Raw genomic sequence first — 144,179 nt, 5'->3', positions numbered from 1 at the left:
TTCTCCTTCCTAGCAGCAACCTCTGGTCTGGTTTAACACTGGGCCTACTGCCAGGGCTTTTACTCCCTTAAGCAATGAGGAAATAGGGCTACTGTGTTCTCGATGTCAACATAAAAGGGTGTTTTTTGCATCATCAGTCCTTAAGGCTTCAGAAGCCTCCAGATGCCTTAGGAAAGTTGCCTGGTGCAGGGGATGCTCCTGTGAGGTCCTCTTCCCCCCAAACCCAATAACCCTCTATTCTTGCCTCAACCATTAAGCCATAGATTAAGCTAAAAAAATATATTTTTGTTGACACATCTTCACACACATACAGTCTATACATGGTGTACAATGGCTCACAATATCATCACATAGTTGTATATTCATCACCATGATCATTTTTAAGAACATTTGCATCACTCCAGAAAAAGAAATAAACAGAAAAAATTCATACATCCCATACCTCTTACCCTTCCTTCTCATTGATCACTAGTATTTCCCTCTATTATTTCATAGATTAAGTTTGATAATCATTCTTCAAATGACAGTCCTTGGTGATTTTCTGTTTACGTTACAGAGGTAGCAACCCATGTCTACTGTTTTGATGAAACTTATACTCAAAATTTATGTAACTGGTAGAAGACATTTTGAGGGAAGAAGGATAAGTCCACATTTGGAGAAGGGCAGAAAACAAACCTAAACAGATGATTTAAAACCAAGAAAAACAAAAACAAAAGAAAGCAACTGGAGGGACTAGATCAAACCATTTTGGAACAACCTAATGCAGGGCAAACACTTGTTTTCTTCAACACATTTTACTGATGAACCCCAAAATGAAAACAGGTCAGTGCTAGGTGGTTCTGGTGATGTGGTGCCCACCATCGGGGGACCCCTTTTTTCTGTCCCCTGCTCTGCACCAGATCCTTGGAAAGCTATGTTTTCTGGAAGTCCAAGGCCTTTCCTTCCAACTTCACCCTGTAGCCTCAATGTGCCAGCATCGCCAAAGGAGCCCTCCAGGCGCTTCCCCTGCTCCTCGAAATCATGAGACTTCTGACACCACAGCTCCTTCGTCTGCATGCTCCCCTTTGACACAGGCCACAGCAAGGTTACTGACTCATTTGGTTCCAAGAAATATTCCAGCCAATGCATTTTCTGATGGGATTTGGCCCCAAGGCCTTTGGCTTTAGTCAAACTGAAGTTCCATTTCCAAAGGGGACACTCGCGGCTCTGGACTTCGAGAGACTGGTGCACGCTCTCCGCATGTGCAGTGCAGGCCTGGCCTTCACCACGTCTGCTTCGACTTCAGAGCCCTGGGTGGAAGAAAAAGAGGACAGAGGTGGGTTAAGAGGGCCCCTCCCAGGGACCCAGATCTGAACAAAGAGCAGACAGTTTAGCTGGTCAAGGCTTCAAGGGATCTAAGGGTCAGCATGCAGAGGGGCCAGCCAGCAAACTTAGGAATTCCTATCAGCAAACCTTACGAATCCTCATGTGCAATGAATGACAACTCTACTTTGGAATTTCCTCTTTAAAAGAATGTTCTGATCCAGTGATAACAATAGCGAGTATGCATATAAAGGCTTTAGAGTGGGTTTTCATGGTCAGCCCCCAAATCTACACATACTATCCTTAACCTTAGAGACAAGCCATAACCACAATAAGTACAAACTTTTTTGAGCACTCACTATGTGCTAGTTCTAAGCCTGTTAGATGCATTATTTCATTTAATCCCCACAACTCTAAGATAGATACTATTGTTACACCAGAGGCACGATAAAAATAATGGTCTGCAGTGAAAGTTGGCGGGGTGACAGGTCTTGGTTTAAGCACCCGACGCTCATTACCTCAGGCTCAGGCACGCTAAGGTCGGAGGTTCAGCTGCCACGGGTCCCGGGAACAGGAGTGATCGCAGGCCACGTGGAGAGGCCCTCTCTCTCACACACTGTTACAAGCAAAGACCATCTCACAGGATACCGTGCTCAGGAGCTCATGGCCACACTTTCATGCACGTGATGGCGGTGGGAGGGACTCTGCCGGCCCCTGAATACAGGCTGACCTAGGACCTGAGAGTGAAAGGGGAGAGCCCTAGGCAGCCAACACAGCCCCTGGCCTTTTCTACCCTAGCCCACCTGGCGTCACTCTTTCATGGGATGGTGGTGTCACCTGCCCAGGTCCCAAACTATGGAGAGTCCCCAATGAGTATGGGGGTGAACATCACCTAGCGAGCTGCTCAGCTGAAGGGGATTGTTTCTGCAAAATGTGACAAGACAGAAGGAGGAACGGGCCTGGATTTATGCACTGCCCAGCTGAGGGATTGTCTCCTTGGACCTGTGGAAACCTAACCCACAACGGCTTCCCTCTTTTGAGAAGCTGGAGAGGACGGAGGCTCTGAGTGAGCTCTGGATGGATGATTAGGAATGGAAGGAGTGGTGCCAAAGCAGCAGGCAATTGGGGGTGGGGGCCAGAGCAGGAAACAGCTGTGGGGTAACTGGAACAGGTAACCCACGGGGGAGTGTGGGCTGGAGCAGAGCCCAGGAGGGGGTAGAACAGCTGGGTGTGGGAGCCCAAGGCAGGCCAGCCCTGGAGAAGAAGGTGGCAGCTGTGGCACCTGGTCTCTGAGGGGGGAACACTGAAAAGGAGAGTACCCACCTTCTGAAACGGGTATTTGTGTCTTCGAGTACAGAAATACTACTGGATTTTCCTTTGAAACTGGATGAAGTGCAAGGTTTGTTAGAATATTCCATAACTGCAGGGAAACGAAATTACAAATTCCTTTACGTGCATTTCTCAAGCTTTCATGGTGATGGAGATGCAGATAAGATAGATTGAAACCAGGAAGGCCACAATGAAAACACAAAACAAAACCCAGAACCGTCTTAAAACATTCTCCTCAACTCATCCGTGGTACAAACACAAAGCCAGAGGGAGATTGGGAAAGTACAGAACAGCAGAGAGCCCAAGAGATGCATTCTCAGGATTATTTTGCAATTTTGGTGTATGTAGTTCAAAGGTTGGTTTTGTTTTCCTTTGTTTTGTTTCAAATTCTCAAGTTTGTGTACTTGGCTGTGTAGGCAAGTTATCATATGGGATTTTTCAGCATTGAAAAAGAACTGGGCTTCCAGATGGCAAATAGAAAATGGGGCGGCAAAAGCTCTGAGCGTTGTACTGGGTTCTGGCTTCTAAGCTAGCCAGTGCTTATGGGTCTCAGAGGAGTTGGGGGTTAGGGAAGCAAGCCTGGCCCCCAATTGTTGATTGGCTTCAAAAACATAGCTACTCCAGGGGATATAGGGGAACTCGGAATTTTTACTTGATTTCTTTGAAAATCTACAACTTCTCTAATAGAAAGAAAGAAAAACGCTCCTCCAGGGAGCGGGAGCTGATGGGCCAAGAGGGGCCACATGAGTCCATGACACAAGACACAGCTTAGAGCTCATTTTGTGGTCAGGAAATGGGAGCACGGCACCTCCTCCCAGGTGAAGCCGCAAGCTCTCTGGGTCCAGGTGATGCCTGCTGGGAAGTACAAAGGATGCTGGCGATGGAATTCGGTGTGTGTCTTTTCACACTAGGTCCTGGGTTAAATATGTCCCATGAGTGATGGAGCGTGAAGGTGAGGAAAGAGAAGGCAGAGCCACCCAGGTAAATCAGAGGTAAGGGCACGCAGGAAGGCTGAGCAGTAGCTGGGACGCCAGGGGAGAAAAAAGGCCAGCTGGCTCGCGGAGAATGACATGGTGGTCAGGGGAGGAAATGGTGACTCAACAGAAGTGGCCAGGCTCTCAGATGAGAGGGAAGCCTTGGCCAGTGCTGCTCCGTGGTGGGATTTAGAAACCAGGAAAAGGATATAACAAAGGACAAAGGGGATGGGAATCTTTCTGCCCTCTTCCCTGAGAGGGAACAATGGTCAATGGTCATTTGTCCACTGAAGACTAACATTCTTTTTTTTTTACTTGGGCAGGCACCAGGAATCGGACCCCGGTCCTCTGGCATGGCAGGCTAGCATTCTTGCCTGCTGAGCCACTGTGGCCCACCCAAGACTAGCATTCTTTAAGAGAGGAAGGCCTTTCCCAGTGTGGAGGGAAGGGTGAGGTGAAAGGAAAGGAAAGGAAGGTGGAAGGGAAAGGAAAGGGAAGATCCAGAAGAAAGCAAGGGGTCTTTGAAATTGCATTTGGAATTTGATATGCCCCTGTGTCCAGTACCTAAGGAGTCAGGCCAGTTCACACTGCCGGGTTGACCTGAGGGTGGCTTTACAAGGCATTTTCTCTGCCGTCTCCTCTGGGACCCTGAATTACAGGCCTAGATGGGACGCCTGGAAGGCCCGGGTCAGGGTCTCAGGCCACAGTGCTGTGCCCTCCTGTGAGAATTACCATCTATGCACACGGGAAGAAAGACTTCCAGAAAAAATAGAGGAAGCTGGCCAATATAAGCAACTTACACAAACCCCTCCTCTTTCCAAATATGCGCCTATCTCCAAAACAATCAAAACCGCCCCATTAAATAACACTTGTTCAGTACAAAGGAAGTACAGCGTGATGGGATTACATACCGGTTCCAAATAAAACATTCCCAATTGTTAGGCATGCAACAATGAACAGAAAACTGAACGGCATTCACACGTGAGGACTGTTATGTTCAGGGCCAGCCCCCCGGGGACGCGGGAGTGCCGGGACTAGGGTCTGAGGCGCCCACAGAGGCAGCAGCCGCTCTCCCATGGCCCCAGCGGGGAGGCTTCTGGGGAGTTAAGGCATGGAGCCTCGGCTGGGACCCTGTGCTCAGCAAGCACAGATCCTCATCCGTTGCACCCCCTGCGCCCCAACCTGCTGCCGGCACCCTTGCGCTGGATGGAGATGCACACGCCACTTGGGAGTTTTGAGTCCTACCTGCCTCTGCTCTGGCTCCCCAGTGCCCTTAGGTTGAATCAGGCCCTTTGCCAGCAGCATCTGGTAGAACCAAAGACTTCTTGGGCAGTGAGGAGGAGAGGCGGGTCAGGGGTAAAAGTGGGCGAAAGGCAGCCAAAAGAAGGGAACAGTGTTCCTTCTGAGAAAAAGAAGGATTTTGGTAACATCAGTGATAGCCGCTTGTCACCCAACCAGCAAATACGAAAGACAAAAAGATTGGGAATTCTCGGGGGGCAAAAGTATTCTAACAATTCTTTAAGCCGTCCATGCATCCAATTCATGCTAAGTAAGTCCCTTCCTGAGATCCTACCAGGCCTGCTGGCTGCACTACGATCTTGCCAGTGAATTCGCTTGATGTACGTGCATGTGTGTGCATGTGTGTGTGTGCGTGTGTGTGTACTTTTATTTTTTATTTACCGAATGGGGAAATAGAAGACTGAAAATAGTCTTTACATTTCTTGCAGTCGTCATAGTGTCTTTTTCGCTACGTACCCTTCTCTGCAGGTTAAAGCCAGGGTAATGCTCCATCACTGGTGATGTCATTCGCTGCCACGTGAATCTTCAGGCAGGCAGTAAACAGCAGGGAGAAATAAATTCTTAATAAACCACGTCCCATTTTTATGCAAATATGCCTGCTAATAAAGAATGAGGGAGCAAGAACTACAGAATATTTATGACAGAGAGAAGCAGGACTGTTTGGAAACAGACGTTTTATTAGGTTCCCGTGAGGCACCAGCTGCTCTTTTAACATTTCTATTTCAGGGCTTTATGCAGGAAAGCAATTGGTGCTATAAATAGCAGGGCAAACAAAGTTAGGGAGGCTGTTGTCATTACTGCCGGGTGATTTGGAGGCACGGAGGCTTCAGGAAAACCTCCTGGCTCGAGCTTCAGTTTGGGGGTGTCTCAAACCAGATCCATAGTGTCCTCTGATTTTTCAGAAATTCCAGACTCTTCTTTCAGCAAGATCCTCATCCCATCCTCTCCTTCTTCTCCTCCTCTTCTTCGTTTTTTGATCTCAAAAATTTTTTTCTTTACTTTTTATTTAGAAAAAAATCTCATGCTTCAGAAAAGTTGCAAGGAATACCTGTATACCTTTTGTGTAGATTTACAAATCACTCTGCTTTATCCCTCTCTATGTGTGCATACCATTAATGTTTTATGCTGAACAATTTGGAATTATATTTCAGAATCATGATCCTTCTCCCTTAAAGACTTCCACAAGATCTCCTAAGAATGAAGACTTTTTCTTAAGGAACCACAACACACTGATCACATTCAGTACTATTATCTAATATAAAGTCCATACTCACTTTCACCAATTGTCCCATCGATGTTCTTCGCGAAACCTACCTCACTCCCCTCCCGATTCTGGATCCACTCTGGGATCAGGTATTGCATTTGGCTGCCATGTCTGTTTATTCTCCTATAATCTGGAACAATTCTTCAGTCTTTCTTTGAAGTTAAAGCATTGATAATTGGATCTGTTAGGATCTGACAAGGGAAGCAGAATGGCCACGAGTGCAATGGAATAAGGGACTTAGTAGAGGGGTGAGTGCTTGCATCAATTGTGGGAGAAATTGGGGAAGCAAAGGTCTGGAAGTGGGTGGTCGGAAGGTCCTCGAAAAGTTGCCAACCACACACGGGAGCTGGTGAAGGTGGCTCTGGAGGGTTGTTGCCTCTGACTTGAATGGTGGATCCACAGGCAGGTAGTCAGGGAGGAAAAGCTGATGCACAGCAGGGGAGAGCAGGGGCGCACTGGTACCCAGGGGATCACAGGTGTCCATGTCTGCCTCCCACCGCATCTGAAGAACCTGGTGCCCTTCACCATGGAGCTGCACCCTGACCTGGCCCAAGGCTCAGAGAAGCTGAAGGAAGAGATACAGTGGGAGCTGCAGATGCCGTACGTCCAGGTGCTACCGCATAAGCCTCAAGCAGTGCCTGGGGCTAGGCACCAACCTTCCGAGGTTGCTCCTTCTCCTCTGCTTACCAGGTCTTGGGCAGATTTCTCTCATGGCCAATCCTAACCACTTGTCTTCCCCTTAAAGTCCTCTCTCCTCACGTGAATATGAACCATTGGTATGACAAACGCAGGACAGGCGAGCTTACTTGTAAGTTATCCTTCAGGTCTCAGCTTGCACATTATTACTCCATGTAGGAAGTACTTTCTTACAAAGCTACATCCTCTTTAAGTCCCCACAATGCGGGCCTCAAAGCATCCCATACTTCATTTAGAATATTTACCTAAATTTACTGCAGCTACTGATTCTCTTGCTTCTCTTCCCTGTTAGACTGTAAGCTTTCCTTGGGAGGATATGGTCCACGTCTGTCCTGGTTATGGTTGCATCTTCAGGATCCCTCCAGTTCCAGGAACTTCATGGTCACTCATTAAATAGTTGCCGGATGGAGGGAGGAACCGGTGGTTCTGCTTTCCTGGGGGCCGTCTGAAGGCTGCTTGGCGACAACTTGTATCTTTAGGTGCTCACTAGGAAGCACGGCTTTGTAGGTGGGCCACGTGAATCAGTTCCCACCGAGTCTAACCATTTTCAGTGGCGACCTGGTTTTCGGACAAGAGCGTTGCAATTAGCATAGGATTTCAGCTCCAAGATACAGAAAACCCAGTATAATTGTGGCTTAAACAGGAAAGGAGTCTATTTCTCTCTCACATAAACAAAGGCCAGAGGGAAGCGATCCATCCACTCCGGCCCCAGGGACCAGGGCGCCTCCCTCTCGGCATCTGCCGCCCGGTGGTCCACGGTGGCTGCGCCCCGGGTCAGGCCGCCGGAAGGGGGAGGGGGAGGCACAAGAGGCAGCGTGCGGCCGCAGGACCCTGCTCACATCCCGTCTCCTACAACTTACTCACATGGCCACAGTCCCAGTAAAAGGGAATTTATTCTGCATAGCTATGTGCCCAGATAAAAATGCTACTTCCATGGGGAAAAATCAGAATGCCTTTTGTCTTACCACCTGCATTCTTTGCCACAGTTGTTTTGGGGGGAAGGTCGCGTGACTGCTACTGGCGCAGGGATCTGAACGGACACGTGCTCTTTTCTCCTTCTTTGACATGCCAGTTGGGAGGGGGCAGGAGGTACCAGTCATCTTTAGCTTTTTCTATAAAAGGAGCAAGCGGGTAGCACTGTGATGCATTGGGATTGTATTTGTTATGTGTATTGCTGTCCACAATTAAAGTGCAGGAAGTATGCCGCACTTAAATGATTAAAAGAAAAGAAAAAATCCCATCCAAACCCAAGAGAAGTTCATTAGGACTAAAGGCAGTGGTGAGAAGGGAGGAGAGAGCAGTGTGCGTTTGTATGGTAGGGCCGTGGGTTTATTATGGTGGAGAGCTGGTTGTTTTTGCTGTAATGTGATTTAAAGAGTATGTTTACTATTGGGTGGGAATTTTAAATCTCCTTTAAAAAGCACGAGTCCCGTGGGAGTGTGTCAGAGGCGGGGAACTGCTCCCTGGAGAACAGTTTTGTAACTACTTGTAGCTGAGTTTATTTTGCTTTATTAAAGAATGCCCAGTCGAACGTTTCCTCCTGTTCTCATGCTTTGGGATTTGAGAATGCAGTAAGTCAATTTACCTCTGGACAGCCCAGCCAGCAGGATGTAAACTAAGACCCTCATCATTGCATATCCTTTCCAGTGTTTCAGAGGGTGACGGCCTCGGGACCCCTGAACCACCCGGAATTTCACGTGGCCAGTGCGAGGTGAGGGGTGGGGCGGGGTGAGGGGAGAAGCCATTGCTCCTTGGTAAAGGAAGTGCAATGTGCCGTCATCGAGGGGAGTCGTGGGGGTGGCGACTCCCCACGACCTCAATCAGGGCACCCTGGACCATTCCCGTAATTGTCATTGCTACTGTCACAGGTGACCTGTCACACATGACGGGGAGGTCCCTGTCCTGGGCATTCCAGTGTTAGGGCCATTTCTCTTTCCCTCTAAGTCTTGTACTATTTGGCAGGCTAGAGAGGCAAATGTGGGCATGTTACAGACCAATAAATAGAGTGTACAGAATAAAAAGATATGGCGCCTAATGCTTGTTGAGTGCAGACTAGATTCTGAGTTCTGAATGTACAAGATCTCAGCTCATCCTGATGATAAAAACCATCCAAGGCAAGGACTGTTTTTCTTATTGCAGAGATGATGAGCTGGAGATTGTGGGAGTGAAGTAACCTGCCTCCTGGTTTGTGTGTGATGGGATGGGAGACTGGGGTGGGGCACTTAACTGGGAGCAGCTGGCCCATTAATACTGCCAGTGGCATTCATGCAGGAGACAGAAGGTGCCCCTCTCACAGGTGGGTGCTACATGGGCTGTGATGGGTGTAGACAGAGCCAGATCAGATGCAATTCGCCTGTCCCTTTGGCAAAGGACCATTAGCAGCAGCTGCTGTGGTTGACAAAGGTCCTCCCTCCTCCTGTTTCTCTGGCCCCAGATTTCCTTTAAGGTTAGTGTTTCTGCCATGACAATAACCAGCTTTAGCTTTGAGTTAGAACAAAGAATTTACCTCCATATAGCAAGAGCTCTCCCTTCCTGAATTTTTCACCTTAGTCAACAGGGTCCAGTTTAACCCTTGATCTTTTTAATCTGTTAGTTTTAGCATGTCTCCTGGCTTATAAAGCTTTGGAGGGGAGGTGCCAGGTATTTAAAATACTCTGCCTGGTACAGTGCTAATATCAGAGTCGGCCAATACTTAAAGACTGGTTGATATATTTAATAAGAAGAAAACCTATTTCCTTATCTTGTTGGTATCTTCCATGATGTAGCGCCTTTATTCCATTAATGATATGATTTTTCACCTGTGGCTGGTGGAGGAAAACTCAAGTCTTTAGGGCTTATTGTTTTGCTGATATTCATGGGCCAATGTATTTGCTATTTGCATTTACCATTGTATCTCCCTGTCTGATGGGAGAGACTGATGTAGGCAGAGCTTGCACTGAACCAGCCATCGAGATTCCACCCCATTCCCAAGTGTAATCGCTAAATTCTCTTCCATCAAATAATTTTTTTTTACATCATCATGTACGAAGTTTTGGTGCCAATTTCTGCCCAGAGAGTACATTTGTTTCAGGACTTTCCCATATTTCTTCTAGCTGTTTCCTTGTCTCAGTGTGTTAACAAACATTTCTAAGGCACCTATTAGGTGTTATCGGTAATATCAAAACACATATCAAGATCCCTCTTCTTAAGGAACTTACAATCTGGTTGGTAATCAAGGCAAAAAAATAATAGAGAGCACATAAAATAATACAGAACCACAAAGACAGCAAAGCATCAAGAGTTGCTTTTTCAAATGCAAGTGGGGATCCATTGGTTGCTTGTAAAAGTTTAACATGTCACAATCAGCATTAGAAAAGAAGAAAAGAGAGAAAGAGAGAAGATAAAGAAAAAAATAGTAAAGATTGGACTATATCAGACATAGTAAGAATTTCTTCGTGAAACTTCTGGTTCTGTGTTTTTATATATAAATATAATGTAGTTCTTGCTGTAGTCAAATGTGCTTGAAAACTTCTGACACAAATTGTGTGAGCTGAGTAGGGGCTAGAATGTCATGGACCAATGCATTGAGGAGCAGTGTTTCTTAACTAGGCTTTGAGTCATGGGTAGAATTTTGCACATCACTGCAGCAGTTCATGGACTTTGCAGCCTATCCAATGACCCTGGACAAGTCCCTCTGATCTGGTGATTAAAGAGAGAGGATGGAAGGAGCCTGGAGAGATGATAGGACCTTTGTCTCCCAGGACATGCCTCTGTGATGAGAAGCCAAGACCCTCCAACGGCCATGAGAAGTTAATGAAGGTTTACAAGAAGAAGTTTATGATCCAATTTTTACTTTAGGAAGATTGTTCTGGCAACTTTGGAGCAAGAAGTCTAACTTGGAGGTTAGTTCAGCAGTTAATATGAGAGATGGTAGAGGTCAGGTAGATAGGAGGGCACAGCTTTGAGAAGTTTGTAGGATAGAAGTCATTGAGGGTGGTGTGATGGTGGCTCAGTGGCAGAGTTCTCACCTGCCGTGCTGGAAACCCGGGTTCGATTCCTCGTGCCTGCCCGTGCAAAAAAAAAAAAAAAAAAGGTCATTGGACTTTGTGTTTGAATATGGAGGAGAAGTGAGGGAGAAGGAGGAGCCTAGGTTTGGCTTTGGGTCTTTAGCTTTGGGTGTACTGTGGTGTTAAAAACCGGGTGAGGAATAATTGTAGAAAGAGAAGCAAGTTTGGGGAAGAGCATATGTATATATATATATCCATATATATATATATATATCCATATATATATATATATATCATGTATCCTGTCACTGTGCTTTCTGCAAATGGAAGGAAGCTGAAGAGCAAGTGCTGAGGATGCCCATTTTGAGGTGGGATGGGGCCTGTGCGCTGGAAGAAGAGGCAGCTCCATGCCTGGTTGGAGTAGGTCCCTCCTTCTGTGGAACGGATTGACCCTGGGCAGCAGGAGTGTTTCAGAGACTCTTAAGGCTGCATTCACAATGGAAACAGCAGGTGAGGCCTATTGGAGTGGCCTGGAGCAGGGAGCAAGTGAAGCTTGTAAGAACTGTTGGGATTCTAGGGCCTCTGGAGAGGAGGCTGGTGTGGGAAAGATGGAAGAAGGGGCCATCCAACCACAGTCCAGCCCAGCAGGCTGGGGTGAGGGTGGTGTCCAGTCCAACCTGGCTCTTAAGTTGGGGGGTCTGCCCACCTCCACTCCATCAGCAGTCCATGAGGAAAGGGCCCCTGCATCACTTTCCCAGTCTGTGTCCTTATTGAGTTTTGCTGCATCTCTGGCCTGTGTCTGATCCCCTCTCTGGCTTGTGTCTGAACTCTCGCTGGGTCCTGCCTAGGGTTAGGCCTAGTGCTTGATGCTGGTTGTCTGGTCCTGACCTCTGCCTATCCTACGCGCTCCCCCGCCCTCTTCCCCCAGCATCCACCCATCATGTGCCACCACACTCTGGACTGAACTTCCACCAGCCTATCTGGGCCACCACCCTGTCTTCTCATCGAAGTCCCTTCGCGGTGCCTACATTTCTGCTGGATTCCATGGACCCTGCCAGTGAGAAACAATCAGGCAATCCATGACCCCATACCTCTTCCAGGCCCAGAAACCTGAACCTACCATTTTTGTTTCTGGCACAGAGGTAGATAATGTCAAGAACTTAATGTTTATTCACTCTTGATGTGTGCTACTATGAATCTGGGTTACAGTCAGATTTGTATTTGATTATCTGGGTGAACTCCTTAACTATTTGTTTGTAATACTGCTAAATACTTCCAGATGTCAGCACAAAGTACATACCACGATGCTGTGATCGGAGTATTTAGTACTGAAACTTTTTTTTGAGAAGAAAAATGCATAAGGAGAAACTAAATCTTTTCTCTCTAGAAACCACCATAAAGTTCCTGCAGTATTTACCAACCAGAAGAGGTTATTTTCTTGGCTGGTGCATGCATCTCTTCCTAGCACTTATCCAGCTGCTCAAACATACTGTGGCAAAGTTACGTACCAGCTCCCAAAACCAGGATTACCGATTCCTTTTCAATGGTTCAGCGATTTGGCATCCACAGAAAAGCAAAGGAAATTTCAGAGTTCTATAACTCTCAAAATGGAGCTAAATAACAGTCCTGACCTCATGGGGTTGTTGTGAAGATTAAAGGAGACAACGTGTAGAAAGAACCTCATATGGTGCCTGGCCGGTAGTAATGTCCCAATCAGTTCTAGGTGTTCTTTCTTAGGAACCTATATCATACCTAACCAACAGATTTCCACTTCATCTGGGACTAGGATGTTGCAGCCTCAGGTAAGGGTTTGTCAGTAGCTGAGAAATTGATAAAGCGCCCAGAGAATGTTATGCAAGAAAAGAACCAGGTAGAAGGAACAGCAGTGGTGGAGCTGGAGCCCCAAGGTTTGAATCCTAGCTTTACTTCTCCCTTCTTAAATGGCCTCAGGCAAGGCATTCAGTTTTGTGGCGTCTCAGTATTTTTCATTTGTAGAAGAGAATAATGCCTTCCTTAGCAGGTTGTTGGGAAGGCCAAATAAGAATATTCGCCCAGAATAAATTATTAAGCAGCAATAATTATTCTTACTGTTACCTCCCTCGCCCCTTGTAGGAAGTTGTCATGTGAACATCATAGTCTCAGATATTGTCTTGGGTGTAGGAAGAAGTGCTTTGTTAGAAGTGCTGATGTTTTGTTTATTTATTCCTCCATCGAACAAATATTTGAGTGCCCGTTATGCTGCAGGCATCGTTCTATGTGCTGGGGAAACAGGGTGTCAACAAAACACTGGCCCTTGTGGACGTTATACTCCTGACGGAGGAGACAGACAGTGCACACAGGTGAGTCTCTGGAGCTGCACACTGTCTGCACAGGTGATGAACAGTGGCTGCATTAGGGAGATTCAGAATTTGACCTCACCATGCTTAGGTGAAGAAATTCCACAGTCTTTATGGCTACTTGCCTTTTTGTTTTCCTGGTTGAGGTGTTTTTGCTGGCACCCACACTTGCGTGCCCACCCTTTATTCCTACATATCTTCTTTGGCCTTTGCATACCTGGGCCGTGCAAGCTCGATTGCTCTGTGCCCCTCACCCCCATCACCCACTCCTACTTCGTTCCCCTTTGTGGTGAGGGTCATTCCTGGAGCTGTCATAGGAGAATCCAGCTTCTCTTAAGAAACAGCCCCAGAGAACTAAGTAGTGCTTCTGACACTGAGGAGGAAATTCCAGAAAGTTCTGATTCTCCCTCATGGTCACCATCTTGACGTCTCACTCAGTCGTCCCCCAAATTTGTCACGGTTTCACACTGTAGCAATTTTGTTAATGCTGTTCCCACAACCTGGCATCTCTTTCCTACCAACTAAATTCTATCCATCCATCCATCCATCCATCCATCCATCCATCCATCCATCCAGGTTCAGCTCAAATAATCCCTGTGTGACAGAGAATGCTGGCTATCCCCCAATATCCATTTCCCTCATCCCAGTGGCCATAGACCCCTGAGGTTTAGCTGGGCTCACAGCTTAAAGAGAAATGCTTCCTAGACTTCCTTGAAGAGTTGACGCCTTCCCACCCTTCCTGCTGGTGGGAATGAAAGCCTGTTCCCAGGAGTCAGAGCAGCTACCTTGGGCCACAGTATGGAAACTGTGGATTGAGGATGCAAAGTAACAAGTGAAGGACACTGGGTCCCTGACACTGTGGAGCTGTCCTGTCAGCCTTGGACTATTTAGGCTCAAGCAATCATTTGAGAGAGAACTAAAATTCTCTCTCTCTTTTTTTAAAGCCACTGTTATTTTTGGTTTTGATCACCTGATATCCTAAAAACTCACCCTTCCTTTCTGAAGTCCTCCCAATGTGCCTCTTACTATATGTGATCAAAGCGTGTGATTTTGCCTTGGTAAGAACCATTATTTGACTCTGTTTTGGAACCCAGCAATTTGTATGAATTTATGGTCCCTTAGCATTGCAAACCTCTGGGGAGCAGAGACCCATCTTATTAAATTCTTACTGCTCATAATAACTAGTGAAGCACTTTACCTTTATTCTCCAAGCAAATGAGTGTCTGCCAGACCTTCAGTAGCTGTTCAGTTTTTGCTAAATGAAGTATGGGTCTCTGCTTCTCTGAAGCAGCACTGTCCAATAAAAATATAATGCAAGCCATATATGCATTTTTAAATTTTCTAGTAGCCATATGTAAAAAAAGTAAGAAGAAAGCAATGGAATTAATTTTAAATATCTACTTTAACCTTATGTATATAAAATAATCTTATTTTCATATGCAATCAATCAAAAACTTATTACTGAGATGTTTTCCATTTCTTTTTTTTGTACCAAGGCTTTGGCATCTGGTGGGTATTTCACAGTTACTGCTCATTGCAAATTGAATGAGCCACATTTCAAGTGCTCAAGGGTCCTCTGCGGCTCAGGGTTACAGCACTGGACAACTCAGCTCTGGAAGATGCTGAGCTAACCCTGGGTGGGTAGATAATATTTGGATGGGCCTGGGATGGTGCAGGGGAAACATCATGAAACCAAGATAAGTTTTTTTTTAGAGGTTTCACTGAACTCGCATTGTACCAGATCGCGTGAGTCTTTTGTAACTGTTGAGTGACTTTGATATGGGATGATTATCATGGGAAGTCCAAGAACCACTGGGAGAAGAAATGAAAGCAGGAGGGGGGTATTTGAGAGAAGTGCTGTTGGCCAGCCTCGTCTTCAGGTGAAAGCCAATTTCTCAGGACATCTACAGCTCTATCAGAATGGGGACACGGCCTTGTCTTAGAGGCAGTGTGGCATGGGAAGGAGTGGGCCACGAGTGCCTAATCTGGGTTCTTCACCACTGTTGCCTGAGTGAGGCTGGAAAAGCCATTTCAATTCTCTGAGCTTCATTTTCTTCATCTGATATGACAATAATGATCTGTGCTGATGACCTCACAGGGAGTATAATGAGGAAATGCTTGTGAAAGTCTTGTAGGTGGAATGTAGGTATTCTCATCGTTACTAGATGGTAACATGGGAATTCTTTACCTCATCATCACCCTTGCTGGGGGGAAGTTAATCGTAAGAATCGTGTCTGGCTTCAAACTTCCTTCAGATGCTAAGGTGCCCTCGGTGACACAGCTACTGCCTGGGAGACCACGGGTGAGTCCCTGTGTGACAGAAGAAGGTGTGGTGCTGCCCACTCCCTTGCTCATTCCTGGCTCTGCTCTAGATGCTGTCTTCCAAGGCTTGGCTGCCCGGTCCTCTCAAGAAGGTGGAAGAGACCATCACAGGAAGTCACTTCCACAGGCTGGGTGAGTCTTATCTTCGTGCTTGCCCTTAGTTCCCAGATGGATCCATGGCAGGGGACTGTCTGGTGGTGGTCTCTAAGTTCATCATTTCCCGAGAGCTAGGGCCTACTGCATCCCACCTTAAGGAGATTTCTGCCGACTCTGCTGGAAGGCAGCCTGATAGGAAGCTCTACTCTAGGGGGGCCCAGAGCAATCTCTTTCAAAAGAACCAATTTTTGGCATGAAAGGGAGAAGCTCAACGGACCAGCTCTGATGACCTCTAGGGCCAGCACACAAGGCAGGCAGGCTCCAAGGATTTACTAGAGGAAGGATTTTTTTTCCCCCTTAAATCTTCAAAGCAACAAGTGGTATCCATCTGAGGAATCTAAGGCCAGGAAGGGTTTGGTTTCACAGAAAGTGGCCTCCGTGGTTGAACAAAGGGGAGTGGGGAGAGTAAAGTCCAGTGTCAAAGACAAGGGGCACCCTTTCTTGTTCCTCCTGGAAGCAACTCACAGGGCTCTGGGATTTGTGAGGAATCCTGGGTAAATGGGGGATAGTACACGTTAGCAGCCAGAGGTTGGGCCTGTGTAAAGAGAGAAACAGGGAGACTCAGGATCGTACAGCTCATTTGAGGGGGAGAAAAATATCCCCGAGAACCTCTGAGGTCTTGGTTTTCCAGTGTTACAGATTCAGGTGCTTTTGGCTCTCACTGAACCAAGTAATAGCGTCGGGTTTCCACCTAGCTTTCCACGCACATTGTTCTCGTGGAGGGGGCCATTCTAGAGGCCAATTTGGGATTGATTTTAAAAGAGGGAACAGCTCCCATGTCCCAAAGCGCAAAGTTCCAATCGCGGGAACTTATTGGCATTCAAGGAGCAGTGGGACCAGCGGGCATGTACCTGGTCTGGGAAATTTGCGTGCCTGGTGCCTCAGCGTTTTAGAAACTTTTGACTTTGTACTTGGGAAAAAGACTCCAGTCAGCCTTTCTGGAGGTGGCTGTGCTTCTGGGTAAGAGGAAACAAGTGTCACCACGCTAACACTGTGAGTTAGAGGCTGGCCAGCCCTAAGGCTAACTGTGCCCTTGAGGAAAAACCATCATTCCTGAGGAGGAAGCATGGAACCGGGTAAAGTTCCATTTCGTTTCCCTGGCTTAGGAACCACTGAATGTTTTTCCACTTAGAATGAGACCCAGCCTGAGCCACATTTGTGCGAATGTTTCCTCATGGCGATGCATTCCTTGGATGGCCCTACCTTGGATGGAAGAAGAAACTTTCTCTGCTGTGTTAGGGAGCGTGGTGGTGCATGATACATGCAAGGTGTTCAGCGAATGTTCGCGAAAAGAATGTATACGTAATTTTCACTCTAAGAGATTAAGTAAAATTGCACTTGTCACCTCCCATTTCCTTTTTCTGCATTCGTTCTCCATGCCTGGTGAACAGCGAGCCCAGAAAGCTGGCCTTTCTTGCCAGACTCTTCATACTGTTTTGCTGATCTTATCTTTCCTATAAGGGAGAATATCCAGTAAACTTGATATATGAATTTGCTCTTAAGTGTTAGGGATTTAATGCCTCCCCCTCTATTGCAAACGGCCTAGACTGGAGGTTCAGAGCACAGCCTCTGGAGCTGAAGGAGCTGGGTAGGAATCAGCTAGCTGCGAGGCCATGGGCAATGTACTTATTCACTCTGAGCCTTGGATTTTTAAATCTGAAAAATGGGTGTGCTGATGATTATTGTATCTACTTCCCAGCATGCTTTAGCTCTGTGGCCGACATTCAAGGGCCAGCATTCGAATGCTGGGTAACGGGGTAAGGGTTTGAAAATCATTGATAAGATCTTCTCTTTGGCCTTGTAGAGGGTGAAATTTTTTTGCTAATTGGCTGAAGTAGAGATGAGGAGGTGGGGGGAAGATCTGGGTTTTATTACAGAAAAAAAAGTCTTCCACCAAATGGAAAATAATGGATTGACTGCACAGTTTTCACGAATGCCATGCTAAGCCTTGTGTTTTAGATGATAGGCTGCATTCCCAGGACGCACCTTTACATAGGGGTGTACTGGCGTGGGCCCACCTTGCTTGCCCTGGTGTAGGCAGTAGTGGGGTGCATTACAGGGGTAGAAAATTTAAAAAACAAGAACAAAACCAACCCAAAATTGAGTCTACTTCTTATCATCACAATGTGCAGTCAATTTTAAACATAGGTTTAAAATATTCCACCCCCCTTCAAAAAAGATCTTGTCCTAAGTTCTAAACAATTCATACAGTTAATGAATTTTAAGAACATATATGTAAACATCTTAGCACGTTTTTATGACTTTTCCCTCAACAAATATTGCATTCTGGGTGGAAATTCATTTGGAGACCTCTCAATTATGCCGTCGACTCCCCCACATGTGCTTGTTCAGCTACGTGGCTCATTTGAGAGTAAATCCATAATGATTTGGAATCGTTCAAGGTTACTTCTGGTACAGTTCATGTCTCCAGCCCCCGGGGCACGCGCTCCTGCGCTTACACAGTAGATTTAAAAAAAAAAAGAATGACAGCACGGGAATTGGAAAGACAGAGATGTAAACTTGAAAATTTTGTCCTTCAATTTTGTCATTCTATGTGACTACTTGGGGTTGTTGTTTGTGTTAAAAACCTAACACGGTGAAGCAGAACGTGAATTGCGAGGCATAATATTTTTCTTTGGTAAGGGCAAGTTTTAGTTCATGCGTGAAATATTTTATTGAATTAGAATAATCCTTAATGGTGGCATTTATTACATTTTTTTCTAAATTGGTAATTGTTCATTTTAAAGCTGAAGAATACATCAAGACAGTAATGGCTATTACTGATTATTGCATGATGATGACATTAATAATTTTGTGGTGTAGAGAGGGGTCTGTTAAAAATGATCCGCTCTGGGTGTCTGATATGCTGTGAGGTTCTGACTTTGAATCAGAATTTTTTTTTTGCTTGGACAGGCATGGGGAATCGAACCTAGGTCTGCCGCTGAGCCACTGTTGCTCACCCTGAATCAGAATTTTAAACTGCTTTTCAGGCATTATTTTTTTTATTCTATAAAAACACTGCCCATAGCTGGAAAGTGGAAAGCTGAGGCTTAAACCCAGGCCTTTGTGACTGTAGAGTTTGTCCTTGTAAGCACCAAGCTTCTTGCCTCTCCTAAAGACTGAAAATAGATGTCTGTAGGAGTGGAGCAGCAGAGCAGGGTTGTTTGCCCCTGGGAAGGCGGGAAGGGACATAACCGGACTGAGTGGAGGGGCCTGGGAGTCTGTGCCAGGTGAGGCCCCCAAGTCCGGGGAGCGGCTGTGATGGGCAAGCCTGGTTCTCTTCACCTACATGGCCTCAGGGTAAGGATTCACAGGGCCCTCGAGGGAGGCACCTGCCCTCTTGGACCATTACTTTTGCTTCCCGCCTCTTCCGCCTCTTAAACACTAAAAAAGATTAAACGGTTTATCTTTGGTGCCATTCAAGAAGTCTTTGTATGATCTCAGAAGCAGCACCCTTTCCTACTCATTGCCTTTCCTAAAGACAACAATAAAAAGCTTTCTGTGCCTTGATACTGCAATTCCTATGAAAAAATCTTTTCATTCTAGAGATGAAAGGCTAAACGTATAAAGGTTTGTGGAGGCAGCATCTTAGGCTAATGGTGCCTTATTCAACAGAACAGGTGTGTTTTAGTTTGCTAAAGTTGACAAAAGGCAATAGACCAGAAATGGGTTGGTTTTTACAGTGGGATTTATTATCTTACAATTTACAGTTCTTAGGCCATGAAAATGTCCAACTCAGGGCATCAACAGGATGATACCTGGACTCCGAAGACAGGCTGCGGGCGTCTGGGACACTTCTTTTACCTGGGAAGGCACATGATGGTATCTGCTGGTCTTCCCTTCTGGGTTTCATTGCTTTCAGCTTCTGGTTCCAGTGGCTTCCTCTCTGACCTTCTGTGGAGCTTTTCTCTGTGAGCCTGTCTTAATTTCATTTCTTAGCTTCTGCATCTTTTAGCTTCTGTCTTTTATCCTCTTATAAAGGGCTCCCTAAGGGGATAAAGACCCATCTTAAATGGGGTGGGTCACATCTCAATTGAAATAACCTAATCAAACGTTCCCACCTGTAGTAGGTCTGCACCCACAGGAATGGGTTAAAAGAACATGACCTTTCCCGGGGTAGATAACCTTCAAAACACCACGAGGTATAAACCATGGAAGTGAGGAGGGGTAAAGGGAGAATTTGTAAAACCTAGCAGGCAATTTAAGAAACTGAAGCAGGGCAGGGAGCTGCTCTTTGATAGGAAAAGGGTGTGAAAACAGGAATGAAGACTCTAAGAACTACAGGCAGAGTCAGCTGGTTTGGACGCTGCTTTGGCCATGCTGTCGCACAGGAGGCAGCCCCATTTCATAAGATTTACGGCACATCCTTCTTCATCGCCTCCCCTCGGGTAACTTTAAATCCTAGAATGGTAAAGGACCTGTCCCCTCTTATCCCTCAGGAACCCATCGGGGAGATGTCATCCTATAGCAAAGCTACCCAAGCGATTGGTTGAGATTTGTGCCCAAAAAGTTTTAGCTGGGCAAATGTACCATGCCCCCTTTACACCTTAGGTGGCCAGGAGGGCACCGGGGCAGCGAGAATCCTGGGCCGATCACCCTCTACTGGCTTTTCCCATCACCCCCAGGAGCTGCACAAATGTTTCTAATATGCACCAAGTTGAGAGAAGGGTCAGGAAGCACTGCCCTCAGGGTCAGAGAGGATGCTGTACCTGGCCGTTTGGGAGAAATGAATCTGTTCTGTGCAGATAAGAAAAAAAGTGGTTTGACCTGTTTTATTACCTGGTGAAAAAGCTCTTTGGGAATACTAAGCTTCTAGGGTCATTTCAGTGTTGTTTTGGGGGGGGGTGCATGGTCTGGGAATCGGTCCCGTTTGAGTGTTTTGCATCCTGTGGGGAATGTGTGGCTTGCTGAAAGCCCCTTGCGCTGTGAAGCTCTGCTATTGTTCTTGAGCTGGGGCTGTTTTTATTGTTTTCAGCCTTTGTAAAGTGCTCACCAATACCATCCGGCTGTGGGCAGGGAGGCTCCTTTTCTTCCCTAAACAAAGGGAAGGCTCGGAGGCTTTGGTGCCTGGCAATGCACGTTATCTAAGAGAGATGTCCTAAGATTGGGCTCCCGTTTCTGAGAGGTGGCACCACCTGTGCTCGATGGTGATGGCAGCGGTTCTTAGTAGTTGTTAAATTGTGACGGATGAGTGAAATACAAGTTAATCATTCTTTTGGGGTTTTACAGCTGTTGATTAAAGCCATCCAGGCTTCACCCACAATCTGTTGAGGTTTCATGTTCTCTTCCCGTGTGTAATGAGTGAAGTACTGGGCACGGGGAGACGTGGAAGCTACATAGCACCAGTTGTGGTTTGTAAATTGCATTTGGATGCAAATATTTATTGACTAGCTTCTGGGTCAGGCACTGAGTTAAGTGCTGGGCATACAGAGCTCAGACGGATCATGAGATAAGTTATTATAAAGGTCAAAAGAATGTTCTGGAAACAAGAGCTGACTATGGTTTGCTGTTTTCTAAAGGAAAATGCCTAATAGTGTCCTGTCTTCCATGTTTGTAGGACTTGGCTGAGTTCTCTCTTGGCTCATGGACCCTGCCACTAACATTTGTGGAGGGTGGGACAGGAATACAAACGGAGGCCTCCATTTGTCCAAATAGTCAAGATCTAGAGCAGGCCTACAAAGAGTTAAATGAAATATGTTCTATTCTCATGCTTTCACAAATATGCATTCATAAACACAAAATTGTATAAACCTGTGGTTTTTGGATGACTGAAAGTTGGTAGATACAAAGAAGCCTGAATGAATTATTATCACATATTTTCAAATGTTCTGTTGGTGGGTTGGTGAGGTTTGAGAGACTAAAAAAATAAAGACAAACATAACCTATAATTATTACGTATTTGTTTACTTAAATTAATTTCTTGACTTTATTTTTGTACGGTCACAAATTATGTTATTTTAATCCACATTTTCATGTAATTTTCGCTCCATCAACAACAAGCAAAATATTAAATTTTACATATTAACATATTAAACATTAAAATGTAATATGAAGTCTATAAAAGTTGAATATGTTTTCATAAAAAATGTGAAAATACATGTAAAACATCAAAAATTTATTTTTCATATGTTTACATTTTAAAGGCAGCTATTTTTCATTCCTATTGAAAGTTAAAAGACAAAAATAAAAATTATAATAGATAATACAATAATATATAATTCAAGTTGTATATGCAATCAATAAATATCAAAATGTTAATCCAAATTATTTGAGTAGAGTAATTTTAAATTTATTTTCTAGAAATTAAATGAAATCTTATTAAATATTTTTGAAAAATAAAACTTCACATTTCTAACATTCCATTTCCATCTAGCAGCTGATATCAGAAATCCCGTCTCACTTTGCATATGCTACAGTCACACCTGTACAGACACAAATTCAAGAGAACCAGGACTTGTTCAATATCACAAAATATTCCTCAGCTGCCATGTACAATTCTTTCCAAGCACCATGGGGATTCTTGAATATCTCCTGAATCAGGAATCAGAAGAAGAGAAACAAGAAAATGGGAGAGGAGCACTCCTGGGAAATTATAATATGTTATGCAAAAATCTGTTCATTCATGCTCCCTGAAAGGAAAAAGTTGACAAGTTAATAAGCTGGATGGTTGGGGTTTTTTTTGACTGCTTCTCTGACATCAGCAGCAACGGTACACCCTGCAAACCTTCATGGCAGTTGGAGGCAGCGGGTCTATTATTCTTTGTTGAGCACACAGCCAAAAGATATGGAGAAGCATTTCCTGGAGCCTGGAGAGTGCTGGTGACAGGAATGGGGTCTTCGGGTTATGGGGCAGGCTTTGCCAGCGCTGCAGCCCAAGTGACAGTGGTCCTTATGTGAGCGTTAATGAAATGATATTTCTTGCATTTGCTATGTTGCATTATATGTGCTTCCTGGACTGCGGCAGAAAATCTATTCTCATCCCGGTTGAGCTGGCCCGCCCCCAAGCTCGGCTGCACCGGGCCGATCATCCGGAATGGAGTTGCACGGTGCTGGGTCCCGACTGTGGTTTTGTGGTGAAATGTACAGGTACTGTTATTGTACTGTGTCATATTTTCCTCTGTCTTGCTGCTGATTTCAAAGCTAATTGCATGTAATAGAGATGCAGATATGTGGGAATAATAGTCTATTTTGCATTATCTATCAGGTGTCTTTAATGTAGAATAGAATCTTGCAGGAAAGAGGCCGGACTGGACATGCAGGGCTACCCAATCAGAGAGGATTCCATTGAGAAGGTAGCAGGTCTACCTAAACCAGCCCCCTTTTCCCTCTGTCAGTCAGCGCCTGGAGCCCCACACCATGAGTTGCCCGGCAGCCTCCCCCACCCCCTGACTCAGATCTGAGCCACGTCTCACCTGCTCAACCTCGCTTCTTATTTGCTGTGCTTTCTTTCTCCAAGACCTGGTCTCCATCTTCTCCTCTCCACCTGGATAACATCAGCTGGACTCCTATTCCTCTCTGGCTAAGTCTGGCCCAATGCTTTTTTTTTTTTTTTCATCAAAGACATATGGCAAAAGATAACGTGAAGAGATTTGAACTTCTCGCTCCTGAGGTTCTAACAGTTTGAGACAAACATTCCCACCTAGAATGAGCATACACTCAAAATTAAAAATAAATAAATAAAGAAATAATAAAGCAAATTGCACAAGCAGATGCTAAGGCCCATATGGCATTTTGGGTGGATATACATGTAACCGAAGGGTTACCAGGAAGAGGTATAGTAGGATTTCTACCAGCCTGGCTCAGGGAGGGCTGGCCCCAGGCCCTCTCTGATCACCCTGGCAAAGTCTCATGTTTCGGGAAAGATTCCTATTTCAAATAGGTTCCAAGGACCCTCACAATGAAGCCATGTGAGTGTAGCGACACCCACCCATTTATTTCCTCCATAAATTGAGCTTGGCCCCCGGTGAAATTAGGTATGTCTGAAAACACATTCAGGATATATTTAAATTGTACTGTAATATGGTTGTTCTCAAGGATGGCCCGTGTCTCTCGTTTCACAGATGTTTTGTTTGGATCTTATTTTTAAACGGCCTTAGCCAAAAACATCTTCTTGCCGAAGCAGCAGGTTCATTCCAATTCAATATTTCGCTTTGGACAATTGCTCGACTTCATTTCGCGCTGCGTGCTAGGACTTAGTCTCCTCAAGCTTCCCTCCCGTTAGCATCAGCGGGAGCCGGGGCAGGCAGATGGAGGTCAAGGGGAATGCAGACCCCTGCGACTCTGCCCGGCAGCGAGCAGCACAGAGCCCAAAGCTGGTGCATGCTAATAGTTGTAAATGGTGCTTTACCACCATATGCTGCCTTAGATTGTAGTTACATGGAGACGCACAACATCTTGTTATCAAACAAGGCAAGACATAACACTGATAGGCGAGAGCAGGCACGGTGAGCGTCAGCAGCTTCCCCACCCATGGCTGTTGCCCTGGTGTTTAGTCTGGCAGAAATGCAGACCAGAAGGTCACTGGGTGGTGGTGGGGGGTGGGGGTGGGGAGGCAGTGTCATGTGTCAGGGACCAACAGACTGTTTTAGAACGTAGGATGAGGCCCTCTCTATACACCAAAGAAGAAAAATATTTGAAATTCTGCTGTCTGGCTGGATTATTCCACCAGGAGCTAGTTGAGCCCCCGGGCCGAGCCAGATTTGCCCTCAAGGGCTTCTCTGGTTACATGGCTTTTGCGGTGGACTGACCTTAAAAGCCAAACCCTGTTGGGCAACTTTTGAGACCCAGGGCTGATAAGATGTCTCTGAGACAGCACAGCAAAGAGGCAGACCCGGTGGCCCAGTGAGTGCAGGGACGGGTGAGCTGCCTTTCCAGATGGCTGAGGTCACGGTAGCCGCAGCTGGATGCCCCATCCTGTGGGGCATCCGAACAGAGGTGTGACTGCACGCCGTGGCTCTGCCTCGGTCAGGGTCGTGTGGTGCTGGGACGCTCTCCCCTGCTACAAGTCAGGTAGAGCAGAGGTTCCAGTTCAGGTTCTGCGGGGGCACAGATGCCTTTTGAAAATCCCCCTCCGTGGCCTAAAACACAGCTGCTGGATCAGTGCAGAACCTCCTCCTGCCCCAGCCAGACAAGCAGGAGAGAAACAGTAGGAGAGCCTTTGCCTGTGGCCTGGCTTACCTCACTATGGCACGGATTAGGTGTTAGGTCTGCTCTTGCTAAACTCCTCATTGGCAGGAAGGGGTTAGGATATTTGTTGGGGGTTAAATCTGGCCCATCACAAAAGCATGTTCAGGTCCCACCTTCTGGTCCTGTGGGTGTGAACCCATTTGTTCACAGGACCTTTGGAGATGTTATTAGTTGAGGTGAGACCAAACTGAATGAGGGTGAGCCTTAATCCAATAAGAAGCAAAGGAAATTGGACACAGAAAGGAAACCACAAGGAGCAGCCAGAAGCTGGAAGTCCAAGGAACCTGGAAGAGAAAAGAGAATATGCCACCAGGTGCATTGCTATTGTGATAGAAAAGCCAAGGACAGGGGATTTCCAGTAGCCGGTCTTAGAACACCAATCTTCTTGTGAAAGTTGATGCCTGGATTTTGGACTCCTCCTAGCCTTAAACCATGAGCCAATACATATCCATATATAAGCCAACTCATTGTGTGGTATTTGTTTTAATGGGTAGGAAACTAATAGGAATGTTAACAATATTCTTGCATGTTAAGAGAGAACACTTTATGGGGAAAAGCAAAGGTAGAAGGTCATGCCACAAGATGCTTCTGTAAACCACTAAGCAGTCGGGTGCCAGTTTAGATTGTTACCACTGATCAGAGATGTTGTGGAGAGATCCAAGCGTCTGATGAGGGAGCTGAACTTAAAGGTTTTTCTGATCTGCTCTGGACCTCAGATTCTGTAAGTCAGTCAGAGGGCGAGTGCAAGCTTTGTCTTCCAGGACACCCGGGTTCAAATCCTACCTCCAAGTTTCTTAGTTGTTGTCTAGACTGGGACAAGTTATTTAAACTTTCTGAACCTCGGTTTCCTTAGCCCTGAAAATGGGTGGTTGCTCTGTGGAGTAGTCTGGCTTGAAGGAGGTCCTGAATAAATTGGGGTTGCTTTCCCTCCCTCTCCTTCTTTTATTTTAGTTTTTTTTTTTTCCCTCCCTCTCTTTCTTTGAGTTGGCAAAGGCTTCTGGCCAACTCAGTCTCTCCAATCCTAAAGGACATGCCTTGGCTGTGACAAACCCAAGCTTCCTCCCCACACAAGGAAGCTAGGATTGTCAGCTGTAATATAACTCAAATCCAAGGTGCCGTCTCCTTGTGGACAGGTGTAACACAGGAGTCCTCCCTGCAGCCTAACTCTCTCTCTGGTAGGCCAGGCCAGCTCGGAGTCCGTAGCCTCTGAAAGTGCTCAGTCCTCTGGAGTTCCCGTGACCTCACACTTCTCCAAAGGGGGCTGGCCAGTCCTTGGACAGCAGAGTGAAGTTCTTAGGCCCTTCCCTAAAAGTCTTGAATCAGAGATTCTGGGGTTGGGGACCCGCAACCTATGTTTTCAGAAGCCCTCCAGGTGATTCTTAGGCTATAAAGTTTGAGAACCACTGACTTAGAAATATTTTTCAAAATCTCATCTTTCAATGTCATTTCTTCTGGATGCTTATGCTTGCATGCTCCTGGTTGTGGTTTTGAATGGATAGCAAACTTGAGGACCAACGAGACTGAGGCAGACACTTGTCAGCTGGGGTTGGGTAACGTTTGCCTGAATGCACCAGAATGGACTGCAGAAACTCTTAAAGCTCCATCCTCCTGCGGGAGCAGACAAGTGACCTGTACCATGTCTGGAACCTTGCTTTTCACCTATCCCTTGAAGAGGACTGCTCTTCATTCACTGGGAAGCAGAGATGTGCAAACCCTGTGGTGGTCTGTTCTCCTCCAGCCCAATCAGAACTACTTTCTCTGATCTTGGCTCTATGTCCCATGGAAGAACCTGCCAGAGCCTTGTTAATAGATGTGAGTGTGATTATCCACATACACCCTGAGAATGTATCTTGGAGGTGAATGCAGCTACAGCGGACAGACCAGCCCTTTGTCTGCGGCCCAGACAGCATTATTTGTACCATATGAAAGCTCTAATTTTAGGCAGAAGCATGGTGTTTCCATGTTCTGTCAAGCGGTCTTCCAAAGGATGTGCCTGATTTCTTTCATGTGGTTTGTTATCCTCCAGCTCACTGAATTATTGAATGGGGTCTATCCAGGCAACTCACACAAATAGCACTCGACTTTTCAATCTAGGACCAGTTATATTACTGAATGCTTGCTAGATGCCAGCCACTCTCCAAGTGGCCGTGAAGTGTTTAGATCCTGGCATAGCCTCTGTCCCAGACAGAGGAGATCATTTCAAATAAAGACCCAAAGTTTTCTAAATGTCTGATTATTTGGCATTGGAAACAGACCTGGCCTCAGAATGAGTTCTGTGGTAAGAGTTCTCTCTGCCTTAACTCTTCTTTTAGGAAGTAGTGTGATTTTGGAATGAGGTAGACCTAAATTTGAGACCTGTTTCTATTGCTTTCTAGCTGTGTGACCTGGGAAAAGCCTCAGTTACCTTACCTCCTAAACAGAGAGAAGAACCCTTTTGGGACTTTTGAAAGGATTATAAGAAATGCTATAGTCAGGTGCCTGGCACATGGTGGGCAATCTATAAGGAGTTATTATTATTTGGCTGATTGCCCCTGGGCAAGGCATTGGAAAGACAATACATCCCATCCCTTGGAAAAATAACTTCCAAGTAACTGAAAATTTTAATGGGGGAAAAGGTGCGAAGCTTTCAGAAAGAGAAATCAGGATCTTCCAGCCATGTTTGGGCTTCTTGTTTCACACATCGTAGTGTACACATCTGGGGGATCCCATAGGACACCCTTTGGGTGCTGTGTGATGGAAAGCTGTGCCCGGCATCTGTGGTCTTGAGCCAACTCTGGAACTGTCTCAGGATGCTGGTGAGGTCGGCCCCGCATTTTCACCTATGAGATGTTTGCCTGGACCCAAATGCTTTGGCCAGCTGAGGAAGGCATTAGAAGGACTGGTTCTTGCCTTTTCACTCTGAATTTCTCAGGTCAGGTCTTTTGAACCCTTTGTGTGGTGGCTACGGCCAGCCCAGGTGAGAAGACTGTGGTCAGCTCAGGAGAAGGCATCAGAGCATAGCCATGGCAGGTGAAGCACACACAGGGCCTGGGGTGAGCCACCCAGCCGGTTCCTTACTCCTGAGTGTGCTTGGCAAGCCTGGTGCTTTGCCTATAGAGTTAGCAATTAGGCAGAATCGATGTGGCTACTCTTAAGTATTAAGCAGAGCAGCATAATAAACTTGGAAAACCTTTCAGATTCTTTTCGGCATTTCTTTTTTTTTAAAAAAAATGCAATTTTATCGAGATAAAGTCACACATTGTATAATCCATCCAAAGTATAAAATTAATGGCTCACAGTATCATCACATAGTGGTACATTCATCACCACAATCAATTTTAGAGCATTTTCATTACTTCAAAAAAAAAAAGAAAGAAAGAAAAAGAAAACCCAACACATCCCATATTCTTTTCCCCCATTATTATTTTTAACAGTTTTTTTTTCACATATCAGACAATCCATTGTAAGTGCACAACCAACGGTTCTTGGTGTAATCACACAGTTAAGCATTCACCCCTGCAGTTAATATGAGAACATTTTCATTTCTTCTGAAGAAAAACATCCCATACCCCTTATGTCCCCCACTTATTGACATTTAGCTTTGGTATAGTGCCTTAGTTACAATTAACGCAAGAATATTACAATGTTATGATTCACTCTAGACTTTAGTTTATATAAATCGCATTTTTCCCATATACCACCCTATTATTAACACCCTGTAACAGTGATGTAGGTTTGTCTTAGGTCACGTAAGAACTTTCTTACATTTATACAATTGACCACCACCATTGTCTGCTCTAGGCTTCACTAAGTTATGGGGTCTGAGATTCTATCCTCTAGCTTTCCTTCTGGTGACGTACATGTCTCTAGCCTTCCTCTTTCAACCACACTCGCACTCAGCTTTGCCTATTACACTTACAGGGCTGTGCAGCACGGTGACCTTAAACATTTCGTTTATTGAAACTTGTATTGAAAGCTTTGAGAAGACCGAAGGAGCCTTCTAGCACACAGCAGAGGGTGCGTCAAACCATCTCCTTCTTCGACAAGAGATTTAAGAGCGCTCTCTTCTTAATATCGGGCCTTTGTTTCACAGAGCTCCAAAACAGAGGCATGAGCATTTGTGGAAATGTTTTGCCCCTTTGGAGTAGTTGTGCTTACCTTTATTTTGCCTTCACTGAAAAGAGCGATGCAATGTTGACAAAAGAACACATGCAGGGCGGGCCACGGTGGCTCAGCAGGTAAGAGTGCTTGCCTGCCATGCCCGAGGACCTGGGTTCGATTCCCGATGCCTGCCCGTGTAAGAAAAAAAAAAAATGCAAAGAAGAGAGACCTGGACCAAATCACTGTCTTCCTGAGTTGCTGACAGCTGTTATTTCTTGTTATTCGGTGGAAACCAAGAAATATTGCAGCATTGTTTCAACATGAACATTGGAAGTGGCTTCCTTCCACAGCTTGGCTGCTTTCGCTGGCTGGGATCTGGGTCTTGGGTCTCCTGTCCTGTCATGACTCCTTCCCGACGGCTGTAGCTGTGGCAGCAGTGGAAGGATCGAGAGTGTGTCCTGAATCCACGATTGCTTCCCCTCGCGGGGAGTCAAATGTGTCTAGGTTTTGTCACTGTCTCCCTCAACTGTTGACTGCTCCATTTAAAGGGCTTGGCTGTATTGGAAAAAAACAAGCTTTTCACTATTAAAAAAATTCAGCAGGGCTTTCTCAGAATCCCAGGGGAAGTGGCAGCCAATACGTAGATTCAGAAGGAACCACTGAGATGCAGCGCTATGAGGAAACCGCCGCACTTAAGAGAAACCGAAACGGTTTGCTGCTGCTGTTGTTGTTTTCCTGGGAAGGGTGGCACCCTCCACCCCATCTGTTTTCTTGTTAAGAAAAAGTGTGCACTGATGTAGGGTGGCCTGTTTTGAGCACTCACGCACCATGTCCTAGACCTGGCAGGTTGCAGAATGGTGGTCCCCCAGGCTGACTTGCTGCATGCCCTGGAGTGGGTTATTTCACTCTCATTTTTCCCTCCACCAATAAAACAAAGTAATAGTGCCTGCCCTGACCATGAGACTTAAAGGAGGAATTGTAGTGAGAGTGATTTAAAAATTAGAAGGAGCTTTTCAGGTGCAAGGGTGCCGGGCCTTGCTGTGTGCCTCCGTGGGGCTGACATCTCAGAGCACAGCAACCCCAGCTGGGAGGCCACCACGCTTAGAAGCATGTACGAGTATATTGCCCCACTCAGCCCTGCAGCTGGGAGCCATCTCCCTCATTTTTATCCCATACAGGTATTATCACTTTCCCAGTGGGCCTTGACAAATGGCAAAACTGATTGGGGGAAGCACGGTTTGGGAGGCCAGGTAGGGAAGGCTAATCAGGCATGGTGAGAAGAGAAGAGAAGGGGCCTGGAAGGGAGCTCCCACCATGCACTTAGGTCAGCTATCTGGGCTGAAATGTCGCTTCCTTCAGGAAGTCTTCCTGGGTTTCCAGGGACAATGGTGTCTCTGCCATGAGTCCCCAGGCACCTGCTTTCTTGTACTACCACACTACATTGGGATTCCTTGTTGAATTGTCTCTCCTGTAGACTGTGACTTCCACTGGGGCCAGTGTCCCTCTTGATCCCCAGACCTCATATGTACACAGCAGGCCCCTAACAAATGGATGGACACCATCACCAGCTACCACGGAGAGCTTAGAGTTTTCAACAAATTCAAAATCATTTCCTTCCTTGGCATAAGTTGAAAAATATGTTTTTTCCCTTCTTCTTCAAGATGCATTATTTTTCGAAGTGTGGTCCTGGAACCAGTAGCATAGAAGTTACCTGGAACCTTGTTAGAAATGCACAATCTCAGGCCCATCCTGGACCCACCGAGCCAGAATGCACTTTTCAGCAAGAACCCCGGGTGATGTCTGCCCCTTGAGAAACCTTGGCTGAAAGTGACTGCAGGGACCAGCAGGTAGGGGTGGGGTGTGAGGAGTACAAACCTTCTCCCCTGGGTGGGGAGAGGGAGGCATGGCCAGCAGCAAAGTCTCCTACATCGCAGCTCTAGGGCAGGGTCACTGCCGAGGGTCTGAGCATCTGTTAGAGATCCTGGCCAGGGGACTGAGCAGCACAGCTAAGGGGACAGCTGTGGGCTGACCCTTCACACCTAGGTGGTGTTTTGTGGGGTTTTTTTGCATGTGCAGGTACCGGGAAATGAACCCGGGTCTCTGGCATGGCAGGCGAGAACTCTGCCTGCTGAGCCGTGTGGCCTGCGCTGGGTAGTGTTTTAATAAATGTCTCTGGACCTGGCAGCAGGCAGCCAGAGCAATGAAGAAAGAACAATCTACCTTTATTTTCTCAAAAAATCAGGCCCTGTCTCACTCACAGGAATCCTGGCTGACCCATGCTCCAACCACTTTCCCTTTTCACAGACAGAGCTTATAGGGCCCTGTACATAAGCAGGATAGGGTGTGAGGAGTCGGCCCTGGCCTTCTCTGGTCCCAAAGAGCTCTAGATGGGAAGATTAAGAGTCTTTTTTACCAACCTACCCCTGTGTCTATAATCTTCCTGGTCATCCTTAAGACAAACTGAATTTTATTCCCACTACTTTGTGACAGCCGTCGGGCTTGTCTTATTCTCTGTGTTCATGTTTGATTTTGCAGGGTTGTTTGACTTTTCATGTTTTGGCACAGTGTTTCTGAGCCTAGATCTGAACCAGACTGCTGGGTTCAAATCCTCGCTCGGTCACGAATTCATTCAGTAAAATACTTACTGAGCACCAAATATATACCAGGCATTCCTCTGGGTATGGAAGACACAGCAGTCATTCCTTGCCCTCCTGGAGCCCACAGGAGAGACTGACAATAAGCAACAAACGAATCAAATGTACTGTAATTTCCTCACCAGGTCTGTGACCTGGGCTTCCATAACCTCTGTGTTTCAGCTGCTTCAGATTAATAGTATTTTCTTCAGGGTACTGCTGTGAGGTTTAGATACACATACAATGCATTAATACATATAAAGATATTAAGAAAACCGTCTAGCCACAGCCATCATTTAATAAATGTTAGCTGTTCTTATTGTCTCTCCAGCTACACTTCAAAGCCATCTTTAAAGGGAAGGAACAAGTGACTCTTCTCTGAGAGCCCCACTCCGCCACTCACTGGCCATCTGAACTCAGTTTTTCCACCTGGTGAATGCGGATGGTAGGTCACCCTCTTTTGGGTGGACTGAAGACTGAACAGACATAATTGGGGCCCTGGGGTCCCATCTTATCCAGTTCTTGGGAGGCAGCCTCCTGGAAGCGCCTGAGTTTCTCATGTTATTTCTTGAATTCTTGATCAATTAATGTTGTTGTGTTTGTTCTTTCCAAGTCCTTTCAGGTTTAACTTCATCGCTGATAAATCCTTGATCCAAATCAAGTCCTCAAATTAGCAATCTTGGAGCTAAATTCTTTGAATATATGTTTGCTTGTGTCACCAAATTGAGCAATTGGGTTTGCAGTTTTCCTTTGTTTTGGAGCCAAGGGCATTTGATGGACTAGTTTTGACTTAGAATTTGAGGCGGGATGAGTGGCATGGAACCCCATGGTTAGGTGACCTTGTCATCCCGGGGACTGTGGATTGCTGAGAGCTTTGACCTGTAGCTGCAGGACCTGAAGATACTTGAGATACCTGAGGGTCCCGGTGAGAAAGTTTCAGGCCAGGCCTGGAGTGACGTCATCTCAGACACGCAGAGCTGTCATCCCAGGCACTGGCCTTTGGCCCAGGATGGGTTTGGGGGTTGAGGAGCCCAGGATATATAAGGAAGAAGGGTGCTGCTGAGAGCTGAGCCTGGGTAAGGGTAGGCGGATATGAGCTATGGGGTTCAAAGCTGGGGCACCACCGTCTCTCTCTGGGTCAGTGGAGTGCCATAGGCAAGGGAAGTTCTAAAACACTGAGGCTTGGAGCAAACTGGAGTTTCAAAGGAAAGGTTGGGAAAGAGATTGGGCAAGAGGTAGGAGAGGGACCTGTAAGCATCACCTGGAGCCTTGCTGTGTATGTCTGGTGGAAGGGAAGAAGGGGCTCTTCTGTGCAGGATCAGCAGCAGCACCCACAGTCTTGAGGAAATCATTAGGGGAGATGAAGGGTGGGAGAGATGTTAGTGAAGAGCATGTGAGGATGTGCCTCTTGGGCCAGACCCCGGACTTTCAGGGCTAACAGGACCCTTGAAAGGCCCCTACTAAGGGCTCAGCTGAGTAATCACACCTGAATACATCTGAATACTCTTAGGGACAGAATAACCTCTACCTCTTAATGTAGCTATTTAATCCACTCTTTCCTTTTCCCCATTGGATTTAACTGGGCCACAACTTACCAAAAAATGTGGAAATCCCAAGAATACAGCCCAATTTATTTCTGCCTTGCTTTGCACCTATGTAACCACCTTCCAGGTCAAGACATAGAACCTTTTCATCATCTCAGAAGGTTTCTTCATACCCCTCTCCCAACCACCGTAGGGCAGCCACTTTTGTGACTTTTCACACTTTTGATTAGTTTTGCCTATTCTTGAAATTTATATCAATGGAGCCTTACAGTGATCACTCAGTTGTGTCCAGCTTGTTCCATCTATCTCGATGACTTAGCTCTTGGTCATATCTTCCTCTGGCTCCCGTGCTTCTATTTCAAATCCGTGCTCAGTAAGCCTCGCTCTCTGGGACCACTTCTCCTTGCCCTGCTTCCTGCCGTGTGTTTCCGGTCATTGCTTCTCTGACCACGTGACCCCACGGCGTGTCCCCTGCCAATGATGCCGATGGCAGCAACAGCAGTGACTCTTCTGGTGAAGCCACCGAGAACGTGTTCCTGTTGGTCTGGGATGGAAGTGCTACAGAGCAAGGGTATTTGACTTTTCGTCCTTCTAACAAGGGAAGGTGAGAGTCTGCAGCTTAGAACAGACAGGTTGGAGGGTTACCTTGATGATGAGCTCCACGACCTTGAGAAAGTCATTTGACCTTCCAGGCCTCAGTTTCGTCCTTCCCAGAATAAAGGAGTCATTTGGATTGGATGCTCTTTGAGGTCCCTTTTGATCCACAGTCTGTGATTTTCTGAGTCCTTCCCGTTCAGGTTCATTGAGAAGTCCTCTGTGTATATGCAGTTCCCAAGAGAAAAGTCTCTGTGCAATGTGTGTGTGTGTGTGTGTGTGTGTGTGTGTGTGTTTAAATTCCACCTTGAAGCTCAACACTCCTGTAGACCTAATTTATTTTATACCCTAGGTTTGAAAAAAGACATTTAAACAGCAGGAATTCTGAACTGGTGGAGAGTTGACCTGCTTTTATTGATTGATGAGGGACTTTTTTTCTTCTTGCTGACCTGGGTGCTTGCCTGTACCCATAGGCAAAGGGCTATTTGGTGGCCTCCTCTATAGAAAATTCGAGAGATGGATAAAAGGACAATTTTGTTTGGAGAGTATTTTGATGTCTTGGCTCAGTAGTTTTGGAAAATATGAAGACTCAGAAAAATCTGTATTTTTTAATTCAATTCAAAATGAAGCCCTGGAGGTAGCATGGAGAAGAGGCAGGCTGAGTAGTGGCATATGTGGGTCAGTTCCTGGGCTGCCTCCAGGAGGCATCTGTGAAATGGATGAGCAATCTCTTGCAGGGATAGTATAAGTGTCAGATTTTTTAAAAAGGGCCCAGAGGAAAGATATTGTTAGAATTAAACTTTGACACAGTCGAGTAAATGTTGGGTTTGGTTTAGGAAAGTTCCATTGGGTAACGAACTTATTCTGGATTTTCTTTCCTGGTTTGATCAGATCCTGGTGCCTTTAAAGTATTAATTTGATTCATCTCCTTAGTTATCTTGCTCACCTCCTTTGGCTCTGGAGGCTCTTCTACCCAACATATCCCTTTTCCCCCATCCCTGCTGCTAGCCAAGCTGTGCCTTCTCACAAATGTCCCGTCTCCTCTCTCTGCCTCCTAAATTCCTCTGCTCCCTCACAAGAAGCCCCTCCATGAGTCCATCTAAGATGTCTGCCACAGCACTACCTCTGCACCAGCATGGGGCGGGGGGGGGGGGGTGGATTCTCTCAGGAGGCCATGGCTGTCCTGGGGCTCAGAAGACTATACTTGGGAGATTTTCTCATCACTAGATGATTTTGGATATTTACTGCCATAGTATATTATGCCTAGATGGTCTAAGGTTCTTAATTGACAAAGCGACAGGCTGAGGCCCACAGAGGCTGAGTGACCTGCCCTGGGTCTCTCATATATTTTGCTTCTAATTTACTTTTCTTTTAAAGCATTGCCCAGAATATTTTACTAGTTAATGGAAAATCCAACGTACCTTTAATTTAGCTCTTTAAAATCTGCTATCATTTGTTGTTCTATTTTCTCTTCATCTGGGTTTGCCTTGCCCCGGCCATAAGCTCTTTGAGCATCTGGACTTAAGCCTCCCACAGATACTCAATCCTTAATTTTGACCAGTTAAATGCTCAATACATACTTGTCTTAAATGGAAGTCTGTAAGAATGGATACATCATGCAAGATGTCCTTGCATGCAAATTATTTGTGACCAGCTCTAGACTTAGAACATAGGAGATGGTACGCCGTCTCCTTCCCCACTTGTTTGGCAGTCACTCCTCCCCACCCCCTCGCCATTTACTTGTATTAGATAAAGTCAAGGCCAACCAAAAGGGCAGTGGAGGCTAAGGGGTTAATCCGTATCCTCAGTCTTGTTCTTTTGCCTCCTGTTCTCAGAACAACCTTGAAACATTACCTGCAAGTTACTGGAGCTTTAAATCGAAATGTCAACCCTCTCTTCATTTCCACTTACCGTGCCTGCCCCCGTGGGACGGATTGTACTGATTTTACAGTGGGTGATATCCTTCCTAATAATTCTTCTGTGGATGGCTTAATCCATGTAACATCTGCTGCGCCGACAATGGGCTCATGGATAATGAGGACTTGGATCTTACCCTTTCGTGATGTCATTTGGCTTCCAGCTTCGGAAAATCAGAACCAAACATAACCAAAACAGAACAGAAAGACATTTTTTTCTGAGTGCATTGTGACCTCAGGGTTCTCAGTGCATGGGTAGACCTGGACGCCTGGGGACATCCCCGGTGCTAGGGTATTAGCTAAAGCCCAAATCAAAGTGCATTTCAGTAGAGGAGGTAGGGCTGTGTGTTGATGTCAGCTTTTCAGCAAGACCAAATGTAAAGGGATGCTGCTTTTAGTTTCAACAGGAGATTTGTGTCTGTCTGTCTGCCAGGGTGTGAAAGATGGTTGGCTTAATTCAAGCTTTCTGTGTTATCTAAGAAAATGGTGTTTTTGGTTGTCTAGATCCCAGCTCTACTGGGTAGCTATATCGTACGAACACATCTGACTAATTCATAATTTGAGACCCATTAACTTTGTCTTTGTAGATCCAGATTCGACACGGTGCTTGCTGTTCATTTGCTTAAAATAGAGGTTCAAGTCCCAGACCAGGAAGAGACTGTCAAGGCTTACTTCGTAACCTCCTTTAAAAGATCTGAAGTTGCCCTTCAAGCGATAGAGAAGTAATTTATAAGCCTTCCCCTTAAACTAGTTTCCAAAAATAGTGGGGTTATCTCACAATCAAGGTTGCCACACCGCCAAGGTCCACTTGAGTTTCGGAACTTTGGCGCTTTCTCCTGCAGAGGTTCAGGGTGCTGAGCTACTCAGCATATAACAGCTTCTGTGGCTCTCTGGAGACCCCCAGGCTGCTGTAGGTCCTGGCCTAGAAGTGACCTTGCTTCTATGAGCACTATAATCTCAAAAATTCTGAGTAAACCTGGGGATCTCATTGGCCTGCCCCCCTATGCTCCTCATTATAAATGACCAACTAAGAGGTCACAGGCACTGGGGAGGAGAAAGCCCCTGCTGTCCCTTACCCCAGGCAGTGCCCACCCACTCTGAGCTTAGGCTATACTGCTGACCCCCAGCTGAGGTTCCCTGCCCTCACTGAGGTGTGAACCCATGGATCCCTGGTGCCACGGAGCTGGTGAGGGAGTCAGGTCATCCTTGGACTCCAACTTCCCGCTTACTTGTCTCTTTCATGGGCCCCATGTCCTGCCCAGCAGACCCCCTGGGCTGTGGGAACCCCAAGCAGAGAGCCATCTGCCCCCCTGAACAGGCTCATGTCTACCCCTCCTTGAGATATTGGGTCTAGAAGAGGAGGGCTTGTTGGACAGGAAGCTGGGCCAGCCTTGCTGTGCTACTCAGCAGGCCATTGCTTGGTCTCCTTGCCTCTTTTTGTTTCTGACCAGCGTTATCCTATTTTTGACAACTTCCCATCCACTGAATAGGCATATGTGGGTAGAGTCCCTGCCCTCACCTCAGAGTGAAATCAGTTTGGGCCACAGGAACGGCTCATCGATCACCGGGGATTGCTTCTAAAACAGGCTGTTTGTCTCTGCAGCATGAGAGGGCAGCTGAGGACACCAGCTCAGCAGAAGGATAGCTAAATACAATCCCATGGGCTATTTCCTGGCCCAGTTGCCTGATTTGCGAATTGGCCCAGAGAGGGCCTGACACTGAGCATGCATGTGTGTCCTTGGAGTGCCTCGCGGATAGTCTTTAATCTGTTCTGCTGTCATTCTTAGGTCAGAGGATCCTTAGATGACTCATACGGTTATTGGGATAGTCTTGGTGTGCATTTCTGAGTTCCTCCATATCTGCAAGAGACAATTATTAAGCAAATGCTGGGTGCTGGGGGCTGGGCTCTTGGGATACAAGATGAATGATAAATGTGGTCCCAACACTCATAAAACTCACAGTCTTAAGGAGACCATAGGCAAGGAAACAGGTCTGTTGGCTAGCTATTGGTGTGTAACAAACAACAGCAAAAGCTTCAATGCCATACCACAATAAACCTTTCGTACTCGTGGATCTGTGGGTCAGCAGGGGCAGCTCTGGTCAGGCTGTCAGGGACTTTGATTCGGGCGATTTTATTTCATGTCTGTTCGTTCTGAGTCCTGGACCAAAGGGACAATAGCCACCTGGTAAGAGATCCTCTTTTTATGATGACAGAGTCACAAAAGAGCAAGTGGAAATGTGAGACACTTCAGGCTTAGACTTAGAACTGATAGATCGTCCACATATCCTTGGCCAATGCAAGTCATATGGCTAAGCCCAAAGTTAGGGAGCAGGGAAGTGCCTGCCTCCCATGCCAAGGTCATAGGTTCAGGAGAACTGGGTTAATACTGTAAGCCACCACAATGACCACAGTGTAGTGGGTGAACCCAGAGGCCAAGTACAGACTGCTGGAGGAGCTTGGGGTGGCAGCAGGAGGGGGGAGGTGGTCGGGGCACTAGAACAGGGTGGCACAGGTTTGCATTCAGTTCTTGGACTGTGGTGGCCAAGCTCTCCGGATAGGGTCTGAGAAGGTTCTAGTTCCTTGCCTGGGGGCCTCTGTGTGCACATGGCTGTGGTCACTCCATTGTCTAGAGAGTGCATGAAGACTAGTATTACCTAATCCCTGGGGTTCTGGTCTTGCAGGGCCTTGACAGACTCATGGAGGGGCGTGGTGAGGCCCTGGGCTTGTCTTGCTCCTGCCTAGGGATGGGCAGGCTCTGGTCTCAGGCCCTGGTCCAGCCCCCTGCACAAGACTTGAGCGTAGCCTAAGACACAGCAGGAAGTGGCTGACCCATGGGCCCATTTCTCCCAAGTCCTTGGCTAACATCTGGTGCCTCTGAGCATGGCACTAGGAGCTCTCCTCCATCCCTTCCATGTACGTACGTGGAACTCTTCCACGGCCACTTGCCTAGTCCAAGCTACTAGCATCTTTTGCCTTGCCTGTTATAATAGCCTCTATGACGGTTAGGTTCTGTGTCAACTGGGCCAAGTGATGGTGCCCAGTTGTCTGGTCAGGCAAGCACTGGCCTGACTGTTACTGCCAGAATTTTCCATGGCTGGTTGATAAATCAGAAGGCTGGTGTATTAAATCATCAGTCATTTGATTGCATCTGTGCCTGATTATCTGTGATCCACTAAGGGGGTGCCTCCTACCAACAATATAGTCCAAATCAATTGAAAGCTTTTAAGGAGGAAAAGAGACTCTTTCACGGCTTCTTCAGCCAGCAAGCCTTTCCTCTGGAGTTCATCCAGACCCTTCATCGGAGCTGCAAGCTTCACAGCCTGCCCTATGGATTTTGGACTCTTCCATTCCCATAGTTGTGTGCGACACCTTTATAAATCTCACATTTACAGATCTGTCCTGTTGGTTCTGTTTCTCTAGAGAACCCTGACTAACACAGCCTCCTAACAGGGGGTCTCTCTGCTTCCACCAGTTGCTTTCCTCTATTCCTCCACACAGCAGCCCAATCTTTCTAAAATGTGACTCAGAACGTGTCATTCCCCACTTACCTCCCTCCATGACTTCCCATTACATTGAGAAAGAAAGAAAAAAAAAATCCCAACCCTGCTCCTCTCTCCATTGTGGTCCCCACTCCAGCCACACGGCCTCTCAGTCCCCCTGTGTGACAGTCCCTTCCCGCCCCCAAGGGCACATCCTTTGCCAGGAGGGCTCCAGCCTCCCCCCTCCCCATGTCACCTTCTCATTCATTGATTCAATTCAAATCTCATCCTCCAGGGAAAACCTCCGCAGCTTTCCAGGCTTCCGTGACCCAACCAGCGACCAAATTTCCCGGTTATGCACACTCGTAAAGCACTCACTCTGCCTGAAATTGTGCATGTGATGATCTGGTTAAAGCTTGTGCGCTCCCATGAAGGACCAGGGGAGGTGCCCCTCACCGTGAGCCCTCAGAATCCAGTACAGAGCACACCAGGTGCTCAGGACGTATTGCATGGGCGAATGAGCGATATGATGACTGTAGCATTGTATGGGATATGATTTCAGATTCTTTTTTAATTTAATTGAGGCAAGACCCTTGAGGGCAATCCTTGGTGCTTATAGCTGAAATAGTAAATAATCACACCTACCTTGTCAGAAAGCATATATACAAATTCCACATCTCTCCCTTTCCCTTGACTTTGTCAAACATGGAACTTAAAGGCAAAGATATCCAGCCATTGCTGAGAACATGCAGAGGTGACTTAGGGAGTGAGAAGGTGGTGGAAAATGTGTTTTTAACATCCCCATTTTCCTTCCCATGTGATAACGCACATCCCTGATCCTTCCCCTCCAGTCTGTCCTTCCTCTCAGCTCTGCTCCGTGCTGCCAGGGATAATACCCAGGAGCTGGGTGCCGGGCAGGGCAGCCCACCAAGCTCTGGTGAACGCCTTCACCTCCCAGGGTGTTGCTGGGAAACAACTTCGTAGGAAAAATCGTTCAAAACCCACGGAGACTACCAAGGCCCGCAAAATCTGGTGTAAAGGGGAACTCGCTGATAAAGCTTTTGCCTAATCTTATCCTCGTGCTGCCCTTGGCGTGGGACTTGGCTGGAGAGGAGGCAGGGTGGGGTGGGACACCAATCCAATGCAGGTGCTTCCTGGTGGCTGCCACAAACAGGCAGCGATTCCTGAAGTCTGAACACCCAGGGTGACGGCGCCTGCTTGTTCCCTGGGATTTGTGTCATTTGGCTGTCATCTCATCACGTCCCTGCTTGCCGGGGGCGTCTGCCTCCCAGAAGCCTCTTGATTTGCAGCTGAAGGCCAAGCAGGCTTGAAGACAGCATTCCGATGAGCAGAGGCGAGGGGAGCTATAACGCCTCAGACCAAGGCCGGGTCAGAGTCATAAGACTGGGAAGCCACGAGTGCCGTAACTGAAAGGGGCAGTAGAGTTTGGTGAGGATCAGGGAGCAAGATGCAGAATCATTGACATTTGTGAAGGAAGGTTAAAGGATTTCCTGGTTGGCATATTCTCACAGGAAGTGACATGCTCTATTGAATAAGTACTTTGGGTGTGTATATGTTGTGTCTGCACGGAGCTGAATGAGACAGTGTCTTTGAGGCGCTCGAAGCTGGGGTAGGGAGAGAGACACGTGAAATACTCAATGAAATTACTAAGAGGAAAGCGCCGGGCCTGAGGTCTGAAGTTGCCTGTACTAAGGGCTGAGGGCTGAGAGAGGCAACAGAGGCCCTGCTTAGATGAGTCAGAAGAGGCTTCTCAGAAGAGTCAGACTTTAATCAGGGTTTTTAAGGATGAATAGAAGTTTTCCAGGCACACTGATGGGGAAGGGCATTTCAGACCTAGGGAACAAAGCAGGACAAATGTGCAATATCAGGAAAAGATGCAGCCAAGAATGCAGGAGCAAAGGATGCCTCATGATTTCCTTCAAATGAATAGAGGGTTATTTTGGTAGCACTGGAGATAAGGTCTTCTTTCTCTAGACTGTGGATTCAAAAAGAGATTGTAGAGCCCTCACTATTAGTGTTATTTCCATTTTACAGATGAGAAAAATGGAGGGAATTCAAATACTTTTGCCAAAGTCACACAGGTATTTAAGTGGCAGATCCAGTTTTCAAATCTTGAATCCACATTTTTTTTCACTAACCCGTGTGGCTTCCCTGGAAGGGGAGCTGAGGGCTGATGATTTGGGCTAAGGTGGGATTTGGTGGCAATGAAGACCAAGCAATGCAGGGGTGTTTTCTGAATGGCTGGAAGGTCATCCCGCTTGGGGGTAGGAGGCTGGTAGAACAGTGGCTTCCAAACTGTGGTCCCAGGAAGGCGGTCCCAGGAGATGCCATCAGGTGTGCAATGGGACAAAGATGGTCTCTGCAAATCAGCTCTCTGCATCTGCAAATCTGCAGGACTTCTCAGAGTCTTTACAAGCCAATGTGCGCAGTGTTTTTAGGAAAACTCAGCATATCGTGGTTTTCAGTATGTGGTCCTGAGACCCTTTCAGGTGTTTATGATATCAAAACTACTTTCACAATAATATTAAGGCCCTATTTACATTTTTCATTCTTATTCTCTCATGAGCATACAGTGGAGTTTTCTAGAGGCTGTGTGATAAATGATATCACAACAGATTGAACACAGAAGAAGAAAATGAGAACCCAGCTCTTGAGCCAGATATTAAACAAATTTGCAAAAATGCAAAACAATGCCAACTTTTTCATGGATTTTTTTTGTTTGTTTTTGGAAATAGCACCGTTTTTCATAAAAATACAGGTATTTATGTTGACACATAGTGAGTTTATTAGTTTTTTAAACTGAATTAATAAATATCTACAAAACTTTGAATTTCAATTTCTAGTTTATAGTAAATGCTGACAGATATAACCCGCATAAACAAAAGCTCTTTGGAGCGCTCGATGATTTTAAGTGTAAAAGGTTCCTGAAACCAGGAAGTTGGAGAACTGCTGGTAGTATTTCCTAACTGATTTGCTCCAGAAGCCCCCCTTCCTGTTTCTACTTTTAGGTCGGGGAGGAACTCTGAGGATCTCTTGGTAGTAGTTTTCCATTTGTAAAGTAATATGGACCCGGAGATCTGTTGTAGAGCTGGAGGAACATAATATCACAGTAGACAATGATTTGGAAAATGGAACAACTTAATCCTGAATCCAAATCCTGGCACGATCACTTAGCATCTGCCTTCTGAGCCACTGTTGCCTCATCTCTATGATGGAGAGGAGAAGTGGAGGATGGTGTGGATATAATAATCATAGTATTAATAATAATATTACCTGCACTCTAGGGTTGCTGAGAAAACTTCATGTGAAAATGCATGTCAGCGCTTGATCCATAGCGAGAATTCAGTAAATAATTGCTATATTACTTCTGTATTACCAATCTACAGTAATATTACTGTGATCATTATATCGTAATTTGAGTAATTATAGAATAAAAATTTTGATCTAAATCTCTGAGGAATGGAGCAAGAATTTACTCTGAAAGTGAGTAAAGAGGAAGAAAGTACCAGTTAGAAGAAATGATTTCCATGGGGTATGGACACAAACCCCCACATGGAGAGGCTGGAGGTGGGTTTCCACAGCGGTGGTTGGCAGTGAGGGGCAACTGTCCATCAGTTTAGGCAGGATTTAAATGGAGAGAATTTCTGTACCTTTTTGGATGCCCGATGCCCGAGAGCGTGTCATAGCACAGAGCTCCCTGGGTGGCAATCTGTCAGTGGCATCTGAAAGGCAAGAAAATAAAAAGACCTGCCCTCTCTGTCTAGGACCATCTAAATCTCTCACCTCTCCCCATGTGGAGCTTTTCCCTGCCGTCTGCCTCTGTGTAACCGCTTCTTTGGCTGATGGGGTGAAACTGAGAGACATGTCTGGCCTTGATATATTTAGAGTCAGGAAATAGGAAAGTTTTACAAGTAAAACCAGAGCAGGAGACCAATCAGATCTCCTGGGAATGGTAGAGTTTGTGTGAGTGTGTGCGTGTGTATGGTGTGTGCCTGCATGCATATGTGTGCCTGTGTGAACATGTGTGTGTGAGCATGTATGTGTGCCTGTGTGAACATGTGTGTGTGTATGTGTGCATATGTGAGTGTGTACATGCATGTGTGTTTAATAATTTGGTTCAAAGACTTGATTATCTCTAGAAGGAAGCCTGATGGAATGTTAAAATTCCAAGTTAAAGCCTGGGACTTCTTTCCTTATTTGAACTTCGGTTTCTCTATCTGTAAAATGGGACCAGTGGTCACATACCTCTGTAGCACATGGTATGCGGAAGTTAACAGAATTATACACCTTTGCAAACACTAAGTGCTCTGAAAAGAATTTGTTCCCTTTCCAACCGCTAAGAAACCACTGAATTGTTGGCCAAGGAGGAAAAATAGCAGAACAATAGCGGCTCAACTATCTGTGGCATCCTAAGCCTTCTTTCAAGTTTCTCTCGTCATGGACTGACAGCAGTCGAGAACAATCAGCCCACGGGTAAGGAGCCCAAGTCTGTTCTGCACAAAACGTCCTTGGCTCCCATGTGCTTCTCCTTGGATGGAAGCCACTCTGTGGCCTTGAGACACACGGCCAGGGACAGCTCTGGGTGAAGGGTGGAGGGGCAGCATGTCCACACGCTGATGTTGGCAGAAGCAAACATTCAGATAAAGAATTGGACGAGAGGAGAATTGAAGAGGTGAAGGAGAGTATTCCACCAGGGCTGCAAAACAGAGCTGCGTCCTGTAATGGAGGAGAGCTGGTAAGCAAATCCGTGCCAGCTCAACTTCTGATCTTTGTTCTGTACCTTGAAAGTAACAGTGAAATAGGGTTAATGCCTGCGTTGGATGATGTTCCACGGGGCTGAACCCCCTGAAATGACCTTAGAGATAGAGAGTCAATGCAGAGGCTTCCCGGCTTGGCTAGGTGGCAGAGTGACAGAGGTGGCACTTGGCCTAGAGGTACAGTGACTGCATGCTTTATGGGACAAGCTGGGACACTTTTTGAGAATGAAAAGAGGTGCTAGGAATAATTACTTTGACTAGCAGGAACAAACTGGGACTGTCTGGTAATGGAGACATATGGTTACCTGCCTAGAGGTCAGGAGACAGTAATGGAGGTGCTTAAACACGTGGTGGTTTCCCATGGAAAACTGGCCCGGCCATTGCACAAAGGTTTAACACACAGGTAGAAATAGTCCCAACGTTTTTATAAGGATGGGTTGGCCAGCTAGGGATTCTTGGGAAAAGGACAACAGGAGGTTATGCAATTTGTGAAAGGGGCCCCCTTCCTGGCAGTCTGGTTTGGAGACCCAAACTAGTATTTGAGTCATCAGAATACCCCACATCCTTCAAAACTCTTTCACAAAATCCACTATTTCATCAGAAAATCCACCCAACACTGCAAGAGTGGATGAAACTGGGAAGTGAGGCACTCGAGGAACAGATGTACCCAAGGCGACTTAGCCTGCAAGGAATGAGTTTTTTCTCTGTATGTGGCTGCAAAGATATTCTATCAACTCTGCTACCAGCTGAGATAGTAGCTTAGGCCCAAGTTTCTTATAACTCATTTCTCCCTCACCAATGACACTCAGAAGGAGTGCAGAAAATTAGGAAGAGGAAGCTCTCAGTTGTGCCATGGAAGCAAGAATCCTTTGTCAGATGGAGAAGGGAATGCTGGGAGCTTGTCTGGATGTTGGGCCAAGACTCCACCCAGGTATTTTATTTGTTCTCATGGTTTTCCAACACGAGCTGAGCCCAGTATGGTATTGCTAAGAACTCAGGGAGCAGGATGGGCTGGGAATGAAGGCTCATCAAACTCCCAAGCCCTCAAGACAAAGGACAGTGATTTACTACCCCTGAGATTTCATGGAATCAGAGAAAGTCAGAGGTGAATGTGACCTTGGTGATCACCTCCTCTGACTCCCTTATTTAAAAGATGACAGAGTTCCCGCCTGCCATGCTGGAGACCTGGGTTCAATTCCTGGTGCCTGCTCATGCAAAAAAAAAAAGATAAGGCAGCTAAAGCATGGAATAGGAAGAGCAGGTGAAGAGGGGGGATCTCAGTGCCTGCTCTGCACTAAGTGTTTCATTCTTATTACTCTCACTGAATCTGCAGAAAAACCTGAAATAGGAAATACAGTACGAGATTAACTTTGCCGCCCAAACTCACAAAGTTGGTAAATTGGGGAGGTAAGATTTGAACTCAGTTCTTGGCCTGACCCCAAAACCCATTTTCTTTGTATCACATCACCCTGAATCTTCCTAAGATTTAGAGAGATTAAGGCCCTTGCCCAAAATTGCTGCACCTGTAGGAGGCTAGGCCAAGTAGAAGGAAGACTGACCCACTAAGTCTTTTCAGAGCCTGCTCTCATTGTGAGTATTTTCTCTTTGAATTTGCAACCCTAGGCAGTTACCAGGGCTGCCAAAGTAAAGATACATTTGAAAGAGAGGAGCCACCCACTTCACCAGACTGACCCATAGACAATTTCCATGACTCTGAGGCTATCAAATGCAATTACCCCAAGATGTGAGCACTAAGTCCGCTTTGTAGATATGATCAGGGTTAGTTTTTCCATTATCTCAGAAAAACCGGATAAGCCAGAAGCAAACCAGGCCCAGACATGAGAAGGCAGGCTCCGAAACCCTACCTCACCCCCAGGAGAGGCCCACTGTGGCTTCTGGGAGGTGGAAAATGGCAGATTTACATGTGAGAGGCAGCAGCAGATTTAGCCCCACAGGCAGTCCCTTTCCTTCCTAAGACATTGCCACATGAGGAGGGGTCCAGAGAAGTGGCGGGAAGAGAGGAAGGTGGATGGGCCACTGGGCAGGTGACCTCATGATCTCCAGAAGAGGTGGTGCAGTGGGAGCTGTCATCCTCCAGAAGCCTGTGGGTCCCCCCAAAAAGGGAAAATCTGAGCTTTACATGGGGCTGGTGGGCTTCTCTAGAGAAAGCCTGGATCCACCAGGCAGGGCAATTAAGCAAGCAGTGAAGTGTATAAGGAGCTGTCCTTGAGGCAGGGGCCAAAAGATATGAACAAACAGGTTGTTTTGGAAAAGTGTCTGCCATCCTCCCCCTTGACCTGCATCCAGGTCCTGGTATCTGAAGAGTCCTTTGCGTTCTTTGTTGATTGCCACTTACCACATCCTTGAGAAACAGGTCAGCACAGGTGGCCCTTGTCATACACAGGCTCGATATTTGGAACTCTGACCTGCACAGAGGTGAGCTGAGTTACTCAGCATTTCTGAGCCTCAAGCCAGCCCTTCCTGTCACTTGGCTGCTGCTGGGCTGTTCCCCTACTCAGATAACATGCCTGTCCATTTCCACCACCAGTGAAATCTGCTCACCTTCCAAAATCCAGCCGAAATAGTCTCTTCCTCTACCAGCCACCTTCTTTTCATTTCTTCACTTGTATAAATCCAGAAAATTGTAAACACTCTCCAAAGCAGAGAGCAGAGTACAATGCATCCTCACCTCCCCAGATTCAGTGATTCTCAAGCTTGTACCATATTTGCTTTGTCTATTTCTTTTTTTGCCTCTCCTTAATTTTTCTCTGAATTATTTTAAAGAATCATGTTATTTCATGCCTATATTCTCGATGGTTTTCCTAAGTAGCACGGAAATTCTTATTCATAATGATTTTGTGGTTGTTCGGCCTAGAAATGAACATTTTTCAGTGAAAAGTCATTCCCTGCTATCATCCAATACCCAACCCATATTGAAATGTTCCCAATTTTCCCCAATTTTCTAACAGTTGATTTTGAATAGGGTCCACCACAATATTTGGTTGAGTTCTTGAAGAAATGTAGAACGTCCCACACACGGCTTCTTAGCTTCTTGATACTGTCCCTTGCACCCTCTCCCCAACACATGCCCATCTGGGGACCTTGTTCTAGGGGCCCTTAACTATGCCTGCCTGTGACCTGCCCTCATCACGCCCTCTGGAGCGTGAGCTTTTAGACGGCAAACTCGATGTGCTCTTGGCATCTTTATATTCTCCGTGGTCCCCAGGGTACTGCACTGTGTTTAATAAGCATCTCATTGATGCTTAAAAATTTTTTTATCAGAGGGATGGTGGAGTGAATTTTTCCTTTGCCACTTAAAAATTCAAGACCTGAGGTTTTGAAATCCTCTGTCACTGGGAGTGACGGCTGGGTCAGTAGGGTTTTATACATAGAGCAAAAGATGAATTAGATGCCATTTGAGATCTATTATGTTTGCCTATTTGTCAAGAGTTAGAATCCTGAGATGCATTTGAGATCCATTATGACACTGCAATTCTGATATCCTGAACCTGGTTCAGGCCAGACATTGACGTTGCCCTCTGATTTTGTTCTGAGATTCATCACTCTTATTGTGGTTAAATTCCATAGGCTGGCACGACCTGAGAAGACAAATCAGGGCATGGTTTCTTGCCAACACTCTTACTGCTTAGCAAGGGGCAGGAAGGGTGTTGCTCTGTAGCTGAGTTAGGTCGCCAGGAGGTGGGGACCTGGCGTGTTGGGTGGCAGTGCCTCCTGCCCCTGCCCTTGGAATTTGTTTGTTTCTAGAGGCATAACCTGTACTTCTAGAACGAGGCATAGAATGAGAGCAAATGAAAAAAATGTGGCTTGGATTATGGCATTCAGCCTTACGATTCATCTATTCAACAAGCTCTTTTGGAGGATCTACCACGTCATGCCTGGGTTCTAGGGGTCCAAAGATGGTCAAGACCACCCTGCTGCCAAGAACGGTTAGACAGACAAGCCACTAATGTCTTGATGGAGAGAAACACCAAGCACAGTGGGAGATGGAGAAGGGCACCCATCTCAGACAGCTGGGGTAAAGGAAGGCTTCCTGGGGGAGGCCGCTTCCAAACTTAAAGGATAAATAGAAGGTTGCTAGAAGAAGGGAGAAGGAAAGAGGGAAAAGCATTGGCAATTTATTCCGAAGAGAGAGAATCGCATGTGGAAAGGGAAATTGCCTTTAACCCTATACTTTTAGAGACGATTGTGATGTCATTCCCATAAATGATTTTTTGTTTTTAAAGAGGGGGATTCAGGGAGGTCCTGGAGTAAGACAAATTAAAATTATGGTCACAGAATCTCTGGGAAACAGTTCAATATCCTGACCTTATTTCATACACCGTGCAATACACATCCACCCACAAAGTAACTAAAACCCCACATTTGTGCCAGTTGGTGAAGGACGGGGTGGGGCAGAGGGGTCAGGGTAGATGCAGTTGTTACATTCAAGAAATCAGAGTTTTATGCCTGGTCTACACGTGAGCGGAATCACCCAGAATATCTCCATGGCTCTTCTGGGGATTGGAAATTTAGGGCAGCAGACCATATCTCAGAGCAAGGAAAAGTTTCTCTACCTGAAGCAAAGCAGACTGCTTTATGTTGGCTTACTGATAAGCCTGAGAACACCAAACTATTGACAAAATAGGATTATTTGATGGTATATATATATTATATGAATGTCATTGTGGTTTCTTATGTATACAAAACAGCATTAAATATGGTTAATCCAATCACCATCTTGAGGGAGATTTTTCTTCTCTTCTCCATGTCAGATGATTTTTAAAGACCTCTAAAAAGGTCAGAAGTGTTCCTTCCAGAATAGTTCCGTGAACACTTTTAAACCCCCTTGAAGTATTTGGCACTAAAGCAATCACCATGGCAGGCGGCACTTCACTTTGAAGACTTTCTTAATTGGAGGAAATGAGGAAAGCAACCACTTGTCAGGTACTGTTCTAGACACTTCCACACACACTGGGCAATTTACTTCTTATTAACCCCATCAGATACACTGGCGAGTAACCGGGCAATTAGCCCAGTTTTTATGTGTGAGGGAACCAGTATTTTGAGAAAGTAAATGATTTGTCAGTGTCATAGTGCAAGTAGCCAAACTGGAATTTTCCCCCCTTTTCTCTGCACCATGACTGTGTTTCACAAATAACTGGTGGTGCTTAAAATTGAGTTCTCAATTCAGAGTGTTTGGATTTGAATCCAAGCTCCAATGCTTAGCTACCCTGGGCAAGTTACTTAGCTCCTTTTAGCCTCTGTTTTCCACATTGTAAAATGGAATAATAATGGTTCCTTCCACACAGAAATGTGGTGAGGATTGAGTGAGTCGTGCACATGCCCGGCAGCGGGCAGCAGCCCCTGAGTGTTAACTCCCATTACAGTGACCTTGGACTAAGGTTACCTTTATGCCCTGGAATGCCCCATCTGGGGAGAGTACAATGTGCTGACGTTTTTGCGGGCAGCATAGTCGACCTGGACTCGGGAGTTAAAAAAGGGACCCTTGAAACTGTGGGTCGACCAGGACTGAGCTTTTGCCTGGAAGAGAAGGAAAGAGTTGACTGACTCCAGCAAGAGGGACCCGGGACCCCTGTGGCATCCGCCTGTCTCTGCCAGTTTGGACCTGTTTGATAGGCCAGGTGCTGGAAGGCACCGGGTTTGGGGGACAAAGGTTCCTGCCACCCTCCCTGAATTCACTGATGCCAAAGTCCCTGAAGCCAGGACCGGGGGATTCAGAGCTCCAGCTGTGGCTGCTCAGAACCGACCTCAGAGTGGGCAAAATGAGGCTCAGACCAAAAACTGATGTGCCCAGGAATCAGTGGAGCTGGGGTGGGGGCGGTGGTGGCACTGCCAAGTGAGGCCAGAGCAGACTCAGGGTCCGGGGGGCGGGCAGACCCAACCCTGGGGCAGTGGGCCGGTAGCGAGGAAGGCAGATCCAGGCATAAGGTGGGGCGGAGCTCTGGGCCGCAGGAGAAGAAGGTAGCACCCGGGAAGACGAGCTGAGCCAGATCCTGAGGGGGCAGTGAGGACGGGCCCTGGGACCCAGGGAGAAGCCTGAGAAGGTCGGGAAAGCCAGGGAGGAGCAAGCAAGAGCAGAGCTAGAAAATAGGGCTGTGGCCTCTGACCCAAGGCAGAGGAGGACGGAGCTCTGGGGATTGGCGTGTCCAGCTCTGCATGAGCAGGTGGAGGATCTAAGTGAGAGCTGGGTGGGTGGCTGTTGGGTAGGATGTGCAAAGAGCAATGTGCTCAGGTGGAGCGGCTGGGGCCCCTGCCCAGCTCTACCACTTGCTCCAGGGGCCATCTAGGTCCATTTCATTCAATCTGGTAGAGTTTCAGCTTTCTCAGCTATTGACTGGGGATAATGCTATCTATTTTTCAGCGCCATGTACAGACAGTAAAGAAACAATGCCCATGGAGGTGGTTAAGAAAAAGCATAGTGGGGTGGAGAAAGCGCCCCATCCCAGCCGTCTCCCTCCATACTTCCACCCAGAGCGACTCACTAACCTCCCTGAGCCTTGTTTGTCTCATATGCAAAATGAAGATAAAAATAACAACCCCGTGTCATTGCCGGGAGGTGCAAATGACATGCTGCAGGTGGAAGCCCTGGGTGCCAAAAATGTTAGATGAATTGAATCGGAGGCAGAGTGAGCACTCCTGTGAGGCCCTCAGGGTGCTCAATAGGCCTCTGCCAGCCTGGGGGTGGGGGGACCCTCGGGACAAACCCCCTGTTCACTCTGTAGAGCCAGAGTGCAATAGGCAGTCTAGGGACCAGAAAAGTCCACTTTGTAAAGGAGCCATACTTTCACCCCTTTATCAGTGAGGAAGCAAATTCAGCCTTAGCTGTATAGACACAGATCAAAGTGTGTGCCTCTCTTGTGCATGGCTTTTGCCTCTATCCAAACCACACCTAGAGAAGTTGCTATCATGGAATGAAGCAGCACGCTTCTCTCTTTCAGGCGACATCTCTTTCTGCGGGGTGGATCTGAGTGACTCTTAGAGGTCTCCCAGGACCTCCCCACTCCACAGACACAATGGCCATTCGAGGGACAAGGTAATGGTGATATACGTTGAACCCTGTCAAACAGTGAGGCAGGGTGCCTTTAATGGCTATTTTGGAGGTGACATTCCATTAAGGGTGATTGAACTTAATTTTAATGGCAGGATGACTTAATGTTTCATCATCTCTCACAGGCCTGAAGGTCAGTGGAAAACTTTCTTTCCTCTAGGAATGACACTATGAAATCCCCTTAATACCATGCCAGTTTGGGTTAATGCTGAAATATTGAGCTTAAAGGGACAGCCCGCTGCACAAACAGGTTGGTTCAGTGACCCCAGAGGCAGATGGCCTCGGTGTGAATCCCGGGTCCACGGTTTACTGGGTGTGGGGTCTCAGGCAAGTTGCTTACCCTCTCTGTGCTTCAGGTTCCTCATCTGTAAAGTTGGAGGCAATCATAGCATGTGTTTTATAGGGCTGTTGTGAGGGCTAAAGGATTTGGTCTGTGTAAAGCAGAACAGTGCCCTGGAAACGTTAGCTATTATTATTAGCTCTCCAGAGGAAAGACTGGCATAAGCAGATATTTGCAAAACTTGTTCAAGGCCTCTATTGAATAGTTGACTTGGGCAAGGGGCTCTCGGAGGAGAGAGGGAGGTAAGTTTGGAAAAGTAGATTTGGGTCAAATGGTGGAGGCAACTGAATGCCAGGCTCATGAGCTTAACCCACGTCCTGAAGATACGCCACTGAATGAAGCACTTCTGAACGTTTCACAAGAGGAAAAGACAATGGGAAAGAAGTATTTTTGGAGGCTCTGTGCTGGTGACAACGGGAACGGAGAGAAATAAATATATATGAGAGACATTATGCAGGAAGCCTCCCAGGACCTCATGGCTAATTGGATGTGGGGATGAGGGAGAAGGAGGAGGCTAGGATGACTTTGAGGAGTCAAGCTGGGGGGACTAACATGCAAGCCAGCACTGTGCAGCCACGAGAGGAGCTGGTTTGGAGGGAAGAGGGTGTGCTGGTTTTAGGTATGTCAAGCTGGATATCCAGGAGAAGATGGTGGTGGAGGATTCTGGCCCAGCCCTTGGGAGCTAGGCCAGGGCTGGGGGTGCAGCTTTGGAGTCATCTGCAGAGATAAGAGGGGTTCCTCGGTTCTTGAAAGGTGAGTAGAGAGGGGTGGAAGGAAGCATGGAAGGTTAAAGATAACTCCAGAGAATATTCACAGGGTGAGAGGCTGACATAGGAAGAAGAAACCACCAGGAAGGCAAAGAGAGAAGTGGGAAGAGAACAGCAATCCAGAAGAAGGAAAAGGCTGAGGGGTTGACTGGTGGGAATCTGGGGTGAAGTGTGTTGTCAGGTGCTGCTGCAAGGCCACGAGAAACGACGAGGGGCAGCGGGTGGTGGAGGCGGCGACGGGTAGTCCGTGCAGCGGCAACTGTGGCAAATTATGGAATGAAATGGGGACCCGCTGGGAGTGAAGGCCTCAGGATGTTGGGTGAGTTTGCAGTGGAACGTCAATGAAAAGATTTCTACAAAGTGCCAGAAATTAGAAGAGAACCTCTTCCTCAAAGGGGAAAATGCCAGCACACCTGGTGGTGATGAAGGCATAGCTTATTTTCATGGGGTTGCTTTTGGGAAGTCAGGTCCCAGACCAGGAAACAGAGTAGTCCTATTTTAATTTTGAGCAAAATGGCCCTGGGTTCCCCAAATGGTGGCCATGGTCCCTTTCCACCCTCTGAGTCCGTGAGCCCCTTTCATTCCTGGGTCAAGCTGACCATGAGGTCTGAGAGTCCCTTCATCCTGAACCAGAGGGCCTACTCATCGGGAATTGCAGCCCTTTACCGTGCATGGATTTCGTAATTCACACCCTCCTAGAAGCTCAACACAATGAGCATAACTAGCAATTACATAAAAGTTTATGGCTTGCGGACTACTTATACGTGTATTAATGTGAGGTAGTTATTATCAACTGCCTTGTACCTTTGGGAAATCACAGGTTCAAAATATTGACCAAGGGCACACAGCTAGTAAGCAGCAGAGCTGGAATTTGAACCCAGACATTTCGACTCCTAGTGCAATGCCCTTTCCATCCCAACATTCTATTTTTAAATTTAAGCGAATTAAAATAAAAATTTTAATTTGAGTAGTGTGGAGAATTTTGCATAGCTCCTGGAGACAGTTAGTGAAAGTGGTACGGCCAAGCTTGGATGGGGACGTCCTGGCTGGTTGTGGGGACACTGACCTCTCCTGAGTGGAAACTGCTGGTTTTAACCTTTATTCCTGTTTGTAGAAGGGGAAACTGAGGCAGCTCCCAGCTCTGCTTTTTGCTCCTGCTTCTGGATCTGTCTATTAAGGGGCCGGTTTGTGAACATGGTAACCTGCGTGTTTTTTTTCAGCTTTCACAGTTGTCTCTGGAGTTCAGTGGAGCACAGTGAATCCCAAAAATAGTAGTTTCTGGCTTCTCACCATCTGCATACTTTCTGGAAGCCAAGCCCTCCCTTTCCCTGGAAGGTAAGGATCCTGAAATGGCTCACAGATTCCCTTTGGTTGGATATAGTTTCCTCAGTGGCAGTGACTCCTGAGCCCTTTGCTATGTTGTCTGGGGCCTCTGCTTTGGGGCTCCCCCTCCTGCTGATCTGGGTGGCTTTGACATGACCTTGACATTAGCTGCCATCACCCTGAGGTCTCTCTTTCTATCTTCCTGGTATAACACCTCATCTTATCCAAGCTCCAGTGCTATTCCTGATGAAAGAAAGTGGTCTCCTCCTCCTCCAACTTCTTCACAGCTAACAGCTCTTACCCAAGTATCAAATGCAGTAGCTTTGCCCTGTCAGTTCTTGGTTTCATTCATTCCATTTCTTTCTATATCCCCTGTACCCAAGGAATTTAGTCCTCAGAGGTAGTGTGGAAAGACAATATGTCTGTAAATACCTAGCATGGCACCCCAAATTGTTCCTTCTTTCTGACAATTGGCCAATGTCCTTATTTTAAGCTCAAGCACTTCAACAAGCCCTCAGAATGGGGTTGGGAGTATGGGGGAGGGTTGCAGGTAACCTTTGTTCCCTCTCTTTGCAGTATTATTTGCCCTATTGCAGATAATTGAGAGCTGGTCCCATTATTTTTTAATGAGTCAGAAGTCCTCACCCTTCTGCTACACATATATTCCCTGACACATATTTGATAACTTGTACACAGTGAAAGAAATGAACCCAAAGAACTACGGACGTAGAAATGTGCAGAGGCCATGTTGTTTTTGATGAAGCAAATGTCAGCTGTAGCTCTGGGATTTTCTTCTGCTAAGTTTTGCTCATGTGGTAGAGGGTCCCCAGATAGTCTTGCTTTGTGGGACTCATGCCCTGTGCAGTCCCCTCCCACACTGAACTTGGCTAACTTGTGGAACCAATTGGCTATTACAGAAAGGACGGAGTGTGACCCCTGAGGCTGGGCCATAGAAGGTATTGTGGCTTCTGCCTTGTTCTCCTGGATCTCTCACTCTGTGGGAAATCGGCCTCTATATATTGTAAGGACATTCAAATAACATTGTGGAGAGCTCCACGTTATGAGGAACTAAGGCTTCCTGCGAACTGCCAGCTGTGTGACAATAGTCATCTTAAAAGTGGGTCCTCCAACCCAAGTCATGCACTCAGGGGACCACGGCCTTGGCTGGCATCTTAACTGCAATCTCATGAGTTGCCCTGGACCAGAACCACCTGGCAGAGTCCTGCATTCCTGGATTTCTGACCTATAGCATCTATGACACATGAAATTGTTATTGCTATTTTAAACTGCTAAGTTTTGGGCTAATTTCTTACACAGCAACAGATAACTACTACACCCATAGTAGGCAAAGAGGTACTTACAATTCTGGCTAAACTTATGTACAGCTCCCATTTTCCCAGTATTTTTATCAAATGTTGCATCTTAACCATCCGTTTTTCCCTGTGCTCCTTCTAGTGACGTGCAGGCCACTGAAATATCCTATGCCACATTGGGTGCCACAAGGCATTGAGTGCTTTGAATTTCTACACCTGGATCATAGCAGGAACATTGGGTGTTGTTTTCCAGGTCTCCAGGCTCTGAAGGTCACTTTACACAGGTGCAGTGTGGAAGGTGGAGTAACCACCAAGGCTTTTAAACTATGAAGGGATCAAGCTGATTAGCAAAGGTCACACCTTAGTACGCAGGTTTCCTGAGCTTCAGCCTGCAGATGCCTCTAACTTCCCCCTCCTGGGGCTTCACTTTCTGTGATAATTCTATAAGCTGCAGGAGGACATCTCAGAAACATGAAGAACCTGATTTCACAGTCACTTATTAAGGAACAAGAGTTCTTGAATTTCAAAACAGAGAAGGTGGAACCGACATATCTTTTTCATTATAATATACTATAATAGGACAACGAAAGGGTACAGAGTGAGGCCCATTGTCTAGCACATAGGAGACACTGAATAAATATTGGGTGGACAAATGAATGGCTGACTGAGGGAACAATGGTCACAGACACTGCTCTGCTCAGAGAGAAGCGGGGGGTGGGGGTTGCATGCTATTCTGGAGCTCACAGTTTCCGAGGGACATGGGAAAACTGGAGCAGGAGTATAGAGGCAAATTTTGGGTTGGCAAAGGGGTTAAAAATCACAGCAGGTGAGGAATAGGTGGAAGAGCCGAGTGTGCACTCTAGAGGGGCAGAGCTCATAGGCACAGCATCCATTTTCAGATACTCAGTGGTTCTTGTGCCAGAGGATTTCTACTTGTTCTCTAGGAATCCGAGGTACAGAATGGGTGAGAAGGCAGATACTGTCAGCTCTGCCTGAATAACAACTTCCGTGGATGCTCAAGGACACATCATGTCACTCTGGGTGAAGATGGGTTGTCTATTCCAGGAGTCATTCAAACACAGCCAGATGGATGGGGATAGAGTGGAAAGGATGTTGCTGAGAAGAGGCAAGCATTGATGCAGAGACGGTGGGGGAGTGCAGATGGGGTCCGGGGCTCGATGGGCACGGTTTCTCTTGGAGAGGCTACAATTCTCTGGCTCATGGCCTGCGCTTCGGAGAGCCCTGCTGAGGCTGAAATTCTGCTGCTTCCCTGCTGAGGTCCTCAGTCCTGGGTCAAGCAGGCTGGATTCAGGAAACTCCTACCCTTGACCGGCTTGTCCATGACCTCTGTGTGTGTGAGTCTGGCTACTCTAGAGGGCAGAGGTGTATTTCCCTCAGCTGCTGGGGTTCCCTCGTCTGTTTGGCATTTTTGCTATGAGCAGGGGTGTGGGGGACATACCTCAGGGCTCTGCACCTTAAGAGTATAACAAGACACCTGGCACCGTTGAGAGCCTCTGTGTGGTTTTCTCAGTCTTTGGCCTTATGAGCCAGACCTGAGTCCTTTCTTCAGCGGTTCTGAATTGTGGGAAGAAAGTGGCGTTGCAGAAACTGGCACTGTGTTTCATGAAGGGGAAAGGGCTTGAAGAGAGAGGATGGGTGTGGGGAGAACCAGAAGGAAGTGGCTCTGAATGATGTCCAGGAAAGTGGGGCTAAGCCAAGGCACCAGCCTCCTGTCTCTAGAACCCATTGGGCAGTCAGTTGATACTTCCAGCCCCCTTCAGATGGGATCGTCACTCAGCCCCCAGCAGCTCCAGGTGGGAGATAAATCTGTTCTCTCCATTAGTAACATTCTAATGCATTCTCCCCAGTCCACAACAAAAGCCTGGGCATTGGAACCTCACCAAACCCATGCGGCAAGCTCATTTAAAGTTAGCGCAGGCTGGTGGGAAACTGGACATTTGGTCGAGAAATTGGCTTCTCTTCTGCTCCCTGTGACTCCATGCCATTCAGCAATTTTCCTTGAAGTCTGCAACAGTGGAACGAGCACATTCCTTCCTGAGGCAGCTGCTTTGTTCAGTTCCAACATTTTGTGCTCAGAGCTCATAAAAATCAGAGCAATCAAAGGGAGAAGCTGCAAGCGTTCAGGGTCCTGGGGGACTGGCAGCTTTGGAGATTTTGTTTTGCTTTTTGCTTTCCAAAAAGATGAGATGAGATGCACCCATCTCATATTGCAATGCCTTGGCTAGCTCTTGTGCTTCTGCTAAGGCAGATAAAGCTGTGGCCAGGAGCCTTTTAGACTATGGAAAAAATCTTAAAGCCAGAGGGGAAAGACAGCAGTCCCGGAAGAAATGCAGATAATTGAACTAAATATAAGAAAAGTTGCACATTTGTCATCTGGGGAAAAGCTCTAAACACAACAGGGGGTCAGCTAAGTCTGGGCCCAACTGTAGCACTGAAAGCTCAAGAGTGAATATTCTGGGATTAGGAGACTTCTATTTCCTCATCTAGTGCAGGAAGTCAGTTTGCCTAGACTGAGGGGCCACTTTCATTCCAAAGCATGAATTAGCTTCTTCTTGTTGAAAAAAATAGCATTCCCTCTGTTGACTTAGTCTTTTACAAATGTTCATCCACATGGGATGATACTTAGGGATCTTGCGGGCATCCCTGACCTGTAAACATCTCTTGGCTGCTCACTTATCCTTGACCTTGTCCCATTCTCCAGGGTGAAATTTTGAACCGGAAAAAATACTTAGGAAGTGTGAAAATGATAGGTTTAGGGACAGCCTGAGGAATCAGTAAGGAAAGATTTAATTTAATTTCATTTGATTTTTGAACAGATCATTGGTTTTCTGCAATCGTATTTCAAAACTATAAAAAGCCTGGATCTCACCAGCCCCAAGACAAGTAACTACTTCCATTAGTTTCTTGGGTCATCATTCAGAGTATCTTTATCAAATGCAAGCACATGTGTGTATATATAAATATATTTCCTTTTCCTTTTCTCCTTTCATAGAAAAGGAAATGCAGATGTCTTTTAAATGATGAAATGATGCTAGAGCTCGTGTTAAGAGAATTGTAAGTTAAAACTACAATGAAATGCCTCTGTGGCAAGGCTGACAAAAATTAGCGTTCTATGCAAACTGTTTTGGACTTTGTTCTTTTCACTTAACTGTGTACTTTGGAGATATTTCAAATCAATATATAGTGAGTGATCTCATTCATTTCTACAGCTTTATAGCATGCCATTTACAGAAGCACCATAAATCCATATAAGTAGTTCCTATTGATGGGCAATTGGGCTACTTCCAATCTTTTGCTACTGTAAACATTGCCACACAGTCCATTTCCTATATGTACAGGTATATCTGTAGCATAAATTCCTGCAAGTATGAGTGTTAGGTCAAAGGTAATATGTGTTTTAAATTTTGGTAGGATTCCCAGTTATCCTCAATGGGGATTGTACAATCTGCACTGCCATGTTGTAGAGATGAAGTAGAGACCCTCTTTCCCGGCAACTTTGCCACATGGGAATTTCATTGCAGCTTTAGTTTTGTTTCCCCTTACTAAACTGAGACTGAGCATTATTCCATTCTTTTAAGAAACATTTGCATTTCCTTTTCTTTGAGTTTCCTCTTCATATCCTTTACTCACCTAAGCAAAAATGTTATTGTTGACTTCGATATTGTTTTCTTAATTTCTAGGAACTGTACTGTTATGGGAAGATTAGCTCTCCATGATATGAGCTGCAAATATTTACCCCACATCGTTGTTTGCCTTTTGCTTTTTTTAACGTGTAAATTTTTTTAAAATTTTAAATGGTAGAACATAGTTTTCTTTTGTTTTTGGTAAGATGCCTTTTGCTTTTTCTAATGTGTGAATTTTTAAAAATTTTTAAATGGTAGAACATAGTTTTCTTTTGTTTTTGGTAAGAATTCTGGATAAAAGAAAGGTCTCCCATAATCCAAGGTTATGGGGAAATTTGCCCATGTTTTCTTCTAATACTTTTATGGTTTCATCTTTTTAATGTTTATATCCTTAATCCATGTAGACTTTATCCTGGGACAAAATATGAGGTATGGATTCCACTTAACTCTTTTTCACTTGTCTTCATACCATTTGTATACTCCCTCAATGATTAGAGACACCACCTTTATAATTCATTGAATTTCTGATTATAACTAGGTCTACTGCATTTTCTAGTTTATTCTACTGATTTGTCTTTGTGTCTACAAGCCAGTACCATGCTTTACTCACTGAGATTTTATAATATGTTTTGTTATGTGGTATAACTCATTCCTTTTCCTTCTCTTGGCTGTTTTTCTTCCCCACACACTTTCCTTTTTCTTTTCCTGGTCCTTCTTGTTTGCTTCATTTTCCATATGAACTTTAGAATTAACTTATCTGTTGTTTTTTTTAAGTTGTTATTTGTATGGAAATCACATTAAATTTATAAATTAATTTAAGGAGACTTGGTATATTATCATATCAAATCTTCCTCTCTTAGTATATGGTATGTGTCTCCATTAGTTCCACTTTTCTTTTGTGCTTTTTTAAAGGTTTTTTTCATAGTTATTTTGCACATGTCATATTAAGTTTATGTGCAGGTATTTTATTGCTTGGGCTGCAATTGTAAAATAACTCTCGAAGAATACACCATTTTCTTCACCAAATCTTCTACCTGGTTGTCATGTACATGGATAAATGCTGTTGCTATCCAGTATGTTAATTGTGTACCAGGCCATATTGCTAAACTCTTACTGTTGGTAGATATTTCAGAAAGCCTTTAAAGGATAAAATTGTTATTTGGGAAACTATTAAAAATGGGCATTTCAACAACTTGAAGAAAGCAGCCCCAAATGGGTTTTGGGAAAACCATAATTGGGGTGGGGATCCTCATGTGTGTGCCTCTTGATAATTAAGGGTTCTATAATAAGGAGGAACTGGGGGGATGAAGGCCACTTTCAGAAACTCATTTTGGACCAGGATGTAAAAGATGCAAAGGCACTTGGAAAAAAATTTATGATGAACTTGTCTTTGGTTGGATCCCTTTGAGCTCCAAAGCACATAAGGGAAATAACCAAGGCCTAGCTGCAGTGGGACGCAGAGTTCTCCCTGGCTACGAAGCCTGTGGCTGCTGACCTGCAGAAAGGAGCAGTGTGGAGACATCAGCCACCTAGAGCCATGGGTCCCTCAGCTTTGGCCACGTCTCAGAACCCAGAGGCTGTGTGAAGCCCCCAATCGCTTCTGCCCTTAGCTTTGGCGAAAGGAATGGCAGTCTAGCAATCATGTCTTCCCTTGGAGATGGAAGGAGAAGAGGAATTGAATAGGTAAAATGTGGGTTGGTGACATGGTGAGAGACAGCCGTCATATCTGGCTCTGGCTCTAGCATCAGTGTAAGGCAGGATGAGAATGCCCAGCTTCAACTCTCCAAAGCCTTTTTAGCCTCCCACTTAGTTTATTCAAACAAGGACTTTGCATTCATCGGGGACTGGGGGCCCTTTTAGGGAACAAAGTTTGGTTTCTCCTTCATCTTTACACACCACAAATAAGATAAAGGGATGTACGTGTTATCAAACACCTACAGTGGATTATGCATTATGCTTGGTGCCATCTGTACATCATTTTATTTAATCCTCAAAACAGTCCTCCAAAGCATTCTCTCGGCTTTTACAGAGGAAGAAACAAAAGCTCAGAGGGGGCAATTAACTTGCCTAAGGCCATTGAGCTAGTAATTAGTTGTTAGAGGGAAGAGGGAAGAGAAGGGCCCAGAAAGTGGAGCTCCTGCTCCCCTGTCTTTAACAAAAACAGCTCTGCCTTGATCTGTTTTGCTTATGGATTTCCCATTAGGCTTTGGTTTGAAGAAGGGATTCCACTGGGGAGAAGCCTGTGTTATCCGGGAGGCTCCACTCATTTATGTTTCTCACCCCCAGCAGTGGGTTTGGATTTGCAACACCACCTCACTGCTGCCCCCACCCAGCCCCACCCCCTCTCTGCCTAGTGGAGTTGAGGGGACCTGGCCCGCTGGGGTGCTTTAGCTGGCCCTGAAGACTCTCGGGGGGCGCAGGGCTGGGGAGAGCCCTGCAAAGGTGGCACCTCACCCTTCCCACCCAGCTCTGTCCCTGCTCTCACCAGCTGCCACAGCCAGCTTCCTGATGGAAGCTCTTCAATGGAATAAAGCTAACCTTTCTCCCAGGTGCTGTAACGGGAAGAACCTGCTGCCATCTACCCACCCTCTCCCCACTTCCTCCATACACCAAGGAAAGGTTTCTCCAATCATGCTAGCTACTCAGCAGGACCTTTTATAAGAATTAGAAACTAAGGAATTACTCAACCCCCCCTGAGGGATTTGTAAAGGGACTTGGGCCCACTGTGTACTTTTTTTTTCTTTTTCTTTTCTTTTTATATGCATGGACAGGCACCAGGAATAGAACCTGGGTCTCCGGCATGGCAGCAAGAACTCTGCCACTGAGCCACCGTTGCACACTGTGTACTTTTAACAGATGGAATTCCCTTTTGCATTTAATGATGAGTAGTCTGTGGTGCGTCTAGTGTCACCTTGCTCAAAGATTTTGAAGACTCTTAAAAAGAAGAATATTTTAAAAAATTCATGGTATCATCATCCTTTGACTTCCAAATTGGACTGAGTCTAACTCTGACAGTTAAAGCTAGCACAATCATTCTTCTCACCATTACCAGTAAAATAATATCGAATTAAATAATGAGCTTTTGGCAGGGGGTGCTCAATGCACTAGGTCTGATGCCAAACTTGAGAAAACTCAATTTTATAGAAATGAGACCTAGCTATCTAGACAGAGGAAGTCATTTATTCCACTTGCAAAGATAAGGCTAAATCCTGGGAAAGCACTGTGCGCTGCTCCCCAGTGACTGTGATCAGTTCTAGCTCACAAAAAGTGTGTATTCTGGGCAGAATTCCACGGGCAGGATGGCTGTGTCTCGGGAGTCAGCAGCTAGTACACACGTGGGCAGGCAGGTGTGTTCACACCCCAGTCCCCAGGCTTTGTACCCTTGGGCTCCTGCCATGAACCAGAGGATGCAAGGACCTTCCATCGGAACTTGATCTTCCCCTTGTGAGCAGGGGAATGTTTGGGAGGCTATGGTAGTTTGGAGCTGTCGTCTACCCCAGAAAAGGCCATATTCATTTAATCCGTTCCTGTGTGTGGAGACCTCCTGAAAGTGGACCTTTTGATTACGTCATTTCAATTGTGATGTGACCGCCTCATTCACGGTGGGTCTTAATCCTTTTACTGGATTGCTAAAGATAATCCCATATAGAAGCTAGAGAAGAAATTAAAAGGCACTAATAGAGAAAAGCCCCAGAGAAGCTAAGAGAGGCCCCACAGAACTCAGAGAGGAAAGCAATGGAACCAGAAGCTGAAAGCAACAAAGCCTGGGAGCTAAGAACCAGCAAATGCTGGCCACGTGCCTCCCCATGTGACAGAGGTGTTCAAGATGCCAGCAGCCTGTCGTCAGAGCCCAGGTATCGTCCTGTTGATTTCTTGAGTTGGACATTTTCATGGCCTAAGAACTGTAAATAGTAAGTTAATAAATCCCATTTCTGATATCTCGCATTCTGGCAGTTTTAGCAAATCAAAACAGCAACACTGATGCAGCAAAAATGAGGAATGATATAGAATCTGTAGTCCACGGCTGGGGCAGAATTGCACTCTATTTAAACATCTGTATAGTGTTCTAAGCATTTTTCAAGTATTATCTCATTTAATCCTCACAGCAGTTATTATTACCATTGTATTATTCCTATTTTCAGATAAGGAAACTGAGGCCCAGGGAAGTTAAGTAATTTGACCAGGACTGTGCAGCCAGTGTATTGCAGAGCTGTAATGTAAACCCAGGACTTCTGGATCTAGAGTCCATGATGCACTTAATATTTGTGAAGCACCTATCACACGACATGCCTGGGCTTAGCAATGGGAATCCCAATCTAATATAACCCCATCCCTTCCCTCTAGTAGCTCACAGTCTAATGAGAAGCTGTTTTGAAAGATAGTTTACCCTTAAATGGTCTACACCTCATCTTGAAGACTTCATCCATCCCTAAAACTAGATTGGCCTTGCTCAGCTACAAGGAAGACCAAAAACAAAAAACAAAAAACAACAAATACTACAGGGAGAAAATTGTATTTATGATCCTCACTAAACAAATTCTTCAGTGGCAAGTAGCTTCCATAGGTGGTCAGGATATAAATGAAGGTGTTAGAGGACTGGGAGAACTTTCTACAGAGTTTCTGCCATGAAGAAATGTGATACTCATGGTTTACAAGTTGAATTTGAGAGTTCAGAAGTCCCGACCTTGGTCCTGGGCTCCCCTCTCTATATATCCTGCTGGTGTGTAGGTTGGAAGGGAGAACTGCATGTCCGAGCATAATGTTTCTGCTTCTCACAGGACGGTTTCTCCACCCTAACATGTTTCGCCTCTACAATGTACACATATGCAGCATCCACCACACGCCAGGAACTGTCTGCAACTTTACATGTGATCATCTTCACAAAATTTCTGAGTGGTCGGCATAGCATTTCCAATTTACTATTTACAGAGGAACTTTTTCAGAAGCATCACAGCCAGAAGTTGGCACTTAACCAACTGTTAGCTGCAGAGGTGTCCTCCCATCCCCACCACCTGCAGGGGCAGGGAGGGGGTCCTCTCCCAGTCCTCTGGAGTTAGCTGAGCAAGACAAAGAGAGGGCTGGTAGGGGAACGGTGGGGTTCTGCCTTGACATAAGGAAGGAGATTAAAGCACTCCCGGGGACAAGTGCCTCTGAGGGGACCTGTTGGTGTCTAAGAGAAGTGAAGTTTCCTGATGAGATGAGGCTACAAATGGCATTTGCTGTGATTTACCCACCCCCTCAAATAGCTACAATACCAGCCTTTACTGTGAAGCCAATCAAGGAGAAAAAACTCACTTTTACAAAATGGGGACAGTGCCTCTTAGAGCCACTTTGCAGTAATAAGCATTTGGACCATACCTTGGGTGAGAGTGAAAGGAGACCCCACATTTTCTTCTGAACAAGGCTCTGGCACGTAATGGACCTATATTTTCTAGGTCTACTTTCCCCATGGATCCTTCACTAAGCCTTGGAAGTAAGTTAACAGAATGCTTGAAGTTTTGCTGATTTAAAGCATCATATTTCCTTCAGATCAGATCTTGACCTGTCTTCAGCTAGGTGAAGTTAGGATTCCAGTCCTTAATCATGTCTCCAACCTGTTGAATGGAGTTAGGTCCCCAAATGTCACTTGTGAATAATATGCTAAGCATAATTGTAATAGACCTATTGTTCCTAGTTCCACACTCAGCTGTCCTACTGGTTGAGTGGGTATTGGGGGCTGGCTTGGAAGCCAGTCATCATCTACAGTGTTGTTTCTTTGGGAAAATGCATTCTAAGTATGTTTCTTGACTGATTGATTGATGCATTCATTCATTCATTCAGTCAGTCAGTCATTGCCTAAGGAACAAACCAGGATGCCAAGGCTATCTTTCTAATTTGAGTGGCAACAGCAAATGGCACCTTGGCTGGGAGACAGGTCAGAGCAACACGAGATGCTCTGGCCTCTGACCCCATATCAGGGAGGACCTCACTCCACATTTTTAACATGTGCTCCCTGCAAAGGGTAGGAGGGATTTCTCACTCACATGGCACTTGGTACATGCAGGTCTTCCAGAAACCAAGTCTTCCCAAGACAGAGTGTTGGGCCCTCCTACCTCAGTCGGCTGGACCTCTGAGTCTCTTGAGAGCAGGGCTGTATTTTATATATATGTTATAATGTGCATATGTATATACACAAATATATGCATTATATATTTTTTATTTTTATGTATATTGTGCAGAGCAGCTGCACAATAAAATTGAACGAGAAGCCAGTCCATATATGTTTTGATAAAATGAAACTAACTTCTCTGCTCTCCTGAAGCCTCTTTTCTTTTATTTGGTTCCAGTGTTTTCTCAATAGGCTAGAAGTAAGGTTTTGTGATCTACCATGCATTTTACGGATGTGCTCTCCAATGAACCGAGAGGTTTCTAAAGCACACGCAATATGTGGGTGACTCAACTGAAAATCTCAATACCTGTGTCCTACCTTTGACCCAGAAGACAGTAAGAGGGCATGAAAAGGAGGCCAAACACAGCCTTTGGGAAATTCTTTAGGCTGCTGCCAGCCCGTGTTTTGAGAGAAGTGTCAGAAGACTTGAGGTTTCAAATGTGATGCCTAGTTATCCAGTTCTATTCACGTCCCCAGAGTTCTGGTGACGGTTTTGAGAATGCCAATGCTGGGGGTCCTCTCTCCCAACCACCAACATTGTTGTGGCAATGTGTTTGTCTTTTTGTTTTGGAAGAACTTATGAAGTTGATGAAATGTAGCAATGCTCTAATGATCTTGTCAAGTAACCTTATCATAAATTAATTTGTTTTGGCCAAGGTTTAAGCTCCCTTAAGTCAGATTCACTCTTCTATAACTACTTCGTCAAAGCAGCTGCTCTCCTGTAGTTGTCAAATCCTACTGACAAAACTTAGGCCTACGGCTCAGGTATGGGTTTCCAAGGTTGGGGAGAGAGGGAACCGGAAGGATTGGATTTACTCATAGTCCCCTTTTAAGGCATGGGCACTTAATTTCCTTGGGAATCATAATAAAAGTGTTGTTAATTCACATTCATTGAACATGTTACGTGCCAGATACCGGGTTCTGCACTTTGCATTATCTCACTTGATTCTCCCGCTGACGCTACAAGGTCTGATATTTTTTCCTTCTATTTATACAGATGAAGGAGACTGAGGTTTAAAGAAGTTAAAGTCACTGCCCAAGGCCATGTTCTAAGTCATGTTCTCAGCACAGCAGCAGATTGAGAAGAGGAGCAGTGCACAGGTGATCTGTTAAGTGCTCCTCGGAGACCCCCATTAAGAGTCAGGCAAGTGGGACAGTGAAGGGGGCCGAGCCTGGTGTGACGTCAGAGTTGGCTGTGGGCTGATCGGGCAGGCAGGCCTGGCTTCCTTGGTGTGCCGCCTCTGTAGTCAGCCAGGGCACTGTGCTCGGAGGACCTCATGCTTATATTCATGCTTTGAAACTGTTGAGTTTTGAGAATTTTCATTTTGCACTGGGCTCTACAAATTATGTAACCAGCCCTGCTCATCAGGGAACCCTGAAGTGTAAGTGCCTCAGTGCTATGCCCCCTGACCCGAGGTGAGGGGGCCCGGGGCTACTCTAGTCCCCCTAGCCGCTAGCCACCAGTAGTTATGAGCTGCCCCATAGGAGCATAAATTCCCACTGCTCCTGGCTCACTACGTGTGCAAGCAAAGCGGCTGTAGAAGCCTGCAGGCAATCCTCCGAGACAGCCTCAGGTGGGGGCTGCTGGAAGTGACCCCATCCTGCGGGGGTGGGCGGTGGGCTTGGGATTCAAGCCCAAGACCGGAGCTGTTACCCACTCTTCCTTCCAGAGGTCACCTGCTTCACCACCCTGGTGGCTTCAGTTCTGCTCTGAGCTCTTCTCTCCTTCTTTTCTCGTTCACTGCTTCTGATCGTGGACCAAAGGGGAAGTGGAAGAGTGATAAGTAAGGTTATGCGATGATGCAAAGAGCTCGGAATGTTATGATTCACCTTTCCTAGAGATGTCCTGGGCTGCTTGGGCCACCCACTGACTACAGAGATCTGCCGGAACAGCAGTGGTGTGCCAATTCAGCCTTTCCTGAAGTCGTTCAACCCTCAAATGTTTTCTTCCGTGAACTTTTAAGAAAATGCAATTCTTTTGGCTTTGAATCTTTGTACTAAGCTCCTCAAACTGTGTTTTTTGAAGATTTTTTTTTTTTTCGCTTAAAAATATTTACGTGCATGTCCCTTGGCAAGACGTGTGCTTCTGTGACTGTGTAGACACATTTTCTACCACTGTATAGAGGTTTGCCCAAATGTGATTAGACTGGTCCACACAAGGTTTACCATCTAGTGTTAGGTTATTAAAGCTTTGGCTCAAGAACGGCTCTTCCAAACAGAGCATCCAAACAGCTGTTACTAGAAATGCTTTAATGGGAAGAAAAACAAGCAGGCACACAAGATGATCCACCCCGAACAGCCTGCCACTGGCATGCATTTTCAGAGTGAACTGTAAATCCTAATAGCAGGGACTTTCCTTTTCGAATTATCATTACTCCTGGAAAAAGCCCATGGATTGTTATGCAATAGGCCTGTATTCGTTAAGGTTCTCTAGAGAAACAGAATCAACAGTAAACACTCACAAATATAAAATTTATAAAAGTGTCTCATGTAACCGTGGGAACACAGAGTCCAAAATCCACAGGGCAGGCTGTGAAGCCAACGATTCCAATGGAGGGTCTGGACAAACTCCACAGGAGAGGCTCGCCAGCCGAAGCAGGAAGAAGAGCCTGTCTGTTCTGAATCCTCCTTAAAAGGCTTCCAGTGATTAGATTAAGCATCACTCATCACAGAAGATACTCCCTCCGGCCAACTACAAATGGAATCAGCTGTGGATGCAATGACGTGATCATGATTTAATTCTATGAAATGTCCTCATTGCAGCAGACAAGCCAGTACTTGCCCAACCAGACACACAGGTACCACCACTTGGCCAAGTTGACACATGAACCTGACTAAGACAAGGCCGATCTGATAAACATCCTAACTATAAGTAAGCAATAAGCATGTGAGTAAAATTGTTTTCTGGTTTCTGCAACACTCTAGGGTGTTCCAATTTTTCTTGTAGGCAAAATTGGAAAAATTCCTTTCTCTTTCCAGTGGGCACCAGCTCCTAATAGCATTTAAGGAAATTAACTTTGAAAGCCTGGCTATTTCTTTTAAACTAATCATTGGTCCCTGGTTTGCTGCCCTCACCAGGTAGACTCTTTATGGGAGCAGAGTGTTAACTGACACATCTTCTCAAATGCAGAACCAATGCTTTAAAACGACAATCCTTTGTCCCCTTCTTTTCATTATTTTAATGTCCTGTTACTCATCTCACCTTGACTTCTTCCTGTTCGTCTTAACATGCTTGCAGTGTGATTACCTGGTATTTTCATCGGGTCCCACTCACTGGACTCACAAATGCAGTGTCCTCGTCATGATGAAAGAGCCTCCAGCCATGACACAGAAGCACACATCTTGCCAAGGGACAAACATGTAAATATGTTTAAGCTAAAAAAACAAAACTTCAAAAAAACACAGTTTGAGGAGTTTAATACAAAGATTCAAAGTCAAAATGATGCCTCATTCAGGGCATCTGGTTAAAAAACAAGCTAGCAAAACCCTGTTAATCAAAGCCTTCAGGCTCCTTGCACGGGAAATCAGCAAAACCCTGTTCTCTTTTCCATTTGCACAATATCTGTGTCCCCAAAATGCACAGAGAAAGACACTCTGGACAAGAGAGTCACCGTTTGCTGAAGGTGCCATGAAGATGCTAAAAGAGGAAGGGGCAGAAGTTTGGCCAAAAAAGCCAATCTGAAGGAATCATGTCTAATAATCTAGGTGGACGCCATGATGAAAAGATCATTCTTTGTAACTTTAGGGAAACTGGCCATGCTAGCCACCTTTAGGGAGTTCTCTGGGGAAGGGAGGGAAAGAGTGATTAGAAGGAAGGAGAGAGGCAAGTGTGTGTTACCCATGTAAAGCCAGTTTGGAAAGCCCTTACTGCCCCCACCCCCTTTTACCATGCCACACAGAATGTAAGTCCCAGCTTGGGAAATAGTGTCCCCGTCTGTCGAAGGGTTCAATTATTTTGAAAGACTTAAAAAGAAGGAGATTCTATGCCCTCTCATTTCAGAGTGTAATGAATCACTGAAAGGAAATAATTACTTCCATCCAATTAGTTTCTTTACAAATGCTGCTTAATTTCATTTCCTAGGAAATCTCCACTTTCAACATCAACTGAGAGAATCATAGTTAGCTCCTAAAGACTGTCTCCAGGTTCAGTACAAACATGGGTCACGGGACTGAATACAGACTTGAAACCATTTCTCCCTTTCACTCTCTCTCTTCTACCATTCCATTCCACACAACCTCAGTAACTGCAGATAAAAGGTTTCTGTATTAATTCTGAAATTATAAGGCTATGTTGTAACTCTAGATTGTTAGTCCTAAAAATAGTACCATCCGATAGATGTTTTGATACTTTTTTTTCTAATGGACCAAGATGACTGCAAATACTGTTCAAATAGATCAATTCATTCTGCATTTCTTCAAAAGTCAGAGCAACAGTGAAAAAATATTTTAATGGCTAGAAACCATTATCATTTAAGGTCATAAACTTGAGCTTTTGAAAAAAATGAATCAGATAGTTTAACACTAATAGTGCTACTTTTTCCTGCCTTTTAAGGCACCTTCTAATATTACCAGAATTTTCTGATGACCAAAGACTTTTACAATTAGATTCATCATGATATTTTTTAAGGCAACTTTTCCTCATAATTATGTGTTCTACAAGCTTGTCCTTGTTTAACTTGAAGGACCAAAGGAATGATTTCCTCTTGATCTTTCTGATATTATGTCTCTAGCTGTCTGATTTGTACCAATATCTAGATATCATCGATGCTGCTTGATGTTGAGTGTTTATATAGACATGCTTGAGAAAACATTTTCCTTTCTACAAACACCAGCTCTATATCCTATCCACTTCCCCACCACTTTTTTGTACAGTTCCTTGGTGCACTAAATCCATCCTATATATTCCTCAGCACTTTAAAAACATTCCACCGACTTCTGGCTTCTATTGTTGCTATTGAAAAGTCTGCTGTTAAGGTAACTTGTTTCTTTGTAAGTAATTTTTTTTTTCCTTCTCATGATTGATTTTGCCCTTTGGTAGTTTTCCCTTACCATGTGTCTAGGAGTTTTATGTGTCTTAGAACTAATTATGTTGCCTAAGTCTTATTTTCATTCTGTTCTACAAAGTTCTCAACCATTATCTTTTTAAATATCACATCTTCCCCTATTCATTTTAATCTTTCCTCCTGGAACTCCTGTTTGATGTGTGCTAGATCTCATTCTAACTTCCATGGCTTTAACTTATCTTTCATTTTTTAAACCTCTTTATCTTTCTTTGCTTCATTGTAGGTAATATCCTTCCAAACTGTTTCCTGGATCACCAAATAAAATCTCTCTTCAGCTGTCAAATCTGTTCTTTAAACTGTTCATTAATTTTCAATTTTTAATGATACACATTTCATTCCTAAAATTTTTTGTCTTTTTTCAAACATGCCTGGTCTTTTCTGAGTTTTATTGTTTTCTCATGATTTTGATTTCTCCTTTATAATTTAAATTTTTAACCACAATGTATAGCCTCTTTCTGATAATTCTATTGCTGATGTTATTGTGGTGGTTGATATCCATTGTCTATGCTGTCTGTTGACTGTCTCTCATGGTGGACCCTTGCTCAGGTCTCCTTAAGCATTTTGTAGTTCTTGATTGTGATTGCACCTTTCAAATAACATTTGAGTGGGAATCTTGCATGGCAAAAGTTAAGGATCTATTTCTACAGAGATGTTTTTCATTAGCTATAGCAAGTGCCCCTGTGATTATTAGATTGAGACTCCTTTTATGTTAATATACTGGCTTGGGTTTCCTAGACTGTACGTGTTTAAATCCCAAACCTGCATGAAGTGTGGTCTGTGGTTATGAAAGTCCAGGTGAGTTTTTTTTTTTTAATGTCACCAGAGATTCCACTTCCCAGACAGACAAACTGTTAGTGGCTGTTCTGATGTTCAATTTGGATTTATGCTTGGTCTCAGGGATTTCCTTTACTGATCTCAGCTATGCTTTTAAAACTGTGTTTATTATTTTTATACAGCACATTTAGGTGTTTTGTGGCCAGAGGCTTTTCAGATTCTCTTCCATTGATAGTACACAAATAATAGCTCCTGTCATTCTGAAATTTCTGAGCTCAGAAAATGTGACCTTCCCCACTGTGGTTACTTATTTTGAGATCTCCCTAGATGTTGGAACATCTTATGAAGAAGGCCAGGAGTTCTGACCAAACTTACGGCAGTTGCATTATACCAATCAGAAAATCCCATATAGTTTTGTATATAGCTTTATTTAGATGAAACTTTGGTTCTGATCTGCAAAGAAACCAGCTACTATACTCTTTGCTAAAAGAGACTAGCATGTACAAGTGGTTGAATTTATTTAGTACCAACGTGTGCAGTGTTTAAAACAATCTTAGGAGTTTGAAGAAGATGAAAGGAAAACAGAGGGAGAAAGGCATTTCAGAACCCTACACTATTCATGCTCTCTGGCCTCTAATAATACAAGGATTTCTCCCTTCTTCTCTTCCTTCTTTTTTCTTCCCCTCTAGAATTTTCTGCCCCTTAAATATGTGTTTTACCAGACAATGAGAAAGCCATTACCCAAAGACACATCAGAGAAGTGAAGTCAAATTAGTGTAAAATATTTCACAGCTGAGTCAGCAGGGAAGGCAGCTGGTGATCACTTCCTTTCTCACCCTGGAGGGAGGAGCTAACCAAGACAGGACCATTAAAGCTGAAATGATTTGAAGTGGCTCCTATACCTCAACAGGGATCTTCAAGTCTCACTGCAAGGAATGTTCCTGATACCTAGACTGGGAAAATCTCACCCTGTGGAGCAGGAAGGAAAGTCATTCATTCATTTATGCATCATTTCTACTTGTCATTAGAGTGAAGTGAGAGCAATGTGGAAGAATTTAAGCAGGAAACTTTCAATGCGGCTAGAAAAATGTACTTAACTTCTTTTGAATTGAAAATCTTATTTATTCTGAATACAAAGCACTCAGTAAAACAGTTCCTGCCCTCAGAAATCTCAGTTACTGACCAGCACACATATAGAAAGAAAACAAAGTGGTATGTGAGTTAGAGAAAATGCTAAATGGGGCACAGTGAATCCACATGTGGTCCAATAAAAGAATCACAATACATATTTCCACAATCTCTTTACTTAAAGGAAATACACTTTAGAGAAATAGGAAAATCTCAGCCTTCTCATTGACTGATTTAAAACTTGGCTTGGTCCAGGGTCAGTTGGTCAACTTTTCTGTGCTCTAATGTCCTCAGCTCTAAAATTAAAACAAATCAATAACTTTGTCTAAAGAATCTAACATATTTTTGTGATATTAGTCAATTCAAGCCAATTGATATTATTACAGTACTTCTGAGGCTGCAACTCCCTGGAAACACATCACAGCTTCCCTCTGTAGGTGAGGGTGAGGTGGGGTGAGGAGCTTGCAGGTCCCACAGAGCCTTAGCTCTATGGAAATCTCTGCCGGCTTACAGAGGCTGTGCCTTTCACAGGACTCCACGTGCAAGCTCGTGGAGAGACCTGCTATTCTCTTGGCCCAGATGCCTGCCAGAAATCCTGGCATGCAAGGCTCCACTCCAGACACAGTCTGTCTAAAATCCTTCCTCTGGGACCATTCAGGTAAAATGGCAAAATCTCATGGATTACTTTTGAGTTACAACTTTTATTTGAGATCTGTCCAGTGTTGGGAACTGAGACTCTTGGCTAGTCTCACTAATTAGGGGAAGACCTGAAGTTTTGAGGACAACTGGGTCAAGTCTACCACTGAATTTCTAAAGTCCTTGGATATGTAGCCAAAATGTCATTTTAAGCAAGTGTCTGCTCAGTGGGAGCCAACTCTGGGTGGCTTACTGCCACTAACAAAGAACCTCCATTTCTTGGGGTTCACCTCTTATTCCTTCAGAATAATAAGCACAATGAGGGCAGGGGTTGTGATCTGATTTTATTTGTCAATGTATCCTCAGTCCCCAGAAGAGAATCTGGGACATAGTAGTTATTCAGTGAATATTTGTTGAATCAATGAAAAGGTATCGCCTATAAACTGGAGGAAATATTTGTTGACAGGATATTTAGTTTATCAATCTCTTTGGATAAAATAATCAACATATAGGAAATTATGTTGTTAAAATGGGAAAATGAAACCACTGATAAATACACTCATGTACCTAATAAATACTCCCAACTATTCTAGCTTTGTCTCCTTTTCTTTAAAAAAATTTAATTAGTTAGCTTTATTGTAAAATAAAATTTTACTGGTTGTCTTTCTCCAGAAATGAATAAATTTAATATAGTCTTATGGATGCATCAATGCAATACTTGGAGTTGAAAGAAGAAATTAATTGCTTGATTAATTCAGGATGTTTGTACCTTCTGATTCTCTGATACAGTTAAATATTAAGATTGCCACTGAAAACTGATGCAACTTTTTGTGAAGCAACTGCTTTGACAGGGCATCTGTGTAACACTTTCTTGCATGGGATTTTTCTTTTCTTCATGGGCAGGCACCGGGAATTAAACCCGGGTCTCTGGCTTGGCAGGTGAGAATTCTGCCACTGAGCCACCATTGCATCACCCTCACATAAGATTTTGAAAAAACAAAAAAATGTTTAGGGCCTTGGAAAATACTAGAAAAGAACCTCTCTACAGGCTTACCACATAAGCACGTTGTTTTTACCCCTCAATGGGCTATGACTGGCTTTCACTAGGGAGTTCCTCATTTGTCTCTGGGTTTCAGGTCTCACTTCTGTTTTCTGACCACTGGCCAGCCATGTTGTCTTCATGGAATTCATGCAGTGTGCAGTGACATGGTTCTCATTAACTCTTCTGGGACTGTACACAGATGTGAGGCCAAGCACCGATGCAAGATTCTCCCCAAAGATAGTTATGGGAAGGCATGTGGTCTAGCAGAGCAGGGGTTAATGAACAGTTCAAGGATTAGGACTTCCTCTCAAAGTGACTGCGAATGTCAGCTGGGACCCCTCCAATCTCTCTCCTTGCTACTTTCACCTTATTTGTGGGGGGAAATGTTCACGTCCCTTTTTAAGTTGTAGGGATGATGTCTGGACAAGTTACCATTTAAGATTGAAGCACAATGTAATGTTCCTCAAAGACTGTGTGTGACTGTTTAGATTTCCATGACTCATTAAGGAGACCCCTCATTTTTTTCTTTTTATTTCTTTTTCTGGAGTGATGCAACTGTTCTAAAAAATGATCATGGTGATGAATATACAACTATGTGATGATATTGTGAGCCATTGATCGTAACCATGCATGGAATGTTTGCATGTTAAGAATGTACGTGCTTGTACATTGCTTTAACAATAAAAAAAAAAAGACCCCCCCCCATGCAACAACATATATTTCTAGAGTGCCCACCATGTTCTGAACAGTCTGCTGGATTCAAGTGATGCTATGGTGTACGGCACACACCCTCTCTCTGTGGTCAAAGAGCCTACTACCTGGTCAATGACTGACTGAATGAATGAATGGCAGAACCAATATTTCTATATGCCTTGTGCTCACAGAGTAACAAAGATGGACCACAGTGTTCTGAACGGGCTAAAAAAAATCTCTGTCAGGTCCAATTCTATCAATCACGAGAACATGAATTTTGTGGACAGTTACCTTCTCTTCCACAATAACTAGGTCAACTTCCAAAGCCTCAGTTTCCTCATCTGTAAAAGAGAGAGAAAAGAACCTAGTTAGAGGGTTATTTTGATGATCAGAGATAATGTGTGTGATGTGACTACTCTAGTAGTCACACAGTCACTGAGCAGACACCTAAACAATTGCAGCAAAGAGGGGGGTTTTAGCATCAGTTGGAGCAAAAGGGGTCTACTCTTTCCTTCCCCTATGGCCATGCTCTACTTCTGCTTAAATATCTTTCACAATAACTATTATGCAATGTCTTCCGTATTATGATTCCTATGCAAATACAAACATATCTCATGATTACTATGTAACATGTATTAAATATTGTGATTAATTTGCAAATGCAAATGAATGTCTCACTCTAGCATATGTCTCATGGATTAAATATTCCAAGGGCATTGACATGAGCTTTTAAATATTTTTCCATTGTTAGTTATCAATCAAAAAGTTTTTTTATAAAAGCAATACAGGTGATTGCAAAAATTGCCAACACCTAGACAGATATTAAATGGAGCTTAAAAAGCTTCCTCCCTACCACAGTTCCTCCTCCCCTGCCATTCTTGCTTTGGAGAAGTAGTCATCATTAACAGTGTTGATAAATCCTTCCAGAAATGTTCTATGCTTATATACAAACATATATAAATTCTTTCTTTTTACACAAAAGGCAAATTATATTAAACTGTTCTTTTGCAGCTCCAATTTTTTCCTTCATATTTCCACATCTGCCGTAACTCATTCTTTATAGCAACACATGGTATCCAGTAGTAGGTTGAGCTTGAGCTAGTTTAGCCAGAGATGAGAGCTTTAGTATTAAGTAAAAAAATGCACTGGACAATTCTTTTCTAGGGGTAAGCTGATGACTCACTTCTCAAGTTTCCATTTCTACCAAATCGAATGTGCCCTCAAGAGCACAGTCCTATGTGGGTGCATCCAAAATCCACTGGCCTCTTATTGCAACACCCATCAAGTCCTAGGAAATGGACAAGGCTGATTCAAAAATCTCCTATGTATCTTAGCAGGAATGAAGTGATGGGGCTGGAATAAGGTGTCAGAAGACCTACAGGTAACCCTCACCTGTGCCTGTAGCATTGAACTGATTCCAAAGAACAAACAGACCTCGTTCTCTCCAGGACACTGGGGGGTGCTTTGTCAATTTTAGAGATTTGGGGATGCATATGGGGGAGACGTTCCACCCCCATCTTCTTCCTGGTCCACAGATCACAGATCTGTTACTCAGTCCATTTGGATTAAGACATTCTTTCTAAGGTGGTGAGAAAAATCAAGTAGTTCTTGCAGCTTTGCTGTCTGGTCCCAGACGCAGTGAGGCTACCAGGGTCGTGAAGATGACGCTGTGCACTACTGCCCTGGCCCAAGTCAGTGGAACCCATCTGACTTTAGCCATTGAATAGTATTTTACAATTATTGACATGCCAACTCCTGAAATCTATTTTTGCATCTCTCCATATCATGCGTTTCAGTTTTTAAAATATGTATATATGCTAAGGATTTCATTTATAAATTCACAACCTATTTTAAGTCTATCTTAAAATCTAGAGTCACAGGTTGGATGTGTTAGTTGTTTTTTTTTTTTAAATACACATTACAATGACTACAACTCTTTCCACCCACCACTCCTGATTATTCATCTGTGATTATAGGGAATCATCACCTGTGCCTTATTTTGAGAACTGCTGTCCTAGTACTTTCCACATCTCTTTCAAGGGAGATGTGTCCCTCTGAGCAATTTAAGAAGAGACCCTTTAGAGATCTTTGGAAAATATAGGATTTGTGTCACAAATCCTCTTTTTGTTCTCTTGCACCAGCGCAAGGAGATATTTTTGGCCACAATGATCCTCATGGAATGCTTTTCTCTTTTCCGGAAAGGAAATAAATGCCTCCATTCCTAATTACCACTGAGTATAAGTAGTAAAGAGTGAGGAGGTGTCCAGGGACCAGACTCCTACTCTAGCAGATGTAGGGATCTTTTTATTGCCTGACATGTACTGGGCCAGTCTCACATTAGTCCTATTTTTAGACTTTTTGGATGACTTGGTGAATTTAGCCTCCTTTTCCACAGATCATATTAATGAACTGCAGATGGGTCCATAATTGATTCCTTTCTATCACAATTCTTTCACATGCAGGCAAATGTACTAAATGTCTCCTTGGTGGATAGTTACCTAGTTTCTAAAACCCTGCTAGGTCTGGGAGCCAGTTTTCCTTTTGGCTTGGACATCAGAGGAAAAATTATTCAAGATGGGTTCAACGAAGTACATGTTGGATTCACATTTGGTGTTCTTGGCAGTTATATTTGGAATTCAGAGATCTTAGTGGCTCTGCATTTAGTTACCTAGAGGTGTATAATACCTATTATCCTGGTGTATTGGAGGCAAGGGCTACATTACTGGATAACATTTAGAAAGCTTTCCACCATATGTTAACATGCACGATCTATTTTTCTAGCAATCTACCCAAACGAATCTTATATTCTCTTGGTTGCACCTTGAAGTATTGCTGTATGTTTGGAACTTGGAATATTTACATTGTTTAAAACCTTTTAATGTAGTAACAAACATACAATTCTACACTTCCCATCTTAACTACAATTCAAATGTACAATTCAGTAGTTTTAATTACATTCACAATATTGTGCTGCCGTCATTGATATCAATTAACCCTACTTTTTCATCACCTCATTAAGCTACAATTCTGGTAACCCTTGCCCCTGGTAACCTATAAACTTCTATATGTCTCTGTGAAGTTTGCTTCTTCGAGGTGTTTCATATTAGTGAGATCACATAAGATTTTTTTTTTGTCTGACATTTCATTCAGCATAATATCTTCAAGGTTTATCCATGTTGTAGCATGCATCAGAACTTCATTCCTTTTCAAAGCTGCATAATATTCCACTAAGTGCGTGTGTGTATACCACATTTTGTTTATTCAATTGTCTGTCTATGGACACTTGGGTTGCTTCTACCTTTTGGCTTTTGTGAATAATGCTGCTATAAACATCAGTGTACAAATATTTGTTTGAGTCATTGCTTTCAGTTCTTGACTGAAATGATCAGCTGGATCATTTTGATTTCAATTTTCTGGAAGGCATTTTTATTCTGTATTAAGTCTTTCCCTTATGTGGCTGCTGTTTTCCCCTTTGGCCCTGCAAGTGAAATCTGGGACCATCTTATTCAGTGTAGCCAAACACTGGGTGGGTTTAGTACTGTGTTTCAACATAAATTTGCATCCTCAACAGAGCAAGGCACTGTCCATTAAGATCCCAGAAAGCCACAGATGTTGTTGACAAAGCACTGCTGTCATCCTCCCATTTCAGAAGATGTGGACTGAATCAGGCCGACAATTTAATCACTTGACTGATGCGGAGAAACAAATGGCGTAATAAAAACAGAAGACAAAACTTTCCCCATGTTCATACTCCACCCAAGCATCTATCTGTTTTGTGGTGAGTTATTCACTTACTCAAGTTGAGTAGCTCTAAATCTTGCCAATCATCCAGCTGGGATTTATCTACCTTCTGTCTGACTCTCTGTTTTATCTAGGAAATCACTTTCTCCTCTGAGGCTGGAGGAATACATGAGGTCACCTCTTTTGTCCCTCAGATGTTTTGTACCCAGAAACAATTCAATTCATGTATTTACCTAGATACAAATATAATTTGGAAGTCGAAGCTTCTGTAGAAAACATAAGTTCATTTCCAGATCAGAAAATTTTGCTATTTTTATCTTCCCTCAGGGATTATTTGGATGCCTATTCATTATTGCACATGTTGGAGAGCTACCTTTATTATGTTCATTTACACATTGTCTTCATTAAGACGGGTTGGCTTAAATAACAGGAATTTATTGTCTTGCAATTTTGAAAGCCAGAAATCTGAAATCAGGGTGTCAGCAGGATCATGCTTTCTCTGAAGGCTGCGGCGTTCAGGTGATGACTTGCTGTCAATCTTCCATCTCTGCACCTGTCACATGGCCATCTGTCTCCCTCTGTCTCCTACTGCTATGGTGGACATATAACCTCTGCTGATAAGGACTCCAGGCATGTTGGATTAAAGTAAGGCCCAGCTTGACTCAGTTTGTCCTCAAATGAATTAATACCATCTTCAAAAATCCTATTCATGAATGGGTTCACATCTACAGGACTGAGAGTTAGGACTTGAGCATGTTTTTGTGGGGAACATGATTCGATCCATCACATTGTTCAACAATAATATCAAATTCAGATATCTGCAGCCTTTTAGACGTCTGCTGCCCAGACATATTCTGGGATACCCTTCAAGAAGGACCAACACCTCAATAGATTCACTTGGTCTCTTGATACATTTCCAAACTGGTGATTGGATTAAGCACTTTGTATTGAGTCTTGTTGGCTTTGAGATGGAAAGACAAATGGAAAATGCCATTGGCAATGCAGTCTGAGTAGTTCTGGTTGATGAGACATTTCTGCCTGGCTGCTCCCTTCAGGGATCACCTGCCATAATCTTCAGTTCTTTCAAGCCCTGTTCTCTTGGTGTTGAGTATTTTAGAATCTAGGGCCTTGGAAATACAGGACCTATCCTAAGAAGTGAAGTTATTTTCATTTTTCTTGGACTAGAATATTGGGGTGTCTAACAGCTAAGAGTTAAGTGGATTTTGGTAAATGGCCACCAGTCAATCCTGTTTGCTTACCTTAGTTCAGTCCAGGCACCAGCATTTCTAGAGCCCTAAAACAAGACTCAAAGCAAATCACTCTATGTCCTGGGCCTTGTTTTAGTCATTTCTAAGCAATGAGGTTTAATGAACTAACATTTTATGCTTTTGTCTAGTTAAGGGTTTTCAATTCTGCTAATAAAGAAACTTGATATTTGTCTAGCACCTGAGTTTAAGAGTTTACTGACTTGGAGAATTGCAGTAGGATTTAGTAGACTTTATAAGATACTAGTTAGAAGGAACAGGTAGTGGGGTACTGGGGATGCAGTTTAATCACTGATTTATAAATACTCAATAATAGGCTTAATTCCTGGCTCTCTTCCTTAAAAGATTCTTTAAAGTTCACATCTGGCTTCTCTTTATTTGAACGGAATCACCACGTCTTTTTTTTTTTTTTAAAGACTTTTCTTCATATCGATCTTTCCTTCAATTTGCCGTTGGACACAGGTCCCTCAGCTGGTGTGAGGACCTATGTCCCCTCCCATGCACGTCAAATTTCCGTGAAAGCTATATAGATAGTATAGGGACCAAGGATCTTAGAATACCTGAATGCATTTCACCGTGTGGGCAGGTAGTTTTTCTTTACTGTTAAGGGCATAAAGAAGCTGAAGAATGAATGAACTAATTGCCTAAGGCCTCAGGGTTTGCGAACTCTTCACTTCTTGTCGACTGGAAGGAGCTTTGCAGATTGGGATCAGCATTCTGAGTGACTTTTAGAAGTTTATGAAGTAAGTAGAAATTAGGAAGAAGTGCTTGTAGAATCCTGAGTTAACTGAACCTTGGTTAAAATTCCAGTGTGGCCCAATACTGGCTAGTATGACCTTGGGAAAGTTTCTTTGTTGTTAGCTAAAATGAGATAGTGTATGCAAAGCACTTAGCACCATGTCTGGAATATTACCAGAATACTAGAATATTCCCAGTAAATGCTAGTTCATTTCTGCCTTCTAGATGCAAAGGGAAAATTGCTTGACTGTGGTTTCGCCTGAAGAGTCATCTGCCCTGTAGTAGGCCCCACTTGACGAACTTGGTTTAGGTTGAGGCAGGCAGTACCAACATAGCTTCCTTTCTCTGAAAATGGTTGCTCAGACCGAAAGATGCCACTTTGAATGCAGTACTGCCTTGGTATTAAGTGGCCGACCTTGATTTACTTTTCCTATAGTTGGGTGACATGGACTAAACTGTTCCCAAAATGCTCTGGTAGTAGTAACAACAAACAATTAATCAGTTGATCAATAACCAAATAAAGAGATACATAAAATATGAAGTACTCTATGTTCCAGGCATGGTATTAACTGCTTTACATACATTGATTCATTTATCCTAACTTCGTTGTAGGTACTCAATAAAAATATGATAACTTACAACTTTTAATAGCAGCCTGTGTGTCCAGTGCTGTTATTGTACAGATAAAAAAACAAGAGTATGCATAATGCTTTATAATTTATGAAGCATTTAGATTAAGTACATAATAATAGTAGTAAACATGGAAAAGAAATAAAATTTTAAAACTAAAAATCACCCTAATCTCATTACCCAGTGAAACTCCTACACATAATTTTTTAGGTGAGCTCTAAGGATGAAGATGATGATGTTAATGATATATATTGTATATAAAGCAACTAAAGTTATGAGAGAGCAGTTCCATAACAAATAGCAAAGCCAGGATTTACACCCACTATTTTCCCATATTTCTCTATATCTCTAATTGGCCAAAGACTTTTGAAGTCTACATCTTGATTGGATTTGGCCAGTTCCCCTCCCATCTTGGAGGATGCCTTGAAGGACTTGGTCCGAGGGGACTGGGATATGGGATGGTTTGAGCTGTCAATCCCAGACACTTAAGCAGCTGTAATCTGTGTAGCTCAATGGACCCATAGGAAAGGCCAGTCATTACCAGTTTTCCACCTGAAAGCCTCATATCCCTGGGCATGGGGGTCACCTAGAGTTATTATAAGGGGCCTGGTATTGCTTGTGCCACCCAAGTCCCACCTATGTAGCCTGAAGAAATAACATGTGACAATGATGAAGGGGTTGGGCCAAGATGGCAGCTTAGTAAGGTGTGGGATTTAGTTCATCCTCCAGAGCAGCTAATAAATAGCCAAGAACAGTACAGAACAACTGCTGGGGCCATGTCAGCGACTGGACACACAGCGCACCCCAGTCTGGATCAGCTGGACTGGCTGCGAGCCCAACCAGAACCATGAGTTCCCCAAGATGTGGCTGGCGCCCCTCCCCCACAGGCTGCTTCCCAGGGGGGAAAGGAAAGAGACTTTACCAGCAGCAGGGACTGAGCACAATCAAACTCCAATTGTGGAATTAATTAACAAATTCTGACTACTAAAAATAGGCCCCCAGCTCAGCTGAACCTCAAGTAAGAGTGGAGGTCACTGGCTTTTGCCCTAGAACAGTGGGGGCAGGGCTGACAGAAAAAGAAAAAAAACAACAAAAAACAGAGGTTTTTTTGAATTGTAAAGGTATGGGCCTTGAAGGGAAGGAGGGGGCACATAGGACCTGGAGATTCACAGAGCAACGTACCAACTTAAGCTCTTGATTGGCAAACCTGAGGAATGGGGATCCTGCTTTGAAAAGAATTTTTCTCTTTCATTTTGGTGGTTTTATATGACATATAAAATCCAAAAGGCAAAATGGCAGAAGAAAGTACTGCCAGTAAAGTAATAACACTAAATGTTAATGGATTAAAATCCCCAATCAAAAGACATAGACTGGCAGAATGGATTTAAAAATGGGACCCATATATATGCTTTCTACAGGAAACACATCTTAGACCTAAGGGTAAACATAGGTTGAAAGTGAAAGGCTGGGGAAAAACATTTCATGCAAATAACAATCGGAAAAGAGCCGGAGTAGCTTTACTAATATCCAGCAAATTAGACTTCAAATTTAAAACAGTTAAAAGAGACAAAAAAGGTCACTATGTATTAATAAAAGGAACCACTCAACAAGAAGACATAACAATCATAGACATTTATACACCGAGCCAGAATGCTCCAAAATACATGAGACAAACACTAAAAAGAGAAATAGACACATCTACCATAATGGTTGGAGACTTCAATTCACCACTCTCATCAATGGACAGAACATCTAGCCCGAGGACCAATAAAGAAACAGAGAATTTGAATAATACAATAAATGAACTAGGTTTAACGGAATTTATAGAGCATTACACCCCAAAACATCAGGATAGACCTTTTTCTCAAGTGCTCATGGATCATTCTCAAGGACAGACCATATGCTGGGTTACAAAGCAAGTCTCAATAAATTAAAAAAGATTGAAATCATACAAAACACTTTCTCAGGTCATAAAGGAATGAAGTTGGAAATCAATAATAGGTAGAGTGCCAGAAAATTCACAAATATATGGAAGCTCAACAACACACTCTTAAACAACAAGTGGGTCAAGGAAGAAATTATAAGAGAAATCAGTAAATATCTCGAGACAAATTAAAATGAAAACATGACATATCAAAATTTATGGGATGCAGCAAAGGCAGTACTAAGAGGGAAATTTATTGCCCTAAATGCTTATATCAAAAAAGAAGAAAGAGCAAAAATTGAGGAATTAACTGTCCACTTGGAAGAACTAGAGAAAGAACAGCAAACTAACTCTAAAGCAAGCAAAAGGAAAGAAATAATGAAGATTAGAGCAGAAATAGATGAAATTGAGAATATGAAAACAATTGAGAAAATCAACAAAACCAGAAGTTGGTTCTATAAGAAAATCAATAAGATTGATGGACCCTTAGTGAAGTTGACAAAAAGAAGAAGAGAGAGGATGCAAATAAATAAAATCAGAAATGGAAGAGGAGACATGACCACTGACCCCACAGAAATAAAGGAAGTAATGAGAGGATACTATGAACAACTTTATTCTAATAAACTTGACAACGTAGATGAAATGGACAACTTCCTAGAAAGGCATGAACAACTAACATTGACTCGAGAAGAAATAGATGTCCTCCGTGAACAAATAACAAGCAAAGAAATTAAATCAGTCATTAAGAAGCTCCCCAAAAAGAAAAGTCCAGGACCAGATGGCTTCATATGTGAATGCTACCAAACATTCAAGAAAGAATTAGTACCAATCCTCCTCAAACTCTTCAAAAAAATTGAAGAGGAAGGAAAGCTACCTAACTCATTTTACGAAGCCAACATCACCCTCAAACCAAAGCCAGACAAAGATGTTTAAAAAAAAAAAAAGAAAACTACAGACCAATCTCTCTTATGAATATAGACACAAAAATCCTCAACAAAATTCTTGGACATCAAAACAGCCTGTTAAAAGAATTATACACCACAACCAAGTAGGATTAATCCCAGGTATGCAAGGATGGTTCAACATAAGAAAATCAATTAATGTAATACACCATATCAGCAAAGCAAAGCAAAAAAAGCACATGATCATCTCGATTGATGCAGAAAAGTCATTTGACAAAAATTAGCATCCTTTCCTGTTGAAAACACTACAAAGGATAGAAATAGAAGGGAACTTCCTCAACATGGTAAAGGGAATATATGAAAAACCCACAGCTAACATCATCCTCAATGGGGAAAAAACTGAAAACCTTCCCCCTAAGATCAGGAACAAGACAAGGATGTCCACTATCACCATTGTTATTCAACATTGTGTTGGAAGTTCTAGCCAGAGCAATTAGACAAGAAAAAGAAATAAAGGCATCAAAATTGGAAAGGAAGAAGTAAAATTCTTACTGTTTTCAGGTATGATATTATATGTTGAAAACCCTGAAAAATCCACAGCAAACTTACTAGAGCTAAGAAATGAATGCAGCAAAGTGTTAGGTTATAAGATCAACACTCCAAAATCTGTAGTGTTTCTATACACTAGTAATGAACAATCTGAGGGGAAATCAAGAAACAAATTTCATTTACAATTGCAAGCAAAAGAATAAAATATTTAGGAATAAATTTAACTAAAGAGATGAAAGACCTATACAGAGAAAACTACAAGAAATTGTTAAAAGAAATCACAGAAGACCTAAATATGGAAGGGCATACTGTGTTCATGGACTGGAAGACTAAATATAGTTAAGATGTCATTTCTACCTAAATTAATTCACAGATTCAATGCAACACCAACTAAAATTCCAAAAACTTACTTTCCAGAAATAAAAAAACCAATAACCAAATTTATCTGGAAGGGCAGGGTGCCCTGAATAGCTAAAAGTATCCTGAGAAAGGAAAATGAAGTCGAAGGTCTCATGCTACCTGACTTCAAGGTGTATTATGAAGCTACAGTGGTCAAAACAGCATGGTGCTGGCATAAAGATAGATATACTGACCAATGGAATCAAATAGAGTGTTCAGATAAAGATCTTCTCATCTATGGGCAATTGATCTTTGATAAGGCCGTCAAGCCAACTGTTTTAGTTTGCTAACTGTGGGTATGCAACACACCAGAGACGGATTGGCTTTTAATAAAAGGGGATTTATTTCATTAGTTCTTCAGAGGAAAGGCAGCTAACTTTCATCTGAGTTTCTTTCTTAACTGGGAAGGCACAGGACGATCTCTGCTGGCCTTCTCTCCAGGCCTCTGGGTTCCAACAACTTTCCCCGGGGTGATTCCTTTCTGCACCTCCAAAGGCCTGGGCTGAGCTGAGAGTGCTGAGATGAGGTATGCTGAGCTGCTTGCACTGTGCTATATTGCAGTCTCTCATTTAAAGCCAGCCAATTAAGTCAAACATCATTCATTGCAGCAGGCACACCTCCTAGCCGACTGCAGATGTAATCAGCAACAGATAAGGTTCACATACCATTGGCTCATGTCCACAGCTGCAGAACTAGATGCCTTCACCTGGCCAAGTTGACAACTGAATCTAACTACCACACCAATCCACTTGGGACAGAACAGTCTCTTCAATAAATGGTGCCTAGAGAACTAGATATCCATTTGCAAAAGAATGAAAGAGGATCTATATCTCACACTCTATACAAAAGTTAACTCAAAATGAATCAAAGACCTAAACATTAGATCTAAGACCATAAAACCATTAGAAGAAAATGTAGGGAAATATCCTATAAATCTTATAATAGGAGGTGGTTTCCTAGACCTTACACCCAAAGCACAAGCATTGAAGAAATAAATAAATAAATGGGAACTCCTCAAAGTTAACACTTTTGCGCATCAAAGAACTTCATCAAGAAATAAAAGGCAGCTTACATAATGGGAAACAATATATCATTTAAAGGTCTAGTATCCAGAATATATAAAGAGATCGTTCAACTCAACAACAAAAAGACAGACAACCCAATAGCAAAATGGGCAAAAGACTTGAACAGACACTTTTCTGAAGAGGAATACAAAAGACCAAAAGGCACATGGAAAGATGCTCAACTTCCCTGGTTGTTAGGGAAATGCAAATCAAAACCACAATGAGTTATCATCTCACACCCACCAGAATGGCCATTATCAACAAAACAGAAAACGACAAGTGCTGGAGAGGATGTGGAGAAAAAGGCACACTTATCCACTGTTGGTTGGAATGTCAAATGGTACAACCACTGTGGAAGGCATTTTGGTAGTGCCTCAGGAAGCTAAGAATAGAATTGTCATATGACCCAGCAATACCATTGCTAGGTATTGACTCAGAGGACATGGGGGCAAGAAGACAAATGGACATTTGCACACCAATGTTTGTAGCAGCATAATTTACAATTGCCAAGAGATGGAAACAGCCAAAATGTCCATCAGCAGATGAATGGCTAAACAAGATGTGGTATATACATACAATGGAATATTATGCAGATGTAAGACAGAAGAAAGTTATGAAATATGTAACAACATGGGTGAACCTTAAGGACATTATGCTGAATGAGATTAGCCAGAAACAAAAGGACAAATGCTGTATGGTCTCACTGATATGAACTAACATTAATGAATGAACTTGGATAATTGCAGTTAAGAGCAGAGGTCATCAGGAAATAGAAATAAGGTAGATATTGGGTAATTGGCACTGAAGGGATACAGATTGTACAATGAGACTGATTTTAAAAATTCAGAAATGGATAGTACAATACTACCTGATTGTGGCACAATAATGTTAGAACGCTGAATGAAGCTGAATGTGAGAATGATAGAGGGAGGAGCCCTGGGGACACAAATGAAATCAGAAGGAAAGGTATATGATAAAGACTGAGATGGTATAACCTAGGAATGCCTAGAGTGCATAATGATAGTGACTAAATGCACAAATTTAAAAATGTTTTGCATGAGGAAGAAATAACATGTTCCACCCATGTGAACTATTATTTTTTAATGTATGTAGATGTTTATATTTAATAGCATACATATTTATTTGAAAGCATATCTAAAGTTATTGAATACTATTTTCATTGAGTATTTTCTTAATCAAGAAATTAAACACATCACTGCCACATGACAATCTGCCAAATTTGGAGCATTTAAAAGGGGTCCCTATATTTGTGAATGTGGGAGCTGCAACCAGAGGGGAAAACCAAGGTCAATATTGCAATAACCCTATAAATACGTGCAGAGGAGCCTAGGCTGGGGTTGTAGAGCAAGAGGCCAGTGGCAAAGGAGGATGGGCTTATATCTAGCAGGATGCTGAAACAGCCCACTCATTTAGTGAGGTCCATGTCTTGGAATCATGTTTATGAAATACCCACTTAATTTGCTAATTTAAGAAAAAAATTATTTGAATTCATTTTTCATATTGCATTGACTCAGCCTGCATTTGAATGGTTAGCACCATCCGATAGAAATGGAGGTGCCAGCTTATTTTGTGCTTCTTGATTCTGAGGGAGAAAAGAATGATACACTGGGTGTGATGCTGGACGCAGCACCCAATGCTCATTTCGTAAGTGAGTAAAGAGGCCAGTCAAGGTGAGTGTTGAGCACCACTATGTATTTCCCAGAAGTGGTGCCTCCATGTGACCCTCTAACTGGACCCTTCCATCTCTCATGTAGTTGTTCTTGCAAGCCCGTTTTCCCTGCCAGATTTTAGATGACATGGTCCGGGACTATGTCTGCCTTCTTTACAGCCTTATCTCCTGGGGAACTGGACACGCTCAAAAATATTTGTTGAATGAGTCTATGAATGGATGAATACATTAATAGTTAAGTGTGACTTCGACTGTACAGAATAGTGACTGAATCATTTTAGGAAGAGTTTAAATGTGCAGATCACTATTTATTAGCTATGTCTATTCAATTTTTTTCTCTGTGGTGAGTTCTAGAAGGTCGGAGTGTTAAATAAAATACCTACATTTTTCCGATTATAGAAGCAATATATGGGCTTTGTAAAAAAAATACATAAAAGAGACAAAAAAAAAAAAAAAAGAAAAGAAAGAAAAAGGTAACCATCCCTTATAATCACATCTCCATATCCCTCCTGGAGCATATTCTTCCAGCCTTTTTCCTAAGTGTCTAGAGAACTATGTGTATGCTGCTTAGTCTCCAACTGTGCCCCCAGAAGGCTGGTCCTCTTGCTTCCTGGCTTCCCGTAATGTTCAGTCAACCGGAGGCAGCGGCAAGAGCAAAGCTTGTGGAAAGAGAAAGAAGTCAGGATATTTCAGACCTGCATCCTCTCTGGGCAATTGCTTGTCCTCCCTGACTTCACATCACTGCTGGCTTCCTCCTCCCGGTTCCAGTTCTAGCCACAGCCTGCAAGCATGAGCCCCCCATTTGTTCATCAGGGCTTTGGGACTGTAGTGGCTTCCCACTGTTGCTAGTCTGGGCGTCTCACCATCTCCTGTGCGCTCAGTGACGTTTGCCCACAGCTCTTGAAATGGTCCCTTCACTTAAGCTTCTTTATAGAAACCATATGGGATGAATTCTGTTTCCTGCTGAGACCCTGATTGAAACAATGCACATCTATATTTACATAAACAGGGTCATGCTACACATTCTATTTTATAACCTGCCTTTTAAACTTAACAATACTCTATTGTAGAACTCTTTTGGTGCCCGTAAATGTTGTACTTCCTTATTATTTTACTTGATAAGATTTTCAAGAGGATTTAATTAAATTCCACAAATATTTATTGAGTCCCTACCATGTGCAAGGCAGACTCTCTGCCTTAAGGAGGATACGGCACTGTGTGGGCCGTAAGACAAATGTGGAAATAACAGGGCAGGAAATCCGAGGCGTCATAAAGGAGATACCAACAAGGAGACGTAAGAGTTCAAAGGAGAGTGAGAGGAGTGGGGATGGGGGGGATCGGAAAAGGCTCCTTGAAGAAGCTAGCGTCTTTGATAGGCAAGGGGGGCATTGAGAAAACTTAAGCCAAAGGGGAGCATAGAAAGCATCTCAAGCAGGGAGCCTGAATACCCATAGTTTTTCAAGCAGTGGGGTGTGGTTTAGCTGAGCAGAACGGTGCATTCTTCTAGTGTACTGTATTCATACCTCTGTAAAGTAGTTTTCTGGGATTAATGTGATTTTTCTCTTTCCCCTCTAGACTGTAATCTCTTTGAGGCCAGAGACCATTCCCTTACATCATTTTCTAGACCTAGCATCTGATAGGGGCTCCAAATGAAAGTTTGCCAGATGAATGGAGGGACTATGGTGGGAACGGAAACATGTTGCCAGGTCTTGGTTGGTCGTGAGTGCCAGGCCGAGTGGGTGTGGGAAACTCTGGACTTGGCATTCCTTATGTGGATGTTTCCTCTCTTTTCTCAAAGACTCAAAGTTTAAATGCATCATGGACATGAAAATGCTTTGTGGGTCAGGGATAGGAGGTACAATTTCCCTTCATAGGAGTTGTTGGGAGAAAACACCCAGTGCTTCTGGTTTCCCAGTTAACGTTGACCTGGAAACCTAACAGCAAGGAGTTTGCAGAATGAGAGTGTGTCTTCGAAATGGAGGACAAAACAAGAACTGAATTTCACTCAATATTGAAAAATTCAGAGAGCCACCTCTTCTCTACCCCCAGCATCCATTCTCCTCTGGCCAATAAAAGGACAGCCTGAGAGCACCAACTTTCTGTTTCAAACACTGTCTTTCTCTCTTATCCTCCATATTCTACCTATTTTCTTCTGTTTGGTGGCTAAGAGTATTGACTGCTGTGCAAGGGAATGTGGCAAAGTTTGGGACACTTGCACAGTATTTGTGCATTTGGTAACTATGTGTAGATGACGGTAGTGTAGCAACAGCATTAACAAAACAGAAGCAGAGACAGATATGTCTGGGCGTGGAAAGGCGCTTGGCCACACAATGATCATCTTTAAAATGGAAATGGTAATATTCACTCTTATGGGGTTGTAAAAATAAGGGAGAAAAAGGGCAAGTAGAATCACATAGGTAAGCGCTTGGCACGCAGGGACTCATTATATTTTATTCTCTTCCTCCCTACCTGTCTGTCCTCTATCTTTTTTATTCCAAAATCCTGTGGAAAAGACATTTAAATTTCTCTGTGAATAATTATTTATTAAAATCATGTATATGAAAATTCCCTTCAGAAGTATATGAGCAGACAACCAATTTGGGAAGATATGTAGTTGGGGAGAAATCGGGTTTCTCTTGCTTTCAAAATAATTTTTTGTTGTCCTTTCATTCCCAATCCCTTGGAAAAGGAGGAGGAGGAAGAGGAGGGGAAGGAGAAGAGAAGAAAAGTATTCGCCATCTGATTTCCATTGCTGAAACCAGTCATTTGGCTCATGAGTCACAAAATGTGTGGTATGTAAGTGCCCCCCTTCCCCACCTCTAAGCATACAATATGCTTTTCAGAGAGGAGAGGTGCTTCACATGAAACCAGTGTGAGCTAATGGAACACTCAGGGTGTCCAGCTACAATGGTCTTATAAACATTCAGGAAAATCTGTCGACTGTTGAAAATCCAGGTTCTAAATACTGTTTACTCCTGAGTAATTTGTAATTCCTTTCCCAGCTCAAATGTCTATAAACGTCTACAAAGTGTTATATAAACACTCATTAGAGTTTTACAAAAGTCCTTTGAGCTCCACGTGATTATCTCCATTTAGCAGTTTGAGTAAACTGAGTCACAAAAGTTGAAAGATCTGTTCAAAGCTATGCCGTGAGCAAAGGCAGGGCAGCAGGGTTAGAACTGAGACTTCCCGGCTCTTCATTTGGTAGGTGGTTCTGTAGAATGTGCTTGGATTACGCGCATCTGGTTTCTTAACCACCGAGGGCCCCATGGCACCACTGGCCTCAGTTAGCAACTCTTCACGCACAGCCCTCTATCCCTCCTGATTGATAGGTACAGTCCAGCCTGTCTCCTGGGATTGACCGAGGTCCTCTGGCTACTGAAGCACCATTGTCCAAGGGCAAAGGCTCCATCTGGAAAAGGCAACCACAATATGTGTTCAACAAACATGCATATCCTTTCCTCCCTGGGCGGATGGTCTCCTTTGGTCCCCGAAACCTAGTTATAAGGACCCACAGATGGACAAGCACATAGACCAGCAAAATAGGCTTCCTGCTTTTCCATTTGTTGACCAACCAAAAATAGCCAGGGCTGGGGGATGTAGTGGACATTTATTGGCTTTTACTGCTCTGAATTTGAACCTACCTCTTATATTTGGGCTCCACCATGCACCAGGGAAACAGAAAAGGCCGACTCCATGCTCTCCTAGACCCCTGGTAGCAAGGGTGCAGGCACAGGCCCGAAGCTTGGTCAGCTGGAGGCCCTTTCCTTAGACTCAGTCAGTTAGTGAAGCAAAGAAGCACAAGGACTTTGCAGACTCCATCTGGCAGTTGGGCAGTGGAGGCCCTAACACCTCACCTGTATTAGTGGTGATGCCAAGGGGCTGGCAGAGTGGTCAGGGCTCCAGAGAGTAGCATGTCATCAGGTTGTTAATATGACATAACTTTGGCTGTGGTTAAAGCTGCCTACCCCGGTGTGCTTTGCTTCCTGCCCATTTTGCAAAACTTCTGGGTTGATTTGTGAGTTATCAGTTATCCTTCTAACTAATTCCTTTCATGGTGATGTCCACCAGAGTCAGGAGTTTTGTTTGTTTGTGTCTTGATGGCACATGCTGGGGAATGAGAGGTAAGTTCCAAAAGCTAGGATGTGACTATTGCTAAAGCAGAGTCAAGGAATATGCCATGGTGTGGAAGGGCTCAAAAGGTAGGAAAGTGATTCTTGATGGAGGTCTAGCTCCTCTTTCTCCAGCAGCCCTGAACTCATAGCAACTCTGCCCACCACCATCACGTCACTTGTGACTGTCCTTCCCGTGGTCACCAGGGCCAACATCATGGACATCATTACCCCCTGTGCCAGTGGGAAGCTATTATGTACCCCAGAAAAGCCATGTCCTTTATTCCTCATTCAATATTGCTGGGTGGGAGCTTTTGGGTTATTTCCATAGAGATGTGGCCCACCCAATTTGGGGGGTACCTTTTGACTAGATGGTTTCCATGGAGATGTATCTCCACCCATTCAAGGTGGGGTCACTTACTGAAGCCTTTTTAGAGGGAACCATTTTGGAAAAAGCTTCAGAGCCATGAGAGCGCACATACCCAGAGACTTTGGGAGATGAAGAAGGAAAATGCCCCCTTATGAAATGAGGAAAGAAAGCTAGCAGATGTCACCATGTGCCCTCCCAGCTGAGAGAGAAAGCCTGAATTTCATTGGCCCTTTATTTGGAGTTAAGGTATCTTTCTCTAGATGCCTTAATTTGGACATTTTTATGGCCTTAGATCTGTAAACTTGCAACTTAATAAATTCCCTTTTTAAAAGCTGTTTTGTTTCTGGCATGTTGCATTCTAGTATCTAGCAAACGAGAACATCTCCCCTGTCACTATAGCCATCATGGCCACGACCAAAGGTGGCTTCAAGGTGTGTCATCTCTGATCCTCCTCTAGGCTCCTCGCCCTGTCCAGGGTCCTTGTCCTGTGGTTGTGGAGTGGACACAGGACTGCCTGCTGCAGCAAGCAGAGAGTGGAGACACTGACTGCCACAGAGTCCTGTGCGCTCTTGTCCGTCACACGGCTCCAGCTTGGTGATGTGGTGGTACCCATCCCGGGGCATTTAGAAATCGTCAGGAAAAGTGTTTTTAACTATGTTTTTATTGTATTACAACATAATAAAAACTAATATTGGTTGAGTACTTATTATACATAATCTCATTTAATCTCCCTAATATATATCCCTTTAAAGAAGATGATAGCTCTAATTTCTATATGAGGCAACTGAGGCACAGAGAGGTTAAGTGACTCACCCAAGGTCACCCAGCTCAAAGTGGTAAAGACAGTCCAGTGCTCTTTACTACTATGCCATGGTACCTGTGTAGGTGTCTATATGTTACTGGGTGGTTTCTAAGCTGATTATATAGCAAAATTCCATGAAAAGGTTGTTAAAATACAGATTTTTAAGGTTCACACCCAGAGGTTTTAATCCAGTAGATCTTGAGAGTGTGAGGGTAGCAGCTTGGAAATGGAAGTTTTAACAAGCATCCCAAGTAATTTTGAAGAAATCTGTCCATAAACAGGCCTTTGGGAGCCACTAGCTGATACAAGCCCATATGTAGCTGCTCCCCCCTTCTGTGTACTTGACAGAGAATGCTTGGTGATCTCAATACTCTTTCCTGCCAAGCCCCGACTTGGCTTTAGAATCCTTTTCAATGTAGTCAGCAATTATCTGTCCTTTGGCGGTGGCTTCAGGACAAAATCCATTTGTCATCCACAGCCTACAGTATCCAGGAAAGATACTGAGGAAGTTGAGTTTTATCACAGGCCACAAATTCAACAAAGAAGGAAAATAATGCGATATTTCTGTGTTTTGAATTTCTTTCTACCATTTTTCTGGGGGGATGCAATTTTGGAACTTTTCATTTATAATCTGGAGAGGGTGGATTCTTATTTCTAAATCACTCTGTTAATTAAGGTCATATTAGCTATTACAACATGAAGTCCAATCAATAGCAAAGCATGGGGGAGGGCTTCTGGTTTGTGCACTTCATCAGGTTCCAGGCTGCTGGAGGGCCTGCCATCCTCATATGTGGCTTCCAAGATCACCCTGGGTGTTAACATCCAGCTCACAGATGGAGAGGAAGACAGGAGAGAATTGCTCAGGGAGTCTTTATAGGCAGATGGACCAGCACCCATGCCATTGACCAGGCCCAGTCATATGGCAACACTTAATTACAAGGGAGTCTGGGTAATAGACCCTTGCTTGCCCAGGAGGAAAGGGACATGGGTTTGCTGAATAGCTAATCAGTCTCTGCCAGAGTTTCTCTGAGAGCTAGGTGGGACTGTGGGTTCTCCCAGGAGGGGGTATATGAGAACCACTGTGGGTGGTGCTTGGGCCAACCATCTCTTGTAACTCAAGAGTTGTTCCATATTGAACGATTAAAATACATTCAATGGGGGCAGTTTCCAAAATTTGAATAATGAAGCAGCATGAATAAAAATGCTGTGGAATGTTCTCCACCATTTTAACAATCCCTTGCCATATTTTTGGAGTTCTTTATATTTGTGACTTTCGAAGGAGACTGTCCAGCCCACCCGTACCTTTGTTCATGAGCTGCTCATCCCCCAAATTGTTTCCTTGGACTCTAAGGAAAATCTGATCAAATCTGTCTTGGCCATCTCTGTATTCTGAAATTGAGACAGGCGAGATAAATGAACATTTCTGGCCTCTGAGCAAAAAATCTGGGAAATAAGAAACCCCCTAAGGTCCCATCTTCCTAAACGACACAAGGATGTCAAGACTGAGCTCACAGGACTGTAGAGAGGTTTAGGTGAGTCAGTGCCTCACATTTTGTGAGCATCAAAACTGGCGGCTGTTGGATTTCTAACTTCAAAGTCAACGAGGCCATCCACGGGAGAGTAGACTTGTTCAGTCTTCTTGGGTAGGATTTATGCCTCTGGATAAGAATATATACATTTAAGCTCAAAGTGAAGGTGTGGGTCAGGTGAATGCTCTTCCGCTAGCCCACCCACTGCAGTCTGCAGCTGAAATCTCCCAGAGTTCTCCCTCAAAACAAAACCTTGTGTGCTTTCAAGCCCTCACCTCACGGTGACTCAGTTTCTTCACTGGTAAAAGGGGGTTGCCACTGCAGTTCTAAACTTGTTTGTCAAACACGTTGAGAGCCTTGAAATAAAGGTGGTATTTAGTGTGGGTTCAAAGTGTTATGTGATTATTTTATTGCCCCTTTTACTCTTGAGATTCTTCTGTTTGCTTGGCTTATGAACCCAAGCCAGAGCCATAAAATCACTTTCATGCAAGCGCTTTCACACACATCGTGTACCAACTGCACTTTTCAATCAATGCGAAAAATGCTCAGGAGGCTGAGGGTGGAGTCGAGCAGAACACGGAGACCAGCAATTTCTGCCTAATTGAGGCCCTGACTATCCACTGTCACTGAAGCTGTTCTGTGGAGGATTTTTTTTTAGCCATCCAAGTGACCAGCTTCTACCCCATGAACTGAATTAGCTTGCACATGCTGGATCTAATGGCTACAAAGGTCCTAAACAACAAATCAATCCTGTTTCTCAATCCATTGTACTTTATTTGTGGAGTCAGGGGCTAGGCCTGGCAGTATTCTTTCTAGAGATGCATAACCTAAAACCAAAGGAAGAAAGAAGTTTAAATCTGAGAGGCACCTGCAAAATTAGTTGGTGTAAACACTTAGCCAGGGTGGGAATTCCTTTTACAGCATCCCAAGCAGATGGTGGCCCAGCCTTTGCCTGCAAACACTGGGCCAACCCTCCCTGTTAGAGGGGCACCCCGTGGTCATTGGGTGGGTCTGGTTGCAAAAAGTTCTGCCTTAGGAGGAACTGAAATGTTGACTCTGCTCAGGTGAGTCCCACGGAATACCTGTCTTGCATGGCAGGCACAGAAGCAGGAAGTGGGAAAGGCTGAGGTTTCACTGAGAAAGCATCAGGTTGTCCCATTCTTCTTTCAGCCCCTGAGAAGGGAATGGGAGAAATGCAGGATCCGAGGCACACTTCTGCTCAGATTCTTCCCGAATTGGGTTTTACAAACCATGGCAAATAGTGGCCCGTTTAAATGAGACACGGCTTGGAGTTAATCTATCAAGATTGAACCTTAAAGGGCAGCATCTTTGTTACTGTTTTTATGCTGTGCCGCCTACTTTCAGTCAAGATAAGAAACTTTGGGCCACTCTGTTAAAGAAGCCTCTTCAGGATCTGTCTCCACTAGCAGGAACTTAAATCGAATGATCTAGTTCTCAGACTCACTAAGTAAATCATTTATTTGATTGCCACTTAATAGAACCCTACTGTGTAAACAGCTCTGCAGGAGAAGGGGATTCAGATCCCCATGCCTGAGAAACTTACAAACTCTTTAGGGAAATGGGGAATTACACCTGGACGAAACCACTGTCACCTAATGCTCCTAGCCATCCCAGCTGGAAGTCCCAGCTTAGGATAGGGAGAAGACAAGCTGTCATTTGGGGCCTCTATCCTTCCCCCCTCTTCATTGGTCTTTGGGCTACACACACACACACACACACACACACACACACACACGCCCCTCCCATCCCCCTCCACCCGGGAAACAACTTCTTTTGGCCAGACAACACACTCACCCCATGCCCATGGACAGGTAGAAATGAGTGGATACAGGAACACAAAGCAAATCGCTTGACTCTGAAGGAAAGATCCAGCCATGGAGAGCTGGTTCTGGAGTTAGACAGAGGTAGTCAAACCCTGGGGTTGGTGACTGGATCCTTTGTCGGCACCCCATGGTAAATACTCTGTAAATTTTAATGGAATAAATGAATAAATAAATAAATAAATGAGTGACTGAGTCTGGAATCCACCATATATTTATACCTGGTCCCAGAGTATCCAACTCCATTTTTTTTTTTCCCCAACTCCATTCTTACTCTTCTAGGTTGGGAGCTTTAGTCTAGCTGGTTGAGGAAGGGAGTTTTTAAAAATACATTTTTATTGACCAATCTTCACATACATACATCCCATACATGGTGTACAATCAATGGCTCACGATATCATCAATAGTTGCGTATACATCATTTTTAAGAACATTTGCATCACTCCAGAAAAATAAATAAATAAAAAAAGAACTCATATAACCTGTACACCTTACTCCTCCCTCTCATTGACCACTAGTATTTCAATCTACCTAATTTATTTTAGCCTTTGTCCCCCCTATTAGTTATTTATTCTTTATCCATACTTTTTTTTTTTAACCTATCTGTCCATACCCTGGATAAAAGAAGCATCAGACACAAGGTCTTCACAATCACATAATCACACTGTAAAAGCTGTATCATTATACAATCATCTTCAAGAGTCAAGGCTACTGGAACACAGCTCAACAGTTTCAGGTACTTCCCTCCAGCCACTCCAATACACCATAAACTGAAAAGGAATAGCGATATATTGCATAAGAATAACCTCCAGGATAACCTCTGGACTCTGAAATCTCTCAGCCACTGGAGAAAACATATTTACAATCGGTAAATATTCAATCTCTCTTTCTTCCTTCCCCTTTAACTTTTTGGAGGAAGGGAATTTTAAAAACCAAAAAATTCAGGGGCTTGCATCTGTCAACCATGGGTATATCCTCAAACCCTTTTCCTGAAAGTGGTTTTATAGAGAAGAGGATTCTAGAAACAAGGTCTTATGGGATACTCTCTCTTTTAATCTCTCGAAGATAGACAAGAAGGATTTATTATTATCCACTTAAGTTGATCAGTGTCCAAGAAAATCCAGCAGTGAGTGCACTAATATTTAGGTAGTTCCTTTTAGGGGGGAGCCCAAAGCACTAGGGAAAAATTTTGTATTCATAGTATCCATATGAGGCAAATAGATGTCAAGAATTATTATTCCATTAAACAGACAGAGAAACTAAGGCCTTCATTCATGGGGCAAGTCAGGAGTAGAGCTTGGGGGAGAGGCCAAGCCTCTCTGTGCCCAGGCAAGTAGGTGAGTTGCACACGAACATCCGGTAACGTGGGTCTTGGGAATTTGTCTTCCCTGAAGTCAGTTTTCCCCGGTCAGTGCCTTTGCAGGAGTCAGGTAATGGAGTTGGACCTAAAGGCATCTACCCCTTTGCCCAGTTCTTTCTCACTCCCAAGGAAGGGAGGAGACTGGAGCCTTCACAGCATTGCCCAGCTAGCCCACAGCCTCTTTACCATTCACTTTTTTTGAGGGCGAGGGGCAGACCATGCATGAGTGGGGAATCAAACTCAGGTCCTTGCCATTCACTTTAAAAAAGAAAGTATTTTTATTGTGATAGCTTCACACACATACAGTCCATCCAAAGCATACAATCAAAGGCTCACAACATTATCACATAGTTGTGCACTCACCGCCATGATCATTTTTACATCATTTTTGGCCGTTCATGTTTGTCACATACTCTTCATCCTTGCTGTGATCTCTTTGGCCACCAAGAAACACTTCACCTTGCCCCACTGAGTACCACCCCCTGCTCCCTCCCTCCTGCTGTATCTGCTGGTAGTCTCAGTGTTTGCAGCTTCACAGTAGCATTTTTTTTTTTTTTTTTTGCTGTACGGCAGGGCCACATTTCATTATTTTTCCATGTGAGTATCCTGTTATTGCGGCACCATTTGTTGAATTTTTTGTTTGTTTGTTTTGCTTATTTGTTTGCTTTTTGGGAAATACATGGACTGGGAATTGAGCCCAGGTCTCCCACATGCAGGCGAGAATTCTACCACCGAACTACCCTGGCACCCCCTCACAGTACCAATTTACAATTTCTTCAACCACTCTCCTTCCTCGCGGCCTTTCCTTAGCCATACACAGGGCACTGCTTTTGGAGCTCAGAACTACCTCACTTCAAACATGTTTAGCTTAGAGTTCTTCCACTCTGACTGCAGACTCTTCACTCCTCCAGCCATTTGTCAAGAACTCCTAGAATACTCACCTGCATCTCCACTTTAGGCCCAAAGTCAGCCAGTTTAGAGCCTGCTTTTTTGAGCACCTGGAACGCCTTCCTCCCTCCCCTTTGCTCTTCAATGAACATCATGTCAATCCCAATAGTTCTCATTGTTCATAGTTTCCAAAAACCTATTTACAACTAGTCATATTTCCTGAGCTTCAAACTCACTGACAGCTCCACTGAGATGGTCTTATAAACACTGACAATTCAACACATTGAAAAATCTGAATTTATTATTTTTTTTAATCACAAAACGTGCCCTCCTGCCATGTTCTCTTTCTCAACACAATGGCTCCACCATCCACCTGGCAATTTGTTCAAGCCAAAGACCTGGGGATCATCCTTACTGGGTTCAGCTCTCTCGGTCATCCAGGTGTTCCTCAGATCTGCCCGTTTCTCTCCCCTCACTGCCAATTCCTTCCTTCAGGTCACCACTATCTTTTGCTAGCATTATGGAGACATCTTCTTAATTTGCCTCCTCCTCAAGACTTGCCCCATCCAATCCATTTTCCAAAATGCAGCACGAAGGATATTTCACACAGATCTGATCATTTTCCTGCTTAAAACCTTGCAGTAACTCCCCTTTGCCCTAAGATAAAAGTCAGATGCTACCAGACTTCCAGCCACCTTCCAGGCACCTCTGCCACCCTGCCTTTTCCTTGCACTCCAGTCTCATCAGAGCACTTTCCTTTCCTTCAATGTTTTTTTTGCTCTCTTGCCTGGGAACTTTGCACATGCTGTTCCTTCTGCCTGAAATGGTATCCCCTTCCTCACTTTCACCCTTCACCTACCTTGGCCTGGTCAACCCCTAACTTTCCTGCATGTCTCGGCTTGGAAGTTCCTTCCCCAGAAAGCCTTTCCTGATCCTCAAATCCAAGTTACCAATATGTGGTATATACATACAATGGGCTTTTATTCAGTCATAAAAAGCACTGAGGTTCTGATCCATGCTGCAACATGGATAAATCGAGAAAGCATGTTAAGTGAAAGAAGGTAGACACAAAAGGATAAATATTGTTTGATTCCATTTATATGAAATATCTAGAATAAGGACATGCAGGTTAGATTCGCTTCTCACCCCATCATGAATTAGAGATGGTTATTATCCCATTTCACAGATGCAGAGACAGATGCAAGAGCAGTTGCACACACCTATAGCTACTAAATGGGCAGGTGGTCTCACAATGCCACATCACAGTGAGCCTCCATCGGGCCGCGCATTCGAATCAGCCTTTGAAAAAATCCACAGGCCTGTGGCCTGAAGCAGGAGAGTTTTTGTAAGGAGGGAAGAGTGAGAGAGTTGACAGGAATTTGTATTCCTAAAAACCTGCACAGGTGGTCCTGACTTGCAGGACCGAGCCCCATTAGGCCATTTCACAGCGGCCTGTTTTCTTGCCCACCGTGCAATGAACTTGCCGAGGATGGGGAATGGAGCTCTGGTGCTTGTCCTTTTTCCTCAGTGCCCCAGACACGTCTTGGCATGTGGTAAATCCTCAATAACTATTGAATGAATGAATACGACTTCACTGTGTGCTTTCCGAACTCCCGCAGTCATAGAAAGATCCAGAAAACCTTGCCCACTGGGCCCACAAATTCACAATTGTTCCCCTCAGCTGCCCACCCCACCTCACAGCTTGACTTCCTTCCCGGTTGGATTTTCCTGCTAGCTCTGAGCCCTGTCCCTCCCCTGCCCCCTGGCTCCCAGCCAATGACCTGCCACCACATTAATGACAACATGGTCACTTGCAGCAAGATGGCTTCACTGGCCTCCCCCCTCCCTTTCAAGGGTTTCCCAATCTTCAGACTTTCTGAATGTCTATTTTCAGGGCACATCGGAAGCAGTGCCCTCCTGCTGCCCTCCTGCTGCCCTCCTCCCCCTGTGCTCCAGGGACAGCCCCATCCCGATTCCAGGCCCATACTATCAGTCACCACGCACTCTTTGGAAGCCTCCTGGGTTCCCTCCCCTCCGATGTCCCCTGTTCCTTCCCCTCCAGATCGAACCAGGTGCTCCCTCCAGAAAGCCTCTTTTTCTTCCTGCGTCTGTCTTCCACACCCACCCTCACCACATCAGGCACCCAAGTTACCTCACAGTGAACTTCCTCCGACCATCCCACCTGCTCCTCACCATCTCCCACTCTGATAATTGCACTCTCCTCTCAAAACCTTCTAGGGTTTCCAGCACACCAATTGGAGGGCACTAGGGCAGTCAGGATTCCTCACCAAGAGACCCAAAGCCACCTTTCAAATGTTCTCTTTTCTACTCCAAATAGGCCTCTTACTTCAACATCTCCTCTCTCTCTCTCTCTCTCTCTCTCCCTCCCTCCCTCCCTCCCTCCCTCCCTCCCTCCCTCCCTCCCTCCCTCTCTCTCTCTCTCTTTCTCTGCCTTTCCCACTTCCATTTCTCCCGTCAAAACCTTATCTCATCTTAAAGCCCAGATCAGGAGAAGCCTCTTCCTTGAAGCTTTGCTGGCCTTTCCAGCAGTCACATGGGCTCCCCTTTCTCTGAATCTATTCAGCAGTTTGTTTCTGCTGCTCTCCGGACCCTCCCCATAAACTGTCTTATCTCCCACCTAGACCATGAACCCCTTGAGGACAGGATGGGGTCTTCATATTCTGAAAGCATTTCAAACACTGACTTGCACTTAGAGAGCCTTCGAACACTGTGTGATGGATGAGGGAGGGGCTACGGTTCCTCCAAGCTTCTCCCCACCCTGCTGAGGCTGCCACGAGGCGTCCCTGGCTACGTCTAGGGTGGTCCAGGCAGAGCTGGCGTTTCACCCTGCAGATCTCCTGCAAAGGCATTGGTGGGCAGCCAGGACCTGGTGGTATAGCCTGACTGCAAGAAACTGAGAGCAATGCTGCTTTTCTCCAGGGCCCACCAGGGCAGTGAACATCAGCCTTCTCCAGGCATTGGCACAGCCCAAACCGACCGACCGCGCTGCCCTGGGACCCAGGGCCGTGATTCAGGAGCGGCACCTCCTGTGCCTGCAGCCTGCACTCCCGCCCTTCCCCAACGCCCGACCCTGCTGGCCTTCTTAGAGCATGAAGTGTCTCAGCTGCCCTCCTGCTCCCCAAAGAGGTAGGAGGGAGGAAGAAAATCATGGACCTTTCAGAGGCTGGGAGAACAAGCCTTTCAGGGGACCTGCTCAGTTATGGGAGGCTTGAGCAAAAAGGCCAATAAAACTGGCTTTATTTGCAATGTTCCCACGTTTGTTGTTTTGTTGTCCCTTGTCTGTTTCCTCAGAGCAATGAAAAAAAACAAAAATGGAAAAAAAAAAAAGCAACGCCTCTGTTCTAAAGATGCATGAACTTTCCATCTCACAGGCTTTTCTCCCTCCTCCGTCCCCACCAGATCTGCCCAGCCTAACCCTCCAGCTTTCGGATTCCTCTCCCAGACTGTGTTTTCCAGCCTAATTTTTATGGCATTTCCTTGGATTAATGGTTAACTTATTTTTTGCCCCGCTCACCCCCCACCCCACCCCCAGTATCAAAGAGTCTTTTGAATAACTATTAACTCTCTGGTTAACACAAAGAAACATGTTAATTATCTACGAGCCCTCTGGCAAGAAACTTAGTCTTTGCAAACTTCTCCCCGGGGCGGGAAAGCCCCCACCCCTCCTCTGGTCCGCCTGCAGCTGACCTTCAACCACACCTGGGCCCTGACGCTTGCACAACCCTGACCGGAACCTATGACAAGGGCTTGGACCACTCCAAGGTCAAACCCTGATGGAACCCGGGGGGGAGGGACGCCGGCGGTGGGCGGCGCCGTTGGAGTGGTGCTCCATCCGGCCGCCGCCTCTCCAGGACCCTGTAAAGAGACCCGGCTAGACTTCTTTTTTTAAAAAAAAAAAAAAAAAAAAAAAATTGTTTTGCAAGTGAGGGCTGATCTATTGTGCATTCTTTGTTGCTGGGAAACGTGGAGTGGCTGTACAGGCTGTTCTTTCTTGGAGCTACAGTTCAAAAGTGCTCCTGACCCAAACACACACGTGGCGTAATCCTGAGCTCCCTTTGTGTGGCGCTGGAACGCTGGAGGAGGCAAAAAAACAACAACAACAACAAAAACCAACTCCCCAGAGCAGCAGGGAAGAGTAGCTGGGATCCACCGGGCAGAGGCAGCAGCTCTGGACTCGGCAATGCAAAGGCTCCCACTTCGGGAGAGATGACCGCCTTCTGAAGTTAGGTGGCCGGTGCCTTCTGGGGAGGAGGAGGCGGCAGGAGGAGGAAACAGGTGGAGGGAAGCCCCCAACGGGGCGCACCCCCTCTTTCCCCCAGGAGAGTGCGGGACAGGCTCAATGTCCAAAGGGTAAAGAAGCATCTTGGAGAAAGTGCCCACTTCATTCACAAAACAGATCTGTGGAAGAGAGAGGGAGGGCAGGGGACAGGAGGGCTGTTTTCCAAATTCTTGTTCAGTTTGGCTTCCTCTCCTTCTCCACCACCCCCACCCCACCCCCTCTTCTTAAATAAGACCGGGGGTGGAGGGGAGAGGTTATTCTTCAGAGAGAGGAATCAGGCACTGCCAGACTTATTAGGAAAGATATTGTTGGGATTTTGGCAAGCGCGTGGGGCCGTAGCAGTCTCACATTGTTCCTCTATGAATCTGGTTACTGTCAAGCTCTGCGCTAATAGCTCTGCTGCCCTGGCCTCAGTTCCGCGGCCTGTGCAGCTGCCCGGAGCGCCTCCACTGCCCCAGATACAAACATTTCCACATTAGGCAGTCTCACGCTGCTTGCCGTCCCCGTCCCCCTGCAGTTTTCCCTCGGCAGTGGAGGGGGAGGCTGTCCAGTGACCTCAGGTGACCCCCGCGGACTCGCTGGGATCCGGCTGCCTGCCTCCAAATTCCGCAGGTGCACTCGCGCTTTTCTGGGTCAGCCTTGTGATTTGGTGTCCAGGCACTTGGCAAAATTTAGCCTGAGTTCCTCCGTGCTGCATTATTTACACAGACACCCTGGGGAACACGTCAGAAAACCTGCTGCCTCTTGTTCATGAGCTGGTTACTGCATTTAGCACCACAGGCTGGGATTTCATCAGCCTGGGCCCCTCCAAAATGTTTTGGTGACTGAATCTTCGTTTTCATCTCTAACCCTCTCCTTTTAAACTGGCCCGACGTCTGTTTTGGACGTAAGACTTTGATCATGTTACACCACCACCGCCGCCGCCCACCCCCAGCGTAGACCCACGTTGTCAAACGTGGTGGTCCCTAAACCGCACGGGCTATGGAGCAGGTAAAACGTAACTGGTCCAAACTGAGGTGTGCTGTAGGTGAAAGGCACACGCTGAATTTTGAAGATTTATGAAATAATGTAAACATTTTTGTGAGTGTGTTTTCAGATCGATGGCAACCTAGATAAAGTGGGTTAAATAAAATGTTAAGATACATTTTATCTGCTTTTAAATGATCTTTGTAGGGGTGGGTGCTAAAAATTGTTAACTCAGTTATGCAGCGTGCGCTGTGCTTCCGTTGGACAGCGCTGCTGCTGCAGCACGGGGCTCTGTCTCTGCCCTACTGCTCCCTCTGCCTGGATGCCCCCTTCCTGTCCCCCCTCTTCCCTTCTTTCTCCCCCACGAACTTGCAGTGTTTTTTCAGGATTGAGGGCTGGCATCCCATCGTGAGAAACCTCTCAGGGAGAGCAGGGACCTTCCCTTCTCCCATTGCCGCCTTAGCCCATTCTTGGGCTGCTTGTCTGTCACTAGACAAGCTCTGCTCCAGGGAAGTCTTTCTGTCCAGAGCAGAAGCATAGGAATGCGTGTGTTTTGATCCCAACACTCGCAGGTGACCCTAGACGAGTGGAGCAGTTAAAATCCGGTTTTATTTATTTTTCCATTGTGAAGGTGTGATAAATTATTAACCAAAGTCACAATGCTTCGGTTGCAACTATTGGCATTTGAAGGTAATAGCGAAGTCAGGGTTTCAGACCTGCTTGATAATGTTTGAAAGAAGTCCTTTAGAAAATCTTATTTATTAAGAGTACTAGTATTTTACATAAACTGAAAGTTCATGTATAACAATTTTATTCGCTCTACATCCCAAGTTTATGGAATGGCTCCACTGGCCAGAGGCTCTTCAAAATGTGAAGCAAAAACTTCAACTTCTAAGGCTCTAGAAGCCTCTAGATGCCTCACACTCTAATATGATAGCTGGGAGCCACATGTGGGTGTTACCACTTAAAATGTAGCTCGTTCAAATCAACATGAGGTAGGTTTAAGTGCAAAATAATACTGGATTCTGGGGATGCATGGGTGGTTCAGTGGTAGAATTCTCACCTGTCATGTGGGAGACCCAGGTTCGATTCCCGGCCCATGCACTTCCTCAAAACAAACACATAAGCAAAGCAAACAAAGGAAAAAACAAACAAACAACAAAAATTCAACAAATGGCACTGCAATAACGGGATACAAACATGGAAAAATAATGAAATGTGACCCTGCCATACAGCACGTGCACACACACACACAAACATTGGATTTTGAAGCCTTCTTACCAAAAAAGCAAGAACATAAAATATCTCATTAGTAATTCTTTTATATTGATTACATGATGCAGTACAGTATTTTGAATTAATTGACTTAACGGTATTATGGAAACCAATCTCACCTGTTTCTTTTTACTTTTTTTAACATGGCTATTTGAAAATTTAAAATTATATATGCAGCTCACATTTGTGGCTTATGTTAGGAGACAGCAGTGCTGGAAAAGAATCATGCTTTATTTTTTGGGAGTACTTAAAGATGGATGTGAGCTTTCAACTAGGTTTGTAACAGCTTAGGATCCTGGTAACTTTTACTCCGAGTCTTCCTGCCATGTCATAAAACACCCACCCAGTTATGTAAGTTTGAATTCTGGTTCCTTCACCTGGATTTTACCCAGAGGATGCACCTTGGCTTACCAGGTACAGAAAGAGTCCCCACTGAGCTCTCTTGGAAAGTCTCAGGCCCTGCAGAGACTTGTCAGGCAGTAATTACAGATGTGCATAGACCCTCCTGCTTTCAGATACTTGGTCATAATTCTTTACCTTTACTAGGCACCAGAGTGTGATGGCCCCTTAACCCAACAGAGAGAAGACTCGGCAAGCAGATAACCTTGCGTTGACCTGTTAGCCGGATTGCCCAGCACCTGCTTGAGGGGCTGTGATTTATTCCTTTGGAAAGAGAACTGCAAATTGTGTCTCCAGGCCATAGTCCAAGTCCTTGCTACTCCTTCCCAGGTTCTGGAAGACAGAATGGAGGTGTCTAGAGAGTAGGGAAGTGGTTTCCACCTGCATTCATTTTTCCAACACTTCAAGCAGTCCCTAAGAAGTTGGATTTTTAGGACACGCATGCATTCACACATTCGTACATAAACATTAAAATCCAAGTCATAATGTAGCTGTTTTCTGAGCCTCCTGGAGATGGGTTCTTGAGTCAGTGGTTCCCCTTCTCAAGGCCCTCTGGAGCAAGCTCCCGGATGAGAAGCAGTGAAAAGAGTTCTGATGAATCAGCTGTTCTTGCCTGTTTACATAAACTAGGCACTCAGCCTGGCCACCCCATTTGCTGAATACTACTGGGGAAGAAGAGAAGAAACATTTATTAAAGGAGAGGAAAAACTAGGACCTTTTCATTAAGGTTAGAATATTTTAGAGATTGGATCAGATGGCCAGACACATGGCCAATTTCCTGGGCTCTTTGGAGAATAATGGAGCTCTTAGTCCTATAAGTAAAAATCTATTTATCTTGGGAATTTGGAAAAAAAAAAAAAAGTACTTGTGATGGAAAATTTTCCACGAGATGCATTTCTTCTTGCCTGAATGTCTTGAATGCCTGCTGGATTGGTTTCCTGGCTAAGATACTTACACTTGTTTTTTTTCTTTGCTTTTCAAGGTAGGGAGATGAAAATAAAAAGTCCGTGAGATGTAATCCTGGGAGGGTCCAAAACAGGAAACAAATTAGAACAACTGCATGTGGGGCACTGAAGTTGGATCCAGGGAGAATGTTTGCTTATTGGAACTAAGAGTAAGCATCCCATCCCAGCCACTGCTAGGAGCCTAGCATTCTGCTGACATCACATAGAAACCAAGGTTCTCTTTGGGACTCTACAGGACCTGGTTATTTTTCTTGGCATAAACTGTTTTCATATGGTTACCTCCAGTGCTCCTTTCTGTTTTAGGAGATTTTCGTATTTTTTATTAAAAAAACAACACAACAGAACATCTTGATTTTTGAAAAGGCATATTCACCCAAATAAGGATCAAGAAACAAAAACAAGTTTGCCTCAATTTTTTATGTGTCAACAGCCAATGTTCCAGTGAGTTCAGGAAAGTTTGAGAACAAGAAAGGAAGACGTTTCAGTCCTTGCTTTCTAGGTGTTTTTCAAAATCTTGCTGTCCCCTCACCTGATCTCTCTTAACTACTTTTGCCTCTGTGGCTTTGTAGAAGAGGATGCTATTAGGTTGTTGATTATAGAATGAAGGAGGCATTTTCGGATGCATGCAGGGAGAAGGTGGAATGATGAAGGAAGGGGACATTTGTCTGTGAGGGGTGGTTAGGCCATCTGTGAATGAGTGAACTGAACCTGGCACCCTTATGACCTCTCACAGTTCCCATGGAAGGCAACTAGACACACCCAGCCTCTGGGCAAATTCACAGAGTTGAATAGGTATCACCTCATAGGTAGGCTACAGGGGGCCATTCTATGATGCTCTTCATCAACTTTGGAATGTACTGACTCTGTAATTATTGAACAGTTTTCCCATCCAGAGAAATCCAAAAGGTGCTGCAAATATTCCACATGGCATGGGAAGCTTTGGTAGTGTTTCAGACCGTGGGAATCATCATTGAGTGCTTATTTGCCTTCATTTCCCATATCCATTCAGTCACCAAATCTCATCAATCTTCCCTGAGTTTCTCATATATGCCATCCCTTTGCATTCCCCTGACTTTTACCTGAGTTCAGGTATAAGTGACTAATAAAAAAAGGGCCCTTAGAGATCACCAACTTGCTCTTTTTGTAGTCCTAGAGGCTGAGACTCAGAGAGGATAAATGAGCTGTCTGAGATATTTATTTGGCACCCAGATTATCTGACACTCCTCGTGCTCCCTCAGATCTACCCATGGGGCTGAATGATAGCCTCCTCTTTGACCATTCTCCAATGGAGAAAAATTGAGTTGAGCAATCAGTTCAGTTTTATAGCTGACTTATACAGACACATTTGAGTGTTGGGTCATTGAGCATATTCTCAGGCCAATGGATGTAACACATCACCAAAAGTTTCCTTCTGCTTCTGACGTGGGCAACCCTAAGTGGTGAAGAGTCAGAGGAGATGGTTTAGCATGGCATTCCGGACCAGCAGTCATGCAGGGCTGTGGGAAAGCCAGCTCTTGCAAGCTGGCAAAAACCAGTTGTTAACTATTAAGGAATTTTAGGAACTCAGTTAACTGGGAGTATTTGTACCATGGAGGTTGGTAAATGCTAAAATCAAGGCTTGTTTTTATTTTCACTCCCAGAGAGCTGGCTCCCCAGCATACCACCAATTCTGATGTAGAACCCCAGCCTAAGGCAGTGTACCAGTTTGGATCTGTTGTGTACCCCAGAAAAGCCATGTCCTTTAATCCTCATTCAATATTGCTGGGTGTGAGCATTTGATTATCTAGGGAGATGCCACCCAGCCAATTGTGGGTGATAACTTTTGATTAGATGGTTTCCATGGAGATGCTTCTCTACCCATTTAAGGTGGGGTTGCTTACTGGAACCCTTTAAGAAGGAACCATTTTAGAAAAAACGTTAGAGCACAAGCAACCAGAGACCTTTAGAGATGAAGAAGGAAAACGTCCCTAGGACAGCTTCATGAAACAAGAAGCCTGGAGAGAAAGCTAGCAGACTTTACCATGTTAGCCGTATGCCTTTCCAGTTGAGAAGAAACCCTGAACATCACTGGCCTTCTTGAACCAAGGTATCTTTCCCTGGATGGAGTCAGGTTGGACATTTTCATAGTCTTGCCTTAATTTGGACATTTTCATGGCCCTGAACATGTAAACTTGCAACTTAATAAATTCCCCGTTTTAAAAGCCATTCCATTTCTGGTATAGAAATGCTGCCTATCACATGAGAGGTAAGTGTCATGGAGGCATCTTGTGCCACATTGGGGTGAGCTCCGGAGAACGGCAGTGCTGTCCAACTTCATTGATGGTGGTGAGGCTTATATGTGCCCTTGACGGCATCTTGGAGCAGTTTCCTCAGGGTCAGGCATGAGTCCATTAGCTACGTGTGCCACTCTGTGATCAGGCAGAAACTCCTGTCAAGGGCAGGCACAGTTAACCATCTGAGATCATCTCCCCAACTTATCTGATCCCTCAGAAAATCCAGTCAACTCCATCTCCAGTGTTCATATGAGCGTGCCCTTCTCTCCCTCCATCTGCTACTACCCAAGTCCACCTCTCCCTATAGGCCTCCTTCCCTTCCCTTCTGCTTGTCTCTGTGCTATTCTCCACACAGCAGCAAAAGTGATTTTTTTTTTTAAGGAAGAGGAGGAGGAGGAGACTGAGGAAGAGGAAGAGAGAGGAGTAGGAGGAAAAAAAGAAGGGAAAGATATATCATGTCCCTTCCCTTCAATTAAAACCCTTCAACAGCTTCCCATTCTTTTAGAGTAAAAATCCAAAACCCAAACCTTGAACAAAGTTCTTCATCATTTGATCCCTGCTTACTACTCTAGTCCCTTGTGCTCCGTGCTCACAGCACTCCTGCCCTCCTGGTCTTCTTTCAGTTCCTTGAACATTGGCCAAGCTCTTTGTTGCCTCAGGACCTATGCACATACTCTTCTTGCAGTCAAGAAAACTCTTTTCTTGAATCTTCCCATGTTTGGTTCTTTCATTTCCTTTAGGTCTCACCTTGAGTGTAACCTCAGGGAGACATCCCAGTTCACCTGATGTACAGTAGGTCCCCCTCTGTTATTCTCTAGCTTCACTCTTGGGTTCTCTTATGACAATTATTTCAACTTGTAGTTATTTTATTTATTTGTCTGCTTACTTTTTTTTTTCTTACTTTTCAGATGACTTCTCCTCACATAATGTAGGCTCACCAGTGTCTTGCCAGTGCCTGGCATAAAATGTTGCTCAAATGAATAGTTAATGAATAGATGAAGAAGTCAGTCTGCTAGTCCATTTTGTAGCCACTATCCACAGGAGAACTCCTAGGCAATGCAGGGATAATAGAAGCACTTGACTTATATAGAATCCCAGCTGGGCACAGGCTTCTGTTATACACCCAGGATCAGAGAGACCACTGACTTTGATGAACAGAGCTCCTGGAGGATAGCAGGATGCTTTGCACACATAAAACTAGTCATAACCAAGCTATTTGAGATTTCTGGGTGAAAAGGCCTACATGGGTTCAAAACTTTCCTGCTAAGCTTGCCAAGGTAGTAAACATTATATAAAAACTGCTTAAAACTTCTTATTTGGTGACCCATTCTGTTCTGGGTCTTTTTGGGGTAAAAGGACTGGCGAGGCAACGAGACTGCTGGGTGAGCCGGGGGCCGTGCCAGGCGATGTATATGTGGAAGGCCTGCCTGCCCCTGACCTGCAGTTACATGCACAGTAGCTCCAGTCTTGTCCCAAAGCCTGGGACTGGCCTCTGGTTTGTTATTGGAACACATGATTCCCTTTAAATAGATACTGAGCAAACCTCACGACTTGTTTGTTTTGAAATGGTCCTGGGAGGTGCTTTCCAAGAATCAAGGAAAAAACGGAATTCACAGTGGTGACTTTGAGTCTCTCTCTGGAGAGAGCCATCTGAGCCAAGGGGGAGTCAATGGGTCATTCCCAAGGGCAAAGCCTTTCCTTGTTGCTCAGTGGCTGTGTCAGTGAAGAATGGGCCATAGCTTGGGAAACAGGAGTGCTTTGCTGGTACTCTAGCAAGGTCTTCAGCTCAGAGTCTTCAGGGCATGCTTTATGGACATCCATGGCATAGGGGCTGGAGGTGGGTTTCTTTGCTCCTATGCAGGTAGTCATGACATATGTACGCTTCACTCACACACTAGTCTGATGAGAAAACGGAACCCCACTTTGAACAAGATGTGATTCCAAGGTATCGGGTACCTAATTTATGAAAACATTTTAGGCTTGAGGTAAGAGTCTGCTGGAATTGAGGAAGACTTCCTGCAGTCAAAGCTTTCTAAACACATCCTACATAGATCACCAGGGTAGGCAGATACGTGGCTCGGTAAAGATCTCCATATCTTAATCCCTGGGATCTGTGAATATGTCATTTTACATGGTTAAAGGGATTTTTCAGGTGTGATTTAGGTTAAGAATCTTGAGACTGGGTGAGTGGCTTGTTTATCCAGGTGGGCCCAATGTAATCACAAGGATTCCTACAAGAGGAAGGCAGGAGGGTCAGAATCAGAGAATGAAATGTGGCAATGGAAGCAGAAGTGAGAGAAAGAGATTTGAAGGTGCTGGTGGCTTTGAAGGTGGAAGAAAGGGCCACAAATCAGGGAACGAGGCGGCCTCTAAAAGCTGGAAAAGGCAAAGAAAAGGGGTTCTCCCCTCAAGAAAGTCTCCAGAAGGAACCACTTCTGCTGATACTATGACTTTAGCCCACTGAGACTGATTTTGAATTGCAGACAAGTGCAATCATGTATTTGATTCATTTAAAAACTCTCTTGATTCATTTAAAAAGCTCTCCATCTATCCAGATGTCTTTATTCACAACATCTAGAAAATATGGCACATGTGGAAGACATTTAATACCCATTTATTGGTTGAATAAATTGATACTTAGGATATTGTAGGTATTATGGTAGGCCCTTTAGATGCGTCCCTGTCTTCATTTTTAAGTTTAAAGGGGAATCAGACATCAAACAAATGATTTCACAAATAGCATATACATCAATTTACGTGGCAAGCGCTGTGATAGAAAAGTCCAAGAAATGACCACAGAGTTTAACAAGGGGAAAGTTAACTTCGTTTCTGGGGTCAGGCAAAGTCTTTTTGGAGACAAGCATAGTTTGAAATGAGAACTGAACACACCCTCTCTGTTCTAAAGATGGAGACTTTCTTTGCACAAGGAGGTGACCTGATTTCAGCTTTCAACGTGCCCACCATTTTTTGAGAAAGGTCTGAGGTTGTCATTTGTTCATGGAAGAAAATGTGGTGTAGGCTAAGCCTGGCTTTGAGCTTAGAGGTGATGATACATTTCATCTTAGTTCTGCTGTTAATTTAGTAAGTGACCTTCAATAACTCTCCTGCCCTCCCTGCATGCCATTTGCTCTCCAGCTGATGAACGATGATCTCACCACAACTCTGCAGGAAAGAAATGAAGATGGCAAGCGCCAAGGCTCATATTTCCACAGGGTCTCTTGAGGCTCCATTCCATGGAGATAAGGCATTGTGCGATGCATTGAGCCTGCTCCTTGGGCAGCTGGGGGCTTTCCTAGGCCGAGGGACAGACGAACATTTACTGGAGATCTCCTCTCCGGGGAAGGGGGCAAGAATTGAGGAGATAATAATGAAGAAGGTACTCTCCTGGGCTCAAGCAGTTGGTGACAAGAGGGAGCAACAAATGCAGACACTTAGAATACAAAGCAGGGAGTGCTATAACAGAAGAGCAAAGGAAGGTGCAATTAACTGTGCCTGGGGAATTTGGGGGAAACTAGAGGAGATCACATCTGAATTGCATCCATCTGGAAGGATAAGTAGGAGCTCCTCAATGAAGGAGAGGAAGTGCATTCTGGGCAGATTGGGGGTGGTGGGTGGAAGGGTCTGCAAGAGCAAAGGTTCTCCAAACTTTTGGGGTTATACATGGCTGGGAGCACAGCTTTCCTCCACTTCTTTTTTCTCCTCTCACCAACAACAATGGCAGCTACCATTCCTTTTGCACTTTCTAAATGCCAGATACAATGTTAGTTGTTGAACATATACTTTCTCCTTTCATTCTCTCAGCAACACTGCCAAATTGCTATCAACATCTTATTTGTTCAAATATGACTTAGCAGAGTTAAAATAATGGCTGCTAAGATCAGAGCAGGCTGGAGTCCCTCCTATCTCCCCCCATCCACCCCCGAATATACACATCCAAAATTTTCTGGAGGCACATTTCCTGGTTGTAGGCGCCTGTTCATGTGCCTGCCTCAGAACGGAGCCAAACCCTGGTGAGTTCAGAACTGACCATCCCTACAATTTGGTGCGTAGGGTCATAGACCGTATATCCCTGGATAACTGGTCACTTTGGGGGCAGATCAGGAAATCTGCTTGGCAGGATTGATGACCAGAGGATGGTACCAGAGGGAGCTCTTTTCCCCTCTACTACTAGCAGGAGGGTTCACTGTGGCCAGATGGTAGGAAGGCCACTTGAGCCTGGCAGGAGGAGCTGGTGAAGGTGTCAGAGCATTTTGCATCCTGCCTGCCAACCGGAAACCCTGGACTCCCCTTTGCCTCTCTCAGCCTTGCCTTGTCAATCCCCGTGGAGGGGGTGGGTGGGTGCAGAACACACCAGTGGAGCAAAATGCTCTCCCTGCAAAGGGCTCTGGCGTGGAGGGAAGAGTTAGCTCCCAGCCATGGCCTTGTGACTGTACCTCTTGCTCAAACATTTATGGGGGAGCCAACTGCCCTCTTACTGAAAGATCCTGCCACATCCTTCAGATGAATCATTGCCCTGGAGCATCCATTTGAGGGAAGACCTCAGCCCTACAGGTGAAATCGCAGCTGAGAAGTGAAGGGGTGGAGGTATGCTTTGGAGCAGAGCCAAGAAATGTGAGGGTGGTGGTGGACACCAGCTCACAGCCTGTGTTTCTTCATCATCCGGAACAACCTTTCTCTGGAACCAGGCAAGGAGTCCCTCTTCTGAAGGTGAAGAGAAGGGAATTGTGTTCAGGAGGTGTCCTCATCTAACTAGGGAGATTGGGATGGGGCTAGGAGCTCACCTGATCTTCGTATAAGTAAGCACTCTTAAAGTCTCTTGGTTGACCTGGGATGGGGGTGGCAGGCATATAAGGCCTGTTGTCCTTATCGCTCCTCATTCCATTCTTGACCAGCTCATCTCAGCACAAGGCTGCAGCTGACTACTTTGGATGGTAAATCAGAGGTACACAACCTTTAGTGTCACAGAGGAATCCTGAGGAGTCTGTGCTGCTGCTATAGGGCTATGCTATCTGCTACCAGAACCCACCAATGTGTTTTTTGTTTTAGCCTTGTTTTGTCTATGATTTTCTGGTACCTTGAGATTATTGTATGATGGTATAGGATGGAATGGGGATGGGAGGTTTTGGGCAAACAACAAACCGGCTCCAAAACTTCCTAGCACAGGCCACACTCTCTTAACATTAGTTGTTCATCTATTCATCATCTGTGAAGGACAATGGACTCAATAAGGCTAGGGTTCAAGCCTTATTTTTCCTTTGTATCCCCAGCCTTTGATGTACCCAAAGTAAATATTTGTTGACTCTATGAGTGAATGAATTACAATTAAAGTATTGAACAGAATGGCAGTAGCTATTTACTCCATATTAGTAACTTGAATCCTCTCCCAGGGTGGTGAGTGGGACAGTGGTAATAACTGATCTGGAGATCAGGTAAAGAAGATTTGAGATCCAGTAGAAGATTTTGATCTAGTTTGATCTAGTGGGCTAAGGGTATGCACATTAAGTGGCTCAACTTTCCTCTGAAACAGCAACAATAATAGCAAAGAGCACTTACTTGCCAAGCCCTACACTGGCTTTTTGGTAATAGTCCTTATAACACTGCAGTGTAGACATAATCATATTCATTGTGGAGATCCACATTCAGAGAGATTAAATACTTGCTCAAGACTAAAGCTGGCAGTGCCATTCATTCATCAATTCTTTTACTCTAAGAGTATTTGTTGTGTCCCTACTATATACCAAGCCCCAAGCACTGCTCCAGGTGCCTGGAGAGGAGGAGGGAACAGAATCAACAAAAGTTCCTGCTCTAGCGGAATTTAAATTCAAGTGTAGGGGGAAACAAATCAGTAAACAAGATAATAAAATAGATGATCAGAGGTTGATAAGCACTAAGGAGAAAAGTAAAGCAGAGAAGGTGGAAAAGGAGGGTTGGTGAGGAGTGGGAAGGGGCTTCTGCAATTTTAAAGCAGGTAGCCAAGGAAGTCCTCACTGAGAAGATGACATTTGAATAAAACCTTGAAGGAGGTAGGAGAACTAGCCCAGCAGATATCTCAGAGATGAGTGTTCCAGGTAAAGAGAAGAGCAAATTTCAAGTCCCTGAAGTGGAAGTGTTCCCAGCGGGTTCTGGGAGCAGCAGGGAAGCTGGTGTTGCTGAAGTGGAGTAAGCCAAGGGGAAACAGGGGAAAGATGAGAACAAGTTAGACAGGAAAGGTGAGGTGCCGGAGGGGCGCCCCTGGGGGAACTGTGGGGGCAGGCAGGGAAGGGCCATGTAAGTCATTTTTAGGGTCTTGCTTTGGAGCCATTGGACAGTTTGGGGTATTGGAGTGATATGATTGGATTAGGATTTTAACAGTATCATTCTGGCTGCTGGGCTGCAAATGAACTGGAAGAGGACAAGGATGGTAGCCTCGAAACCAACCAAGAGGCTATGGAAATAATCCAGGGGAGAGGTGACGGTGGCTTGGTGCAGGACAGGAGCAGGGTCAGATTCTGAATACATTTTGAAAATGGGATTTACTGACATATTGGAAGTGGGATGTTAAAGAAAGAGCTGTCCTGAGCAAATGGACAAATGAAGTTGCCATTTCCTGAGATGGGCGTGATCGGTGCAAGACATTCTTGGAAGAGGAAATCAGGAGCTTTATTTTTGCATGCATTCATGCATTCAGTTGGAGATGCCATTTAGACATTCAAGTGAAGACAAATACAGGGTTCCATCTCGAAGTCTGGAGTCGAGGGGAGGGATCTAGGCTGAAGAAATGAATTTGTTATCAGCAATATAAGTAAGGTATTTAAAACCATGACACTGGATTGGATCATCAAAGAGTTCTGAAGACTGAACCTTAGGCTCTTGGGAAGAAGAGAAAATGGCAAAGGAGACCAGAAGGAGCAGCCAGGGAGGCAGGAAGACAGCTAGGTGGCTGCACTGCGGCCAAGTGAAGAAGAGGTTTCAGGAGGAGGCAGCTATTGGCTGGCTTAAATGCTGCTGCCAAGTCACAGAAGATAAGGACAGAGATTCCAACCCAACCCCAGCCAGCTCCAAAGCTGCTCCCCACTTCTCTTTCCTTAGAGTCTAACTGATGACAGGGACTGAGGCTTATAAAGGGAAAAAAACCCAAGCCCCAAACAACAGCTTAGTTATTTAACGTTTGGTTTCATGAAACGATTCCAGTGCCATTAAAGTACCAAAGAACTCCCTGAAAGTTCACTGTTAAGTGTGTTTCCTCTTGGACAGTAGAAACATTCCTGCGAAATGAAACGCAAAGGGGATTATGTTAAAGTATATTATGTTGGAATTGGTCTAGAGCACTTCACTATTTAAAGGAAGACTACTGCGAATCCCTCCCCCTCCCCCTTTTAAAAAGGATTGTCACCCTCCAAATTGTCTGTTCTTAAAAATAGGGTTTTTAGATAATGAGTGGAATATACCTGTCCTGGGATTTGACCTATATTAGAAAATCACTGCAGCAGTGCACCGAATGGTACTTTAGAAGAAATCCCAGAAATAAACTGGCCTTCACAGTAAGAGGCAGGTTCAATGGAAGTAGGTGACGAAGAGGATGGAATCTGGGTCACACCTGACTTGGCTGTGAGTTGACTGCATATTCTTAGGGAAACTGCTCAGCACATTCTCCCTATCTATCAAATGGGACTAACCAATACCTATCACACTTACAGAGTCAGGGTCAAATGAAGATGTGGAAGAGCATTTTGTAAAGAGGAAAACAGGCATGTAAATGTTACTGAGGGCTGAGCGCAGTCCCTGGCCCGTCGTAGGGGATCGATAATTGGCAGTTGTTTTTGACTATGATCATGCATGTTATGGAAAAATATGAAAAGCTAGATAAATCTGAAGCACTACAGGGACTGAGTTGTGTGTGGCGGGGGGGGGGGGGGGGGGGGGGGAGACGAACACATCCTGAGAGTCCAAGACGTGTACACAGTGGGACTGATTTTACTATTAGAGAGGAAGGGTTTGCTTTGGATGCCACAAATGTGAATTTCTCCCTTGCCTGCTAGTATTGCTCCAGTTAAGGTTTCCACTTTACTGCGATGGTGCCGAAGGAATCCGTCACTTGTCCAGAGACAGAAATATTTCTTCCAGAATTAATATTCTCGTTGTCATTAGCATCCTTGTGGCCAGTAGGACGGTTGGCAAGGCAACGTGTTGGCCCCACCGATGGGCAGCACCGCGAGTCTTTTTGAGGATGATTTTTCATGATGGACATTTGTGGAACTGAAAGCATCAACCCTTGAGGAGCCCATTTCATCAGCTCGGCCTCAGGCTGCCATCCCTTCACCCCTTTCTCACCTGTGAGTGCTGGGCTGTAAGTGTGTGGGGGGTGATGCTGACTTCAGAAGGAAATTGATACAAAGTTCTTGTATCAAACAAGTGTTTGGAAAGTGTTTGTCTTTCCAAACACTTGTCTCACTATCAGGGCTCCCTTTGTCTTTTGGTACTGCTCCTCTTATCTTCTTGGCCAATAGTTCCGATATGAGAAACATGAAATATGAAAATGTAATCTTTAACTAAGATATGTGTCCAGCTATACTTTCTTTAGAAAGAAGGAGAAGAAGGAGGAGGGGAGAATGGATACTGAGGACAAGGAGGAATCTGTGCCACACTAATTAAGCAGGTAGGAGTGAAGCAAGAGGACACAGTTCTCTATGACCAAGGGTAAATGAGCAGTTCAAAGCTGAGCAGGAACTATAAGAAGAGAGGAGGAGCAGTACCAAAAGACAAAGGGGGCCCTGATAGTGAGACAAGTGTTAGGAATATCAAGAACTTTGCATCAACTTTCCTGTTCAGCTTTGAACTGCTCGTTTAGCCAAAATCAGCTACCAATTATTGAGCCCTTACAATGTGCCAGTATTCTTTGCCAGTCAGGTATGGTCATGTAACTAATTTCTGTAAATAGAGTTTGCACCGAAGTGACGTGTGTCATTTCTGAGTCTTTAAAAGGAAGAAATTATGCATTCCATTCTTCTACCTTTTTCTTCCTTCCTACTGGTTGGAATGTGATACATGGCGAATCATCTTAGACTAAATAGATGAGGGACACATACTTAGAATGACAGAGCAATAAAATGGAAGGTGCCTAGGTCTTGGCATAAGAGCTCTGGATTGCTTATACTTGAAGGGATATGTGGGAGAGAAATGATTTCTACCTTACTTAAATCCTATTTTTTGGAGTTTCATTTAGAACCATGGAACCTATATAATCTTACCAATATAATCTTTAGTCTCTTTGACTGGCTTATTAGATCCTTGGTTACTTGAGGACAGGAAACATGACTTTCTTACCACTAGGTTCTTAGGGCTAGCACAGAGAGCCCAGTATATAGTAGATGCTCAATAAATATTTGTTGGATGTATGAATGAGCTGCTATTTACTCTGGCATACTGACTTCTGATTTCCAGAAGGGGTGGCTCTTGACCCAATGCTCACTCTGACAACTGCAGTCTCTGTCATGAGCCAACTACGGCATGAACCCAGGGAGTGAAGTGTCAGAGGGAAAGAGTCCTGGCCAGCCAAAGAACTTCTACAGAGAAGGATCCCCAATTAGGTGAGAAGATGCAGATTTATGTTGTAGAAGCAAAAGTTATTTAGATAATTCACTGGATCTTCCAGCTCCATGAAGATGACACCCTCACTGTTGTGGAAGGTTTGTCTGACAGCCAGAGTCCCAGAAGGCCTGGAACTCCGAAGGAAAAAGTACTAATTAAGGCCTTATAGATTTTTCAAAGCTTTGACTCGCCCAGGGAAGAACAACCCAGACTTCTGGTCTGCCTTGGCATGCAGTTCTTTTTGATCCACTAATGAAAGTTCCCAACAATTGCCTGCTCTGTAGCTTCTGTCTTTCCTGAGACTTTGCTTCTGACTAGGGGAACCCATGAATACCAGCCATATACCCTGAACCTTACACTGGTGTGACCATGAGTGACCTCTATAGCCTCTACAGACTAACCAGGTCTGTCTAACGGGACAGCAACCAAGTTCTGTAACCTCTCAGCTCAGGGCCCACAAGAATCCTGTTCTCCCCTGTGCATGAATCCTATTTCCACTTCAGCCCACACTTCATCCTCTAGATCTTGGCTTCAATGTCATTTCCTCATTCAATGTCACTGGACCTTCCAGTGACCTGTTTATCCAAGTCAGGCACAGCTGTTCCTCCAAAGTACTCCCAAGCACTCTTGCTAATCTTTTTCCTCTGTTAGACAGCGAGCTGTAAATGACCTCTGTCATGGTCTCCTGCCACGTGCCTAGCTCCACAGAGTTTCTCATGAACTATTCATTAAACAAATGAGGAGATGAATAAATGAATGCCTCTTCTTGCCTAGTCTGACCTTAATTTTACCATTGTTGCTTAGCCAAATCATGGCCTTGAGTCCCCAGTGAGATTCCCACCTTTACTCTTGATGAGTAAACACCCTTAGACTCCTGGTAATTTTCTTATGTGCAGGTCCATCTCTTAATCCAGTCCTCTGAACTCCAGTACAAACCCGGCAGCAAACTGCAGCTCCTTATGCTGAATGCATCCCCTCATGGCTGCCACCCAAATGCCACTTCCCCCACCTGGCATATTACCACTTTGGTGCAACTCCTGGGTACAGCCTGCCTGAACAGAGATGCCTATTGTTTCTATCTGAGGAGTACAATACAGAACATATCATTAGGGTGGAAGTAAGGCCAGATCATGGTATTCTGAGTGGAAGCAAATCTCTGGGTGTCTAATACCTCCCTGCAGCATGGGCAGGTAAGGGTGATTCTTTTTTTTTTTTTTTTTAATTACATTTATGTTGAGATCATTGTAGATTCACATTCAGTTTTAAGAGATAATATAAAGAAATCCCCCAATCGTAACATCTTGCAAAAGCATTGTATAATATCACACCAGGATATTTACATCGGTATAGTCAAGATATAGAACATTTCCTTCACCACAGAGATCCCTTAGGTTTCCTTTGACAGTTACACCCACTTCCCTCTCCTCCCCTTCCCCCCAACCAACCACTGCCTGTCCCTAACCCCTGGCAATCGCTAAGCCACCAATCTGTTCTGCATTTCAATAATTTTGTCATTTTAAGAATTTTATATAAAAGGAATCAGAAGTACAAAACCTTTGGGAACTGACTTTTTCACTCAGGATAATCTTCTGGAGATTCATGCAGGTTGTTGGATGTATTAACAGTCATTCCTTTATACTGCTGAGTCGTATTCCATGATTTGGATGTACCGCAGTTTGTTTAATCGTGCACCCATTGACGGACATCTGAGTTCTTTGCAGTTTTTGGCTATTACAAATAAAGCTGCTATAAATATTCATGTATAGGTTTGTGTGAGAACATAAATGGCTGTGATTGTTGGGTCATATGGAGTTGCATGTATAGTTTTATAAGAAATTATCTAATTGTTTTCCAGAGTGGCAATGACATTTTACTTTCCCACCAGCAATGTATGAATGATCCAGTTTCTCTGCATCCTGCCAGCATTTCACAGAGTCACAGTTTGTAGTTTTTGACATTCTGATTGGTGTGTAGTGATATCTCATTGTGATTTTAATTTGCATTTTCGTAATGGTTAATGATGCTGAATATCTTTTCAAGTGCTTATTTTCTATCTGTATATCCTCTTTGGTGAAATATCTCTTCATGCTTATTGCCCATTTTCTAATTGGATTGTTTGTTGGTTTTTAACATTTTTTATTGTGAAATATAACATATATTTTAAAAAAGCAATAAATTTCAAAGTACATTGTAACAAGTAGTTATAGAACAGATTTCAGAGTTTGATATAGGCTACAGGTCTACAATTTTAAGTTTTTCCTTCTAACTGCTTCAAGACACTGGAGACGAAAAGAAATATCAATATAATGATTCAGCAGTTATACTCATTTGTCCTATCTTCTCTGTTATAATTCCTCTCTCTCCTTTGAGCCTTCTCCCAATCTTTAGGGGTATTTGGGCTATGCCCATTCTCAGTTTTTCACATTGCAAAGGGCTGTTGATAATGTGGTTTAGGGGGATGGAACTAGTCAATGTTCTGGACAGACTGGCCCCTCTGGGTTTCAGGTCTTATCTGGCCTAGGAAACTATCTGGAGGTTGTGGGTTTCTGGAAAATAATCATAGTGCATGGAACTTTTATAGAATCTCGGTAGAGCCCTAAATGTTTATCAGGGGTGAAAGGAAAGGTTTTGGTTAGGGTTTGGCGAACTGTACTAAATAGCAATAACTAGCCAAAGTTTACATTAAGAGTAGCTTCCAGAATAGCCACCCAACTCTATTTGAAATCTCTCAGCCACTGTTTACCTTATTTTGTTATGACTCTTTCCCCCTTTTTGGTCAGGAAGGTATTGTGGATCCCACCTTGCCAAGGCTGGGCTCATCCCCAGGAATTCATATCCCATGCTGCCAGGAAGACTTTCACCCCTGGATGCCATGTCCCACTTAGTGGGGAGGGTATTGGTTTTACTTGCAGAGTTGGACTTAGAGAGAGACCACATCTGAGCAATAAAAGAGGTCCTCTGGAAGTAACTCTTAAGCATATCAATAAGTAAGTTTAGCTCTCCACTATATAAATAAGCTTCGCAAGATCAAGGCTCAAGATGAAGGGCTTGGCCTATTGACTTGGAAGTCCCTAATGTTTGAGATAGTATCAGGGGTTTCCCCAGTGGTAAAGTTTTATAGTTCCATATTTTCTCTCCTGTCCCACAAGGGACTTTGCCAATACTTTTGAATTACTTGCTCAACGTACTTTGGGATGTATCTGGGCATTACATTAATCTATGCAGAATTACAAACCCTCATTCCTATTCTGAGCTCCATGTATTTGGCTTGTTTCAATGATCTATCCAGACAGGTTGAGTTAGATTATGTGCTCCAGAAAACTTAGGTTTTGGACAAAATAAGCCTCTCTTCCTTAGTCTCATGCTGTAGGTGAAGTTCTAAAATACAGGCAGTGTCCTGCATACCCTTATATTCTGATTTACCTTCGTCCTGACCCGATCAGCTTCATTCTTATCTTTAATTGAAGGCTGATCTCATTTTCAATTTCTAAGTATTTTCTAAATGAGACCATACAATTATTTGTTCTTTTGTTTCTGGCTTATTTTGCATCAATAATGTCCCCTAGGTTCATTCATATCGTTGCAGTCCCCACAGCTCCATTCCTTTCTGTGGCCGCACAAGATGCGATCATATGTGTATACCACAGTTCGTCATTCTACTTCTCAGTCATTGTATCTTTCAGCCACCTCTATCCTTTGGGCATCATGTGTAATGTTCAGAGTCAACATTCTGTGTCTCACATTATCTTCACTTACTTGTACAATCATCAACACTCTCAATATTAGACAATTTTCACTGCTCTGAAGAGAAAAATAACTGATAAACACTCCCTCACCAAATAGAAAATCCCTCCCCTTAATTCTTGTCCCTACCCCCAAATTGTTTACCCCTGGTGTTGTCGTGCTACTTTGCCGTCTTCCTGTTAAACATTAAACCGTAGCATGCAATAGTAGTTTCCCCCCTTATACCCTAATATTATTTACTATTTGTACAAGATTCATACCTTTGTATGAGTCATGCAAGAACATACTTATTTTTGCAGTGCTGATCGGTGGGATTCATGGTCTATACAACCCCTTTCAATCATGTTCACCTTCAATATGGCAACATTATTTATAGACCCACTGCTGAACTGCCTTCACTACTATCCATTCCCTTACATTTAGGTTCAACCTCATTACCTAATCATTCACCCATCTCTAGCTTCTTTGTATCTCTAGGTCACCTATATTCAACATTGTAAGCCTCTGAGATTACCTTCATCATGGTCATAAAAGAGAAATCATGCAATATCTATCCTTTTGTGTCTGGCTCATTTCACTCAGCATTATGCCCTTAAGGCTCATCCATCTTGTCATGTGCTTCAGGACCTCATTTTGTCTTACTGCTGCATAATATTCCATCAGCTGTATGTACCACATTTTGTTCATCCACTCTTCTGTCGATAGGCACTTGGATTGTTTTCAACTGCAGGCAATTGTAAATAATGCTGCTATGAACATTGGTGTGCACGTGTCTGTTTGTGTCACTGCTTTCAGTTCTTCCATATTTAATGAGTAGTGGTTTTGTTGAGTTGTAGGGCAACTCGGGTTTTCTAAGGAACTGCCAAACTGTCTTCCACAGCGGCTGCACCATTATACATTCCCACCAGCAGTGCATAAGTGTTCCACTTTCTCCACATCCTCTTCAACATTTGTAGTTTCCTTTTTGTTTAATAGCAGCCATTCTTACAGGTGTGAGATATCTCATTGTGGTCTTGATATGTATTTCTCTTATGGCTAATGAAAATGAGCGTCTCTTCATATCCTTTTTAGCCACCTGTAGTTGCTCTTCAGAAAAATGTCTATTATATATTTAGCCCATTTTATAATTGGGTTGTTTGTCCTTTCATTGTTGAGTTGTACGATTTCTTAATATACGAATATCAAATCTTTATTCTATGCATGATTTCCAAATATTTTCTCCCATTGAGTTGGTTGCCTTTTCACTTTTTTTGAAACAGTCTTTTGAGACACAGAAGCATTTGATTTTTAAGGAGTTCCCATTTATCTATTTTTTTCTTTCATTGCTTGTGCTTTGGGTATAAAGTTTAAGAAGCTACCTCTTATTACTAGATCTTGAAGATGTTTTCCTATATTTTCTTCTAAGAATTTTATAGTACTGGCTCTTCTTATATTTAGGCTTCTGATCCACTTTGAGTTCATTTTTGTATAGGGTGTAAGGTAAAGGTCTTCTTTCATTCTTTTGTCTATTGATATTCAGTTCTCCCATGCCCATTTATTGAAAAGACTATTTGTTCTGTCTCAGTTCAATGGACTTGGGAAACTTGTCAAAAATCAATTGACCGTAGATTTGGTGGTCTATTTCTGCACTCTTGATTCAGTTTTGTTGGTCAATACTTCTAGCTTTGTTCCAGTACCACGCTGTTTTGAAACACTGTGGCTTCATAATAAGTTTTAAAATTAGGAATTGTTAATGCTTCCATTTTGTTCTTCTTTTTTAGGATGTTTTTAGCTATATCAAGGTCTCTTTCCCTTCCAAATGAATTTGATAACTAGCTTTTCCAAGTCCTCAAAGTAGGTTCTTGGAATTTTGATGGTATTGCATTGAGTCTGTAGATCAATTTGGGTAGAATTGACATTTTATCTACATTTAACCTTCTTTTTCATGAGCAAGGAATGTCTTTCTACCTATTTTAATCTTCCCTGATTTCTTTTATCAATGTTGTGTAGTTTTCTGTGTACATGTCCTTTACATCCCTGGTTAAGTTTATTCCTAGATACATGATTCTTTTAGTTGCTATTTTGAATGGAATTTTTCCCTTCATTGTCTCCTCAGTTAGGACATTGCCTGTGTATGGAAGCATTACTGATTTTTGCACATTAATCTTATAACCCGCCAATTGCTGGATTTGTTTATTAGCTCAAGAAACTTTGTGGCAGATTTCACAGGATTCTTCAAGCATAGTACCATGTCATCTGCAAATAATGGAAGTTTCAGTTCTTCCTTTCTGATTTGGGTGTCTTTTATTTCTTTGTCCTGCCTGACTACTCTAGCTGGAACTTCTCATACAAAATTGAGTAATAGTGGTAACAGAGGGCATCCTTGTCTCATTTCCAATCTTAGGGAGAAGGGATTGTTTGTTTTTTTACTGTTGAGATTTGAGAGTTCTTTATTCTAGATACTAATCCTTTGTCATATAGGTGGTATTCAGATATTTCTCCCAGTCTATACTATGTCTTCGCCTCTTTTTAATAGAGTCTTTCAAAAGAGCAAAAGTTTCTAATTTTGGTGAAGTCCAATTTATCAATTTTTTATTTAAATTGATTATGCTTTTGCTGTGAAGTCTGAGAACTCTATGCTTAACCAAAGGTGCTGAATTTTTTCTTCTTTTTTCTAAAAGCTTTATAGTTTTCTGTTTTGCATTTTGTGACTCAGTTTGAGTTAATTGAGTTAATATAATGTGTGAAACTTAGGTTGAGATTCTCTTTTATTTGTCTATGGACATCCAATTGCTTCAGGAGCATTTGTTGTAAAGGCTATCTTTCCCCCACTGCTTTTGCATTTTTATAAAAAATCAGTTAGACACATTTGTATGAGTCTATTTCTGGGTTTGCTGTTTTGTTCGGTTGGTCTATGTATCAATACCTTGCCAATACAATACTTTGCCAGTCCCACACAGTTTTGATTGATATAGCTATAGAGTAAGTCTACATTGAGTAGGTTGATTCTTCCCATTCATTTTCCTTTTTCAAAATTGTTTTAGTTTTTCTAATTTCTTTGCCATCCTGTACACATTTTAGAATAATCTTGCCTATATGTATAAAAGAACTTGCTGGGATTTTGATAGGAATTTTTGCAACCTATATATCAATTTGGGGGAGAATTGACATCTTTACTTATAGAGTCGTCCAATACATTAGGATGAAAATGTTTTTCCATCTATTTAGATCTCATTTCATTAGGATTTTGTGGTTTTCAGCAGACAAATCCTATATATGTTTTCTTAGATTTACGCCTAAGTATTTCAATTTTTTTGAGTGATTGTAATTGGGATTGTATTACTAATTTTGGGGTCCCCTTGTTCATTGCTAGTATCTAAAAATAAATTGAGTTTGCATGCTTAACTTTGACCCTACAACCTTGACAAACTCACTTATTAGTTCTAAGAGTCGTGGGTTTTGGATTTTTGTTTTTTTTTGGTAGAGTCGTTGAGAATTTTACATAGACAGCCATGTCATCTGCAAATAGGGAATTTTGTTTCCAAACTCTATGCCTTTTACTTCCTTTTCTTGCCTTATTGTGATGGTTGGACCTTCCAGTATGATGTTGACTAGAAGTGGTGGGCGTGGACTTCCCTGCTTTGTTTCAATCTTAGGAGGGAATATTTTAGAACTTCTCTCATGAAGTATGTTAGCTGCAGGAGTTTTAGAGGTGCTTTTTAATAAGTTGAAAAAGTTCTTCTCTATTCCTAGTTTTCAGAGAGTTTTTATTTTTATTATTTTTTTTTAATCACGAGTGGTTATTGAATTTTGTCATATTGGGGGACAGTGAGGAAGGTGATCTTTTATTATTACAAATCTCTTAGTGAAATCAGTCAGTCACTGGGTATGCTATTTATTGAGCACCTACTGGATGTTCAGTGCTGTGCTAGTCCCTGTGAGACATATAGAAGCCGAAAAACTTGGCCTTCGTCTTCAAGCGCTAAGCCAACAAGATATCCATTGCACAATTTAGCATATACTGTAAGTGCCCCAGAAGCCCCAAAAGAGAGAAGTCCAGAAGGTAGCACTTAGACTGACCTCTGGGAGTGGGTAGGACTTGGATACACAAGAGAGAAAGTGGAGGAGAGAATTAAGGACCCCAAATTCTATTTTCTAACGAGGACAATGGTACATCTACAATTAGCAGGCTACAGCTAACTCTTGATTTATGGAGATGGATTATCTGGGTTCTGTGGATTATCCCTGACACATGCTTAATCCTGGACTCCCTCCCTTTCCTCATGCAGCAAAACATTTGGGCTCGCTTTCCTGCCATCAGTCAGCATGTTCAGGGAATGCAAACTAATATTATTATTAGCTAAAGAAAAACATAATTAAGGAGGGCAATCTGTTGTCCTCAAATTGTATGATATATTCCAAACTAAACATTGATGATATTTGTATTATCTTTTGTTTGGAGATGTCTACATGACTTCTCTCCTTCTTAAGAATAAACAAAAATGGACTGTTTGATCATCACATACACATCGCATTTATTAAGCTGTCTTTCTAACAAGCTAGCTAAACTCTTGCAGACCAAGAGCGATGTTTCAGAGAACAAGGACCCCATGATATCTGACCGATTGGACCTTTCCCTTTTTTTATGTGCTTTCTCTAACATAACGTCACAATGTAATAGCATCCTCATCTGCAAAATGTACAATCCTGGCACATTACCCGTGGGTCATAGTTGAGTTGTCTTTCTCATGGGATTGATGGATTTGCATGGGCCCAGCTCTTCTGTCTCACCTTGTCCTGCTGGTGACCAGTGGCTCATCTTTGAGGCAGATGGCCAGGGTTAAGGGTGGAATTTGAGGCCAGGAGGCAGAGTGAAATTAACTGCTCCCTTCGCTTGGGGATTGAACCCCTGACCTTCACCTCATTAGCACAGCACTCCAATGCAGCAATCCCCAACCTCAATTTTACAACACCCCAGGGTGTTTCTACTTATCTCAAGAGGGTGCTGCATAATTTTCTAAATAAAATTAATTTTAATTTAAACATTAAATATGGGCCACACAGGCAGCACTTCGCAAGAGTAGACGAGAACAGCGGATGTCAAGAAGTCCAGCCACTAGAATGCGTTGTCACTCAAAAGGCCTACCCTATCTAATCGACTGAGCCAAACAGTCTGGGGATGGAGGAGTCTGGATGCAAGTAGCAGGCATGAAAGTCTTTTAAAGCATGGTGGGAAAACAGCACCAACCCTACCAAACATCTGTATTGCATACAGACTGTTTCATGTGGTCAGCTGGGGTGCACTCTAACTTGGCCTGTGCCCGGTGGGCACAGTTCAGCTCTGGTCTAGCCAGGCCCTCCCTTTTTATTCCTGGGGATTGTGATGCTTTGCATAGTCTTAGGAATTTGCTGCAGGAACAATTTGTGATTTATTAATGTAATAAATTGAGCTTTGTTGCTGGGGCTTTTTCTTGGGTCAATACAAAAGATTTATCACCTCCATGCTGGTCTGGGGAGCATACAGCTCAAGGGTTCCAGGGTACTCTGGTCACTGCCTTATTTTAGAGATAAGCAGAGAACCAGTTCCTATGTCTGCAGGGAAGGCTGGCGGTCTGGGTATAACGCAGTAGAAGGAATGTTAGGAATCACTTCTTTAATGAACATTTTCAAAACTCTCCCTATGGCTTTCTGATAACAAGTCACATGCATTTATTAAAAGATACTAAGCATAGCTCCTCAGTGCTCTTTACAGTTTATAAAGGATGTTCATGTATATTATCTCTCTTGCTCTTTGCAACTTCTGTCAAGAATTACTATCCTCATTCTACTGATGAGCAAACAGATTCAGAAAAATTAAGTGACTTGTCCAAGGTCACACAGCTAGGAAAGAGTGGATGCAAAACCTATTCTCATATCTTCTCAGTATCTTGTGCCCTTTTCACTGTACTTCTCCTATCTCAGTTTATCATCAACATCCGTTTGCTTTTGGCAGGGAAGGTAGTAGTTCCATTTTACAGGTAAATTGACCCAAAGATGTAATTAAACCTATTGACTTCAGACTATGTTTTTTTTTTTCTTCTTTTCTGATGGCACTATGCTCCTATCCTCTCAAAGGGCAAGGACTTCTTTTTACAGATAGCTTAATTTCTGCTGTCAGAATCAAGGATCTTCACTGTCATCATCAGTGTCGACATTGTCATTGGCTCTACCATGCCCTCTGCATCCTGCACCTGCCACTCTGGGTAGGGATAAGGTCACACATAGACAATTCCTTCACCTTTATTAAAAATTGCTTTTTCAACTCTGTATCTTCCAGAAACCTCAAGAATCTTCCAGAAAAGTGCTCTCTTTCACAATCCTGCACAGATAGTCATTTTGTTCTAATCATCTTCATCGTCAAGTTCTTCTAATACAGTAAGGCTGGAGCACACTTTACCACTTGGGCCTTTAAACACACTCATTCCCCAGATGAACAAGTGCCTCAAGGCTCTTTCAGACTCAGTGCCACACCATGCTATCCCACCTGAAAGATGGCTTACAGATCACCCAACTTGGAAGCGAGCTTAATCTCTTCTGACTGTCTCTACATTTATTATCTAGACTGCGCATGGAATTCAGCTTATGGTATAATGGAAAACTGTCTTTTTTTTTTTTTTTTAGGTGCCCAGTATCTACATTCTATTCCTAAACTGAAGGAACTCACTGTGGGAACATAGCAGCCAAAGCAAGAGCATATGACCAAGCTTGGCCAAATTTGAGTGAGTGAGAGATGATCTCACAGGGATGCCAACTCCCTGATGGCAGAAATTATTGCCTTTTAGGTTCATGCCTGAATCCCCAGTTCTAGAACAGTGCCAGGCATTTACTGAGCTCTTACAAAATTTTTATTAAATGAATGAGCAAATGATGCAAAGATGGGGCACTTAGAATTGACGGTGGCCAAGTGGTGGAGGCAGCCCAGCAACCATGGTTGTGCCCATTGGTGCGTAGTCCTTTTTACTCTCTGACTCACTTGACTTATGCCCAGTTTGTAAGCCTAGTCCCCTAGCCTTTTCAATAATTCCCATTTTCTGCTTAAATTATCACAGTTGGTTTCTGAGGCATGCAAACAAGAGACATGACAGGTGTAATAGAATATATCTGATTAACCGTATATACGTATGTTTTACTTGCCTAATTTAGACAATACATTTCTGAAGGCGCCATATTTCTTTGTGTTTCTCATAGAATCTAAAATGGTGCTTTGCAGAGAATGAGTGATCAAAGCATGTTTGCAGATGGCGCATGAGGGTGATCTAATGTGATCTTAAAGGCCGGGCACACAAGAGTTTGGGCGCTCTGTTGATGCCCTGGTTTACTACATGTATGCATACACACACACACACACACACACACACACACACACACACACACACCCCTACACATACACATATTTAGATTCGAGCGTCATTATTTGCAAGAGGCCGTTTGGATAATTCAGTGGGCCCACTGAAACCGGAAGAAGTTCAAGGCCGTGGGCCAGCTACACCACAGAAACCCCACACCCAGCCAAACGTTCTCACTGGCAAATCAAACTTGGAAGCTGTCACCAAATTCTGCTTTCCTGGCTGTGCTAATCCAACAATGCGCTGAGACAAAAGAAGTAGAAAGCCATATGAAGAGGGCCCACGTGTTTTTCGGGCAACCAGCAGATTGAGCAGAGGGTCAGCACAGACACCGGCAGAGAAGAAAATTCTCCTGGCAGGAGTCCACCTCCAAATTAGGCACCACTTCACAGGATCTCAGCCTCATACCTTATGGGATTTATTTTTTTTTTAAGAGCCAACATTTGTTCCTAATTATTCTTAATAAAACTTTCTTCCTTGATGTAACACCATCCATCAGTTTATTCATTCCATTAATCCCTCGTTGAGTATCATCTACGGGCTGGAAATGTTCATACCCATTAGTTGGTCAAGAACCCGAAAGTCTGATAAGCTATTGTCATCTGTATATATTAGCAGGTGAGGACATCAATTAGACAGGCATTATCTCCCACAGCTTGCTAATATCACAGCTTGTGCAAAGATTTAGATATTCTAACTCCTAATATTGAACAGACGCCATCGGGTGAATGATTATGGAGAAATACGGGCTAAGACATGTACCCTTACCCGGCACAGAGAGGTATTTTAGGGCAGGATCAGTGGTCGTGTTTGTAAGTCTTGAAATACTGTTTTGGAAGTTTGTACTGATTTTGCAGGATGACTTGAAGGTCCCCCAGGGTGTTACCAAACATCTCAAAATTCTCGAAAGAAGTCAATTTTAATTGGAGCTAAATTAGAGATTATCTTCCCTAGGTAGGTATATGACGCAGGTGTGAAAGATACTGTCTCTGCATCAGAAAATGCAGACAGGGTACCATAGCTCCAAGGCTCGAGGCTCTGAGCCCAGAGCAAAAGAAAGGGTTCGAGAGTTGGGGGTGGACAGAGGGAAAGAGCTTGGAGCTCTCATAATGAGAGCTTATGGTACAGAAATAGAAAAACTTGTTTAAAAAAATTGTTTTTTAAAAAAGGGAACAGAGCCCAAATGGAAAGTGTTTCCACAGGAAGTTCCAGGGTATCGGAAGGAACCATCAAGTTGGAGGATGGTTTTTACAACTTGAATGATTATAAGAATCACCTGGGACTTTAAAAAAAAAAATTATGGATTCCCAGGCCCCTCCCCATTCTCCTCACTTCCAGGCGGTTCTGTTTAGTGGATCTGGGTTGAGACCTGAAAAACTGTATTTTTAACAGAACTCTGGGCGAGTTTTGTCATCAGGAACTATCCGGGGTAACTCTGGCCTAGAAGATGCTACCTTTCTGCGTGGAGAAGCTCCTTTTAAAAGCTGGGTCCAAGAAAGGGGCTCCGAATCAAAAACCAGGGCGAACACAACAAGAACCCTTTTAAAAAAATGAATTGGCCAAAAGCAGTCTAGTCCATATTTAATCTTTTCCCATGACTTCCAGAAAACAGTTGAGTCTGCAGATTCCTGTTTGCGTACAGGATGAATGGAGCCTGTGTGTGACTTGAGACACCGTAACAATACTTAGATTATTACCAGCGCGCTCCAGCGAGCTGCTCGTCCTGAGCTTCCCCCGTCACGCAAAGTCCCAGGTTTGGTTTTCCTTGGATGCTGTCCCTTCTCCCTCCTCTGAGGCTGGCAGGCTCTGTGGGCTTCTGCCTGCCCTCCCTCCTCTCATTAAAGTTTCAGCTCTACTGACTTCCTCTGGATCAAATGACTGTGTTTTCCTGTCTTGGGGCCTCCTGAAGGACTGGCTCTGGAACTCTGGCGTGAAGGCCAGGAACTCAGGAGTTCCTCTGACATGACAGAAGCTTAAATTCCATGCCCATCCCAACCACGGCTCCACGCCGCCTGACCCCTACACCACACCCCACCCCACGTTAGGAGAGCTCTGGAGGTCGCGAGGCAGTGTGGTCTGTCAATGCTTTGCTCTCCCAGAAAGCCTCAAGAAATCCCAGGTTTGTTGCTGCCTCGTGTGCCCAAGGAGGGAACTGAGCAGCATACCCCCTGCAAGCAGTCGAGCCTGGATGGTCCCAGAAGCAAACAATAAACTGCGTGAAATCTCTGACAGTGTGACCAAAGGGAAGCTACCATTTATCCAGCCAGTCCTATGCAAAGCTTGTCACATGCAATTTATTCTCATTTATATCTGAGGGAAATCCTTCAAGGTGGTTAATATTATACCTGTTTTTACAGAAGAGGATACAGACTTGAAGCAGTTTCTTGCCACTGTGGCACAGGTGGCCAATAAACTTTATTTTAAATGGGAGTATAGTTAAAGAAACCTGTTGTGTACAGCTTAATGAGTTATCACAAAAGCAAACACATCCGTGTGTCTGCCACCCAAATCAGGAACTAGAATATACTGCCAGCATCCCAGAAACCCCCACACGCCCTCCCAATAACCACCTCTTCCCCGATGTGACCACTTCCATCACCAAAGATTAGATTACTTGTTTGCGAATTGTATACAAATAGAATCATCCGGGACGCACTTTTTATGTCCCAAAGTGGGTTTCTTTCTGCCAATATGAATGTCACGACTGGCCACATCTCCCTTTTTTTTCTTTCATTGCCAGGGAACCTAGAGTTTAGAGCCAAATTTAAAGGTCAACTACAGTAATTATGTACGTGTGCAGTGTCTGACGGTACTTTCTCCTCTATCGCTTGACGTTTTACTCTTGTTTCCCTTTTTCTTAGTTCTGAATTGTTCTTTATAATATTTTACTATGTTATTATCTGTGTGTGTATGTGCGTGTTATATGAAACTTGTATAATTAATTATAATTAATTCTGTCAATCTACGTGGCCCCTTCGAATTGTAATATGCATTTAAAACGTTGCAACCAAGGAGATGTTTAAAGATAACAGAATCGATCCTGGAGAACAAAGACATGGACAGCGTTGCAATTTCTGGAATTTATGGTGAAATGGAAGTTTTATGAATCTTTGCCAACCGTATCCTGTTTAAGATTTTCCACGACTATTTATTTATCTGTTGCTTCATAAAAAAGACACTTTTCAAAATTAAAATGAATAAGCAGCGTCCTTCGATGAACCGGGAGCAAAGACAGATGGGCAAATCTGGCCACACTGCCTATTGAACAGAAGATGTGAAGATCAATTTTGTGAAGTCGTGAACAGATGAAAGAAACTGTGATGGGAACAGAAACGGTAATATTATTCTTAATTACTGCGACAGGTCAATATGTAGATTCAAGTGTTTTTCCTTCTTTTCAAAAAAATACATTAATGTAACTAAAAATAATTGACTGTAACTAAAAGCATTGATCATTACTGGGGTTTTTTTTTTGTACGGTAACACTTATTGTATTTTTCTAATTTTTAAATGCTTTCTACAGGCATGGTCACCTACACCCACGAGGGTAGAAGAGAAACTTCGGCCTGCTTTTCTTTTCTATCCATTAGTATTATTTGTCTCATTTCATCATTAATACTGAAAATAGTTTTGTCATACGGAGAAGCAGGATGAAAGAAATGCTCTACCCTGGGTAGCAACGCCCCACACATGCTCCTGCGCCCTGAGAGGTGTTGAAGAAATATCTGTTGAACTGAATTCTCATGACTTGATCTCGCTGGAACACGTCTGCATTCGGCTCTCATCAGCCCTCGCCCTTGTCATTGCGAGGTCAGTGTCCTTGGGTCCCCCACACGGGGCCTGGCGAGGACACATGAGGACGCACATGTGCGCCCAGCGAGGCTGTGTCTCATCTGTGTGACGGCCCAGCCAAGGAGCCCAAGTCCGGCCGTGCCTGGGCCCCTTCTCAGCCCAGCTCCTTCTTACTGTGTGGTCTCAAAGCAGGCCACTTAACCTCTCAGTCTCCCTCTCTGGAAAACCCAGATCATAATACTTCCCCAATAGAGAAAGGGTTTTCTTTAAGCCCATTGAGCTCAGCAGATGGAGCGCATCCGACAAGCACCCAAAGCTTTGTGATTGCGGCCCGCCGCCTCCGCGTGACCAGGTAACGGGAGATTGCGGCTGGCTGGGCTTTGTCTGATCGCGGCCGCGGGAGCGCCGGCAAGTCTCAGTTACGCCGAAACCCCCGGTGAGCTGGGATTGGCTTACACTCTAATAAAGCTCACCAGAAAAGAGCAGTCGTTTTGACTAACCTCAATTAACACCCTCATTTGATTTCTTCGGCTGCGCGTGAGTGATAAGTGAGAGATGACCCAGTTACAGGTGGAGGGAGCACCACCAGCCCTCCCCGCAGGCCGAGTCGGGGGAGGGCTGCATCCTCTGGGCCCCCCTCCCACCGCACCCCCCTTCCACCGCACCCCCCTCCCCCGGCCGGGCGGGGGGGAATCAATAGCTGCCATTGACTGAGCTCTTCCTAGGTGCCAAGAGCTATGCTAGGTATGTTATTCTACTCCAACCCGTCAAAACAGCTCTCTAAACTGAATCAATATTCTTGAAAAACAGACTCACACACTAAATTTTAAACCATTTTTCACTATATGGCAAAGCCTACCCATACAGGCCCTTGAGCCTAATCCAGAAATTTTGGCCTGGGGCCTCCTTTCTGATCCTGAGGCTTTAAGACCACACAGAATGGGGTGGGCAGACTGCAAACTGGAGCCATGCTTCTTTCATGCTTATTCGGACCTCCCCAAGTGACCCTGGAGCTGGTTGCAGCCTCCTTCCTTGTGAGCCTTTGGCTCAGTCTTGTTGAGCTTGAAATACCTTTATCCAGAATCCTCTGATCTCATTTGGACTGATGAAATAAAAATCCCACTCGGATCCCTCATCCTGCGGCAGCATCACAGCCAGTCAAAGGCAGGTCTTAATTGTGTTTTCCTTTGAACTGGTGGTGAACTGGGAGTAAAGAATCTTGGAATCAGATAAGGTGAGGGCAAAGTATCTTTTTGGTTTGGGGTTCTCTGGGTGCCGGCAGGTAGGGTGTGCATGGGGAGGGCAGGCTGGGGGACACACTGCTGAAGAATTTCCCTTGGTAAGAGAAGAGCCTCATGTTATAGCCAGCAACGGTACCTTAGAGTTGGGGGCTTCTGGAGACCCCAGTTAGGAGACTTCTGAACTCCCTGGTGTAGGATCTATTGTGTGGATTTTGGGAAACATGCTTCATTGAACTGTTATTGTCAGCTAGTGTAGAACCTGTCATTGCGAAAACCATGGAGACTCTCTCCTGTGATTTGGGGAAAGAAGGGAAGTAAAAAGCTTTAAATGGCTGCTACCTCTCTTGAGTCTGCATGCTGAGTCGTGACTGGAGGAACCCTCTGGAAGCCAGACATGTTGTTCAGGGAACTGTGCCTTGCTTGGGAAAGCCCAGGGCAGTCTTGCTCTCTTGAAAGCATATATTTAGAAATGGGTAGAAACAGTTGGTTTATGGACACTGTTATCAAACCATGGTTAGACTCAGAATCAGTCATATTCCCAAACATTTCTTGCAAAGTTTCTCCCAAACACTTTCTTGTGAATATCGGAATCATCTGTATTTCTAAAGCAATTGCATTTTAATGGCTTATTTGAATTAAAATTCCTACACAATGGGAAGCTGCAATCTGCAGGTGTAAGGGGAACTCACCGAGAGTCACTTAGTACTGGTTGCTGTGAGCCAGACACTGGGCTGACACTGCAACCCCCCGAGGGGATGGGTCAGACCAGAAGTTAGCTACCTGCACTCGTGGGTGGGGCAGCTGGCTGGGGCAAAGACAGAAAGTGCTGTGCGTGTGGCTCCTCCATCTACTGGCCTAGGTCTCACACTTGATAATTTTGCAATTTTATATTCCTAACTGACCAGAATTCCTTGTTATTTGGAATGAGTCATTAAAATGTCAGCACTTGGCCTATGTTGTGTATTATCTTATCTCTCAGAGAACTGTCGGGCCTCCCTCAGTTAATGTTTCTTGAATGAATGAGTGAATGACATATGAGTTCATTGACTTGGCCATTAGCATATTCAGTAGCTTTTTGTTAAAACCCCGCAAATTCCTCAAGGATTCTGAAGATTCCTTGCAAATAACTTGGTACTAGGATATATACTTATAATGCCCCCCTCCATCTTCCTATGTCTTATCCAGATGCCTGTGTGTGTATGTGTGTGTGAGAGAGAGAGAGAAAAAGAGAGAGAGAGAGAGAGAGAAAACTTAAAAAGTAAAATCTACCGCAGGAAAATTCTGCTACCTCCAGACATTAGGAAAACCACTGGTCTAATCCATTTGCTATGGTGATTTTTTCATCTTCAGGGCTGGCACTGTCTCTATAGTTCAGTCTGCGAAAGTTCCCTCTCAAGTAGACCAGATGCTCAACGTTTTGGGCTTAACAATGTGGGGGGCAGATGTGGTGCACTCTTGGAATACACTTGTTGGGGGGTAGCAAAATCCTAAGGCAAATCTCCATGACTAGATCCAACTAACTTTTTCCTTACTTCCCATATCTGAGTGCCCATCTGGATATTTCATTAGGACCTAAGACATCTGGGGACCAGTAATGGAAGAAAAGAAAGAAACTTGCATTCGTCAGGTACCTATTATAGGTTTGCATCGTGCTAAAGCCCTTTCCCATATGTTATCCCGTTTAATCTTCCTCTCCCCCCAAATCCTTCCAGTGTAGAATTATTATCTCCATTTTATGAATGAGGAAACACCAGCTCGGAAAGGCTAAGTAACTTGCCTGAGATAACACAGTTGGTAAGTTCCCGAACTTGAATCATGACAGTGTCAAGGGTGGGGCTTAGGGGACTTTAGTTGTCCCCATAATGTCTGGCATTATGTCTCTTCCCCACAACCACCCCAAATAAACACAAAATCTAAGTAAAAAGAGCATGCATGGTACAAATGCAGCTTCAGGCTGGGTTCCTCTAGCTCCTTCCTTTCAATGTGGTTATTGCTGCTCCAAGCCCTGCTTACACAGACGTTCTGGGGTCCATACAAAAGCAAGATTTGTGTGGTTCCAGCAACCATGTTCTTCCCAACACAATCGGAATGCCTTATCTCTTAGACTCGTACTCAGAAGACCTTCATTTTGTTGAAACCCTTACCCAGAAGAGTCCATCAGTCAGAGTAGATTTCCCCTAATGGAGGCTGGCACCATATGTTCCAAAATTTTATCAACTTGCCAAAATTCACCAGCTGGTAAAATCCCCCCTGCACTTTGTAGGATAGCACTGAGGCATTCATTGCATCACAGCGAGGAGACATGGCTAGGTTGAAGAAGCACAGGGCTAATGGTGTGGATAAGAGTTTTTCAGTTTACATTGAAATAGCCACTGGCCAAGGCCCAATTCATTTTAGGTTCCAACTAATTTTTTTCAGCCTCTAAATATAAGTACCAGAGATGCTTAAGTGCTACTCCAGTTTCCACCCTGGAATTGTGAAGTAGAACTGGGGGCTGAGGTCAGCCATGGTCTTGAATTCAGAATGGGAAATGGTTTCCGGAGATTAAATGTTCTCTAGTGAAGATCTTATCATAGGCTAGCTGGAAAATGCAAAACCAAGCTATGAGTCCAGGAATTCAGATTTGTCAATAAATATAAATGCTCTCTGTCATTTCCTCTTCTTCTCTCTAGGGAAGTTATAGATAACAATGATACTTTACATTCATATATCTCCTTATAATTTCAAAGCATTTTCACACAGAGGGCTCTGTTTCAATCCCCATAACTATTAAATAGGAAGAGTCAGTATTATTATGCCAACTTATAGATGAGGAAATTGAGACACGAAGAGGTTAGGGGCCTTGCCCAGAATCACAGAGCAGTGAAGATGAGAAATGCAGATCTCCAGCACTCTCTCCATTATATCTGAATTCATTCATTTTACTACATGTGTTGTCCGCCAAAGGACAAAAGGCTAATGGGACTTTTGAGGAGCCTACCTAGTTTTGTTCCAGAAAGCTGCCTTGACCTGCTTTGGCGCTTAACTCTATGCTCTTTTGCAGTCACATGGTTCCTCTGTGCAGGCGCCAACCCTAGCTCCTTGGTAAGTTGTATCCCAGGTGTGGGGATTGCCACCAGAGAAAAGGTGGCTTCTGGTGAACCACATGCAAGGTCATCTGCAGGGGCACTTGGCCAGCTCCATGGGGAAGAGCCGACTGAGATGGGGAGAGGGAGACAGTGTCTGGGCTGAGTGATGATTTCTGTTACCTCCCAGATCATGAACATCTTCAAGCTTTCGTCCGGGTCAACTTGGAGCATGAAAAGGTGGCAATCTCCGAGGTGATGTCCTGGACAAACAGGAAGTCTTGCAGCCTGGGATTTGTTCTCTGCTGAGGCTTTGGACTGCAGCTGTGGACGATCTTATAAGCCATCTCAGGAACATGGACATAGCCAGGGAAAGCTTCCTGACCCAGCCCAATGAGATTGCTATCAGGTGCCGACCCAACCCCAGCAGGGTCCTGGCCTGAGCTGGCGGCTGTGGCTGTGGCACAGGTGCTGAGTTAGGAGGCAGGTGGCATGGGTCAGGGGTCAGCCCCTTTCATACACTTGGGTCTTCCCCAAGCTGGTTGGGGAGCTGCTCTGAGGGAGTGGGGTGCAGTTTGCTTATCTCACGGGAGCTATCTGAAGGAAAGGGAAGCAAAGGCCCCTGGGCATCCCAAGGATGTGGTAGGCCCCCAATTCCTGCACGTCTTGGAGGAGAAGTCCCTCTGGGCCTCTCCCCTGTCCCCTTCATCCCCCCCAGTCCACATGGTGTTGTTCTGATTCCTTTCATTTCTATGGCAGCCCCTGGCCCAGGGCTCAACATACATTGGGTGCCACCATTATCCTTTTGTTTGAAGGATGGCAGATGTGCCCGTGGGCTCATGGCCTGCAAATTACAGAGCTGGGAGTCAAACTAAGACGCCTGCTTTCTGCTCCCCAAGTTGCTCCTCACTTAGCTTGGTATTAGCTCGAAGTGGTGGGGTCCACAAGGACTGCTCCCCGCCTCACGTACAAATGGTCTTCAGTCAAGATACCCAGCAGATTCAGAGAGGTCACACAGCCCCCAGGGATGGCAGGGATTCCCACGAATGCTTCTGTTTGGTGGTGTGTGAGTAAACACCAGCTCACCTAGTCAGGAGTAGGACAGCATGTCACTAGCTGAAGGGCTGATTGGTGGCCGCACATGTGAGGAGGCCCAGTGAGAAAGCTTCGAAATGGACCCTGGGCATTTCTTCAGAAATTGCTACTAGGGTTAGACGCCAGCTCCAGGGTCCGCGTGCAGCCAGCCCTGCTTTCCAGGGCAACGTCCACCTTCCAGAAGCAGCGTCGCACCACCAAGCTCGCTCTTTCTTTCCTTGTTCCTGGTCAAGCCTTTCTCCCGGGTTCTTCTCAGGCTTTTCTCACAGGGCTTGCCACACCTGGCCCTTTCCACACCTCGCCGCGCCAGCCGATTTCACAAAGGCGGCCCCTTCCCTTGGAGCACTCCAAACTTCCAAAGACCCCTTCCACATTCTGGGGTCTCCCACACACTTAAATGTGGGGTTGGTAAATGCGCTCCTTCCTGACGCGGTTTCCTCTTTCATTTGCAGTTAAAACCACGACCGCTAACGCGACTACCACAACTCACTGTAACAGTCACTTGCATAATGGGGTTGGGGATGGTGTTTGAGGAAACAGGAGGGGAGTGACCGGGCTTTTTCAACACTGGTGAGATCCATTTCCGTGGAGTAAGAGCATTTTACTGACACCTCTTGGACTTGGGTATTTTCTTGGGAGGGAGCTAGGTTATAAGCCTGCCCTTTCTCGTTTTTTCTTGTGCGGCTCCATGACTCCTTCTCCCCCTGCTTAAAGGTCCTTACATCTTTAGGTTCCTCTGTCTTTGCTTTGTAAGCTGTCCCCTATTTATCCAGTATAGTGTCATGGCTGAGCACACAGACGTTGGAGCCAGAAATCAGAATGTAAATGTTCAAATCCCAACGTCATCACCTACTAGCTTTGGAACACAGGCCCCGTCGTTTACCTTACCTCAATTTCCTTATCTGTGAAATGGGGGTAATAATAGTTCTTACCTCATAGGGTTGCAATAAGAACTAAGTTGAGTTAACTTGCCATTTTTAGCCTCTGCTTTGGTTCTCTTTCTGTTGGTCTCTACTTTGCACAGTTGTTTGGAGACACTGGTGAGTGTCAGTTTCTCAGTGGCCTGTCAGGCTGACGATTCATTGCCAATACGTGCGTACTGTACATATTCCCCTCTCTGGCACTGAGCAACATCTACCAAGTTTTTCCATGAACAGAGATGAATGTAGTCTTAACTGCTCCTGGCAGAGAAGCATTTAGCAAACAGAAACAGGTTACAGAGACCCTTGTGGCCATGCAAGGCTTGCAATTGCTCTCAGGAGCACATGTTGTCATTTTTATTTATTGTACATTCACATCATGGTTGCCTTCGGCTATCACGTCTGCTGCTTGGGTGAGAGGTCAGTGGTGCCCAGTGCCCCACAAGTGGAAAATGACTTGGTTTCCCATGCGGGAGCTGGAGATTTGCTGCCTCACTCACCCCTGTAGTGACCCCGTGTTCTGGCCTCTGGTGCTGAAGTCAATCCACAGAGGCTGCTAAGCTGACAGCAGTGGCTTCACAGTGCACGGGGTCAGGGGTGGGGGTGGCTGTCCCTATGTAAATAACTGAGCCTGTGTGTGCATACGTGTGTGTGTTTGGCCTGTGCTAGGGAAAATGAGGGGCTTTGAATGTCGGTAGGTACCCGGAGTAATTGGCATTATGTCGATCAACACAAGCCAACTAGTGTGAAGCTATAAAATGCGAGGCCAGGTTATGTTCCATAAGCATTTCATGCAAGCAAAATAGGTTGGGAAAGGACACCTCTTGCATAGCCCTCCCATGGTGTCCTTGACTGCAGGGAGAACCGGTGACCTTGCAACAAGTCGCAGCTGGACTCGTGTTGACCTTATGATGGGAGTGGACAACTCTCTTCTGGGCATCTTCCAGCTCCCAGTTGTAGAAGTGAAATAAGGTTCTGTCCTGCACACCATCTTTCCATTAATGTAAAAGGCAGAGGAGAGAGGCTCTGAGGACATACAGAAAAGTTCTCCCGCAGATGCAGTTAGACCGCCAGTCAGGCCTGTATCCCGTGTGCCCAGGGGCGTGCACCCAAAGAGAGCCTGTGAATTCCAGCTCCAGGCTTGTGCCTTATTGTCCTGGGGCTGCCATAGTAAAGTACCCCAAACCCGGTGGCTTAAAACAATAGAAATTTATTCTCTTGCAGTCTGGCAGCCAGAACTCTGAAACCAAGTCTTCGGCAGGACCATGCTCTTTCTGAAGTCCCTAAGGAAGCATCTGTCCCATGTGTCTCTCTGGCTTCTGGTGTCTCCAGATGTTCCTTGGCCCGTGGCTGTGTACCTCCAGTCTCAGCCTCCACCTTCATGTGGTCATCATCATCCTGTGTCCTTCTGTATTTTTTATCCCCGTCTTATAAGGACATCTGTCAGATTGGATTAGCGCCCACCCTCGTCCAGTTTGGCCTCATTTTAACTAATCACATCTTGGGAGACCCTATTTCCCATATAAGGTCATATTCGCTGGATCGGGGGTCAGGATTTGAATATGACTTTTGGGGGGATTCAATTCAAACCAGAGCAGCACTCCCACTGCTAGGCCTGGAACAGAGCTGTCCTGCGTCAAGTTTCATGTAGTCGGTCTCTTTACCCTCTGCAAAAGCATGTGATGGACGTGTCAGAATTATATGGAGAGCATTAGTGATCACAAAGGACCCTGGCCTGTAGGTGACTGCTCCATTAAGAGATGCCAGTTTACAAAAGACATGAACAGACACTTCTCAGAAGAGGAAATACAAATAGCCAAAAGGCACATGAAAAGATGCTCAACTTCCCTGGCTATTAGGGAAATGCAAATCAAAACCACAATGAAATGTCATCTCACACCCACCAAAATGGCCATGATCAATAAAACAGAAAATGACAAGTGCTGGAGAGGATGTGGAGAAAGAGGCACACTTATCCACTGCTGGTGGGAATGCCAAATGGTACAACTGCTGTGGAAGGCAGTTTGGCGGTTCCTCAGGAAGCTAAGTATAGAATTGCCATATGACCCAGCAAGACCATTGCTAGGTATTGACTCAGAAGACATGAGGGCAAGGACGCAAATGAACATTTGCACACCAATGGTTACAGCAGCATTATTTACAATTGCCAAGAGATGGAAACAGCCCAAATGTCCATCAACAGACGAGTGCCTAAACAAGCTGTGGTATATACATAGGATGGAATATTATGCAGCTGTAAGACAGAATAAAGTTATGAAGTATGTAACAACATGGATGAACCCTAAGGATATTATGCTGAGTGAGATGAAGCCAGAAACAAAAGGGCAAATACTGTATGGTCTCACTGATATGAACTAACATTAGTAAATGAACTTGGAGAATTTCAGTTAAGCACAGAGACCATCAGGAGATAGAAATAGGGCTGATATTGGGTAATTGGAGCTGAAGGGATACAGATTGTGCAACAGGACTGATTGTAAAAATGCAGAAATAGATAGCACAATACCACCTAACTGTAATACAATAATGTTAGAACACTGAATGAAGCTGAATGAGAGAATTATAGAGGGAGGAAGGCTGGGGGCACAAATGAAATCAGAAGGAAAGATAAAGATGATAAAGACTGAGATGGTATAATCTAGGAATTCCTAGAGTGTATAATGATAGTGACTAAATGTAAAAATTTTTAAATACTTTTGCATGAGAAAGAACAAAGGGGTGTCAATATTGCAGGGTGTTGAAAACAGATGGTAATTCACATTTTAAAACTTAAACTTCTGTGTGAGACTAAAGCAAAAAATTTACTTGGTACAAAATTTATATTTTGACCAGTGGATATCCTAATATAACTTATGTGGACAGCTTAATTGAACACCATAAGTACATGGAACCTTGAGTAGGGCCTGAGATTTTGTAGGTTTGTCCAGAGTGATGCTCTGATAAATCCCAGAGTGATTTGAACAGTGAATTAAAAAGTATTTGCAAAGTCCCCTTGAGGGAATGGCAAGAAAGGGGGAAAATTCAACTTCCCCAAATGGAGAATTCCTTATATTCTCACAAGCAGTGGAGACAACCAAAGCAATAGGCTGAACCTTCAATCTTGGGGTTTGTTCATATGAGACTTAATCCTGCAAAGGATAAGCTAAGCCTATTTATAATTAGGCCTAAAGCATCATCCCCAGAGAACCTCTTTTGTTGCTCAGATGTGGCCTCTCTCTCTCAACCAATATAGCAAGCAAATTCACTGCCCTCCCCCTCTCTATGTGGAACATGACTCCCAGGGGTGTGGACCTTCCTGGCAACATGGAACAGAAATCCTAGACTGAGCTGGGACTGAACATTAAAGGATTGAGAAAACCTTCTCGACCAAAAGGGGGAAGACAGAACTGGGACAAAGTAAAGTGTCAGTGGCTGAGAGAGTTGAAAGGTTATCCTGGAGGTTATTCTTACACATTATATAGATATCATCTTTTTAGTTGGGGTGTGGTGGAGAGGCTGGAGGGAACTGCCTGAAGATGTGGAGCGGTGCTCCAGTGGCCATGTTTCTTGAAGATGGTTGTGTGGTGGTGTAGCTTTTGCAATGTGACTGTGTGATTGTGAAAACCTTGTGTCTGATGCTCCTTTTGTCTATCTTATTGATGGATGAGTAAAACATATGGATTAAAAGTGGATAAATAATAGGGGGAACAAATGTTAAAATGGATTTAGTGGGGGGTGTGGTGTGTGTGATTTTTTCTTTCTTCTTTTTATTTCTTTTTCTGGATTGATGCAGATGTTCTGAGAGGTGATCATGGTGGTGAATGTGCAACTGTGTGATGATATTGTGAGTTATTGATTATATACCAAGAATGGAATGATGATATGGTAAGTATGTTGTTCTGTTTAAATTAAAAAAGAGATGCCAGTTTACTGCTACTAATGCCAGCAGTAATTACATGAAAAACAGCAGTAGTAGTAGTTACCACTATTCAGCTCCCAATATATATCAGCTGCCAAACTAAATTCTTAGCACCAGTAGCATAATCACCTGGTGTGATTGCCATGATGACCACAGGAGATAGGTTCCATTTATCTTCATTTTGCAAATGAAGTAACTGAGGCTCAGCAAAGTGAAGTAAGTCATGGAAGGCACAAGTTAAGTAAGTGGCTGAGCTGAGATTCAAGCCCAGGTCTGTGTGATGTCAAAGCTTATCATTTTATCCTCTGTGACTGTAGACCTCCTCTTCCCTCATGTTGCTCAAAATTTGAGTTATTCCTGTCAGATGGATTTCTAGGTGAATCTCAAGAAGACGACTGTTCTAGTTGCATAACAGGAGTTTTGGATCTATCACCAGCGCAGGCAGTCTTATGACTAAGAAGTCGGGACAAAAGTTTCCCTCAACTTTGACAATGGGGCTCTTCCCCACGCCTACTTTAAGAAGAACCATCTTTCATTCCTCATAGCTGCTATTTTTCAAACATCAGTCTTAACTTGGGGCACTCTCTCTCTTTGGGAGATTGCAAAAATTAAATCGTTTTTAGGCAACCAAACACTTCTGGGGTTTGTAATAAACTTGTGAAATTTGCGGAACTTGGTGGTTGAGGTTCTCTCAGTCCTACTTCCCTGGGGCCCTAAGGAGCTTCAAGCTGGCTCTTTATTTTCCTGTTTGAGTGGTGATGGTGCCAACTGGGGCCTGGCCATGGCATCTCGGACCAAGAAGGCAGTGTGTTCTAAGACAATCGAGGGACCCGAGCACAGTTACCCCCCGATGGGATTTCCAGCCCCTGCCTTTGCTCTGTTATTATGAAAAAGTCCAGTTGACCATATGTGAAGGGTGGTCCTATTTGCAGAAATCAGCCTTATTTGTTTCTACAGTGTTAAACTGCTGAGTAGGACATAAATGAGTAACCAACTTCCCCTTGTGTGAGTTTGTTCTTTTCCTCTTCAATGAAATGACTCCAGAGTCCTTTGAAGGGTGAGACCACACTCCAATTTATTTATACCTTCTTTTCTCTTTTGCAGGTTCTCTCCACTCATGGAAAACAACAGCAAAATGATTTCCGTGCATCAGCCACCATTGGGCTTGTATTGTCACAGCTTAAGCTGTGCCAGATTAGGTGTGTTTCTAGCTCCCCTGGATGTTCAACTTCATGTGGTCAGGACTTTGACAGTGTCAAGACCAAGCAGATGGACAGAACTTTATAACTCTCCCTTTCCTGCTGTGCAGGGCCTTTGGTGTAATAGAGGAGCCCCCTTCCCTCTGCAGGATGACTTAGGGGAAATGAGAGGCTGGGAGGCTTAGTCTTTGCTTCTTGTAGTTGGTATTTGGAGGACAAAGCCTCTATATGTTTTCTAATCACAATAGTTAAGAACCTGGAGTTGGTGAGCAGAATACTAGGTTCTAACTCTGTCTCTGTCCTTTACCAGCCATGGCCTCTCTCTGTACTTTGTTTCCTTTATCTGAATAGTAGGTAATAATAGTACCTGCCTTATAGATTAAATAAATTAATACACATGAGGTGCTCAGAACTGTGGCTGGTAGATAACAAACGCTTATTATTATGAATAATACTGTTGTTTTACTGTTACTTCT

The 144,179-nt window shown here is 44.3% G+C and overlaps 2 long non-coding RNA genes and 1 other non-coding gene across 3 annotated transcripts; all 3 read left to right on the top strand.

Moving 5' to 3' along the window:
• Window positions 1–43,768: 43,768 nt before the first annotated feature.
• On the top strand, window positions 43,769–89,509 carry LOC143689464 (uncharacterized). Its single transcript, XR_013178798.1, has 3 exons — window positions 43,769–43,853; window positions 53,272–53,386; window positions 89,407–89,509. It is a non-coding gene; the product is annotated as an uncharacterized LOC143689464 (long non-coding RNA).
• Window positions 89,510–103,918: 14,409 nt separating this feature from the next.
• Window positions 103,919–103,989, top strand: TRNAD-GUC (transfer RNA aspartic acid (anticodon GUC)). Its single transcript has one exon. It is a non-coding gene; the product is annotated as a tRNA-Asp (tRNA).
• Window positions 103,990–105,791: 1,802 nt separating this feature from the next.
• LOC143689463 (uncharacterized) lies at window positions 105,792–128,491 on the top strand. Its single transcript, XR_013178797.1, has 3 exons — window positions 105,792–105,925; window positions 127,748–127,845; window positions 128,315–128,491. It is a non-coding gene; the product is annotated as an uncharacterized LOC143689463 (long non-coding RNA).
• The last annotated feature ends 15,688 nt before the right edge of the window (window positions 128,492–144,179 follow it).

This window comes from Tamandua tetradactyla, chromosome 7, assembly GCF_023851605.1.
Source record: "Tamandua tetradactyla isolate mTamTet1 chromosome 7, mTamTet1.pri, whole genome shotgun sequence".
In the NCBI taxonomy this organism is placed as follows: Eukaryota; Metazoa; Chordata; class Mammalia; order Pilosa; family Myrmecophagidae; genus Tamandua; species Tamandua tetradactyla.
This window is presented reverse-complemented; position numbering and strand designations above follow the sequence as displayed.